The sequence below is a fragment of the Akebia trifoliata genome, chromosome 16, assembly GCF_017979445.1.
Source record: "Akebia trifoliata isolate Shusen 1 chromosome 16, ASM1797944v1, whole genome shotgun sequence".
NCBI classification, from domain to species: Eukaryota; Viridiplantae; Streptophyta; class Magnoliopsida; order Ranunculales; family Lardizabalaceae; genus Akebia; species Akebia trifoliata.
Window position 1 is genome coordinate 28,970,803 of NC_141390.1, and position 116,640 is coordinate 29,087,442.

Here is a 116,640-nt window from a genome sequence, read left to right on the forward strand (position 1 = left end):
TTTAGATTTCAAATCTTAAAATGTCTTGTGGGATTCACATGGATTATCATATTGACAGTCCAACACCAACCTTCTAGATTTCATGAAAAACCTTATGATAAAAAGAATAAATAAAATATTAAATAATTAAATTTTTTGAAGCTTGACTAATGGTGTTGAAAATAGACGGTTATCGAGCACCTAAATTTAAAATTAAAATATAACGATGAAAAATAATAAAAATTAAAATTTCTTTTTAAATTCATAGAATTTCATTCTCTACAACACTTTTGTATTGGATCACATTTTTGAATGCGACAAGATGATCTTATCAGGAAATTTTAATTTTTTACCATGGGTAAGAGAGAGAAAAAATTATCTTATTATTGCTTATGTCATCAGTGCCACATGTTAAAACGATGTTAATCGAGCAAACAGTCACTCATAGAATGATGTGTCATAAATAAAGGATTTTGTTAATAAGGGCACACGTTAAAAGTGCAATAAATACTCTTTGGTAATTGGAATCGAAAGGTATTCTGATAAATAAAAAAATATTTGTAAGGGTATTTTCAATACAAAATCCAATTTTCAAAGTGTATTTATTTCACTTTAACGTTTGCCCTTAGGGCACACATTAACAAGGCCCATAAATAAATGATGATGTGTTAATAGAAAATTTTTTTTTTTTTTTGTTTTTTTTTTTTTTTTTGTTTTTTAGTGCAACCTCTACTTCTTTAGTAAAATTTGTTCACCCACATTTTCAACCTTAAGAGCCTATTTTATTCAACCAAATAAACAATGTGGAATTTTTGGTGAAGTAATAGTAAAAATGGATTTTTAAAAAATCGAAGATTTTATTTCTGAGGTTAAGTAGATCAAATATGAACTCTTTGGGGCCACCCTCCAACGTCTAATCAACTCTCGACTCAACCAATTGCATCTAGGACTTTCCGAGGGGCTATTGTGTATGACCATGGGATTAGTCTCACCTGAAAGGAGGGGATACTCAAATTGATATTAAACAAGTTAAAAATATTTACTCTCGAGGTTGAAGATTAAAGGGCAATTAGGTCATTTTTTTGTTAGTATTCCCAAGAAGACCCCATGTCATTAGTTTGAAATATAGATATCTCAAATTTTTACAGGAATACAAGAGAATTCAAATAGTAAATATATGACTAAGCAATGGGAAATTTTGTTATCTTTGCCTTCCATTATAGTGATAAATTAAAATATAAATCTAACTTTATATTTGATAATGAATCTATGTTACATAGAGTCCACACTAACGTCATGAACTAATAGAACACGTGTCATTTTATTGGCTACTTTCTTATTTGGATTGATCTACACAAATGTGAAATTCTATAAAGAAAATGTACCTATTGTATATTTTATCTTTGTTAGTGAGAATATGCTCACGTCACATACGAGCTACATTATTCTCCTTTACTGTGCTAACGTGGGCCAATAACATGGCCCTTCTTTCACTTCTCGTTTTGTCTGGACTTTGGGATCTGATCGTCAATCGTGCAAGTGAAACAGCGAGTATCTTTGCCAAAATTACTTGTCGGGCCACATTTTGACGAAAAAGGCCATATGTACTCTGTTTATTTAAAAAAATGTACTTTATTTATCTTTATCTTTAATATTGTAAGGCCCAGTACAAGTGTTTGGACAATAAAATTTGGTAAAAAGTTAAGAAAACTGCAATCCAACCATGGTAGAATCATATTAAAAATCCTTTAATAAATATTTTACATTACAAATAAGCCCTTTTGACATTTTCAGTAATTCGAAAAACTACAAAAATTCAACTTGTGAAAAATCCAGGATTTATTCGATTACGAATTATAAAAATCCGATAAAAACTTTGGCCTAAAATTCAATAAATGAAAAATATGTGGCATATGCTTCATATGTGTATTATCTAATCTCATTTCAATAATTTGAAGAAAAAAAATAAATAAAAAAAATCGGTAATATGATAGTGAGGGCATCGAGGTTATTATTCTATTGGTTTGTATATATAAAAAAAAAAATTCCAAAGTTAAGGGACAAATCATCAATTTGAAAAATTAAATGTAATCTCAAATAAATATAGAGGATCATGTCATTATTTTTTTGAAGATAAAATGGATATTTGCCACCTAAAAAGGTGGATTCCTCCAAAATTTTGAAGTATAGCCACTTCAAAGTCGATTTGTGTAACACGTCATAACTTACAAGTTTACACTTTGCAATATACAATAAGTTACAATAGCATTTTTTTTTTATCGAGTTTTATAATCATGCTTTATTCTTTGTTAACTTAAAATTTGTGAATTATTCAAAATATTTCAATAATCCAAAAAATAATAATTTCAAAATGAAAAGTTCATAAAATTTTCAAGAATTAAACAAGAGATTTCTAACAAGGGTTCCACCTTCTAGTGGATATAAAATTGAATTTACCTTTATATTTTACTATTTACTTTTCATCAAATTCATACAAAACAATCATAACCTATGTTACACATGACCATTTTGATGCTTTGATTTTGATTTTTGATTTTTATTTTTTTGAGTTATTGTTCCAACTACACTTTTGAAAATATTCATAAAAAAGAACATATACCCATTTTGGTATTTATATCTTTACCAAAATGGGCTTTATACTCTATTTTCAAATTCCTATAGATGATCAAGTCTTGTCTTGTTGAGGTAAGGGTATTATGAAATTTTACCAAAATTGTATTCGACTTATTTATCAAAAAGATAAGATGACATCGACACGACTCGTGTAACATATTTTTATAGATAGGTTGGATTGTGTCATGTTCAAGTTGACATATATACATAACTTGTTGCCACAACTTGATTACGATCCAAACATGAATACAAATACAATTATAACCTATGTCCATCAATTACCATTTTCACAAACATATAAATCAAATTTCACTACCAATAGAATTAAACGGGTTGATGTCCTTGACCAGAGACAACTCATTTAATAAACGAGATGACACGATTACGACCCAAACATAATTGGGTTCAACCCAAATTTGACAACTTTGTGACATTTGCAAGTCTTAGAATTGCCACCCCTACCAAAAATAAATAAATAATACCCATTAATTTAATTGAATTTACCTCTATATCCATAGTCTCAACTTGACATAAATCCTAAACTCTAATTATAATTGAAAAAAATTCATAATTTTATAAAAGAAAAAAAACAAATAAACGTTATCTTTTATTTGAAATTCACATTAGGCTTAAATTGCAAATCACAAATGAAACAACAAGCATCCATTTTGATAAAAATGTAAATACCAAACAGGTTTAAAACTCTTTTGAGAAATATTTTTTTTACAAACATGACTATACCAGTAATTTCAGCCTCTTATTTGACTGTTTTGGTAATTTCAACTTAGATCTATCTTGTTTTACGTCCATCTCTCATTTTGTTTGAAACAATAATGAAGTATCAAACGTGCGTAAGAGTACAAAATACTTTCAAGTAACGTTGCCAAGATATTTAGTCTTTTTTTTTTTAATACATAAGGACTGATTTCCTTCCACCCGTACGAACACACCGCATGTGCGAGCCACGTTGGAGTGTGTGTGACTACCTGTATGTTAAGTGCTTTTGCTATTCTAATACACGTGTCGAATAATGAGTGGAAATCCACTATTTGATGGGTCCCATCTAATAATTATTATAATAGGATTGGGATCCGCTGACTCATACAGATTAGCATGAAATCCAACTGTTAGGATTTAACAAGAGAATATCTCAGATATCCTTGGGATACGTAATATTGGATTTCATTTTCGGAAAATTACAGTTTGACCCCTTATTTTAGCATAATTCCATTTTAACCCCCTAATGTTGTGATAATTGCACTTGCCCCACTTATAGATATCTAAACGGTTCGCTTACCCTTTCCATCAACTTTACAGTTAAATTTATTTTATAAAGACCATTTTACCATTTTTTAAATGTTATTCTTTTTTATGAGTAAAAATATGATAAAAAAAGAATTTAACGAATGTCTACGTGGGGTCATTTTAGTTATTGTTTTTCCTAATAAAAAGTAACATAAGGCAAGTGTAATTATCAAAATGTTAGGGTGTTAACATGAAATCATGCCAAACTACAGGGGTTAAAGTGTAATTTACCCTTTCATTTTTTAACGGTTGGGATTTTGCAATCTTATGAGGAAACGGATCCCAATGTTTGGATGGTCAGGGGTCTTTGAGGTGTGTGGGCACATGGATATCTTTATCCTGGATAGATTAAATTTAGTATAAGAATTTCCTTACGGTTGTTTTTGCTTTTTTTTGAAAAAGTGCTTCCATCTTAAGATTTGTTTGAGATCCAAAAATATGGATAAAAACAACAAAGTTGCCAAGCAAGGTTTAACGAAAATTCGTACCAGACTTGATCGTGACATGTCTGGTTTTTTTGGTTTCTAGTGTTTTAAAGGGATAAGCACGGGAAGGTGCGCAATCCTTACAAATGCAAACATTTTTTGCTCCAAATAATTTTCTTAAATGTTAATAATGTGTTGGAAATAAATGTGCGACTCATCGATAACCACACGAATGTGACCCCAGCTTTTGTTTATGGCTCAATCTTATCCAACTTTTGTTTATGATTCTAATCTCAGCTTATTTTTGTGGAGGTATGCAAGATTTAGGTTCTATATTAGAAAATACATCGAAAGACCCAGGACCAGGGGTGAATTTACAATAGGGACACCTGCCCTACAAAAAAAATACACTCTTAATTGTTCTTACAAATATATTTTTTTCACTCGTAGTTGTCCCTAGAAAAAGTTTTATACTCTTGATAGTCTCCATGTGGACAAGATTTTGGCTCCGCCCCTAAGATTCATGGGACGATAATTGTGATAAAATATATGACAATGATTTTTTTTAAATAATTTTTTATAATCATAGAAATCATCCTCACAGAAAATCAATCCATTTTGGAATTTATAACTCCAATTTACAGATTGAATAATCGTAGACAGTCAATTTTTTTGTAAAACACTTTTAATGGGATTAGAAGTTTCGGAATGAACTAATTTTTGGCGAGAAGATCATCCTCACCAAAAATCAGCCAATTCTGAAATTTCTAACTCATATAAGATAAAAATCATTGTCATAGATTTTGTCATAATTATTGTCCCATGAACTGTTTTCATGACATCATCGATAAGAAAAAAATCATATTTATTAATAACAAATTCTTCCCGTTATCGATTTCAAATCATTGAGTCATAACTCGTGGATGGACCAAAATGTATTGGAACTTCTCCTCTAAGACCGTGACCACATTGACCAATACAACTACACAAGGATTGTAGAGCACAAGTTTCGGAACGAACTAATTTTTGGTGAGGGGATCATCCTCACCAAGAATCAGCCAATTATGAAATTTCTAACTCATATAAGATAAAAATCATTGTCATAGATTTTGTCATAATTATTGTCCCATGAACTGTTTTCATGACATCATCAATAAGAAAAAATCATATTTATTAATAACAAATCCTTCCCGTTATCAATTTTGAATTATTGAGTCATAACTCATGGGTGGACCAAAATATATCGGAACTTCTCCTCTAAGACCGTGACCACATTGACCAATACAACTACACAAGGATTGTAGAGCACAAACCATAAACCACAACTCATGTCCTTCTCATCTTATAGAAGACAAGGCAAATTATTGTTGATTTAACAGCTTAACACCCTATTTGTTGTTATCAATTGTTTTGAGTCACTGAGTCATAACTCGTGGGTGGACCAAAATGTATAGGAGCATCTCCTCAAGGACCGAGTCCACCATGTTGACCAACACAAGGATTGGTGTACTTCACTTATTCCATGAAAAGTTGGTCTAATTTCGTAATTTTCGCAGTATGTAATGGGTAGTTTGCAAACAACAAGCAAGTTTACAAATTGCCTTTAGGGTCATGTAAGTGTTCACGAAATAAAGTTTACAAACTACCAAATTTTGTAAAATTTGGCACTCCATGATCCAAATGTACACACTCACGGGCGTGGACTGTGCTAGATCTTGCTCACATGAAGACTGTTAAAGCAGCTTTTACTTTCGAATAAAGATAAAGTAAATTAGGCGATCATGTTTATCGGTCACAAGAAACTGAGCCACGTGGCAATTTATTATTATTATTATTTTTTTAAATTTAATTAATTAATTAATTATTATTATTTTAAAATTCACCGGATACATGGAGTTCATCACATCTTCTTTACGTTGGCATATAGTCTTTTTTTTTTTTTTTTTTTTCTTTTGGAATCGTGATAAATTTGATGCTGCAAAATATGTGGCCTATATGCACTGACTTCAAGGGCACACAATTATAAATCGTTTTCTTTGGGATACGCAAGGAAGAGTATCAATGGTTGTGTCCTTGTCATGTCAATCGTGTATATTTTGCTGTATCGATTTATCATTAATTTTTTTTTATTGAGTCTGTGTTGAAGTAACATTAAAATTGATATCGATTCATACATCACTGATATGGAAATGAGCACAGAACTATAGATGCTTTTCACACTCGTATCCCGATGAAAATATTTATAACTTTTTACATACATTCACATCAGTAATGTGTGAATCAATGTCACTACAGCATTTTCTTCTTTTTTAATTTTTCATTTATGAGGTACGCCCTTAACCTAAGTCTTCTCTTTCTCTTATAAATTATTGAGAAATGACCTATATAACCTTCTAGTAGTCCCGTGGTGGTCATCACTTTATTCAAGTGTACGAAGATGACAAATTTGAAAAGAAAAATCAATCATGGACTTTCAGATTACTTTTATTTGTCCACACGAGATGTGAAAGGGCATTCATTTGGGAATTTTTTTTTTTTTTTGAAGCGAGTAGCCTTCTTCAAAATTTTGAAGAAACCATCTCCATTGAATTACACTTGCCAGTTCATAGAGGTATTTCAAATTTTAATGAAAATTTAAGGTGTGAAATAAATTCAAGACGCCACATGTCATGTAATGAGCAGGGTTCCTTCATATTTTGAAGCGAGCTGCCCACTTCAAATTCAGACTCCATTCATTTTAATTAGGATTAATTAAAAAAAATTATGAAGCATCAAATTGTATGCAAATGAAAAGTCATTTCCCACTTCTGTTGATTTCATGGAAAGTCATTTTTCATGGAATTTGAAATTCATAGAAAAATTGAAGTCAAAAATGGGTAGGGTGGAAACATCAAATTCCATTGTTCGACTGCATTGAAAAAATACCAAGGGAAAAAAATAGAGAAGAGAGAGAGAGAAGTAGAAGAATAATGAGGATGAGGGTGGCTATAGAGGGCATTAATGACGACTGTGACGATGATGATGGTGGCGATTGTAATTGTGTGGTGATGGTGGAAAAGAAGAGGGGAGGACATGGTAACAGCGATGACTACGGAGGGGTGAGAGAGAGAGAGAGAGGGGGTGGCCGACAATGGAGTGACGGTGACGACGACAGTGGTGATGGTGGCGACGATGACGGTGGTGATAATGGCAACAACGACGGTGAGGTTGAGTGTGATGGTGGTGGGAAAGAAGATATTTTGGAGATGGAAAATTTAGATGGGTGGGAAAGTAAAATCCATGACTTGGTGGACTTTTTGATTGGAGTGGAAAATGAATTTTCATAGACATGTGCAATCAAATACATGAAAAATGTCATTTTCCTTAGAAATTGATTTTCCACTATATTTTTCTTGTACAATCAAATATAGCATAAATTCTTTGAATTGGGCAGGCGGCTTCAAAGTTTTTTCCCGTATAAATGTGGTCTGGAGTTTGGACCCACTACTCATAGGAGAAAAAAAACTTTGAAACAGGTAGCCCGTTTCAAAATTTTGAAGGAACCCTCTTGATTGCGTTTACACTGGAATTTCCAAGGGGGCATTTCAAATTTTGGTAGAAATGTTAGGGTGTAAAATAAATTCAAAACTCCAAATGTCTATTAATAGGGAGGGTTCCTTCAAATTTTGAATTGGGCTGCTCGCTTCAAAGTCAGACTCCTACTCATATGTCTCATCTTACGAACTTGTTAGTATTATTATACTAAGGGTTTCGATTCCTCTAGATTCGGATCCATTTTAGATTCAAATCTAATTGTACAAATATAAAAATGAGAATCGGAATTGACGTTTTCGATTTTGATTTAGGTTAAATGGGAAACAAAAGATTGAACAAATTGGGAAAAATTGAGGTTGGACAAGTAAAAACGTGAAATTGCTCTCCACACACGTTGTAAATTGAAAGTGAGTATCAACCATTTTGGACTATGAGCTTAGACTTATAGCTCAATTGGTTTGATACATTACAAAGCAACTTCGAGGTCGTGGGTTCAAGTCTAGCTTACCATAATATTTATATTAAAAAAAAAAAAAAAAACATTTGGGCTCCCGTAGGAAATGAGAATCAGGTCATCTACGTAGCTGTGATATGAAATTGAAAGCTACTTTTGAGTAATTTAGTGCAGAAAATGGACTTCGAAACGTGTTCCCAAACGTGGAAACTCTTTCGGGTCCACTGAATCGATGAGTGGTTTGGACACCTTTTCGTGGACCAACGCCACTACAATACGATTTCTGTATGGGGCCTGGGCCAAGCCAAAGGACAAAATTAAAAAAAATGATGAGTTGAGTGGGCCCAAAGGCTAAAAGGATGTAAAAATGTAGTGTATTGTTTTGTGCTGCCACCACTGAATATTCAAAGAAGACGAAGTCAATAGAAAAGTGGAATTTGTAATTTGATAACCCTTCACGAGAGATGGCTTTGTTGGACAAAGTTATCAACATGGGACCCATTTTAGTCACATAAAGGAGAACAAAATTGAATTCTTTCCCACTCTTGATCTCAGTGGTGTCTAAGCAGGTTTGTATGGCCACAACCACTCTCAATAAGTACTCTCCATGTCTCTCTCTCTCTCTCTTTCACACACATTTTGATTTTTTTTCTTTTTTTTTTTTGTAACATTTAAGGTAGGAATGTTCGTGGGGAAGAATATGGTATCTATTCATGCAACTTTTGTGACTAACAAGGAAACAGACTTGTTTACTAGTGAATCTATTAGTGATGGATTCTCAATTAAATTGTCTCCTTTTTAAGGACATTGATTCTGGTTATGGTTGTTAGATTCTGATTTCGAATTATAGTCGTGATAATATGACACCCCCCCTCTAACACACACCCCCATCATAGAACCCATAGATCATTTGCCTCGAGATACATAAGAAAAATATTTATGATTATGCATATCCCCAGGCAAAGGATCTACGATTCTGTGATGGGGGCATGTGTCAGAGAGGGGCATTAGAAAATCATTAAACTTCAAAATATGATTTTGATTATTAAAATCGGGTCATAAACATTGGTTCAAAAAATTTAGGATCTAGTTTAGTGACACATTTTTATTATAAACAAGCGGATTAATAATTAGTAATTAGTACTTAGTAGGTGAAGATGGGTTTTGAAGGTCAATTGTTATAACTATAATAAAAAACTTTAACCAATTTGACAATTGTTACTTATAGAAACTAAGTGAAAATGTAGAATCGGAATCTCATTTGTTGATCATATTTCTATGGTTGTACTACAATGGGATTATTCATGAAGTTTGTTCCCTTTTTTTTCAAAGTAGTAGATACTTAGGAACATTTGTTGATCATATTTATACATTTCCCAAACAAAATATTACACACCAAAGAGTAAACAAGATCAATTTAACACAAAACATGCAAGAAATATATATCAATATTGCAAAAAATACATCTTAATTTTTAATTTTTGTGTGGTTTTAGATGAATATGGTTGAGTGTAGAACAATCATGTTTATAATCCAAAGTCCAAATCAAGCATGATAAGTTTGGGTGTCCAACTCAAAACCAATTGGCAATGAGTGGAGAGGCCCGAGAGCTTATAAGGAGAGATACAAGGGAATGAGCATTCGATGTGGGACTAAACTCAACATGCCCCCGTACGTATGGGTCGGACTGAGCCAAAGCACGTGGAGATATGAACTAGGTGACATGGAAGAGAGAAATGCCCGCTCCAGTGTGGGACTAAACTCAACAAAGCGTACCATCAGATTGTGTCCAAGAATATCAAATTCCAAAATCCAAACCAAATGCCCGTTCAAGTACTCTATATCATTATTTGGTTGACATGGTAATTGGTTAGGATTGGTGAAGAGTTGGGTGATTAAGAATTATAGCATTTCAATTAGTATTGGCCCTGCCTATGCTACTAGGCTCAATTAATATTTAGGCCCAGATTCGGGCTTGAGTGATAGGCCCATTGAGTAGCCCATCCTGAAAACTTATATTATTCTACTAGAATAATGTTGAAGTGACATCAAGATTGTACCTCACATATCACTTTCCTAGACTATAGTAGTAACAAGTACTATCTTGATGAAAAGCATCTATGGTTCCTACATACTTCCACATCAGAAAAGTGAGATATGAGGTACCCATCTCGAGGTCACTACAACACGATTCTGTCACTCTAACTTTTCCTAACAGCTCCTTAATTCATATGTGAATCACCAAAGAATTAACACACATCTTGAAGTGTTGTTAGGTGTGGCAATAAAAGCTCTCTTTTTTCAAAGAAATCTGCAGAAGTTGCTTGGACTAGGATTTCGAGACCTAGCGATTTACCTCTGAGCCCATCGAGAACCCTACAATTAACCTATTTTACATTTAAAAAAATTAACACCATTGTGATAATCTATCCACACGCGATCAACATTAAATTTCAACCAACCATTTTTTGGATGAGTTCATGATACCAATTTGAAATTTTGTTGATCGACATGGACCGGGTTTTGATAGTGTCACTTGACCCATTTAGTTATCGGGTCAGGCTGAAAAAAGGGCCAATTCATGTTTAGGACCATATATGAAAATTTGCAGGCTGACCCAGCCCTAAATAAACTTGAATACTTGTGGACTGGGGTAGGCTTGCGCCGCCCGACTTGGCGATTAGAAGGGCTGGGCTAAGGCTACGGTTTGCGGTCTGATTAAGATGTGGTACACCGTTGAATGAATTCACCACCTACACTATGAATATCATGGGAGGATACCTTTGTATTAGTTTGTCGATATATCATCCCGGATCAGCCTTGGATGATCCTTAATTTGGATTCACTTTCAATTCGGCCTACAAACTAGTCCAATCTTGCTTTGTTTAATAGACCGTTTTGGGCCCCAACCTGATTGTTGCCATTTCTAGCTACATTTAGGCCAAATTGCTACATAGAGAGAGAGAGAGGAATATCCAAACCCGATCTTCGTAATAAATGGACTGAAAACTCTTTGGGGAAAGAAGCTAAGTCCGTGGACACACTTTTATTTTCGTTAATGATTTTTTAACTCAAAAATTTTCACTCATCAGTACTCAATTGAAGTGGCAAAGGCACATAACCGTTGATCGTTTCCTATTGTATCCCGAAGAAAAAGATCTGTCGTAATAAATGGACTGAAAACTCTTTGGGGAAAGAAGCTAAGTCCGTGACACGCTTTTATTTTCGTTAATGATTTTTTAACTTGAAAATTTTCACTCGATCAGTACTCAACTAAAGTGGCAAAGGCACATAACCGTTGATTGTTTCCTATTGTATCATGAAGAAAAAGATCTATCGTAATAAATGGACTGAAAACTCTTTGAGGAAAGAAGCTAAGTCCGTGGACACGCTTTTATTTTCGTTAATGATTTTTTAATTTGAAAATTTTCTCTCGATCAGTACTCAACTGAAGTGGCAAAGGCACATAACTGTTGATTGTTTCCTATTGTATCCTGAAGAAAAAGATCTATGGATTTGTGCCTTTGCCATGTCAATCGATTACAATCCAAATGAAATTTTTCGTGTCAAAAGATCACGACTCTTTTGGTTAAGCAAAAGGATTACATCAAGGCTCAAGCAAGTTAAATCCGTATATAATTCAAGAATTATTCTAATAATTACAGACTATGATCCATATTGGTCAAATATTTGTAGTCTTCTAATGTCCAACAAGTCTCTTTGATCCAATATCACAAAGTAGATGAGCAACCAACAAATATATCGACTTTTTAAAGATGAACTCCATCACCATAGAAGTTCCAATAAATTTACAATTATTTGTTGGTTAATATATCAGTCAATTGTGCTGATTTTCGATCAAAAGAATTCTTTTGGGCCCACAAGTTAGATATTATGTAGGTTAGGTACTATGTAAGTACCGGTCCAATCAAAGAAATGATATATCACACATCTTGAGTTGGGTGGTGTTAGCAAAAGTTGGTGTGACAATAGAAGCTCTCGTTTTTGGTTAAGGCGCGTTGCCGAACATGTGAGTGCAGTTGGCGCAAACAAAACCAAACCATCTTCGAAAGCTCCCCCTTTTCGGTTACTTGCTCTCTTCCCCCTCCTCTCACACAGAGAGAGGGAGAGAGATTCTAGGGTTCTTCATTTTTTCACCTCTCTCGAGACTCTCAGCGATTCAATCGAGATCTATAGTACGTGAAAAATGTTAGTTTCGGTCTGATCATCTCATTTTTCCTTCTCCCCCCCCCCCCCGTGTTTTGAGGCGATTTCTCCGCCATTTTTGGGGTGATTTCTTCGATTGGATTGAGATGAGCTTCCTTTAGTTCGATTTTGATTCAACTTGTGTATAAATTATTGTTTTTATTTATTTTCGGTTGAAAATTTTCTGGTTTAGTATTTGGAGGTTCAGTGTCTAGTTTTTGACGTTTTTAAGTGATTTACACGCTGTGAGATTTTCCAATTTATGTACCTTCTTTTGGAGTTTTTTGATTCAGCATTTTTGAAGAGTCCGTCATATTTCGATTACTCTTTTTTTTTTTTGTGGGTACCAGAACGAATTAAATGCTCTGTATTTTGTTGAAGTCCTTCACAAGCTCTGTTATTGGAGTGCAGGTTGATCTGTGTGGGCGTTATGATATATATTCTATCACTGCAAAAGCCACAGAAATGTAGATAATCGCCTTTTGTTGTGGCAGAAAGGACAGATTTTTGGTCTCAGATTGTCAAAGAAGGTGAATGAATTTCTTGCAATTATGGGTGCATTTGTGTTTTTTTGTTTGTTTGTTTGCCTAGCTATTTGTTTAGTTGCATTTGTACTTACAAACACCTGACATTTGATCATAGGCATGACATGCCTTCTATCTCTTGAGCTCCTTTCCTAAGGTGCTAGCTAGAAAGAGTGGCATGGTCCATGGTGTCTTTAATGTAGGTCCAGGATCCTGTCGAAGGTGTCATAGGTCATAAGAATCCAATTTGGTGTTTTTTAAATTGATGGTGTTATTTATTTTAAGTTAGATTTGGTGAGGATTCACAAGTGAAGAGCATTTAGTGTGTGATTGTAATGTATTTGTTGTATGATTTGCAAGGTATCGGATTTCTATTTTTGTGTATATTTTGGTCAGTTGAGATATGTAAATAATTCGACCAATGTAGCTATTTATACAGTTTTTGTGAAACTGATGGAATTGTCGTGGAGATATTAAGGAACTTTTCACTTAAACTAGAGGAAACGATAGCATAGAAATTAAAACACACCGATTAAGTCATCAAAATAATCAACCATATGGAGGTATTGAGTTTGAATCCCCCCTTAGGGATTTATCCCAGAAATTACCTGGTGCGTGTGAGGGGAGGGGATTGCACGGGCTGTACCCCGAGGATTAGTTGGGTTCTTGAGAGGCTCGGATACCTCGGTTCAAAAAAAAAAAAAAAAAACTGTTTGGGCCTTAGACCCATAGCTCAGTGGTCTGACACATTGTAAAGCAACTTTGTGGTCGTGGGGTCAAGTCCAGCTTACCCAAAAAAATCCGCTGTACAAACATGCAAGTATTTGAGAGCCTGACAGAGAAAAACAACAATAGTCTAAATGTAAATGAGAATAATAATAGTACATTAATTGCATACAGCTTAATATGTAAAACACTTCAATATCTCATAAACGTTGTTCTTTGCTAATAAAATATAGGTTGCTCTGGTTTCAATGGTATGTACAAATGGAATGGGGAGGATGGCAGCAATGGTGAGGCTTTTGGCCAATGGAAATTACCCTGAAATTACAGCAGGTATTGTAATCTTTGTTAACTGGCTACTTGAACATACCACTATTATCTGTTGGACTATTGGTGGCACTATAGGATACCAATACCAGTACTAGATATTGCATGATACATTGGTACTATTCATTATAGTTTTCTAATGCTCTATACTTTCCTTGTTATTTTCTTGACCTCCAACAAGAACAACAACAAAGCGTTATCCCAAAGATTTGGGTTGGCTAAAGAATCCCATTCTCCCTTTCCACTTTGTTAAGAGCCATTTCTTCTACTATTAGTGAGTTAATATCTGCCTTCACTATCTCCATCCAGGTTCTTTTGGGTCTTCCTCTCTTTCTTTTAGGACTTTCGACTTGAATATCTCTTCTAAATGGGGCTGTAATTGGCCTTCATTGAACATGATCAAACCTTCTCAATTGTCTTTCTCTTAGTTTATCACCTATTGGATCTACTGCTATATTTTTTTGGAATGCATTTATTTCATTTTATCTTTTCTAGCCTTCCTAGTCATCCATCTCAACATCATCTCTTCTACTATGCTCAGCTTATCAACATGATGCATCTTGATCACCCAGTGTTTCCCTACATAAAACATAGCTGGTCTTACAGCTATCTTATAAAGTTTTCCTCCTAATTTTATATATTATTAGCATGTGTGTGTCATGTAGCAGTCCAAAAGTGCACCTTCACTTTAGCCATCCAACTTTGATTCTATGGGCATCATCTAACTCCAAAATTTGCAATATCCGAAGTTTCATTCCATTTTATATGATGTAAGTACTAAAACATGATCCTTAGATGTATTAATTTTAATGTCTAAAATTTAAAAATATTACCATATATATCTATTTCTGTTCAGAATTTTAGGAAATGAGGGCTTGTCTCCCTATTTATGATGCGAAGGTCCATATGAATATTCATATCTTGCTTCTCTGATAGTTAATATTTTGGATATGTATGGCTCTTGGACTATACCATATTGACGTTTTGTAGAACAGGAAGTTGGTTTGGTGAGTTGACCTGGTCAAGTAGAACAAAAGTTAAGAGCATAAATAATTCCAATAATATAGAAAGATAAAGTGTCATTTAGATAGCAGAGGAAAAGAAAAGTGAAGAGATATATGGGATTCCTTTGTCAGAAATTCAGAATCACCAAATAGAAGGAAAAAAGAAGAGATTGAAAGTTTTTTGTTAATACAAAGAAAATATTAATTAATCTTTGGCTAATATTTAAAACTTCAAAGTCTTGCAAGAAACCAAATATTCAACAAAGCATACATGTTTTGCTTTTGCAAGATACCTTGATTTTAATATTTTTGAACTTTGTAAATCTGAATTTTTGCATGTCTGAGTGTGGATACGATCACTGTTCCATGTGTTGGTCATGCCATATAATGCATCTTTTGAAGCCATCCAACCTCATGAATGTTTGGCCCCATCCCTTGGTGAATCTATACGCTAAAAGTAAGTCCATGGGTTGGCTTCGAGCATTTTTTACCATTGCCTTCATGAAGAGGCCTGTAGATAATGGGCTCCTAGTCCATGGTGAATAAACGATTAAATCCAGCAGCTAGGAATCATCTCTGAGTCTAAGTTTTGGAGTAGGTCCGCCAAGGGGCAGACCAGAAATTCAGGCATCTGTGGGCCCACATAGTGTGTCATGTGGTAATATTTGTCCTATTTATTAGTGCCCAACACTTCATGACATATTCACACACTATGGGGTAAGTGGGAGCTTAATTGATAGAACTTGATTTTCTTTAGCAATTTACTTGGTGCATGTGCATCTCTTGTGGAACAAAGAGTAACATCAACAATTTCACTTGAGGAATTACAATATATTTTCTACATTCTTGAATATGACATAGATATTCTACTGGTTTCTGGGTATTTTTCTACTTTTCTTATTTAGCTGACATCATTGGCAGAGGAAGCTAGCCATGAGAAGTTAGCTGCTCGATCCATTCGTAGGGAGTGGTTTGAGGCAGATGAAGCAAATTTACTTGACGAAGAAGGTAAAGGCAAAATTTCTTTTTCAGTGGGTACTGCATACATACAAGCAACATGATTACAAGTGACATATCCTTGTACTAACTAATTAACTATCTCCTTCTAGTTAATAAGTTGGCAAATAATTCGCGAGTTTATTTTATATTTATAAAAAATTCATCGTATAGACCAAAAGAAACTGCAATCTCTAATTTGCCCTCCACTCAATCACTATCGTCTTTAATAATTTATTTTTTTGGGCAAAATATGTGAATGAGTGTTCGAATGACATATATGGGTTGTACTATATATAGCTAACTTTGGTCATAAGCATTATGTTAATCCAATGAAAGGAATCCTATTCAAATCAAGAAGCAGAATAGCATAAGCTGAAAATGAAGCAGGTTCATTAAAAAAGATTTGTTGGTGGTAAGGTCATTTGGAGCTAATCATGCATGAGAAGGGAATTTTGGTGCTATTTTGTAGATTGAGGCATGTTTCGTTGTTACAAGTAGTTCACACCACAATTCATTCTATTCTAAGATGTGTTTTTTTTTTCATTAATACCTGGCTTTTTTCAAGAATTTTTTTGTTTTTGATGTTGGGATCTGCTAGACATGTGATACTTTTAGTTATCACCAGTGAATTGCTCATCATTTTGTTACTTTTTTCCTCTTTTTTTTTGTATTGGTGGTGTTAAGATCTTTTCAACTGCTTTTTGAAATTCCTTTCTTTGCAGATATGCATGTATATGATTGCAAGCCGATGGAAGATCCATTGCATTTGGTAATGTTCAATGAATTGGAATTGTTGAGACGAGTTTGCTCTTTCAACCATATTTTCATAGTAACATGTTAAAAGCTTTATGATGTTATGACTTATTACATAAAAAACTGTTTTATAGTAGCTTCTATTTCCATATTTTACCTTGGATTCAACACATTTCTTCTTAATCGTCAGAAGCAAATCTGCTGCTGGGGTTGTATTCTTCTTTTGAATGTAGCCATTGATGTTTGAAACTTTAGATGTTGAATTTTTCTTAACATGGACTGCATTAAGGAGATTAGCTTTACATGGCGAGAACACTGGTATGTGTTGAAATTTCCCTAGTGTGAAGCATGTAAAGTGTCTTGAAGAAGATTGAATCATTTTCTTCTCCAATGAAGAATCACCATCATAAGGGACTTGCTGCTAGGACAAAATTTTGGACTGGACAAAAATGAATGGTTACTAAATTCTGTATAAATATTCTCATTCTGTATAAAATGAATTCCTTTAGTTTTTAAGTAGAAGTAATTTCAAGATTCTGAAGTTCAACTAGAATTTTTTTTAATTAAAAAAATTTGCCGGTCCAAGCCTTCAGAGTGAGGGTATAGTTGGTAGGCCAGTGACAATCACAAATACTTTTTTTTATTCGAGGTTGATTCATAGTGAAGGAATTATGTTTGATTCCCCATTAAAGATTGAGTTCCATATCTTGATTTCTTACTTCATACGTAGTTGTCTGATTATTCATATCTATTATGAAGGTTTGTTGCAACAGTTGTAAGAAACCAGTTAAGGCCAGTCAATATGCAGCTCATGCAGGTTAGGGCCTCTATTCTGTTCCTGTTACCAGAAGCTCTTTTCCCCGGGTGTATCTTGATGGCTTAATATTTGCTTATATCATTGTAAAAGAAGAATTTATTATTATTTTTTCAGAAATCATTGCATTTACGTGTACTTTCTTTACACGAGTGAAATATATAATTCTTTCATCTTCGTTTAGAAATGGCTCCGAGAGGAAACATAGGGAACCATCATGATCACCACTTAGATTGCCAAAGATACTGGCAATGTCCTCATCTCCAAAATCAAGCTTGAACCAAACACATTTTTGGATAAATATGTATCAATCTCTACACCATTGAGGTTTATTTTGACAGGTTAAACCTGTCATGTTCTATCTTTATGCATATGGATGGAGAAATAGGGCTTATAGAGGTCCATGCTGACCGATGAATCTCTCTATGTGCATACAAATGAATAAAACTTGTTATTATACTGATCTATCACATGATGTGTATCTAGTGCCCAGAGCATAAGTTACCACATCCAAATTGACTGAACATTCTAATATTGTGCCTCCTTTATCCTATAGTGCTCTACTATGCTTAGCTGTAGAAAGTTATTCAGATATACACATGTTTCTTTTTTCAATCAGAAGGGAAATTGATCTGTCATATTCAGATATTAGTCTTAATATGTGAGATTAATCTCATCTTTATTAAAGATGTTCGTGGTCCTGGTGCTTGACATTCTTTTATTTTTGAAACTAAAAAGTTCAACACTTGTTGTGGATATGGTGCTTCACGGAAATAAAATTTTCTAATTTCTGCAGAGCGTTGTAGGTCATTAAATTATAGAGAAGATTTCTTTTTGGAGCTTGATGGTGGTACTGGGCATAAGAAACCTCCAAGGAAGGGGAGGAAAAAATTCCAAACAGCTCATGAAAGTATCCTATTCTCTTTTCCAAATTATTAACTGGATTGATGGTTTGTACTTTTGCTTTCTTTGGTTTCTTTTTTTATGACTTTGTAAGTTTGAATTGCTTTCACAAATTAAATGTAAAGAAAAGTATGAATATGTTTAGAGATGTATCCATACATTTATGAAATCGTAATCATATATAAGAACATTCTAAAAATATCAGAAAAAAATACTTCCCCACCTAATTTCATGCTCCCTTGACTATTATCCCCAAACCGGCTAACCAAATGTCCATATGGCTTGTAAATCATCAATTCACGGAGCCATATTCACAATCTGCAGACTAACTATATCTCTTGCATTGCATGGTTCTAGCAAATCCCTTTCTCACTAGTTCTTTGTTTTGTACTGTTCTCTTCTTTTTTTTCTGCAAATAAAATCTCTTTTTAGCTATCAAAAAAAGAAAAGAGAAATTAAAAAGCACAAATTGAGAATCATATTCATACTTGATACTTCAAAAGGAAAAAAAAATTGACTAGTCCAAAGGCAAGTCTGATGTGCAAAAATTGTCCTCATTCACCTTGCCACCAAGCCCATCATCACCATGTCTAATGTAAGCATTCACATCCTCTGTTAGAGTCAACAATTCTATCCTCATCCTCATCAAGACGAATCATCACCCGTTTTTTTTCGTCTTTAGAATGTGATGTAAGATATTGTTCTACTTGTACTCTCTCTTTCCCTCTCCTTTCTCCTGTACTGCATCTCCTTTTTCCTATGAAGAAGTTAATATACCCATAACTCTCCTACCAAGGTTGTATATATTTGTACGAAATAACTTGTAACAATCAATTGATCACAATTGCGCAGACTTAATAACACTGCTGGGCTTGGTTCGACCTTTCTGACTACAAATTATTTATGGGGCCATTTGTATGATTTTTCCTTGACATCTAGACCAAGTTACAACAATTAGAGGGCAAGAAAGGTCTGGGTCTATAGATGGGGATGATACTGCTGCTTCAGAGTCAAAAGTGGATGATCAAACTGGAATGACCATGTTCTATAGAGAGGCAAAAGGTAAATTACTTTTGTTGATCACAGTTAATTTTGCTTTTTTACTTGAAAACTGTTGTTTTTGGACCCCTGCGAAATTACCAATGTATTTATAGTCATAAAACTATTCATATAGTGAATTCTGATGCATTGATTCTATTAGTTAGTCTTCTAATATTGAATAGATGTTCTATAATAGCTCAAGCATGCCTTAATTGTTGGTTTATAAGAGCAAATCAAAACTGTATATTTTCCATGTTCAGCAGCCATTGTTCACCTGAATGTTTAGCTCTCTGTTCGGTTATGCTATCCTTCCAAAAGGGTTATCAGTCATTTGTTTAGTGATTTAGTGTTTTTATTCTCTTATGCCTTATGGGTCTAAAACCTTTTTTTTCTTCACTTCTTGCTATGGTCCCTCTAGGATTAGCTTTTCTTTCTTGTTCTAATAAGCACTTTTTATTTTTGAATTTCTTATTTAATACAACCATATTTTTTTGTTATTTGCTGGCTATTTTACAATATTTTCATGGCTAACTGGGAAGTTTGAATTCTTCTTGTTTGATGATTTCAAATGGAAAATCTGCTGTTAGCTTGTTGATTATGATACCAGCAAAGCAAACTTGTTGATTTGAGTCCTTCGTTTATTTTCTAGCTGCACATTTTCTCATTCTAGTGAAAGCTTATCATCAATATTACTAAGTTGAAACTTACTCATCTTACTCCTCTTTCCTTCAGGAAATTCAGCTTCTATAGATGGGTTCTCTGTCATGGATGGTTCTGTAGTTAGTCCTGGAAGTGCAACCTACCTCGCTGGTGTAATGTCTCCTTCAGAAAAACGTACTAAGCTGTATGTTCGCTTCACCTGCGTGACAGTAAAACTGAGGTCTTGAATCATAATCTGCATGGCTTCGTGGTTTGACAATAATGATTTGTAGTTAGTTTTGTGAATTATACTGCTTAATCATTTCATCTCGTAATAGTTTCAGGGTACAGAAATGTGGTAGCTTTGTTCTTTTTTTTTTTTTGGTCCCTGACCTATATCATTTATTCCTAATTAGGTCATTGTTATTGTCCTTGATCTCAAAAGCTTCTAGGGGCACTTTTGAAAAGTTAATCCGAGTTACTTTTCAAAAAAAAAAAAAAAACAAAAAGTGAGACTCCATTCACTAAAAAGTTAATTTGAGTGTCTTTGTTTGTCCTTGTAGGATATCACCTGAGCATCCACTAATGTCAGAGGGTCCAGAGAGAGCATTTGGTATAACCACAAATATTGGTATAAATTTTCAGGAGGCACTAACGTGTAAGTACATCTTTATATTTATCAGAGTTTTACTTTTGTATCTAAACACACTTAACACAATCATGTCAATAAACATTAGCCCATAGAGGGTTTTCCAAATCTTAAATCTGTTTTATGTGGTTTTTCAAACCTTAAATCTGTTTTCTGTTTTCGATGATCATGCACATCCCTGTGCTTGTGGGTATGGTTGCGGCCATGCAGTGGTGCTTGCACATGGGGGTTTGGGCATGGGCATAGTCTGACTGGAGCTATATCTCATACTTCCTAATATTTTGATGCTACACACAAGTTCATTTACGACATCTTGATATTTCAGTACTAATGGTAGCATTCGGAAAACATGAGTAAACGAAATTCGATTGAGATGGCTTGTTCACGTGCAAGGAAGGCCGATTACAGCCCCAATTAGTAGGCATGTGCATGTTGAAGGTTCTAAAGAGGAGGACCAAGGTCCAAACCACCTTGAACCCAACTTCACCTTGCTAACCAGTAACCCTTTATTTATTTATAAAAAAGGGGGTATCATGAGCATCCATACATAACATGCTTATGAAGTTCTCATGCCAAAAGCATCTTGAGAAGAAAAATGAATTAAAATTATATACTTTAAAGAAATGAACAGATATCCTTAGAAAGTGTTAGTTCGTATCTTATCATCCTATGTCTTCTCAATCTCACAGCTTGTTATTTTAAATTTTGGTTGCAAAGCATTTAACTTTCATCAGTGATGCAAACAAATCAGATCACCCAGTTCCACTTGCAACCAAAATATATCACTCACAAAGAAATCATCGTCTTCGATCAGCACTCAGCCATGTTTACCATGAGGCATCAACAAAAGAGCATTTCAGTGATCACTTCAATCCACAACTAACTCAGGGAAATGTGATGTTGCCATCACAGCTTTCATCCCCTAAGAATATATGGCATGAATTGCAAGCAGATGACCTGCCCCAGAAGAAGGTTTGTTGTTAAGTTTATTTTTACGTCTTTTTTTTAATAGGTTATGATGTTTGTTGTTACTTTTATTTGATTATCTTTTAAATTGAAGTAGAATGATCCATTCCAACAATGAAAATGACTAAAGTTTTCTTTGTATCTTTCCTACTTTTTTTCCCTGTGTACCCATTTTGTTCTAGAAAACTAGATTCAGTCAAGGCTTGTATAATGATTGCCTTGGTTAATCTTTACATATTTGTTACAGTTGCTAGTGTAGAATATGATAGAGATACCAATTTGAACCTCTCCATTTTTTATCAATAAAAGGAAGAAATGTGCAGTGAAGAGACTACTTTATTCTTGAGATAAGAACTCATTCCATGAAATATTTGAGTGATGGAAATCCATAATCAATAACCCATGATAATAGCTCATATTACATGATATATCTAGTGGCACCACCGTAAAAACTAATGATTAGAGAACAATGTAATCTGGTACTCCGTTATTCAGGCAAATTACACAGCTTCGTACCTCGATACCTACTCATTAGCTACTCCATCTACACATCGCATTGTCACCCACTTTCTGTAACTTAAACCAAACTGAATTTACAACTCTTGGTAATATAGTCATGCAGCAAATTACGAATGTGCTCTCAAGAGTCATTGTTCTTAACATGATTTGCAACACCTAGCCACTCTCTTCAACTTAGAAATTTATGCATCACTGCCATACTGTCTCTTAGTGCAGTATAAGATCTTCATTTGGCATCTTATATTCATTGAATTCTATGATAGTTAAGCTTTTTCATTGTGCTTGGAGTGCAGGCGTAATCATGCAGTATGGGACCAACTTTTGCTACTTTTTCTTTTATTGTAAAACAGAAAGATGCATATGTCTTGCCTGCTGTTCGAAAACCAGATCATATTCTGGCACAAAGCTTGGAATTATGCTTGGGAAATTCAGGAGGATATCCATTGGCCAAGAACTTCTCTAAACCTGCACTTTCTGTTGATACTGCTTCTATGAGGGTGATGAGAAATAAATATCTTCAGACAGCTTATTCGTTCCCTGGTAACTCTGGTAGTCTCTTAACAATTTCCATTATAGTTTCATTTAATTACCTCTTCTTTTTCAGAGCAGTAATCTCACGTTAACTGTTTGCATATATATTAATCAGCACACTAGAAGGGAAGGAGCCTATTTACACGCATAATGTCATTCTTAATTAATTTTTATAGACTTCTGATAAGTTGAAGTCTCCTTGAATAGCATTTTGTTCAATAGTTTTTTAGTAGTACGGCGTTGGTATTAGGCTCAATCATTTACTTGTCCATCATCATTGAAATTCATTAAAGTACGTTTCGCATGCATACTTGTAAACATGCAATCCCATGGTAGAAATGCTTGTGAACTTGACTTGAAACTCAGTTCTATTTGAATTGACCTATTTTCTTATACAGTTGCAGAGAATTTCACTGATTGAGATCTGAGTTAGACTTGGAGATTCATTTAAGTCCACTAAGGAACTCAATTGTTTTGATTTGTTTGAAGTAATTTGATCGATTCTGAGAATTTTAGTAAAACTAAAAATTGAGAATTTTCCTAAATTTCCAACCGTTTTGGAGGTTTTCTAGGGAGGTTGTAAGTCTGATAATTTCCTATAATAAATGTCTCGGTATGTTTTTTTACTTTGCTTGATTTTATGTTTTACTTTTTCTTGTTAAGTTTGTAATCGTGTTTAGGAGTGTTAATGGGTCAGGTCTTGGAAAATCCATGATCTGCTCAATCCTGCTCTGGACTTTGCTCGAGTCCAATAGACGCTTTTGGGCCTAACATCAACTAGTCATCTGGGAAAATGTGAGCATAAATTTCCCACGATATAAGTTGGACCAAAATAATCTCACCGATTCTAGACCTATGTGACAGCTACACTCCATGTTCTTAAAGTTTGACCATCTTAGGTTTGGGACTTCAGGTTCTGGTCTGTAACTATTTACCCGCCATTGGTGTGATGATTGTAAACATAGAGAGAATGTTTCATAATTTCTGAAATTCTACAGTACTTTTACACTAATTGAAATAATTTCATTTCCAATCTGATTAAAACTGAAATCAAAATTTGAAGTCTTGATTACTCCTACATATTTCTGCCCATCGATTCTTGTGACCATCCATTCTTTCTGTTTAGAAGTTAAATACCTGAAAGATTGGGAGAAAAGTTCTTCCTGCATGCATAACGAGCCCTTGGTTTTGTAGGCACGTCACTAGGGAGCATGCAACAGCCTAACGAAAGTGTTCCTGTTATATAGCATCAGAGATGAGATCCAACGAGATGCTTTGTTTTGCAAGGGCAATGGTGACTAGCATTTCAATTCTTGAGCCTCCACCATTTTTTGTTGGTAAGTACCATGTTGAGGTTAATTGTTTTTTGTCATATTTAAATCCCGAAACAAAATACCCAGAGTGTTGGTTGTAGATTTTGCATTATACTTGATAGCTTAATTGATTTATATTTTATGGAAATAAATCAAGCCTTCAAAATTAAATTCCCATAGAGAGGAAGATGTTTCTGTAGTGTTGGATCGTAAAAATTGTGCATATAATCTTTTTCACAATGTCATTTCTTCGTTCTTTCTAATAGGATTGGTAAGCTGAGATCGAAATCATGATCGCATGGTTGCATTATCAATATTAAAACCAATTGTGTATCTTTGTTTCTTTTGTGAAAATCATTATCTTACCTACCACATCTTATGTGATCTCCACCTCTTCAAAGAAAAAAGAGCGCACTTTCTGAAAAAGAAATTTACTTTGTAGGCTGAGTTGATGTGTAGGTATTTAATCACTATAGTTCACTGAATGATGGACAACATTATTAGAGGGGAGAAAAGGGTACCAAACTTAGAATATACCCATTTAATAATTTGTGATGGAGGGTTGGTGGAAGCAAAGTTAGTCCATTAATTCAATCTAGATAGCTTGGTTGTCGTGTCTAGATTCGGATCAGCATGAAGAGGGCCATATTTTGGTACAATTCACACACATGTATGTACGTCTGTGTATTCTTTTTGTGGTTAAACACTAAGCACCACGACTCAGGAGAAGATAAGATTTCAATCTTGAAAATTAGTGTATCGAAGACTTCTTCAATTTTTATTTTTGGGCTTCAAAATTTGCCACCTTATGTCTCCGAAAAACATTTTGAGGAAATATGTCAACCACAACAGTGCAGAAAGCTCTAATTACTGTCTATGGGAATCATGGGCTAAGACTCATAAGACCTAGAGAGAGAGATAGAGGTATGCGTCATTCCTCATGTAATCGTGGTGTTTGAAGAACTGTTTTAATTACAAAACTTTGGTTTATTTCTAAGGTTGGGACAGAGGGGGCTCACCAGAAACTAAGTTGTGTTCACAACCCTATATGCCATCTCCATCTCCATACGATCAAGTTGTCAGCTTTAGAGAAGAAAAGATTACCTTAACAAATCCACGGGGAAATTGTTTTCCATGGAAAATGTGATTGTAATTGTATGATTGTGCATTTCCTAGTAAATTCGATGACTTTGTCTTGATTGGAAAATATTCTCCAACCTGAGCTCTGTAGGTGTACGATTTTCTTGTTAGAGCATTAAACCTAGCCCCGGAATTTAGATTCAGAATCTTTTTGAGATTTTCTCAGATAGCAAATATTTTCTTGGGAAAATTATTTTTCAGGATCATTTTGGCAAGAAATTGATATCCTTCCGTAAATGTTTTCTTTACAATCATTCAAAATTAAACGGATCCCACGCTAACAACTCCCAACAAACTGTTAGAATTTTAAGCTGATAGTAGCCCTTGTTTTATAGGACATTTCCTCATTGTTTGAGATTGAGACAGTGATTTGATCTCTAGAAATAGATAAGGAGATTAGGACTCTTTCTCTCTCTCTCTCTCTCTCTCTCTCTCATATTAAAGATGTTGAAATAGAAAAGGTAGGGATGACATCTGTTCCTCTTTTACTTGAATTATGTAGCTTTCCCTATCTGTCATTATCATGGTTTCAATCATAAAATTGTAGAAAGAAATAAAAACTTTTTTGTGTCTATCTTAAGGACAAAGCAAAGTTTCTTGTTTTCATCTCTCTTTATAAACCTTCTTGCATACTACATAGAAGGATAAAAAAAAAGGTGACAACTATAAAGTGATAGAAAAGGAATCGAAGTTGTTAAATACTGTTGTTGGTGGATGTAACCTGAAAAGCAAACCAACCCAGCTGTGGGCCTTGTTCTTTAATTCTTGCTTACAACCATCACTTTTGTGGGCCCTATCCTCCAACCAATCAAGTTGTGGGCTCTATCATCATCAATGTCAAATACGATAAATATATATTGACCGTCTGATTTGAACTAAACGAGCAGAGCAAATTGATCACATTCTTTTGTTTATTTTTGGTCAAATATAACTTACATGATATAACCTACTCCCTCTCATCCACGTTTCTTAAGCTTTCCAGCTCCTATCACAATTTTCTCACCAAATCCTCACTTTTCACAGAAAAAGAAGAAGAGACACCAAGGTGACTCGGGTCAAAGTCAACTTGAATCATCCACCACATTGACTCGTCTAAGATCCAAGAAGACTCCTAATATTCTGAAAATCTTGGTGAGAGTCAATTGAATTTGGTGCTTTTATCTATATAAAATAATTGACTTTACAAAAAAATATATACATTTTTTTTAATTATATATTTTTAACTATTTTAACTGTTTGACTCGTACGAGTCATCTCATCATCCATGGATGATGTGGCAAGACGAGATACCGGATTCTAAAATCCAGAAGAAGAATGCTTCCAATCTGGTGGTCGGTGTTTCCAATATTCCGACATTTTGATCTTATTATACAACATTGTTTCATTTACGCCAATTTATGATAGTCTCCGCTTTTTTCTAGTCGCTCTCGCTCCATCACCTTCTTGGCCTATGATTCCAACTTGTATTTGAAATACATCAAATAGGTCTTCTCTCTCATAGGCATTGTTTTCAAATTGAATGATTCTGCTTTTTTTTTTCCCCTGTATTTCTCATCTAACTCCTCCATTTCATAATCTTTCTTTTTTTTTTCCATTTTTTGTTTTTAAGGTTTAACTTGAAGATTGTTATAATCTCTCTTTCCCTTCGGGGTTTATCAGTCATGTGGCATAATCCTTATCTCTCTTAGCTTCTGATCTCCAACACTATAACAAAGGGACTTGCATTTGCGAAGATTTGTATTATACACGTGGCAAGACGAAATACACGGACGGATATACCATTGATTGCGTGCCAGCTAGATGGGCTCCTTCGAGATACGTTTACTCTTTCTAGTGGTGAAATGAGATGGGCCCATTTTGATGGATTTAAGATAAGTGTAGGTGGGACCCACGTTGATCATCACGTCAAGCCAGCCAGACATTCATATTTATATATTATTATTATTCAAATAAATATATTACGATGTTCTCAACGAACACCATGGATGATTTATCTTGTAAATCTCATCGTACACGTGGCACATTAAAAATATTATCTGAAACTTTCAGTTGGTGAGGGCCACCCTCTTTTATATATATAATATAATATAATATATAAAAAAAGAGTTGAGGGGACACATGTAATCTAGCCACCTTAATGTAGGTTTGAGGCTCCCCACTATAGTTGCTAACCAACTATAAAGGAAAAAGTGGCAAAAATTGAGTAGGTCAATGGGTCTGTCTGTAGTCTCACATGGACAACCATGCATGATAGATCTGGAAGGGCTACAGTAATAAATCGCATCAAACGAGATTTTACTAATTGAAATCAATCTTATTTGATCCAAATCATCTTTTCAACTACTTTTGATTCACATATTTTGATTTGATCGAATTTGAAATAAAACATTGGCTCAGAAATATTCAATAGTATAAGATTATATTTAATACAATTTTTAAATTAAATTATAAATATTTAAATTAGTAACTCAATGCGTTTGAGATTGAGATGACTCATTCAATATAACTCAATTTTAGAGTAGTTTTAATGCAATGATATGGTAATCAAGGTCATCAAAATCGTTCAAAATGACTTATTTTTCTAAGTATTTAAGATCCAATATGGCTCTAATATTTTTCAAAAATGATGAGAAATTGACTCAAAAATGGATATTCAACTTACGTGGAATGTGTATCGAATCATAGATTGACTTTTTTCTTGTGCATCTCGAGGAAACATATAGAATAATTATTTTCTACCACATGCCCCCATACACCACCTGATGTATCATGTGCTAGAACCATAGATTTTTTCTTGAGACACACAATTGCACGTATTTATGGAGATGTATAATTATGTATCCCGAGAGAAAAATCTATGTTTCTAGTCCATGCCACATCAGGGGGTGCGTGTCAAAGGGGGTAATTCGGTGCACATGTCACAATAGTAGAACATGTTTTTTCTTTGATTTTAAAATTTACATCGATTCACATTTTGCTGATGTGGAGATGCGCATATAATCATAAATGCTTTTCACTCCTGTCTCGATGAAAAGCATCTACGGTTTGTACACACATCCAAGTCAACAAAAGTGTGAATGAATCGATGTGAATTTTAAAGTCACTCCAGTATTATTCCTATAAATTCAGCTAAGTCTATAAACTCAATCAATGTATTTTTAATTAAAATATTTAATTTGTAATAATTTAAACGATTATTATTTGAGTGAAATAAAATATTATGATTTATGACTAAGCATGTTCTGATCCATCTTAAGCTTTGGAATTAAACAACTGACACACAAATCTCGAGAAATATGAAGGGACTTGATTTAAGATCATAAAACATCTGGCTTTGTCGTCCACACAAACAATATATTTGTCGTTAACCGCAAGCGACGGCTTATCCATTTGGAATTAAACGCTTTAGATAAGAACACAATTAAATATTTGTCGTCCATCTTGGAAAACAATAGGGTCACTGTCAGCCTGCCTTTCAGATCTCGATGAAAATTCCAACGATCTAGAAGTTGAGATGACAGTCTACCTTCCAGGTCGAACGCTAAAGTAACAGTTAAAACCTACTGTAATGACTTTCTAATATCTGTTCATATATTTAGAGAGATACTATTACCACGCCGAATTTTGTTAATACCACACCAATTCCTATTTAAAATTGTAAGTCATCAAAGAATTGCACACAGTTGGTGTGGTGTTAGTAAAATTTGGTGTGGAAATAAAAACTCTCTATATTTATGTACAATTTATCCATTAAACGGAACCCTAACGGACAAATTCAGTTAACGAGACAAAATAAAATTGCCTCGTTTTTGCCATAATTAGGGCTTCCGAGTATCGAGTTTGGTGTGACTTTCGTCTTATTTAGTGGAAAACTTTGGTGTTGCTGTCGAGATTTCATATTTTGAGCTCTGGAAGATTAACATTGGTTGAGATTAATTTATTTTAACTTTTTTTTTTGGTAGTCTTTGATGCTTTCAAGGAACGAATCCATGGAGATAATCGCAAGTTTAGGTTAATTTCTTCTTTAAGTTGAAGCTTCGAAGTGATGGTAATTCGATAATATTTGGTGGAGAAGTGTTAAATGATTGAAATCCAAGCGATTTGGTTTCTATTTCTGTGGAAAAATTATGTTGTTGGATCTTAGATCTGTGGATCTTTTGTTATCTACTGTTTTGGGAAATAAATTTATGGAGATAATCTGTCATCTCGATGAAAGTTAGGTTTTTTTTTTTTAGCTGTTTAAGCTTCTGATCTTCGGAGATTCGCGTTTATTATCTATACATTTTGGTTAAATTTTGTATTTGAAGTTCGAAAGGAATTATTTTTCTGGCTTATAATGCTTGAATTCGGAGCAGATTTTTAGGGATTTAAGGTTTTATGTTCTTAAAAATCTAAACTTGTTAGAAGGAATCGATGTCTTTGAGGAGCATTATTCAGGACATGAAGGGTGAAACTGGTAGCATTTCAAGGAAGGGATTTGAGGTGAGGCTCGGTTTTTTGAAATCTAGATCACATCGAATGGTTCGAGATGGATTTGTGCCAGTTGATGGTTTGAGGCAGAGCTGTTGGGCTAACTTGCCGCCCGAGCTCGTGAGGGATGTGTTGATGAGGATAGAGGAGTCAGAGAGTACATGGCCTCCGCGGAAATCTGTGGTTGCTTGTGCTGGAGTTTGTAGGAGTTGGAGAGAAATTACAAAGGAGATAGTGAAGACTCCTGAAGTTTCAGAAAAGTTGACATTTCCGATCTCATTGAAGCAGGTTTGAGATTTTGATGCCTAGTTCTGAATTATTCAATTTTAGTTTGCTCTTATTAGTTCATCTTGTGTTCATTGACAGAATTTACATGTTTTTTGCTTTCTCTTGTTTCTTTTGTCATTTCCTTGTATGTTTTGATGTTCTTAATAACATATGATTAGGTTGAATAATTGAAAAAGTTCAACTTGGAAGATCAACAGAGCTGCAAGCAGCCTTGTGATTTCTATATATATATATATATATATATTTTAATTCTACATTTTTAAAATTTCTTGGTGCATTTGGGTTTAGAATCTTAAGATTTTTAGTGTGTGTGTGAAATATTTGATCATGGATATCTAAACCTGATTTATAAATTAGTAATGGTAGTAAAATATAGTCCACAAGGGGCTCGCATTTCCTAGAAATGGGGAGGAGAAAAGATATGTATATCCCACTCTTAGGGCACCTGATGGAATCGATAGAACTCCTCTTCTTATGGATGCGTGGTGTTGTGAATGATTCCATATTGTAAGTCTAGGTGTCTGCTTCTGTTGCTGACTCGATACAAGTAAAGCGTTAGAAGCTATAAGATCACTTGACTATCTTACTTGTGACCTTACCACTAATATCGTTGAGTGAACAAGTGTCAGTAAAACTTGACCAAAACCTTCCGTTAAGAGCAGGATGAAGCTGGACATCACTTTTAGTTTCGGTTGTTGATGGTTTGTGTTCATCGTTTCCCTAGAACTATGATGTTCCTACTATAGTATTATCTAAGTCTTACAATATGACTTGAGCTTGGTTTCAAGCTTGAAAACTTAGCTTTCCTGGAAGTGAATATGCCTTGTAGCCTGCATTTGATTTATCCATTTATGGGTAGTGCTGGCAATGATTTGCTTTTTACCTGGTATCCGATATAAAATTTAGGCCTTTGGATCGGATTAGGATTGAAATATAAAAAATCTGATAAATCTCGGATCAGATTTGGATTAGCCTCAATCCGATCCTACTAAAACCTGATCCGGTTTTTTTATACATAGCCTAATGTCATAAGTCATAACCCACTCATTCTCTCTCTTAATCTCTCTGTGATCTACACTATTCAAAATTTTATTCATTTATTCACAAAAAATTTCGTGTTTGCAGCCTGGCCCAAGGGACACCCTTTTGCAGTGCTTCATAAAACGGAACAGGACCACCCAAACTTATCATCTTTACCTTGGTTTAACTGAAGGTGAGCATTTGCGAACTTCACAATTGTTACATATTAGTCATCTCTATCCTTTTGGTGAAGGGAACTTAGATTTGAGTTAATTTCCATATTTTTTATGGGTGTATTAAATAGCTTTATTTCATAAATTCAGTTATAGCTAATTCTGTTTAATGGAGTTGGTGTTCCTTATTTCAATTTCATGGTGATCAATGTTTTGTGTAAATAGATGTTTTGATTTGCTCTGTTGGTCTCCATTGAATTATAAACATTTGGTCTCTTTGCTTTTGTTTGTTTTACTTGGCAGCACTGACTGATAATGGAAAGTTCCTTCTTGCCGCGCGCAAGTGTCGACGCACCACCTGCACTGACTACATCATCTCTCTAGATGCTGATGATATGTCAAAGGGGAGTGGCACCTACATTGGGAAGTTGAGGTGAGCTCTAAAACCATCATACCAAAATAAATGGTTCATGATTCTCATGTGGGGGTCCCAAGTTTCACTTGCTTTTCTTGACAGATCAAACTTTTTGGGGACCAAGTTTACGATTTATGATGGTCAGCCTCCTCATGCAGGAGCCATGGTCACAAGAAACCGTTCCACTAGGCTGGTGGGTCTGAGACAAGTATCTCCCAGAGTGCCTGCCGGTAACTTTCCCGTGTCACACATTTCATACGAGTTGAATGTTTTGGGTTCTAGGTAAGAAATTTGCTTATGAAACCTTCTCAATCATGGTTTCAAATCTCGGTTTGATGTCTCGTTTTCATCCATGAACGAGACTGAGTTGTCTCGGACGAGATAAACCATTTAACTCGATTTATACTTATTTATTTTTATATATATGAAAATAATTATAATTTTTTATATATAAATTAAGGTATATTAGAAGATGTTTTATTATAAAATCATATTTTATTTAGATAATAAATGTTTGTGTTCTTAAAAAAAAATTATTTTCATTAAAACGTACAAAATCCCAGTTGACTTGGATGAGTTTTAATGACTCGGCCGAGATTTTAAAAATATCATCCAACTCGATTCGTTTATCTTGCGAGATTCTGCAGATGTGAGACGCCATGTATATACGTCTCGTTCATGGACACCGAGATGACTCGCCCAAGTCATCTCGGTCTTAGACGAGCTTTAAAACCATGTTCTCCATACATCTTCACCGGCAACAACTAACCTCATCCGTTTACATATTTTGTGAGAGTGACTAGGGGTCCAAGGAGAATGCAGTGTATCATGGATGCAATCCCTGTCTCTGCAATTGAACCAGGAGGGGTGGCCCTCACACCGACCGAATTCCCACTTAGCAACCTTGATTCCTTCTCATCACGCTCATTTTCCCGATCTAAATCAACCCGCATGGAGAATTTTCCTTCAGGACCTCTGGTTGACCAGAATGAAGGGATGTTGCTATTAAGGAACAAGTCTCCTAGGTGGCATGAGCAACTCCAATGCTGGTGTTTGAACTTTCGAGGACGGGTTACTGTTGCTTCAGTGAAGAATTTTCAGTTGGTGGCTTCTCCTGAAAATGGATCGGCTGGTCAGGAGCACGAGAAGGTTATTCTCCAGTTTGGAAAAGTGGGGAAGGACTTGTTCACCATGGATTACCAGTATCCAATCTCGGCATTCCAGGCTTTCGCCATTTGTCTCAGCAGCTTCGACACCAAGATTGCTTGTGAATGAAACAAGGAGTACAGGTGTGATTCTACTTTCAAAATTGAACCTTCCCACAAAAATGAAACACCAAGATTGCTTAGTTCAGTTGCTAAGGCTCATCTGTGAGGTGTCCCATCCGATAGACGTTTCTGGATCGATGAACAAATTCACAGAAACGTTGACTTGGGTGTAGTATACACTTAATGTCTTGCTATGAACCATGGTGTCATTTCTATAAGGGTGAATGCGGTATGGTCCTTGTTTTAGTCTTTCTATTCAAAAATGATAGAATGATTGGAATTACAGGTTGGGGTTATGGTTTTGTCGATGGTTCATCCAAGCTTTGAACCACAACTGAATGGTCCATCAATGGAGATTTAACTCGGATGGCCTTGAAAGAATTTCTGGGATGTTCAATTCTCATTCAGGCTTTTTTGCACTACTTGTGCAATGGTGCATGGAGACACTACATTACCCCAATATTTAATAGAGGGGTTGCTGTGGTAGTCCTCCCTGAGATTAGTTGTGGTGTGCGCAAGCTGGCCTAGACTCTCGGTTAGCAAAAAAAAAAAAAAAAATTTTAGTAGAGTCGTGCTGGAGTGACCTCAAGATTGAACCTCATATCGCACTTCCTGACATGAAAGTGGATGGGAATCATAGATGCTTTTTCACTCTATCTTGAGGAAAGCATCTATGGTTGGTTCCCATACACTTTCATGTAAGGGTGTGCGATGTGAGGTCCAATCTTGAGGTCACTACTTCAGCATTATATTTTATTTAATATGAAGCATAGGGTTATTATTATAATGACCATTGAGAACGTCACAAGTTTATGTACATTTGTATCCCCATTTAAAAATCAGTTTTACTAACTCTTTTAGTCTTTGAGCAGTAGGAGTTTTGCTTCGTGTAGGTGTCAGGAGAATTTAATAAAATTTCCTAGAGAGGGTGATCGTAGCACCGAGACTGGTGGGGTGCAAAGGTGTTGGTTCATCAATCCATTTCCGCGTATCTGCATTTTATGTATATATGTATTCACTTTTATTTAATTTGTACATAATAACCATTGGAAAGATGAAAGTCGTAGCTTTCAGGTTATGCTCTTCTCAACAAACTGCATGTCGATGACCATCTACCCGCCACACACCAATTTCTACTTCATAGTTTGTTGAGAGTAATGGGACAATTCAAGATTGGGATGTGTTGGCCTTTTATTTCATATTTCTAGCCTGGAAGATTGTCTGAGAGGGATTCTTGATGTTCAGTTTTATTTTGTATCAGTGATTACTTTCTCATCTCGTGGAGATGTAGTGCATATGAGACTGACATTGAGACTCGGTTTTAGTACGAACTTCGACTTTGATCCATTGTAACATTTAGTATCAGTTTGAGTAGTCTTGTCCTATAATGTTTTGGATATACAGTACCATTGGGTGGTCTTGTCCATCGGAACACTGGTTCATAATTTTTCACGAAACTCCAAACAATTCAATCCATTTTAACAAATCGTCACTAAAACCTAACTTGAATTTTAAGAATCTGGGTTTATTTAAATTGTTGGTTTAAGGTAGCTTTTTATTATTATTGACTTGTACTCCTAAAATCTACTGATTTTTGTGATGATGATTTAAATAAGAAGAATGAGTCGGATATGGGTTGGTGTACTTTGACCTGAGTTCGATACAAATCCATCCCTTTGTCAGAATGATATATTCAAAATTATATTTTTATACTTTCAAGATATCTTTAATCTTCTACTTTAATATAACATGAATTCTTATAAAATGAAAGAATTATAATGGTATAACAATAATAAAAGAAATATAACAAAAAAAATGTTGAATGATCTGAAATTATTTGATCCAACCGAATCAAATAATTTGATCAGGTTGGATCTGGATATGAGTTCGGGTGAAAGTAAAATTGTTTGGATATGGTTTTAACAAATAAAATTCAACTCGGTTTCAGATATGGATCCAGATCCAAACAAAAAATTCAGATCTGGATATGGATACACTCAAATCTGACCTATTTTAAGTCCTAATCAAAAATGTCTTTATGTTCCCCCACCAAATTAGAAGCAAAGTTTCATCTGAACTGTGAATATTTATGATCACCACAAAATGGTAGTTTTATTAACCCTTAAAGAGAACAAAACAGTTTCATCTTAAAAACAGAAAGGTCATGGTTCAAATGCAGGGACTTGACTTAGAGGAGCTTTAACAGCTCTATACATAGTCCTTTCCATGATACCTCTGTATGGGTCCTCCTCTCGCTTCTTTACCAGATAAGCTAATATGTTTTCGACTTGGGATTTTATTTGCAAGTACAATGCATTTGCATTCCTTCTGTCTTTCAGTACTTCCTCTCTTCCGTTTGTTTCAATTGGTTTCCCAAATAGGTAATAAAGACGGCCAGGTATCTTAGGTAAAATTGCGGGACATATAAGCTCCTGGTTTGCAACTTCTCCCTCTGTATCAGTCCTATAACACCCCAAAAGACATTAAAATTACCTTAATCTCGCAAAATTAGCTCCGGTGATATGGGAGCACTTCTCCAGCCCCCCCACGTGGAATGGGCTTAGAACCATAGATCTTTTCCCTCGTTATACACAACTACAAATATTTATGAGGATTGCAGCTGTGTATCCCGATTGAAAAAGATCTGTGGTTCTAGCCCATGCCACGTCAAGGGCTTCAGAAAATCATGACTATTTTTATTTAACAGGAAAGAATTTGTAAGTAGCAATTCGAATACTATTAAATGCACTGAAAAATTACCTTAATCTTGTATAACCTTGAATTATTTCTTTCATCCAATCTCCAAGAAAGGGTATCTTCATTAGATCCTTACGATCAAAAACCAACTGCACCATGTCGAATCAAATAAAATTGTCAGCCAACAAGATCCACAGCACCTCGATGACAAATAATAAACCATTCAAATAATAAAATTTACAGTTAATGATATTTAGCAGTGATGGTGAAGAATGGTAAAAGGTCGTAACAAACCCAGTTATTTTCATTATTTAAAATCTTTTTTATTTTCTAAGCCAGAGGAGGTCCAAGATATTGTAGTTATTTTTGTTGTTATTATTATTATTACTATTATTTATTTATTTATTTTTGATAACCAAAAACCCACCTCACCAGGAAGACCACGAAGACAATCAACAATACGCAAATCAGTCAATAATATATATTTTATATTTTTTGTTTCTGATCATTTAATTGGTGATTGAGATTGATGGACTAAAATATTGTGTTATACAGTATTGGATTTGTGGAATGGGAACATAGAAGAAATGAACTTGAGATATTGAGGGTATGGAGAAATTCTAGTAAATTGTGCTTGTTAGGTTGCTCAAGAGTTATGGAAATGTACTGGGGTTGATTGTATAGGAATTTGAAAAAAACAAACCAAAACCATGAAAAACTATATAGAATTCAAAGAAACAATTATGATGATTTCAACCGGAAGGAATCAACACATTTTAAAATCACTTTGAAAAGGATAAAGCAGAGATGACTTCTGAAAAGTATGGATATTGCATTAGATCAGCGGCAATGGGAAATAGAAGCAAGGATTCATTGAGGTGCAAATATACACAAACTTACTTGTATAATGTCATCTTCTCCAACAACTCCAAATGGTACAATTTTGGCCCCAAATTGAGCGGCCATTCTCACAAACTCAGACTGGTCTGGCCAAAACAGCTTATATTCTTCACCCTGAAAATCATGAAAGCAACATAATTATTAGAAAATTAAATGTGCAAGAAAGAAAATAATATTTTTTTATCAACCATCAAGTTTCTTGATGTATTGTCTGGAAGATCTAATGTCAGCTCATGTCATGACTCGTGAGAAGATAAAACTCTTCTATCTATAAAAAGGCAACATTGTTGATAAAGATCTCCAGAGTGATTTTCCAGTAACAAAAATTGCAATGATGTGATTTTATCTTCTCCTATGGCGAGATCTTTTCTTTTCCTTGTCGATCTGATTGAACATCTTTCCACCATGCTAATGCATAACCCAAAAAATTTAGCGGCTTCACCCTACATTGGCCCGATATTTCTTTCAACTCAAAAATATGTTCTACCTTTCCCAGCATTTGATTTCATCATCCAGTGACTTTGAGAAAATAAGGTTGACATTTTGATGTGAAACTAGAGTAAATGATTTTTAGTAAGAAAAGAAAAAAAAAAATTAATAGACGAGAAACAAAAGAATTTAGCCTACCTTGAGATGAAGGGCCTCACGTGCACCACCAGGATAAAGAAGAATGAAAGACTTAGTTGACAACAACCTATAAAAGTTGCTTGCTGAGACCGGTACACCACCAAATTGTCTCAATGTATCAAACCTAGAAAACTCCTTATGTGAAACAAGATTTGGCGAAAAAAATGCTGGGTGTGCCATGCCATGAAACCTAATTTTCTTCTCCCTCAATAATTCTACTGCAAGTGGAAGAAGATCGATTCCCGTCAACATGTGATAACCAACTAATAGAACAGGACCTTCATTAGGAACACCTGCAAGACCCCTCACTATCTGGCCATCTTCCATAGTAGAAAGCATCACTGGACTAGTAGCTTGGAAAAATCTGCAATTAATGTGTTCATAAAATATGTGTCTCAAAAGAAGCAAAATATATATAGAACTGCATACCATGCATGAGATCATTACTTACCCATTCCATTGGTCGTATAATAAGTTGAACTCTGTCATAGAAGGCGGAAGATAATTTGAGACGTAATTGTGTCGCCTAGAACGACGATACATAAGTGTACCTTTAATAACGGCCAACAAATGGATACCATCTTCCTGCACCATTTCAGTCAATTAAGTTCCATCCTCATTTATAATTGTGAAAATCTAGTTCTAGGGTTTTGAAGAAGAAAGATGATGAAGAGAGAGAGAGCACTTGAGTACAAATACTAACTTGCCAACATTGCAACTATAAAAGAAAACAGTTCCCTCACCATTAAAAGAGTATGCCCATTGTCCTTGTAGTAGCGAACTGTGCAATTCTGTAATGAGGCCAAAAGCCGTTGAGCTTCATCACTACTAGGTAGTATATTATCCTTGCCACTAAAATACAAATATACCCATCAACCCTTGAATCCAACAAGATAAATCAATGAAATAGCACCACACCTCTTATGATTAAGAGGGGAGGGGGACTAGAAAATCTGAAACTGCTTAAATCCAACAAACTATGATTTAAGGAAAATAAGTTTTGCCTGAGAAAAACTCTGAACAAGACAGAAGAACATGACCAGTTTTAGGTGGCAGCTAAAGCTTAGCAGGAAATTGGCTGAGGCTATATATCTGATATACAGGCACACCATGTTCCACAGCATCTCCCTAAATGGATTTTTGCGGATATCTAATGAAACAAGGGCTATCATGAGCCAGTATGAGCAAATTATGGTTAGCAAGGTATCTACATTATCTTATTTTGATGTATTCTAAGCATATTTGTTTGTTCAATGAAAGCATGCACATACAAGTGTCCATGTTCTAATTAGTTGAAGTATATTAGTAACTTATTCATATATTTTAAAAATAAAAAGATAAAAACTTGGTGAATGTAGTACTTAATAAATTGTTCATTTAAGCGAACATTTTACATATTAAGGTGAATATGGTTAATGAGATATTAGATTCTCATTTCTATGTAGCATAGAGTTGTTTTTCATTGTTGGTTGTCAAATGTTTTCACCAACGTTTACTACAACATTCTTGAACTTCATTTCCACACTTCATATGGTTGTTCATTATATTTTGATGGCTTGTGAGAATATATTTTAATTATTATTTTTTATCACTTTTGTCATCTCTACGACTTTTATATTATTTCAGCAAAAGTTGTATTAATTTCCAACCAAAGGAAATATTTCAGTTTCCAAGGCAACCATGATAAATATCCAAATCAAAATTTAATACCTTGATCTCTATTCTATATGATAAAAATAGATCTCTTGTGATGTTCATCATTTTTTGTCACTGTTTTTTACCACAGTACCCTTATACTATCAAGTAATAACAACATTCTTCAAGGTAGGAATGGAATTTATGAATGACACCTTTTAAACTATCCCTTAGTTGTCTAAACTTATAATGCTATCAAGCTACTTTATTGCAGTCAACTAACATCACCATCATCATCATTAAAGGCTTAATCCAAAATTTGAGGTTGTCTAAATGAATCTTGATCCTCCATTCAATTATTTCTAAGGTAATGTCTTTTGTTAATTATAGTTTGTCCATATCGACTCTCACCACCTCGATCACGTTCTTTTTGGTTTTCCTCTGACTTTTCTAGAACCTTCAACTTGCATATTCCTACACTAATCCGAGAACCACCTCAATTGACATTTCCTTAGCTTATCACCTATTGGGGCCAATCCTATATTTTTTTGAATGCATTCATTTAATAATTTTATCTTCCTAGTTTTCTTGCTCATCCATCTCAGCATCGTCATATTTGCTATGATCAATATGCCAACACACCTTTCCTTTTCTCTCTCTTAGAAAGCAGTTTTGTTTTTGTTCAGATTTTTTAAATTGACATAACTTACAATTGATAAGTTGATTTGCAATAAAAACAGTACAATTAGAAAATTCTTGCCAAGATCTTTACAACAGTATGCATAATAATCTTTTTATCTAAATATAAATTTGTTATGAAAAATCTTATAGCACCCTTAGAAACTTGTTTTTTTATTACCAACAATGATGTCTACAAAAGTATTATAGTTATTCTACATACTCATTTACCTTTTGAATAAATTTTCTATCATTTTTGTCTAAAAACTTATTATTCAGAGCCAAAAATAAGCAATGCATTACTTAAGAACATGTCCATTCCAACCTACTTTAAATAATTGGATATAAACACATGTATTAACTAGATAATGTAACGGCAATACACCTTACCTCTAAATATAACCAGCAAAGTTAATAGCTATACCAGAATAAACATCATAAAAATTAAATAGAGAGGGGTGAGGTGCACACACATAAATAAAACCATGCATGGATCAAAATAAGAAATTGGTAGATATTAAATCTTAGGACTATAAATACCTGGCAAGCACTAGCACATCGGCTTTGATGGTGTGGAGACGAGAATTAGCATAAGCAGCAGCTGATTTAAGCAGCTTTAGTCTCCATAAAAAAGTCTCCCTAGGAATAATATCAACCAAACCCTGCAACAAAATAGAATTGTTAAAGAAAGGCCCACTAAATTCCTAATTTGAAGAAAACTAAAAACTTCAATTTTCCAAAGAAAAAATAGAATTGTTGTTGATGACTCCTTGTTGCAGGTGAGAGTTTGATTTCTTGATTCCATGTTCCTACCATGAACAGATTTGGTGGTCTGACCCCATGACAGGATGATCCAAGGTGATTTTGTGAATCACAATTTTTGGACTGTAAGCTATGTGATGATTCAAGTTCCCTATGAATCACAATTTTTGAAAGAGACAGTACCCTTGTGCAAAAGCTGATCACAGAAAGTCCAGATGGTCTTGAGTCTTATTGGATTCAGCATTGCCTTCTTTTGGGCCCATTGCAATATGGCTTTTAGGTCCAATACCCACTCACAAATTGGGATTTAGACTGCCAATTCAAGATGCTCAATCAGGCCTATATTCCATCAGATCTCAGTTCCCTATTCTCCAGATGTTAGCGATTGCTAGTTTTCCGATTAGACAATTAGCTAGTTTCTCTTCCTAATTTCCAAAACTGGGTCGGAATCAATTAGGAAGACCCTACTTGACAGTAACCTATTTAGGTCCGGTTCTTTATAAATCAACCTACCTAAAAAAGCAGACCCTAACTTTAGGCTCCTTGAAGAATCAAGAGAAGAAAAGTTTGCTGGTTCTACATTGATTTTGGTATATCAAATCTTCCCCACTACTCTGTCCTATACCATGATCTAAGTACAAGATTGTTGCAAACATAATCCAGCTAACTAATACATTAACTTGATAAGTTTGGCATACTAATTTTTGCAAACTGTAAACACAACATGAAAAAAAATAAGAAAACCATATTAGTGAAAAACCCAGAAACCTAAAATATCATTGTCGTCATCGAAGCCTCATCCCAAAAGGTTTGGGATAAGGCTAATAAGAAGCCAAGAAACCTAAAATGCATAAAATAAAAAATAAAAAATCCCATGCACTGGAAGTAGTTTCTTACTGAAAGACGTAGTAATAGAGCACTGAGGTTCCCTGAGAATTTTTCAAGTGTTTTTGCTGGAGAAAGCCCATTTTCTACACTGACCATCGCCATCTTTATGGGGTTTCCTAAAGTAATGAATGAAAAAGAATAGTTACTCTACAAAAGAATTTCTTAAGGCGAGTTAGTTACAACTTACTCTGCACAAATTAAAGATTTTTTTAAGAAAGAGATCACATACCCATAATGAAACTAAGAAGATAAGGGACAGAGACAAGAAGTTCATTCGGAAAAGCCTCCAAGATAGTGAGCAATGGCTGCAACAGTGACTTGCTAAATGACGTGGCTAATGAAAGAGTCAAAAACATCTATAATTCAGTATCTAAAAAGGAATAGCAGTTGATTGTGATCTAGGAGAAACATCGTAAAAAAAATCTAACAAAAAAATTACACAGAATATTTGCACACTGACCAGGATTTGACAATATCAATAATAGGTCAATGGCAGGATTACGAGCAGCAACAGAAAGTGCTAGACATCCTCCAAAGGAATCTCCAACTAAATAAATTGGTTTATTTGGAGAAAAAGCATGCTCAAGCCTCACAGTATTTTCTATGAGTTTCACCAGTCCTTTACACAAGAAATATCAGTTGCCAATATTATTAACTTCAAATTGAACAAGAAAATAAATCCTCAAGAATCAATTCTGCAATAATGCTTTATGGTGTAATCAATTCTAGAAATATAATTTGGAAGAAAAAAAGGTTGCCAAGGGGGGCCTTTGTGCTAGGACCAATTTTATTTATATGCCCAATAGAATAGTTCTCTTCAAGCATATACCTCTTTAAATTTGAAAGGATAGGGTTTGCAAAAACCCTAAAATTGAAACAGCAAAGGCAGTGACCATGATTGACCACTAAAATGATGACTGGTCATTCACTGACAATCGGCGACAATAAATATGCTGGAATATGCAACTTCGTCAGAGCTTTTTTATTTTTTATTTATAAGCAAGCAAGTTAGTGGTTAGTTATTAGTAAGTGAAGGCGAGTTTTGAACCCAGGTCGTGGTATCAACATTCATGGACTTTAATGGTATGAAGAGTAAACTCGCTCTAATATCTAATATGTTGTTGCCGGAGGACCAGACTACAAATTCTAAAATATGAAATTACTTGAAAATAAAGACAAATTAAATATACTATCCCAAGACCTGAGAAGTTTGACTTTCACTATGTATAAGAGCAAATCACGTCGATTTATTGACCATTGATGCCATGCCTATGTGGATAGATTATAGGTATTTTGGCTAATTGACATTGTAATCAATATGATGAATTCAAGAGGGGAAGAGAATCTAATCGCACCTTCCAAGCTTCATCCTTTTACAAGAAAACCCGAACATTTTCTCCAATTAAAGTGAGACCAAATACCAACAAAGGTCCCACCACCTTATACATGGGATCATATCCAATTCATTAGTTCCCTACTCAATTGGAAACTATAATCTGATCAGTGTTATTTGATAAATGAATTTTACAAGATTCTTGAAATATGTGTATATATGTAGGAATCAAGTCCAGAGAGAAAATCAACAGTCTCTCCGGAATTTTGGGAATAGGAAAGCTCCAGGATAGGTTAGATAAACAGCTAGAGAATCAAACTTATATGCCCAAGGAAAAACTTTGGGAAGATTTAGAAGATGATAAAAATCAAGACCTTCAAATGGGGTGCGATCATAAACAGGAATATGCAAGCACCTAACCTGGAAAACCCTGCAGTCAAAGAAAATTCTAAATTAAAAAATTCATAAGAATCAAATTTTTGAACCATACATGCAAAGGTAGTTTGTTCATTTAACGATGGGTGGAGAAACTGAAGGAGAAAATCTAGGAAAATCCTATTCCCTTGCCTTTCCTCTTCTATTTTCTCCATCAACAGAAAATGATAAAACTATCTTCTATCCCTGCTTTTGTACTTCGAGCATTTGAAAATAGAGCAATAGAAGTTCAGCTGAGATAATATATTCTTTTTTTTTTTTTTTTGAAAAGTAGCTGAGATAACGTATTCTCTAAAGGCCTTGAATATAAAAATCCATACCTGGAAAACACCTAGTGCCTCTTATCAAAACTACTTCCAAAATATACATAAGCCACATATCAAGTTATCAACTACTTTGTATCATAGTTAGGTTGCTCGTTGTAGGGTCATAGATCTTAATGTGTTAACTTGTCTTGCTTTGGAGAATGGCACGCAGAGGTGAAAAGAACATGAAATATATGATGATTGATAATAGAAATTCCTATAATGAACCAGCTGAACGAGTCTTAAATAAGGAAACAATGCAGCAAACTATGGCACACAAACATTAAAAGATTTTCTTTTTCTTTTTCAAATAAGAAGAACAAGATATCCACACCACATAAATTGATGAGACATTCTAATGATAATTGAATCAGGGTGACAATGTGATAAAACAATTCATATATAAGCATATGATGGAGTGATAGATAAAATGAAATTAGAAGGTTCACTAACTAGTTTGAAATCTATATTAGTACTAAACAGTAATTCATGGTTTGTGTGCTAAGGGGTGAGACATCTATGGTTTGTGTGCTAAGGGGTTACAAAGATCAACTTCGCTAATGCAGTAAAATTGTATTTATAAATTCCTTACATGGAGAGTTTCTCATGTGTAAATAGAGAAAGCAGATCAAAATCTTTTGAGAATATCCAAAGTATGAATTTTTATTCCTGGAAGCTTCCAATAGTCAACTACTATCCATTGAATAGTATCTCCCACGCAGGTGATCTGATACATGCAGATTTCTTTTTTGATGACAGGGGTTCCGGACCCATTAGCCCGACTAGCAGAGGCGAGGCAAATGGCTTCTTAGAGCACAATATCTAGCCCAAATCCCCCGGATACATGCAATACCTCACAAACCACACATTCTAGGTAAGTAGGGATAAATCCCCATGGGTGACCAATGAGGGGACTTGAACTCAAGATCTCTCCCTTTTTGGAGGGATCCCTTGCCACTGCGCCCAACGCTCATTGGTTGATACATGCAGATTTATCCAGTTGTTGAATCTGATTAGGTTTCCTTTATTGTTATAAAGTTGTTGAGTCTAATTAGGTTTGCTTTATTGTTATCAATTCATTGTCTATTTAAGAGATGGAGTCTTACTAGACTCTTCGGAGATTAAGTCTTACAAATGTGGGAAAGAAGCAGAACTACGCATGAGGAAATTTTAGTTTATTGGTAATTGAAGATTTCCCCTAGAAGAGGGAATTTGTCAAGCAAATTGTTCTCTTCTTCTTAGCTGTATCATGATATTTCTATGATGTGAAATATTTTTCAGAAGCTCTTTTCGTTTTGGAGAATTTCCATATTCTAAATGAGAAGGAATCCTTCTTATTTGACAAAGATATAGTATGTTTTCACTTTGAAAATTTTCCCTTCCTAAATAGTTTGGGGATTCAAGTAAGCAGTAATACAATACTTGTTTATTGGAAAATACTAGAATTCACTTATCCAATAGTTATTTCTACAAAACAACTATAGAAGCATTCCTACTATAAGAATCAAGTGGCTTACCTTCCAAGAGTTTTGTGGTGCAAAATGAGTCCCAACCCAACACCATCGAGTCCTGCACAACCCAATCATACAAAAAATTACCACCCAACCCAACATAAAAATTTCCAAAATGGTAAAATCTATTTAAAAGAGCAATAATTGAATGGACACATTTACTTTGATCAAACAGAAAAGGAAAAAGATTGAAAATTTTCTGGTCGATATTGACATCAGAACCAATCAATAATTAGTTGGGCAAGAATTACCGGGCAAAAATAGAAGAATGGGAGAGTCTTCTATTGGATGCCCACACTCGATGGGGCAAAACCACCGAGGTGGTCCACCATCAGGCCTGATCATATCCCTCGCTATGTCAAAGTAATCTTTCACACTTTTTGTTCCAAATCCATCCTCCCACAACATATCCAACTCTTTCAATCCTTTATCAAGCACTATCTTCTTCTTCTCCTCATCAACTTTAGAACCCAATCCCTCATGTCTTTCATCAATTCCTGACCCAATTCTTTTCTTCTCTCTAACAAATGAAACCTCATCATTTGGTCCAACCGAATCCCCATACGACGATGTCGAATTCCCACTCGCTAAAGTACAGATTCGAGGTTGAGCTCGAAATTTGGATTCAAAAGCTACATGAAAAGAAGGTGAATCGCAAATACGAGTCACTAAAAAGGAACTTATAGTAAACGCCATGATAGATTTTGCAAGTAATGGATTGAAAACTAGGGTTTTAAGTTCTAGGTTTCAAATTCAATCACAGAAAATGCTGAGCCGAGATTCCAAATCACAAGCTTTAATAGGAAAAAAATGCGGTTATCAATAAACAATGAATCACTCTAACTGAAACTTATCACACTTATCACACCTAGGGTTTGCTGAAACAAACAGAAACTAACCAATTTTTGCCTGAATTTCAGGAAAGATTTCGGGGAAAGAAAGAGAGCTAAGTTGATTGTTTGAACTCTAAATTAATAAGGAATTTGAAATTCTGGAAATTTCAATTTCCTCTAGTAGAAAATAAACTATTTTTACCAGAATTTCAGGAAAGATTTCGGGGAAAGATAGAGAGAGCTTAGTTTGATTGTTTCCAACTCTAAATTAATATGGAGTTTGAAACTTTTTCCAAGAAAATTTCAATTTCCTCTACTTATCCAATCATGGCTAGTTTGATTTTTTGATCTTTCATGTCTTGGTTCTTACCTGTAAGAACAAATTACGTGTCTGATTTTGGCGGGAGAACCAATTTCTTCTTTCGTGGGTCTCTCTCTTCGCATATTGGATCAAACATATTGGTTCAAACGAGCCGTGTTTAAATAGACAGCGCCACGACATGAATACAGCGCCTGTTTTGTGATGAAATTACCAAAATGTCCCCTACTAAGTGACTTGCTTTTTTGAGAGCTGCTAGTGGTATTTCAACTTTTAATTATTACAACCTTAATTTCTTAAATGTTTTCTTACCCCCCAATTAAAGATTAAAACAAATTATTCAAACATTCCCCCAACTTTTGGCTCTAGTTATTAAGCAACGTTACAAACATTCAAACAATTTCAATAGTTGTTTACAATTAGGATTAGGTTCATATAAAACCCTAAACCTAAAAAATAGAAATGTAACAAGAGGGAAAGAAAGAGAAAGATACCATCGGCACCCCTACTTTTGCTTATTCTCAAACATTGATGTAGAAAAGATTGCTCTTGATTTTCTAGAAAAAATGGATTGTAAAAAATACGAAGAGAAGAGAATTTTCATTGTCGAAACAACCTATTCAGATCTGGTTGAATCGACTCAATTTGACCATTTTTGTTCGAGTTGATCAGACTGGGTCCACACTGAACCTAAGTTTGATTTTAATCATATGTTTTTAATTTATTTCAATTTTTAGTGATTGTTTAATTAGTTTGAAAGAGTTGTGTTGGAGTAGCATTGACTTCATTTCACACATTGGTGTCCACAGAACCATAGATGCTTCTCACGCGTATATAGATGAAAAGCATCTATAGCTCTATACACACATCCACATCAGTAATGTGTGAAATAATGTCAATTTCAATGTTATTTCAGCATTTTCCTATAAAGAGGTAGAAGAGAAAAAGTGAAACATGTCCTTGAGATACATTGTTTGCGGGGTTATAATGGATGGCTGTTGTCTTTCATTTTATTTTTCAAACTGATCATAAGCATCACACCAAGAGCCTCATCATCATCATCAAAACACATGACGTGGTTGTTGTCTTCTGTACATGAAAGCTTGAAGCTATGCAGTCAAAACTTGGAGACATTGTAGAATCTCAGAAAAAAAAAACTCTCAATCCACACGACGACTTCGTATTTTAACAGTCATGATCGTGTGCTTTTCACGAGTCACCCAATCCTGACCCATAAAAATGTATTTTCTCCAACAATGAAATTTGTAAAATGCTCAATATATTTGCATATTGTAAATAATTAATGATTGTAAACTACAAATCTCGAGTCTGTCCAAATTAATAAAATAGAAGACAAATGGCATGATCACCCAATTGAGCAACTTTTAGCCCAAATGTTCCTTGATTGAACCCACCAACTTGGGGACTAACCCACCTTTGTATAACAACAACATGTGTATGATGGAGGCAAAGTTTCATTGAGATGCGCATGAACCGTGAACTGCAAACAATTGCACCTTGAAAACAGACATGTCATGGTTCAAATGTAGGGACTTGGTCTACTGGGGCTGAAACAGTCTTATACACTGTCCTTTCTATAATACCCCTGTATGGGTCCTTCTCTCGCATCTTTCTCAGATAGCATATATTGTTTTCAACTTCGGATTTTATTCGCAAGTACAATGCATTTGCATTATCTTTGTCTTTCAGCATCTCCTTCTGTCCCTTTGTTTGAATTGGTTTCCCAAATAGGTAATAAAAGCGGCCGGGTATCTTAGGTATAACTCCAGGAACAAAAAAGTCCTGCTTCGCGAGCTCACCCCCAACATCAGTCCTATAACACACCCCGAAAGAGCACATATCAACAATAGCGAGTTTTTTTTAGGGATGTGATCTTGCCACACCATTGTACTATAACTTTACCCGAACTTACAACGACTAATCGTCATCCTATTATAAAATCACAGCATAAGTGAAATTATTATTTTTAAAAGTTACAAGACCACACCATTCATTTAAGGTTGAGTAATTTTAAAGAACACTACCAGGTTTTGGTGAAAATTTGAGATACTCAGTGTTTTCAAATTGATGAAGTACACCTTGTCTTTGGTATTCCATGAAAGACTAACATAAAAAAGGTTGAAATTCCCTTGTCTACAACCTTGGCCAAAACCCCATGATTTTTCTTCAAAAAAGACCATCATGTTTACTTCGAAGGTAAATTTTTTCAATTCTCGTCTTCAACATTCAATCTCCTTCAACCATCAAAGATCAAGAACAAGATAGGGCTTTGGCGGAGGTTGAAGATGCTAGGATTTTGGGAAGAAATGTTGAGGGGTTTTAGTCAAGAGGCTGAGAACAAACTTGGAGAGGTTCAATAGGAAACAAGCTTGAAGAAACCCCAAGGGGTTGGCCTAGTGGCAAGCCGAGCCTTGATAAGCTCCTCAGAAAGGGTAGGTCAAGTGTTTGAAACCCCACAAAGCAATGAATTCCTTGGGGCCACCCTCCAGGGTCCAGTCGACGCTCAACTCAACCAGTTGCACATAGGACTTTCCGAGGGGGTGGTGCATGTAACCTTAGGATTTGTCTCACCTGAAGGGTGGCGATTCCCATGATAAGAAGGAAAAAAAAAAAAAGAAGAAGAAAGAAATAATCTTGAAGAGGTTCAATAGGAAATATTATCTTGGAGGTTGAAGACAATGGGTTTTCGATGAAAAAAAAATATAATCAAGGGCTTGTGTAGTCTAATGAGGGCATCTTGGTCATTTTACGTTTCTATCTGATTCAAAACCAAAGTGAAGGGGAATGCCATCAATTTGAAAACTCAGGGAGGTATCTCTAATTTTCACCAAAACCTGGAGGGATTCTTCAAAATTACTTTTTTTTTCCAATTCTAGAGCCCTAAGTCAGCTTTTAGTTTCCTTTTTTCCTACCTAATAAATTTGAACAAAGAAGGAGCTTTTCTAGAGTGATGTATGTTTATAGTATATTGAAATGGTTATATAACAGCCCTTTATTTATTTGAAAGAACTTGGAACTTGGAAGTAGTAATTCAAATGGAGTGAGAGATTACCTTAATTTTATTCTATCTCGATTTTGTTCTCTTATAAAGTCTCCAGCAAATGGTATGCTCATTAGATCATTATAATCAAGAACTAACTGCACCACCACCCATCAGATAATAATGTTAGTCAACAAGATCCAAAGTACCTCGAAGACAAACAGAAAACATGGACAATGATATTTGACACTTGTAATACATTACAGACATATATGTTGTGATTCGTTTCTCGAAACAAAAATCCACAATGCATCATATTTAACAGTAAAGCATAAAAATGGTAAAATGTTAAATAAATAATATGTCGTTATAACAGTGACTAACAGTCAAAGACACTAATAAACCCTGTGATTACATTATTTAAGATCTTACTTCTAAGTCAGTGGAAGGCCAGAAACTGCAGTTATTTAGTTATTTGGACCTGGCTTTTAAACTAGAGAAGCAACCAAGGCATATCAATCAAACAATTTTTTTGGATAAATCAGATTGATGATTGAGGTTGATCGACTAAAATCTTTTGTGTTATTCAGTATTGGGTAAGTGGAATGGGGAAGCAGTTGAAATATAAGTATGGAGTTATTTTAGTAAATTACGCTTGTTTGAGGAAGAGCTACAGAATTGTCCCAGATTGGGCAGATAGGAATTCAAAACAGATAACCAAACACCATGGGAAACTGTAGAATTCAATGAAAGAAGTTGATAATTTGACAGGAAAGGTAGAAAATTTTCTAAACTCACTTTGAAAAGGGTGAAGCAGAGGTCTCTGAAGATAAGTTTTAAGATAGACCAACTATAATGGACAGTAAAAGGTTCAAGAAAAATTATCCAACAGACAAATTTCCAATACTAGGGCCCTGAATGGATGCTCAAAAATCTTTTCCATGGAAATTCTTTCCCAAACACTATTTCCTTACATACTTTTTTATCGTTTTGAAAATTCCAAAACAATATAAATTTATTTTTCAGAAAAAATTTCCTGGGGGACAAATTTTTTTCCATTCAGAAACTAAAAATGTTTATTCAATAAGTCCAAAGAATTTATTGAGATGTAAACGAATACGAGCTTACCTGTGCAATGTCATCTATTCCAACAACTCCAAATGGTACAATTGTGGCCCCAAATTGAGCTGCCATTCTCACAAACTCGGGCTGGTCTGGCCAGAACAACTTATATTCTTCACCCTGGCCAACATCCAAGCAACATAATTACTAGAGAACTGAGTGTGGAAGAAAATATTTTTTTTTTATCAATCATCAAATCCTTGTTGTATCACTCCTTCCTCTGTTATTCTTAAAGAAGAAAATTCAATGTTAGAATGGCCAGTAATCAACCCACATGCATGTGGTGCACGTGTACAGGTAATGGATAAATTCATTAGTTGAAACCATAGTATTAAATTTTGACATGTTTCCATGAAATATTATGATATATTTCCATTTACACAAGGTTCGACAACAACTTTGGGTAACAATTTCTTCTTATTTTTTATATATATTTTGATGTAAATCACCATTCATTTTGTGGTATTTTTTGATGAGTAGTGAATTTTGATACAAATAATCAAATTTGAGGTATAAAAATGCAAGATTTCGGAGGAAATATTTCCAACCATTTCTTGATTTGTGCTTGTCATCCTTGCAATCCTCTCTGTATAGTTCCAATTATATTGATTACAGACAAGAAAAAATGATTCTTCAACAACTAAAGAACAACATGTGACAGAAGTGAAATGTGAGAATTTAACGTACCTTCCGATGAAGAGCCTCACGTGCACCACCAGGATAAAGAAGAATGAAAGAGTTTGTTGACATCAACCTAAAAAAATTGCTAGCTGAGACAGGTACGGCACCAAATAGTCTCAGTTTATCAATCAAGGATACTTGTATTAGACTTATATTCTTCGAAAACAATAACTCCGGGTGCCCTAAACCGCGAACCATAACTTTCTTCTCCCTCAAGAATTCTTCTACAAGTGGAAAAACTTCAATCCCAAACAACATGTGATAACCAACTAACAGAACTGGTCCTTCATTAGGAACCCCTGCAAGACCCCTCACTATTTTTCCATCTTCCATAGTTGAAAGCATCACTGGGCTTGTAACTTGACGTAATCTGCAATTTATGTATTTACAAATATGCATCACAAACGACTAAATAAATAAACAAAACATATAATTGCATAATATATCACGGAATAATTACTTACCCATTACCTTCGTCAAGTCCTTCTTTAAATTCTCTCATACTAGGGGGAAGATAATCTGAAATGTAATTGTGTTGCCTTGAACGACGGTACATAACTGTACCTTTAATAACAGTCAGCAAATTAATACCATCTTCCTGCAAAGATCATCATTTCAGTAAATTAAGTTCCATTTTTTTTTTTTTTATTATAATGAAATATCAAAATTAACCATCATATTTATTGTCAAGAACAACCATTTGCCATAGTGTTCCAGTATAAAAAATGATGCATGAAGTAATGTTGAATGGATTTTAGACCTAAAAACTTTTGTGAGTCTAACAAGAATATATAAATCCAAAATACAAAAGAACACCACATGACCAGCAAAGGGGTGAGGTGGTCTAGGGGAGTTCCCAAAATGAGGCCAAGATGACCCTCCGGAGGCATATAACGAAGAAACGAGACAAAATACAACTTAGATCACCTACAAACGATCAAGTCCCATCTACATACCGGGTACTTGGTGAAGTTTTTCAGTGATGATACCATAGATCTGGATTCGAGTCCCGCCAGCACCAAGTTACCGAACTCACTAAAAACAGGCTTACCAATAAAAAAATACCAGGTACTAGATGGAATCCTCTAAGGCATAAGCCCAATGAAATACTTAGGCCTTAAACAGGTCAGATATGTGTACATTCATATCCATATCCTGATTTTTTATCCGGTCCAGATCTGAATCCGACTCTGATCCTACTAGCTCAAACCAGATCCGGATTTTTTTTTTTGCTTTCATTAAGCCCATATCTGGGTCCGACCAGACCAAATTAATTGATTCAAGTCGGTCAGGTCGGATAATTTCAAACCATTTCAAAGAAATTTATTAAAAGTGTGGCTTAAAAGAGACTTGAACTTAAGACCTCTCCCTTTTTGAAGAGAGGATTTACACCCATCACTTGTTTGTTGATGAAAGATAGCCTAAAAAATATAAAAATATAACATACAACATACAAAGTAATATATCATTTGGATATAGGCGGATACAGGGAGGGACCTGTATCCAACCCATCTCTAACTCGGGTCAAGGGACATCAACCCATATTTTAATTCGGATATACTTGAAGGAACCAAACCGCTAAAATCGGATTCGGATCACTCAGATTTCGGATAAAATCCGACCCATTTTAAGCCCTAGATATACTAAAGCCTTGATATTAAGAATGATTTTATGGACATCTTATTCCTTGCCTTCAAAAGACCTGCAATTTCCCTCCTTCCAAATGCCCTAGTATATGGAAAACAGAAGCAATCCCCATAGGATAAGCCCTCTTGATGACAAAGAGGCAATATTCCAGCTTGCACATAACTCTAGAATAGAATTGAGTAAAATCCAAGCCACACTAAATTCATTAAATGGAACTCCAGATAGAACTGATATGCTCAATTTATTGACATGAGCATAGGCCTTCCCCTCTCTCTTCTAGGACCTTCCAATTTGCATAAATCGTTAGAGTTGCGCAAGTTGGAAGTAGCACCTTAATAACTAAATATGTAATGGAACCCCATCATCCTCTACATTTTAACAATAATAAATTTGGTTAAAAGACAATTCATACCGTGATATCACACCACACCCCCCCCCCCCTCCCCTCCCCCACCCCCACCCCCCTACCAAAAAAAAAACTAGGAATGGATGAAAAGTGGAAGCCAAGAGCATTGATATTCACCCGATGAAGAACTTGATGTATTTTTATCCACAAAAAAACAATGTTGAGGTATTTTTCTACCAAAAAACCTCTCAATTGCACACCCTAGCAGAAAGAATGAGTGATGGGGACATCAAAGTATGAAGATTAGAGTTTTTTAGGCTTTTATATTAGACTTATTTTCATGTTTTATCAGCCCGTGGTCTTAGTATAGATGTTTTGGGGTAATTTGGTTACTTTAGTGTGCCTTTTATTTAAGTTTATAAGTTGAAAATTTAGGAGAGATTAAATTGTGAAAATTAGAGTTTTATTAATTTCTTTATTTGGTATTTTAGTTTTATTAGGATTCTTACATTGATTTTCTTTATGTATAGATTGTATTAGGATTTAAGTAATGGAAATAGTTTATGAATAAAGAATGTTTCTTTCAATGGAATTTCTTAGTGTGAGTTCTTCATCATTCTAGGTGTGATTCCAAGGTTCTATCCTTTTATCCATTCTTTCTCTTCTAATCTTATTTCTTATTTTTCTTGATTTTCCTTTAACTTTTTGTTATTGATTTTCTTGAATTCAAGAAATCTTGAATTTTTATTCTTAAAACCCTTTCCCACAACCCTTAATCCTTGACCTACAAACCTCAACCTATAAGCCTAAACCCCCTAATCGTAATTGCAAAATGTAGTAATTAAACCCCAAACACTTGGGGTTTACCCTAAACTTTTAAGGTAACCCTATCGTAGCCCAAATCCCAAAACCAGATCCCTTTAACCCCACATATTTCACCTTCTTCCCACACCATCCTACATCAATGAGTAAAGAGTAAGTTTAGACTTTTGGAGTTCTTCAAAGTTCGGCTTTTATTTGATTAGTCAAATTAACTTTGTGCAGTTCGAAATTGTTGCAATTTTTACATTATTTTTTGTTTGTCATGTTCACTTAAACATTAGGAAATATGCTAAAATTTACCAAATAGATTCTTTTGATTCTTGGAAGTTTGTTATGTGGGTGGACTTTCGTTTTGGTCACCTAAAATTCGAAAATAATTCAGCCAAAATTTTCAAGTTATGTCTATTTCTATACCTTGCATGCCTAATGACATACAATATGATGAATAAAGTGGCACTTTTCTTTGCCCAATCCTCCTTGTACGTTGGCAATGTGCATGCACTAACATTTATGTGTAGATGCTACACAAGCAAGACATGCATCTATGTGTTGAAGCCACAATGGTTGCTCCAAGACGTTACGCATGTGTTGCATTCCTACTGAGTTGGCTACAGTATCGCAAGTCTGTACGGGCCACATAGAAGCATTGCAGGTCTTTCGAGGGATATTAGAAGCCACATATGAACGCTGATACACAGGCAGCAGCTCTAGGAGGATATCATAAATTGCTTCAATGATGTTGTGTAAGGGCACTCACTAAGTAAGAAAAGCAACATGACTTCATTAAGACTTACAAATTCATTGGTAAGTCTAACTAAGAGATGTTCACTGGGTCTATATAAACCATAGAGAAAAATAATGTGGTCACAAACTCCATTGAAATCTGAAGATAACATCAGATTACAGCAATTGAATACACGGCAGCAAGATTGGAACTAAAAAAAAAGACAAATCCCTCACTTACCAATAAAAGGGTATGACCATTGTCATTGAAGTAGCGAACTTTGCAATTCTGTAAGGACGTCAAAAGCCTTTGAGCTTCATCTCCACTAGGTAGCATCTTATCCTTACCACTAAAATACAAATACACCATCAACCCTAGAATCCAACAAGAGAAATCAATTTAATAGTAAACAATGCACCACATCTCCCATAATAAAGAAATAAAAAGATAAGAAAAGATAAATGTGAAACTCTCTAGTTCAACAAACTTTACTGGAAAAATAGATAATACAACATAACTGGAATGCCAGAAGACGAGATATGTAAGGGAAAAAAGATAAATGTGAAACTCCCTAGTTCAACAAACTTTACTGGAAAAAATAGATAATTGAAAACAACTGGAACACCAGTAGAACAAGACATGCAGTGGAGAATTTACATCTTTCATATTATGAACCTTAAGAAATTTCTCAAGGCAAAAGATTCCATAAGGCAAATTAATGCATTTTGGGTGAAAACTATAAGTGCAATATTTCCCACAAGTAATATTACAGAATATGCAACAGAACATGTTTCGATCAGAGCATTAAATAATTAATTTCATTTTGAAATGAACCATTACATGGACAACAATAGGTTAAATAATTTAGAAATTTCCGTAAATTAGATGGCAACAATTTTTTGATTCTTACCATTAGATACCCAATGGTTTTAATGTATGTATAATTAGAAGAAAATAGGAAATTTTATAGTTAAATTTTAATAAATATTAAGGTCACATATCAACATTTAAATGGGTCCAAACTCTAAAGTATGATTTGAAAGAAGAAAAAAAAACTTTCTGCTAACAAAAGCTATTTAGAAAACATAGCAGAAACAATTGATCAGAGAACTTTAGATGGTTGCTACAGCTTTAGAAGGAAATCGGCTATATAATGAGGATACAGGCATACCAACGCTCTCTAGCAGCTCCCTATATGGAATTCAAGGAGCTATAATGAAACAAGTATTGTCATGAGCCAGCTTGAGTCCAGTATTGGTCCATTGCCTCATCATACATGCATACTAACACATATTATGAAATGCATCCATTAGCAAAGATAATGTCTTGGTAAAAATCAAACCTTCAATCTCAATACAGGCAGCTTCTATTGATATAAATGCACACACACACACAAAAAAAAAAACAACTATCACAAAAACCAAATAGAAAAGGCGCACACACAAACAAAATCAGGGCATGGCCCAAAGAAGAAACAGGTTAAGTTAGGACTATAAACACCTGGCAAGCACAAGCACGTCAGCTTTGATGGCATGGAGACGAGAATTAGTATAAGCAGCAGCTGATTTAAGCAGCTTTAGTTTCCACAAGAGTGTCTGCTTAGGAATAATGTCAGCCAAACCCTGTAGGAAAATGGTTCAAACTATAATCAACAATTTTATTATCCTAAACCAAATTGAAAATTGTACTAAGTGTACTGGTTCATAGTACGGTTCATTATGGTTTCGTGGACTACAACAAACCACATACCAACAAATCTACAAACCCAATGATGCATTTCACTTAATTTTTTCATTGTGTTCAGTGAACCGAAATGTGAAGGTATGATGTATTTGCTTGGCAAATCAACCATATGTATTAGAAATAACTTTGTGTTATCTCTCCATGATTTACTTTTCCTCAAAGGCATCTTCAAATCTCTCTATAAACTTTAGCTTTTCCTCAGCAAAAGAATCATCACTGATGAAGAGTGTACTTGATTCTTTTCATCATCTTCTAGCCATCACCAAATGTACATTTACCTTTTTTTCATGTTTTTTGGAATATGAATACTTGATAGTTAAACTTTGATTAATATGACAATTAAACTTGATACAACATTGGATTTCATATGTGATAGTTTTTTGGATTTATGAATTTTTATTTTCATTTTGTTATTTCAATATATGATGTATTTTACATTTACTGATTGCTTTTTTTCTTATTTATTTATTAGAATCTGAATCATTATATATATTTTGTTTCTGTATAACTTAGAATTTTTAACATTATGGTTGTACTTGTAACTTGCTTACATACTTGAATTGTATTTGTATAGGAAAAGGGTAACATGGACCGAAGGACTATATAAAGCCTAGACTGAAGTCCTCATTTGGGACATCACAGGGGCGGATTTACAGTGGGGGCACTTGCCCCCAACAAATTTTAAAAAAATTACATTCTCCTCTTGAAAATTTGATACATTTTGACTTTGCCCCACCCCAACTGATGACATTGCCCCTTGACATAGGTCTTCTCTCATATACTAATAAGAAATAGCCTAAATGCCCTTTTCCTCAACCTCTAACAAAAAAGCCATGAATTTTCACCTCAAAATCACTCATCTTCATGTTCTTCAACCTAATCAGGAAACTATAATTTGCTCCCACTACAAGACAATCCTGGCTCCGCCCCCGGGGCCATGTGGACTGTAATGTTGGCTCAAATGACACCTCAGCCCTCTAGGGTTCATAAACCCACAAATTTAAAATGCGTAGACCAACATTGAAAAAAAAGTCCTTTTAATTATTTTATTTTGAGTTCTTAAAAATGCTGTCCCCTACATCCACGTGGCACCTGATCATGTTTTCGGGGTGCCACATGGATGTGCAGTCCATATAGATAGGTGGTAAATGGCGGAACATGATTCATCTAACCGGGTTCGATCTTGAGTGATGAATCACAAATCCAAATTCAAAACAAGAGAACCAATGAACCAGGTAGGTCTGAGGTAGAAGATCCTTGCAACATAATCCAGAAGCTCGGAAAGTTTGGTGAACCAATTGTCGCAAAATGCAAACATAAAATAAGAAAAGAAAAAAAAAATGCTAATGAGAAAACTAGAAACCTAAATGCTTGTAAAAAATTCCATGCATTGGAAGTAGTTTCTTACTGAAAGACGTGGTAATAAAGCAGTGAGATTTCCTGACAATTGTTCAAGTTTTTGTGCTGGAGAAAGCTCATTTTCAACATTGACCATTGCCATCTTCATGGGGTCCCCTAAAAGTAATGAAAAAAAAGAAGTTATTCTTCAAAAGAATTTCTTAAGAAAAGTTAATTCTAACTTACGATGAGCAAATTTAAGAAATCCAATCAGATTTCAAAGAGACAGATCACATACCCATAATAAAGCTAAGAAGATAAGGGACGGTGACATGGAGTTCCTCCGGCAAAGCCTCCAAGATAGGGAGCAAAGGTAGCAACGGTGACTTGCCAAATGATGTGGCTAAATGAAAGGGCAAGCAAATCAGGAATTCAGCATCTAACAAGAACTACCAATTGCGAGCGATCGAGAGTAAACATCCTTGACATCTAATGAAACAATTACACTGCATGTTTGCACACTGACCTGGATTTGCTAATATCAATACTAGATCAATAGCAGGATTACGAGCAGCAACAGAAAGTGCGAGACATCCTCCGAAGGAATCCCCAATTAAGTAAATTGGTTTATTTGGAGATAAAGAATGCTCAACCCTCACGGAATATTCAACGAATTTCACCAGTTCTTCACACAAGAAAATCCCATTTATCATTAAAGATCTAACACAAACTAATAGTAGTATTTTTTAACTTTAAATTGAACAACAATATATATGAAATCCTATTAAAAGGCATCTGATATATAATTACTGGAACATTATATCCTATATACCGCTCTTGCTTACTTAGATAATTCAATTAAAACTGGTTTCTAACAATCACTACCCTGCTCCAACACCAAGTCCCCTCCTTCTCCAACCCCACTTTGTGCAACTAAGATATGATTCCTCATCATCATCAAAGCATCATCCCAAGGATTTGTGGTCGGCTAAAGGAATCTTGTTCCTCCATGCCACTCTGTCCAAAGCCACGCCAAAGTGTGTTCCTATCCGTTTTCATTGTCTCAATCCACATACTTTTGGGTCTTCTTCTCCTCCTTAAGAACCTTAAAAAAAAACTTGAATATTTCTTCTAACCACAACTGTAATCGGCCTTTGTTGAACAAACCCAAACCATCTCAATTGATTGTCTATTAATTTATTATCACCTATGGAGCTACTCCTACATTTTCTTGAATGCGTCCCTTTCTGATATTATCTTTCCTAGTCTTTCTACTCATCCATCTCAACATCCTTATTTCTATTACACCCAATTTATAGCAAGTAATACATGATACAACATCCATCTTAATCATATCTTGCAACTAGGATATCATTAAATGCATAAAATTGATATCCTTATTGGTTGGTATTTTTGACCCTTTATAAGGTAATTACACTTGAGTTAGGGCATAAAAGGTTTACTATATGGATTATTAAGAGAGATCCTAAAACTTAGGGACTAATTAGAAAGAACTCCCTCCAGCAGGGTTCTTTAAGTAATTTTCCCTTTTTTTTAGCAAGAAAATTATAGAGATGCAGTTTTTTATTAACTTCTCTCAAGAAGTGATTGTCTTCTTCATCTCTCCTAAACCTCAAAAGATAATACTAATAAGAATTTTGATAATATGAAGCCGTTTTTGGCACACGCCCCTGGTGCCCCTTTCTCTCTCCTGCCCATAGTGAAAAAAAGAAAACTTTCTGATTTGATCACCTTGTGACATTCAAAACATGATCCGATGCAATGGAGCTGTAGAGGACAAAATTATATGAAATTTAAAAAAAAAAAGTTATATTTCACCTTGAATTTTATTTCTAAATTTGAATGCTCGATGGCCGTCCATTTTCAACACCTTGGATCAAGCTCGAAAAACAATATTTTTTTATATATATATATAATATATATATATATATATATATATATATATATATATATATATATATATAATATATATATATGGGAAGCGTTCGGAGACCCTTAAGAGAGCCAAACATTGTGCCAAGAATTTTTCAAAATAGGGGTTTCGGAATGGATTGATTTTTGTGAGGATGATCTCTATGGTGAAGGGATCACCCTCACCAAAAATCAGCTCATTCCAAAACTTCTAACCCTAGTTTACAAGTTGAAGAATTGTGGACCGTTCAATTTTTGTAAACCACTTTTGATAGGGTTAGAAGTTTCAGAATGGGCTGATTTTTGGTGAGGATGATCTCCTCATCATAGAGAGCATCCTCACCTAAAATCAGCTCGTTCCGAATCTCCTAACCCATACATTGAAAAAATGTTTGGCACAATATTTGGCTCTCTTTAGGGCCTCCAAAAAACAATATTTTTAATATATATATATCTATATATTTTTTTTGAATATGAATATTTTCATGAAATCTAAAAGGCTGTGTTGTTGGATTGTCAATGTGATAATCAATGTGGGACCACCCTTTTTAAGATTTGAAATCTAAAAAAATAAATCTGTGAGCAGTGGGCAAGAGAGAGAAGCTCTCTCTATTGCTGATGTTATTCGTGCCACATGTCAAACGTTTGTTGGGCTGTGAGCAAACACGTCAGGGGCGTGCGCCAAAAACGGCATCATATTATCAGCACTCTACTTATAATTGAGCATAAACCACAGCAGCAGGATTTTGCACTTTCCACTATGTTACTACAGTACCTCAAAGTTGGGGCTTGCTGTGGAGATTTAAGTCAATACAGTGACAAATGAGCTATATTTAGGTGAAAATTTTGGTAGTGTTTTCAGAAATTGGATTGTTATTCGATTCCTCCACATCTAACATTGAGTTAGGACATAATAGAAAATCAAATTTATATGCCCAAGGAGAACTTTGAGAAGAATAGTAAGCAGATAAATATCAATACCTTCAAATGGTGTGCGATCATGTATTGGAATATGCAAGCACCTAACTTGGAAAACCCTGCATTCCAAGACAATTTGTTACTAGTTTTCATAGCCACAAGTGTAAACAATAGGCATGGTAAGAAAAATTAATCAAACGAATTTTTTCGTAGCAAATGTGGTTAATCGAATGGTGTGGATGTAACAAAATAGCAAATGTTTCCAAAATTTTAGTTACATATAAGCACAAAACAAAATGGCATGTAGGGTTTTGAACCCAGAATACGGTTATATAACTCCTATGTTCCCTTTCTAGAAAAAGGAGTAAGAAGAAGATGAATTGGAGAAAGAGAAGTTGATTTGTCTTTTATGAAGGAGTTTCAGGCTGTTTAGCAGGGTGGACAAGAGGATACATTGAGGTCGGCATGTTGGATAAGCAATCCACACATTTTTTAATAAATAATTTGTAATCTTTGTAATAGTTTTGCCAAGCATGCCTTCCTAATTTGTGAGGTTTAACCACGATACAAAAAATGAAGAAATAAAAAAGAAAAAGAACTACCTCGCTTTCTTTCTAGGTGTTACTCATATTGGATCCATCACTTTCCTTTTGCTTTATTTCCAAACAATCATGGATTGTATGCAATAATTTAAAATCTCCAAACAGTAGTTTATGGAGCAAAAAATGTCATGTGTGCTAAATATTAAGGCTAGTAGATACGCTTAGCATGGTATTCAATATCGATAGCTATAGTAACTTATTATATTATGTCTATCGTTTATGGAGCAAAAAGGCGGCAGCTTACTCTGAGCGAAGTTCATCTCAATGTAAGAGCTTTTACTCTTTTCTTCTTTTCGATGCTAAAGTGAGGCATGGTTTGTTAAGGGGAGTGTTGGGTAAAACAAACTCCCTCTCTTGATCCTCCGATAGAAAATAAATCAATGGGTCTATGCCATTACAACATAATATGCATTAGAAAAGTCAATCTCTCCCCTACAACACTGAAAAAATCAGGACGAACTTCTAAAAAGCAGCCTGCCACTTCCATAGAACAATATCGTGACAAGGTAGACCTAAGTGGTCATATTGGATCAAACATAATTGCAAGACATACGGGATAATTTAATGTAATATATTGCTATTTATTGTAGGATGTGATACGATACATATTGGCTTATAGCAATACATAGTGTTTATCAAGTTCATTGATGCACACCACAATAACAATATTTAATAACATGGCACTTAATGTGAAGCTCTTTCATGGTTCACAGAAATCAGCCTGTAAATGTAACATGGATACAACTAAAAGGAGATAAGATTTAAGGTTGGGAAGGGGTACAAGATTTGTTTTTGGGAAGATAGGTGGTATGGGGAATCTTCTTTAGCTTTGCAATTCCCTTCATAGTTTGGAGCTTCTTCTAAAAAGAATCGGACCATCAAAGATTGCATGACTCGCATTGGGACTGGCCTTGGTTGGGACTTGGGTATTACAAGGAATTTCAACAACTGGGAGATTGACCAAGTTGCAACTTTCTTAAAGCTACTTAATTTTGTTCATCCCGAGGTCAATGGGGAGGATAGGAGAGGATGGGGCAGAAATAAGGACAATAATTTCACAGTGAGACCTTTTTATGATGCCCTTTTACCTTCTAGATCCCAAAATTTCCCATCATCTTCTATTTGGAGCTCTTTGGTTCCCCCCAAGGTGGCCTTCTTTGTTTGGCTGGCTTCCCTTGACAAGTTCCTTACTTGGGACAATTTATTAAAAAGGGGTCTGCAGGGTCCTAGTTTTTGTAATTTTTGTAAGTTGTGCAGAGAATAGGTAATCATATCTTGCTCCATTGCTCCTTCGCTTCAGAAATTTGGTCCCATTTTCTTTCTCTCTTTCACGTAACTTGGGTATTCCCCTTGTATGTGTTCTCTCTTTTTGAGGGGAGGAATCATAACATCTTCCTAAGGAGGAAGAGATATCTTTGGGCTATCCTATCTTTTGCCATTTGTTGGGGCTTGTGGAAGAAGAGGAACAAGAGGATTTTTCAATGAAAAGAGCATTCCACTAGAGAAGTAATTTTAGAAATTCTTGGCCCTCCTCTTATTTTGGCGCAAACTAAGTGAAGATTTTAAAGGAGTGTTCTTTGAGAATTTTGCGTTTAGATGGGTTGAACTTTGCTTTTTGTAATCCGGTGAGTCTTATTGTTGTTTTGGCTTGCTTTTCTCTTTCTTTTTTCCTTTGTTTTAGTTTGTAGTCTAGTGGATTTCTCATCCTCCGGCTTTGTTGCTTTTACGTTTGATTAATAAATTTATACTTATCAAAAAAAAAAAATGGAGAAGTATATCATACGGAATCACAAATGAGTTGGAATAGGAAAGGCAATTCATAAATGCAGATTTGGTGCAAATTGAAGGTAGCAATCTACTTTAGACTTCTTCAAAGGTAGATTTAATTGTCAACTTAAGAATCAAACTGGCATTGTTTGGGTTTGCAATATTTTGTGTTGCTTGTATCCATGCCATACAGGCAAAAAACATCAATATTTCAAATACCTATTCTGTGAATTTGATCATTACTTTTTTCAAGACATGATAGAATCAAATAATTCATTAGTTATTTCTACAAATATATAGCTATATAAGTATAAGACCATCCTGACTTACCTTCCTAGAGTTTTGTGGTGCAAAATGAGCCCCAATCCAACACCATCCACTCCTGCTCAAGTCAATTGACAATTAGAACCCAATAATGAAATCTCCTACTTACCCACACACACACACACACTCAAACCCACATTCACAACCAACCCCATACCCCCCCCCCCCCCCAACAACACACCCACCCATGATTTAAAATATTGGAATGTATAGACTGATACATATTGGTATCGGTCAAGACCGATATGAAACATTCAATGTTTGGGAATGTAACATGTATGCATCAGACGATACTGTATTAGTTTTCCATCAATTGAAACATTCAATTGATACAACATTTTAAACCTTGCAAACACCCACCCACACACACATACAAACAAATAAATAAAATTCTACGAAAAAATATTTAATTAAATTAAATGTAAAGGTAAAGGAAGAACAAATAGAAAAATAGAATTCATCTCTTGTCAATGAAAAACTAGCAGCTAACATCAGAGCCAACCAACTATTGACCAGGCAACAATTACCAGGCAAAAAAAGAAGAACAGGAGAGTCTTTTATAGGACACCCACACTCAACAGGGCAAAACCACCTAGGTGGTCCACCATCAGGCCTAATCAATTCCTTTGCTATATCAAGATAATCTTTCACACTATAACTCCCATACTCATCATTCCACAACACATCCAACCCTTTTGATTCTTTATCAATCCCTCCTTTCTTCTTCTTCTCCTCCTCCACTGTAGAACCCAATCCACCGTTCCCTCCATCAATTCCAGACCCAATTATTTCCTTCTCTCTAACAAAAGAAGCTCCATTTGTTCCAACAGAATCCGAAGAAGACAACGCAGTCGAATTCTCACTCGCTAAAGTACGAATTCGGACTCTAGCTCGAAAATCCGATTGAAAAAATACAGGAAAAGAAGGCGAAGTACTAATACGAGAAACTAAAAAGGGATTTAAAGTCGAAGCCATGTTTTGTACGGGAAATGGGTTGGAAATTGAGGTTTTAAAGTCCAAGTTTCGAGCTTGAGCTCAGAGAAACTAAGAAGAGAGTCTAATAAGCCACTAAAAGTAAAAAATAAATAAATAACAGTTATTAGTGAACCAGAAATCACTCCAACTAAAACTAATTACACTTATCTAACCTAATTTTTACTGAAACAGACAGCGAACACCCCAAATTTTACCAGAATTCCAGGAAAAAAGGTGAAATCTCCAGATTCCAGAAGAAAACAAAAATCAAATTTTTTTGATTGATTCATTGAACCCGAAAAAGTTAGGTTTGAGACTGAAAAAAAAAAAAAAAAGGAAGAAAATTAAAACAGGGACAGATTGGAAGTTAGTGATTCTGAAATCTAGATTAATTATTTTAATCGTTAGAGAGAGAGAATTTTAACTGTTAAATCTGCTAGATTGATTTGATTTCTTTTACTTCTTACGCAAAATGATTGGAGGCTTGTGTGGTTTTGGCGAGAGACCGAATTGAGCTTCTTTGCTCTTGCTTTGACGTGTATCTCTCTCTGTCTCTAGTTCTCTCTCTCTCTAAGTCCACATTTCCAGTCTTAACGACTGGACCTCAAGATGACGCGCGAACGAACAAACGACAACGGAAATGATAATAATAAAAAAGTCCCTGATATTGTATTTATTTACCTTTTCGAGAATTCGACACGAACGTCCAAAAAAGTCACGTGAGATAACTCAATCTGGCATTCTAGTGCTGGGCCCACCTCTTGATTGAATCATACGGAACTTCGGCTGAGATTCCCAATTTGAAAAGTACAGAATGAGGGACTAGGATAAAGGAGAAGAGTAACGGTAGACATATTGATGCGTGCATGGCCTGTTTAGAAGCCCAATTTATTTTAAACACTAATTAAAACTTACCACGTAGACACCATTCCTATAGAATAGGAACGGGACACCGTATTGGACACTTGGATCTTGAATCATAGGAGAATGCAAAAATAATAATAATAATAATAATAATAAGAAAAAAAAAAAAAGGAAAATGCTGAAATGAAAAATAGAATTTACTGCAATTCTCACAATTCTAACGTGGGATGTGTTTCCTCGCGATACGATTAAAAAATCATATACGGTTATATATGCATGTCCACATCAAAATTGTGAGAATCAGAGTACATCCTGTGTCACCCCAACATGACTCTAAAAATAATGAGCTTTTACTCCCCTCAGACATACTTGGTCATATACTCCCCTGACGTGGCATGTGTTAGAGACATAGTTTTTTCATCCGAATGAATTTGTGTATCCTGAGAGAAAATCTGTAGTTCTAACACATGAAATGTAACGTCTTATGACGATATTGTCCCTAGTTAGACGTCACGTGGGCCTAGGATTTTGTTCCTGGGCTTTCACCCAAAAGCGCTCATCATAGTATATCCAGCAGCCCCCACTTAAGAGACTAACTGATTCATTCTACCTGGGCGATGTGAGACTAAACCTCTCACCCCGAGACTGTGCTCTCAGGCTGCTGGATATACTATGACGAGCACTTTTGGATGAAAGCCCAGGAACAAAACCCCAGGCCCACATGACGTCTAACTGGGGACAATATCGTCATAGGACGTTACATGCAACGTGAGGAAAGTATAGGGTAGTATGTTAGAGAGAGAGGGTCAGAAAATAACATATCAAAAAAGAAAAAAATACATGTGACACATAATTTTGATTTAAAAATTATCTCTAATTACATGTGACGAGGGTATAGAATCATATATATTTTTTTCTTTGAGATACAGAAGGAAAAAGATCAAAGATTCTATACCCTTGCCACGTCAGCTGAGTAATTACATGAAAACTTTTGACTAAGGAAATCATTAGCGTAAAAAAAATAATACTTAATTTCAATCATTCCAAATCCTTATAATCAATTTGATAAGTGAAAAATTCCATCAAACATTCGTTAAAAGAAATATGTGACATATGATTTATACGTCACACATCAAAAATTCAAAAATAAATAACTCGTACATTTGGAGAGAGAGTCAACTTATATAATAAGATAATTATCATAATTTAATGATTTTCAAGTTAGGAATTTTTTAACTATGTGAGCCATAACTCTAGAGTTTAGAATATGTGGTAGACAGACAATATAATTTAAAATCCAAAAAATAATTAATTCCTTCTCCACTGAGATAATTGAGTAAATAATTAGAATAATTTAACTATAAATTTAAAATTTCAATAAAAGATTTACAATATTATAATAAAATTCTTAATCGTATAATTCCTTGAAAATATTATATATATATATATATATAATTAATTAAAAATTACAACTTAGATCAAGGAATCACCCAAAAAAATCCAAAGCATAATAAAAGATCCAACAAAATATATGAACATCCTTTGAACTCGAATAAATGAGAGAGAGAAGATTTATTTCTACTGTTAAGAGAAAGAAAATAAAAGAATGAATAAAAAAAATCTTAAGAGTTGCATATATTGATTTGAGTTCAATTCGTCTCTACAAAGTTGTAGAGATGGATTTGATTTAAGATTTACTTCTTCATTACTTTTAATTTTGGTTTTAGATTATTTTGATTGATTAACCCAATAGAGAGAGACCTACTTGAATAAGCTGTTGGAGAGTGAAGATGATGGAAAGATTGATAAGTCCAACTGATGATAGAGGCTGAAACTTAGTAGGTAACATAAGCTAATGTTATTTTTTTTGTCATATATTACAATATTCATAAATAAATAATTGTTTTCTCAAAAAAATTATTTTATTCGTTTTCTTTTTAAAATATGTGAATTTTTTCGAATCATTCAAGTTATTCGGAAGAATAATATTTTTATTGAAAACAAAAAAATCGTGAAACTCTCACGAATAAAACGACAAATTCCAACAAGGTCCCAGATCAATCAATGGCACGAGCCCAAGTGTATTGAAAGCATCCTTAATTACAAAACTACCCTCATTAAGTTTCTTACAATTGATCAATCAAGGTTCTATGAAATCCCAAATCAACTTTTATGTGAATGAAAAAACTCTTGTGACTTGGCTCTTTTTTTTTTTTTTTTACAAACTTTTGATACAAGAACATTTGTCAAAGTCTTTGAAAATTTTCATTAGAATAATGATTTTCTGACACTCCCCTCGGACATATGCTCCCATACGCCCCTGTCATGGCATGTACTAGAACCATAGATCTTTTTCCTTGGGATACACAATTGCACATATTACGGGGATGTGCTATTGTTTATCCCGAGGAAAAAAGATATGTGATTTTAGCCCATGGCATGTCAGTGAGTGTAAGAAAATCACAATTTTTTCCAATACCCTATGGGCATCAGGAGGTTTTAGTGATACCCACATTAAACCAATATTACTGAAATGACCTTTTATTCAAAACTTAATAATAATAATAATAAATAAAATGGGATTTGTGATAGATAGTTTATATATATATTATATATATATATATATTCCCATGTATATAGAATGCTTCTCAGGATACTAAATTAGAGATCAAATAATGAAAATTATACATGGACTCTTCTAACCTCGATCCAGGGTGTTGAGACTGTTTCCATCAACCAGACAATTGAGATAAGAGGAACAACACAAATTTCATGTCCATCTTTACGAGGATTAACACACATTTTTCTTAGGAATCCCAAGCATCTCAACCATTTGTTTGATGAAGACCCACAATTGTGGATTGAGGTTAGTGTTTTCCATTATTCATAGCTCACTAAATAAGAACATGGATAAATTAATGTAAATTGGTGATATTAGGTTACCCCATGACCAAAAGTTAACATTACTTTTTATTGATGATTTGACAATTAAATTTAAATTTTATTCAAATTTTGATTTAGTAATTTATCTTTTTGAAGGGAATTTTGAAAAAAATTCAAAATTTTCATATTTATTTTTTATTTTTATTTTTGAAACCCAAGGTATCCGGACCTCTTAGAGCACTCAACTAATTTTTAAGGTACATGCAGACCCTTCCCCCACCTACACTAAGTAATTTCTGAGATGCAACAAACTATTTGCACCCACTTTTTTGCTTGTCTCACCCACTTGAACTTTATTTTATAATAAATAGTGAAATTACTCGTCACACCCACTTAAAAAAAGAGTAATTTTTTGTTTAAGTAAGAAGATATCGAAATTTTTGAGACTCAGTAGGATCCTATTGAATCTACCTAAAAGAATTTGCTAGGAACATACTGATTGGGATACTATAAGAACCTAGTAAGTCTTTCTAGATAGATTCGATAGAATCTTACCGAATCTATGTTGGAGAATTCGGTAGTGACCTACCAAATGAAGTTTCATTTAATTTTTTTTCCCTACCGAGATTTTCTAACAACACTTAGATTAGAAGTTGAGGTTTTCACGATCATTACTAACTTATTTTGCAAGTTCTAAGGGTATTACTTCTTGTACCACAAAATCCTTGTTAAAACCCTAATCGAAACTTACGTAAATGAAAAGAAGAAGAAGAGGAGGAGAGAGAGAGAGAGAGAGAGAGAAGAAAAAGAAGGTAGGAAGGAAGAGGGGGGAGGAGACAGGATGAGCTTTGCATGGAATGGTAGGTGTATGAGTAAAACTAGAATTACTTATTTCACCCACTTTTTTTTTTATTGGTAAGCCTGTTTTCAAGGAACTAAGATTAGCTATTTTGAAAGTTAGTTGCTAAGCAGATGAACCAATGGCATGGCGTCATGTGTATTAAATGAGCAAAAGTGATTGGTCATTGAGAGAATTTCGTGAGAAAATTTGAGAGTAATTTAAGTGCGTTATTTTAGTAACTTTTCAATACATATGGCGTCGTGTCATTGATTCATCAGCTTAGCACATAACTTTCAAAACAACAAATTTCTGTTCGTTTTTAAGTCTCGGTATCATCACCCAAAGGATTTACCAACTAAGCTAGTTGGCATTTGCGATTTCACCAACCTTTTAGGTGGGTGAAAGCAGTAAGTGGGTGAGACAGATATATATATATATATATATATATATATATCTGTGTGTGTGTGTGTGTGTGTGTGTGAATACTATAAAGGGTTCTAAACAAAATGGAAATAAAGAAAGCCAAGAAGGGCAACGTTGATTTCCTCAATGACCCACTCCCAAGATCTCACATGAAAGAAACCTAAATCACAAAAGCTTCTTTGAGGAGAAAAATAGATGGTAAAGACGTGTAATCATTAAAAATATAGAATGATCATCAGCACACCCTTGACCATACACCATAGTTAATTTTAGTTTTTGTGGCTTGTTGCATAAAATTTTAAACCACAAATCTGAATTGGACTCCCAACTTTTTCTGCATAGTTGTAACTTTAATTACTAAATATTAGCTGGACATTCTTTTTTCAATAAATTCTACCATCTAACCCAAATGTATATTGGTTACATCCATTGATGTCGCATTGATGGCAAAACTACCTATCTTTTGCTGGCAGGGACTCATTAAAATACACAAAATCCCAACCCTTCTCGGCATCATGGGCAATAAAGGGAACACACATGTTCATTGGCACAAAATTTGCAACATATTTTGTTGCTATTGTCATCAATCTATGGCTTCCATCGTTGTGTCTCTGATCAGATCAATGATCTTATTTTGATTATCTACGCTATTTTCAACTTCCACAAAAGATCTAAATAGTGTTGACAAACCATTTACCCCAAAAGACCGAATTGATGGGGAAGGCGCAGCTATAAATATAAGAGGGTCATAGGTCAAATCAATATGTGACCACGTGACACTCAAGAGTGGAGACGGATAACACAACAATCAACACTCTCCCTCACCCGTAAGGGTGGACAATTCCTTTGAAGAGACTCAAACCCGTGACCTATACGAACCTAATGCTCTGATACTTTGTTACCAAACCATTTACCCCAAAAAATCTATCTGATGGGAAAGACGCAATTATGAATATAAGAGGGTCATAAGTTGAACTGGAACACAATCTATGAGAATGTGAAATCTGGGAGCGGAGGCAAATAGCACAACACTCAACAAATAGATCTGATCATACAATTTCCACCGTTGATTTTTCATTTTCGGGTGTGTTTTTGTTATTATGTCAAGACCATTGTATGCTAATAATGTTGTATTATAGTATCTTTATATTAAATGGCTAGTAAGTATGATTTGTTGTTTAATGAGAGTAGCATTTTAGTTCCATTATTGACCTTAGCTTATCAAGAAATTTTGTGCACCCATACCCAACAAGGGGCTTGAAACCCTTCTTTTAAGAAACAAAAATGCAGGATAAACCAATTTTCATATTTAATTGAACTTAATTGATAAATTACATATTTTTCCTAAGGTTGCAGTGGGCTTAGCTTCATGAGCTATTATTATACAAGATAATAAACAAATAAAATTACCTGAAAAAAAAAATATTAGAAATAAAAATACTTGCAAAGTGCCCTTACTACTTTAGCGGTCTATCTTAGCAAAGCGCCCCTTTATCCTTATCCTACTCTCTGCTCGAGCTTTTCGAGATTCATAGCGAATGAGCTTATCATATCTGTTGTTTAAATTAAGAATGTTAGCTCACGAAACAAGTAAGCATCACATGTTCATGTGTTCATGTGTGTTCATAGATTGAAACCAAACAAGAAATGTGCCTTAGCCTCAAAACAAAGAGTCTTAGGAGTTCCCTCAACTCATTAAGGCACCCACTTTTCTCAAGAGACTCATAATGAGGACCTCTCCCCCTTATATGGTGTTGGGCTACATTGTGGAGATTAGCTTGAGTGTCGTATGGATACTACACGTGAGGGAGCTAGGTCCATGTCAAATGGGACATTCAAGAGGTCCAATTGACCGAACAATCTGAGTTGGCAAGTTGCCATGTCACCATGGAGGCATGAAGCGTAACAAAACTAAATTGTAACTACTATGGTACCTGCAGGCACCTCGATATATTTCATTTAACAAGAGCAACTCCAACGCACGACCTATCCCACTCTCTATCCCATCTCAATTGCCATTTTGGGTCGTGAAATCCAAAATAAGGGTCTCCAATGCACTAACCATTCCAATATCCATTTTGGGTAGCAAGACATAACTTCCCCATTTTTTTTTAGGGGAAAATTTTCAGACCATTTGAAATTTGGGTTGAATTAAAATATTTATGGATAATCATTTTGGGTAGCACGGTTGGAGTGCACACACCATGAATATCCAAAGTGGCTATCTATAAGAACACGGTTACCCATTAATGGAGACGGAGATGGGTATCCCTGTTGGAGTTGCTCTGAACGATAAATTCAAGAGTTCGAGTTTGGTGGAGGTGATTGGTATAATAGTATTAGTTACCTCCTCGTTTTCCTCTTCTCCTTGTACCGTGAGATCATGGAGTCTCGATCTTGGCTGGTTACCTCCGGCCGAGCAACTTTTGGTAGGAATGGAAAGGTTTCACTAGTAATGGGATGATGTGATTGCTTTTCTTGATCCCCGTTGGCATAAGTTCCTCTGCTCCCACCATTGTCAGGTTTCTCAAGAACCAGAAAACTTTCTTCGGCGCTTCCTAACAATGTAGAATGAAAGGGAGGAGGATTTGGTGCCTCACCATAGTCGCCTTGCCATTGAATTGCACTTCCCTGCCAGTAAAGACAATTTCTTCAATTTGAAGTATATTATATCTTTACGATTTTAGGAGGAAATAAAATATGGTTGAAGTCAAGATTAAGTTCAGAATTCAAATAAAACTTAGCATGAGAAGTTACAAAGCTACGCACCAAAAACCCAATTAATTTTTTTTTAAGTAAGAAATCTTATCTGTACCCATGTGATTTCTTCTTCCTATCCGATGTAGGAGAATCTTTTAGCATAATCCCAATAATTAAAAAAAAAACCATTTAACCCAAGTGAGCAAAAACCAAGAAAAAAATTATTTAATATTTATATTAAAATACGACATGTATCAGTTATAGTATATTTTTAGGATAATTTGCATAAAATTTTTTTTTTCCTGGCAGTCCAAAAGAATGTGATGTTCAGACGGTTAGGATCATCTAATAGGACATAATTTTGGCGTTAGAGCTGTTGCACATGGGACCTATTAAATGGAAAGTCCAGGCCCAAGGACATGAGAATAACACTCCACACATCTCACCATCATGATAGGTAAAGGATTGGTGGTTAGCTAGGTGAAGTTGGGTTCAAGGGCATTTAAACCAAGGCCGTGCGAATAACACTTCACATGTCTTACCAACTTAGCTAACTTGTCCCTGATACATGTCTTACCAACTTAGCTAACTTGGCTCTGATGCATATCTTGCGTATTAGACAAACATCTTAAGCAAGTATTACAATCGAAATGATGGGTCCTGTTAAGGTGCCAACTATTTGCCCAACATGTTTTGTCCTACATGGGTTAGAAGTTTTGGAATGAGCTGATTTTTGGTGAGGATGATCTCCTCATCATAGAGATCATCTTCACCAAAAATCAGCCCATTCCGAAACTTCTAACCCATGTAGGCCAAAACGTGCTGGCCAAATAGTTGGCACCCGAACGGCTCCCCGAAATGATTAGGTCTAACCTTCTCTAGTCTCTAAGATGTCTCATCTACAAGGCATCCAATATCATCAGAACCAAATCGACACATAAAATTGTAATTAGTTGGATCCAAATCAAAATGGGTTTAATTTGTTGGATCATAAGATTTAAAAAAATAAAAAAATAAAAAATGAAAAATATCCACACACAAAAAAAAAATTGTTTATCTTAGAAATTATTATATTGTTTAATTCATAAAGAAATATCTTTACAAATCTTATGTGAATCCTACTCATTATGGTTTTATGATCCAATTCAATTCTGGTACATCAATAGTACTTTGTCATCTAAGAAATGATCAAGAACAAGAAAAAAAAAAGAAAATGCTAACTAACCTTAAGACCATAACTAGAACTTCGAACCACACCACTATAAGCTTATGCATGAAAACAAACAAAGACTATTTCTTTGAATAAAACCAAGGGAGAAAAGAGGCCTTACCTCATGTGAGGGAAAACTGATCGGCTCTGCATCACGTTCGAAGCCCGTTCCAATATGTCCCAGCTGAGGATTTTGTTCTGGTTCCAGAAATTGGAATCCAAGAAGTGATTCAATGTCCTCGTGATCAATTTTCAAGTTATTTTCCAACTTGACCATATAGCGGAGCTGAAAAAGTATCTCTTCCTTGTGTTTCCCGCAAGCTGTGTTTCGGTTCTAATGGAATAACAAGATCTCGAGGACGTTAAAAACTATAGTGGTAAAAAAAAGAGGCTAACCGACACAATAACATCCAAGAAATTTAATTCCACAACAAAAAGGGACAGCAAACTAAAGATTTTGAAAGATTTGTTTACAAAGATGTAAAACAGAAATTAATAAACCAAAGAAAGAAAAAATACATTTATTTTCTTTTCTTTCTCTGCGTGCAATTTTCGATGAAATCTAGCAGCAACTGAAAAATCAAAGAACAAATTAAACAAATCCATTTTCCATTTTTCTAATTTAAGACTCAAGTGGGTCTTCTTTATTTTTTATTTTTGCTTGTAATTTCTGAAGAAATCTTACAACAACCAACCATTAAAATAACAAAATTAAGCAAACCCATTTCCCTATTTTCAAATTAGACCAAAATTTAAATAATAATAAATAAAAATTAAAAAAAAGAAAGCAACACTAGCCTCAAATGCTCTCCTATTAAACGAACAATTGAGATGGGAGAATGCCTTTAAAGATTCCCAAGAAAACTGGAAAAATTTGTGTTTTTACCTCTTATCTCAAGTTCTCAAATCCAACAAAGAAGACGACCATTTGGAAAATTGCAAGCAACCCATACTTTTCTATTAAAAAACAAATCAAACAGTAGCCCATGAACTAAAAACCAAAATCAAAGAGAACCCAATTCAAAAAATTTAAAGAGTAGTCTAACAGTACGAATTCAACAGTTACAACTTAAAACCAGACAACAAATGTAAATAAATAAATAAAAATCACAAAAAGGGAACTTTTTTTAGCCTTACCTTGGGCAGAGGAGGGATTCCCATAGCTTGGAAATTCTGGCTAGAATCGTTCGAAACAATCAAATCGTCAAGACTAACAATTGATGGAGTCTCCCACACCAAGAAATCAGAAAGCCCGTCAACACCCATCGTTGGCTCATAAAACCCAGACCCCACCAAGCAACCATCACCACCTCCACAACCAAAAATAGACTTGTCTCCCACATCTTCAATACCTAGAAACGAAGACAACTCAATCGCTGAAGGACACCCAGTAAATCCCTCAAGAGGCCTTCGATCGTGAACCGAAGATGAAGACTGACCATGTGAGTCCCAATCACAATTTTGGCACAAAACGAGATTCTCACTCGAACAATGAATCGAAGCTGGATTGGAATCACATAAATCACAGAGTTGAGACCGAGAATGCTTGGTGAAAAGAGGATTTGTAGAGTGGACTTCCCGGTCACAGTTGAAACAGAGCTTCGCTGAGTCAGCTCGGCAGTAAATAAGCGCTTTTGATTCTCCACAGAAATCACAAAGCCGGTTTTGTTGTTGTTGGGATTTCTTGGTTTCTAGCTCTTCTTCGTTTTCTTCTGTTTGTTCTTCTTCGTTTCGATGGTTTGGGTGGTTTGCAGAACCAGCCATTGTTTTTTTTTACCTTCTTTGTTCCTCTGTTTTTTAATTGGAGAAACAGAGCACGAGAAGAAAAGAGTTGCAGAAAGACTACAAAAACTTTCGAGACAGAACTTTAATGATGATGAGGAAGTCTACGTGAATTATCTTGAAATCTCGGTTGGTGGATTTATTTTCTCTGAATAAATTTTTTTTTTTTTTTAATTATATTTTGATTTTGTCTCTAATAGTTTGAGTCTTCGAGAGCTTCTATTAACACACCAACTTTATTTATTAGACACCAATCTATAATGTAAACTGACCATTAAATTTCGAAAGGATTGGTAAGTAAAAATTGGTGTGCTAATAGAACATCTCCTCTAGTTATTAACTTACTATCAGTTTTCACTGAACTTGGAAAACCCAACGGTCAAAACAGACTGCCAGATAGAGACAGAGAGAGAGAGAAAAAATCTTTTCTTGGTCTCGAAGGAAGTTTGTTATCCTCCTTAGATTATTGGGTGATTTTACGAGTCACCCATAGTTTATTAAGTATTTAAGCGTCCCCTTTTCAGTCTGGTCAATTGCGTTGACTAATAATAACCTACAAAAGTCTTGATAATATCTTCCTTAAAAATATCCATTGCTCTTTATCACTTAAAAAAGAAAAAAAAAATTATGATTTTTTAGAAATTGAACTTAGTCCAATTTTACTCTAACGTTTTAAAAATTAAATTTAAAAAATAAATAAATCCTCAATTTTCATTCCTTGAATTTGGCACAAGAAAAAGAAAGGAAAGGGGGTCTGATTTCAACTTTCGATGTAATTGATTCTATTAAGATCCCTAGAGGTTGTTTTCCTAAATAAGGGCAGAGCCAGGATTTTCTTGTAGTGGGGGCAAATTATGATTAGTTGTATAGTTGAAGAACTTGAAGATAAATAATTTTAGGGAGAAATTCAAAAAAAATTTGTTAATAGTTGAAAAAAATGATATTTAGATCATTTTCAATTAGTATGTGAGAAGACCTGGTCAAAAGGCAATGTCGTCAACAAAAAATTGAAGTGGCGGAGGGGCAAAAACTGGAGGGAGGTGAAGGTGTGAGGGAAAATGGAAAGAGAGGTGATGGAGTGGGGACAAATGGGGCATGTAATTAGTTGAAAAAATAGAAGTGTCCCAAATTTTTGTGGGGGCAATTGCCCCACCAACTCTTCCCCTGCTCCTAAAGTCAATAAAGTCAAACTTAGACCTAAAAGGCTTTGTGGCTCAAGGACCACCCCAGATGTAATTGTGAGGCAAATTGAGAAATTCAAAATCACGATTATTGGTATAAAGTTGGATGTAATTTATCCTAAAGTGTAGGTACAAATCCCACTTGTTTTTTTGTTGGCTCACAAATTCATATGAAGAATTTGCCAATTTGAGTGGTTGTATTTTAGATTTTGATTAAAATAATTAATTTTTTTTTAGAATTTAAATATTTATTATATAATTAAAACATGATTTTATAACTAAATATTTTATAATCTATCTTATTTGATTAAAAATTTATAATTATTTTAATTTAAATATATGTAAATAAATTACTATAAAACTGAGTTAAATGAATTGTCTCATCCGAGACAAACAACGACACGTCAACTCGAGTTTTAAACCATGCCAATAACCCATCACTTGAAGGTTTATTCTTTTGATATACGAAAGAAAATCCAAAAATAAATAAATAAATTAAGAAATAGTGGGGAAAAAAAAAATACAAAGAAAGTAGATGAGTTATTCAATATGAAAAACTAGAAGCAAAGTTTACAAATTTCTCTATTGAGACATTAAAACTATAAAACAAATCGAGGGTGAAGTGAAATGTAATTGGTAGAGATTTTAGAGGAAAAAAAAAGCAAGACGTCGAAAATATATTATTATTTTTTGGGTGAAGAAGAGGGCATTTTAAGTCATTTTGTTAATCTTTCAATGAAGACTATGGTCAAGGGTTGAATATCATTTTTTGAAAAATCAAGTGTATCTCAAATATTTCCCGAAATCTTGGAGGTGAAAAATAATTAGTAGTCTGTTATTTGTATATGGGTGGGGCCACCAAAATATATAATCAAATCTAACGTTTGGGCGAGATGAGAATGAGATTAAGGTAAAATTTAAGCTCATTAGTTTAATGAATGCCACGTGTCTAACACGTAGCAATCGAATGCAATTACAATAGATACGAAGTACTGATATTTTGATGTCTCATGAACCATCATATCAGATGACTTGTTTGCCAGAAAGTACTAGCAAGCTTAATATGACATCATCGATGACATCACGTGCTATCATATCTCTATCATCGAACTTTCTCGTGATAGATAAGCTAGTAGTAGTACTGCTCACGTGACGTAAGCTATGACTCATAAAAACATAAGAGAGTTACTATTGTCAGACCAACTTTTACTAATCCCACACTAATTCATTTATAAAACATCCAACAATCGTACACAGTTGGTGTGCCGTTTAGTAAAATTTGGTGTGGTAATAGTATCTGTCAATGGGTCCCACTATGAAGACTAGACACAAAGACTAGTCAGAATGTAACTAGACCGACTGTCAATCTCAGTCCCTCCCACGTGGCGTATTCAAAACAATCTCCTGACGTGGCATGTGTTAGAATCATACACTTTATGCCCGGGACACAGATCTGTACATCCCACAAATCTGTGCAGTTGTGTATCCCGATGAAGGAAAATGTATGGTTTTGGCACATTCCACGTCGGGAGAGCATTTTAAGTATGTCATGTGGAGGTGGCCGATTATAAAATTAAATTTTATACCGAAAATGTCCTTAAAATTTTACTTTTTATTAAAATACCCTCACATTACAATTCTCAAATGTATTTATTGCACCTTAAGAATACACATTAATAAAATTCATATTTAAATATATGAACTGTGATGTAGAGGAGTTTTCTTCATTTTGAAAGAGGGTTGAAGCTTATCTCTGTAAATATAGAGATTCAAAGTATGGTTAGAGTTGCTCTCAAGCTGTTTTATACACTTTCAAAATTTATTTTACTACCTAAAATACCCTCAAATACTTATTTAAAGGTGTTTTAAATGTTTCAAGTATGTGTTCCAATTATCCGTACAAATTCCTAGGGATTAGCCTCATAGTGAATATCTTTTTATCTCAACCATTGATTTGAGACTAGATAAACAACTTTGATAATCACTAAATATCAGAACTAAAATTGTAATTGGCACCCCAACTTTTACTTATACTCAATCATTCACTTTTTTTTTTAATGTGGTGTAATAAGTAAAAGTTGGGGTGCCAATAGCAGCCCTCGAAATAAATAATGGCAACTTTAATAAATGTTTTAAAAATAATATTTTATATTAAAATTAAATCTTCATCAAATCAAAAGGCTAGTCCAAGAATTTGAAATTAAATGATTCCTATTCCTCCATTCCCTTTGTCCAAGCCTCCAAAGTCGCATCTTCTAGAATCTCCCTGGAGTGACCTCAAGATTGTACCTCATAGCACATCCTAGGGCAAAAGTGGGTAGGAATCATAAATGCTTTTTGACTCGCATATGGGTAAAAGCATTATAACTCTACACACTTTCATGTCAAGATGTGCGATATAAGATACAATCTTGAGATTAGTTCAGCATTATTCTATCTTCTTTTATTGAAAAGAGTCGTGCTGGAGTGACCTCAGCCTAGAACCTCATATCGTACTTCTTAACGTGAAAGTTGATAAGAGCTAAAGTTGTTTTTTTCACTCATTTCCAAATGAAAAGCATCAATGATTCCCATACACTTTCACCTCAAGAATTACGATATGAGGTTCCGAGCTGAGGTCACTAGAGCATTATTGTATTGAAAATGTTTTGATATCCCCTTCCCCTAAATACAATTTTTAATCTTAAAACTTCCAAGTTTAAAAATGTTATTTTGTAAAATAATATCCAAATAGAGTCAACTCAACTAGGTCCAGTTTTGACTAAGTAATGCTTAAAGAGAGCTGCTATTTGCCACACCAACTTTTGCTAATGTCTATGTACATCACCAAAGAATTGCAAAGTTGGTGTGGCGTTAACAAAAGTTGGTGGGGGGGTGATAATCTCTCTTTTTAGAACAGAGACTGAAATTTTGGGTGTTGTGAAAATCAACCAATTAACAAGAGAGGTTAAGCAAACACAGCTTATAAACCACCATTTAAAAAGCCTGTAATGAAGAACAAGAGGATACATATAAAAGACACAATGTGAAAATGCAACAACAAAGTCACGGAATCTTATTCCTCCATTCCACTCTGTCCAAAACCAAGTCTTCGGTTATATTATGCAGTTCAGAGAGTAAAACTTTATTATTTCAATAACACAAAAGACACTCTTTTATTTCCATAAGATAAAATAATTACCTTTCAAAAGAAGAAAGTTTGTTTGCTACGAACGTACACTGTTTTCGAGATTATCATATCCCTGGTGCCATGGATCCTCCCAGAAGAGACTTCTAGCTTTTCCTGTTTGTTGAAATCCTTGAGATTCTCTAGTACAGTCCTGATCCTCTCTCTCTTTTTTTTTTTTTTTTAAAATAACGACAAACACAGTTTATATAACACATCTATTCTCAGCAATAACGCTTAGCTTGCATGCTTGCCATGCAAACTTCAAAGAATGCAAAATACCCACCAAAATCGCATCCGTGAATTTCCCTGAAACTTATGGGTGAACCAACACCAGCTGTTCATCAATTGATCGGATTTCTAGATTTACAAGGAAGAAATAAATAGTTTCTGATATTTATACACTCTCGATGAGGATGTGCCCTACACTTAACCATAAGTCATGAGCATCTGCAAGTGAATAACAAGAGAATACCTTAGCATGTAAAATCCAAAATGTTAACTTGAACAAACTTTTATAATGTTTGAATGATGCGCTTTAATATTTAATTAGAGTGTGATAAATGATTTAAGAAATTGAGGTGTAAAACAGCAAAAGTTGGGGTGCCAATAGCAGCTCTCAATATAAAACGATTCCCCAGAAAACAATTAGAATCGATGGTGCAAGAGAGGAAGAAAGGTTACATATGATCCAACCATCTACTACGCACCTCCTAGTTGTGGCAAAGAATTATTTGCTCTGCACCACTCTGTAATTAAGGATCAGGTCATCAGGCTTCTTCCATATATAAGCTCGGACCGTGGCTAAGCTCATTTCAGGAGATAGAACCTGGAAAAGCACCCCCAAAAAAAAAAAATTCCATGAACTCCTCAAGAAGAAAGTCAGTATAACAGAAAGCACGAAACTGTCCCATTACTTGGTCTGCTCATGATAGTTAACCGTGCACCATGAGTCAAACACACATGTAATTATAGTGCGTTGGCATTACATTCATGTCAGTGCTATAGCCCTTCTCAAGGAAAAGCATGGCTTCAAACTAAAATGAGATTTTGCAAGAACATGAGGAAAAGTTCACAACTTCTTATCTAGATAGAGATACAAGGAAAATAAGGACTATGGTTCCAAGCCAAACTCAAAAGAATTAAGATGATATGTAGGCAACTAGTCTCACTTTGACAAGGCAACGCATAACTGAAGCCAAGGCCACAATTTAGTAATTATTTGTTCATAAAAATTATTTGAATAGATTTTAATTTTGTCGCTAAGGCATCGCCTAAGCAAAGCCATGGCAATGTATTTATTTCATAAAGATTAGAGAAAAAAATAATAATATTGCTAAAAAAAAGCGTATTTATTTGGGATGCGCAAAACCCAAATTTTAGAATAAAATTGGGTTGCGATAAAACTTTACAATAGCAAATCTGGAAGCTCACTTTTGAAAAATTAAAGAATATTCAAAATATTCCAAAAAGACTATTTAATAGTTTTAGGATGTGCAAAACCCAACAAATATATTTAACTTTAGACGCCTATTTGGACTACTAAATCAAATTGGATTGTGATATAACTTTACAATAGTATATCCAAGAAATAAAAATAATATATATAAAAATAAAAATAAAAACTGTTTATTAATTTAGGAAGTGCAAAACCAAACAAATGTATTTGGACTACTTAATCAAATTGGATTGCTATAAAGTTTTAAAGTAACAAATATGGAAGTTCACTTTCAAATTAAAAATGTTCGTAAATCAAAAGGAGATCCTCAGAAAACAAGAAACGAAACAGAGGAAATAATAATAACAATCATACAAATGATAATAGTAATATCAGTAATTATTAGCAACCACTTGTGTACTAGCACCCGGCCACCTACCAAGACCCCGTTTTAGGGGCCAAGGATCCCAGCTAGGCTAAAGTATTGACCACAGTGCCATTTACAATGCCCTGTCAAGCTTTTGAAATGGCTGCTCTGATGAGGCTTTCTAAGTTATATAAAAAAATTAAAAAAAAGCAATAGTCGTTGATTTAGGAACCGATAGGCCAAGTCTCCCACCCCCTCCATTTTATGCTCATAACAAGGTATAGGCTCCTAACAAAATCTAACTCTAGATGCAAGGTAAAAAAGATTAATTGTACAATCCAGAAGAAAATCCCCATAATTACAGTGGACCTCAACAAGCGAGTTTTTTTTTCAATTTTTTTAATGGTTGAGAATACTTAAATACTTGGTGTTCCCACACGGTAAGCCTGTTTTTAACCGCATCTGAAACTTGAATGTACAAAATATTTAGAACCCAATGCTTCCCAATAAACAATAAAAGCCTTGACCAACTCAAACAAACACGGGATCTCAACAAACTCATCCCAACTCCCAACAACTAGGGCTAAAAGCAGTTCCACTCAGTAAGTTTCAAATGAGGATTACTACAAACCACCTTCTCTGTCCAAGTTTCAGGGTGCAGTTGTCGAAGCAGATAAAAAAGGAAGTTTAGGTAGATGCATTCCGGTTGACTGCTACTTACTAGGGAAAAAACCGAAACTCGGGAATAGAAAGATACAATGAATAGGAGGAAATTGTACTGCAGGAAGAAGATTTCGAAGGAGCATATTTGCAAAGTACTAATACATTGGAGGAACAGCTAAGCTAAGCACCAATGATGTTTGGCAATTTCAATAGTGAATTTTCAAGGCAGTTTCAATGTAAACAGTCAACCATCATTCATTAGAGAGCTGCTATTGGCACCCCAACTTTACTTGTTACACCCCAATTAAAAAAAAAAGTAAATGGTTGAGAATAAGTAAAAGTTGGGGTGCCAATAGAAGTTATCTCAGTTTTTTTTTCTCTAGATTTCTATTTTTTGGGTTTAGGATTTTATATGAGCCTAATCATAATTGTAAACAACTACTAAAATTATTTGAACGTGTGTTGTAATGTTGAGATTATAAGTTGAGCCAAACCTGTGTAATGTTGAAGCTATGTTACCCAATTCATTGTTACTAGTCTGAACCACGAACCAGTACGAAGTGAACCACTTCGTAGTACAACTTGTAAAATCAAGCGAACCACCCGAATTTTGATTGGGTTCGATGAACCAAAGCATTAAGTTTGGCAAACCAAATAATTTTTTAGAGTCATGCTGGAGTGACCTCAAGCTGGAACCTCATATCAAACTTCATGACGTGAAAGTGGATAGGAACCATAGATGCTTTTCATCGAAATACGAGTGAAAAAGCATCTATGGTTCCTATCCACTTCCATGAAGTGCGATATGAGGTTCTAGCTTGAGGTTACTTCAGCATTATTCAATTTTTTAATTGGTTCAATGAACTTAACTAATTTATTATATTTTTTTCATTGTTCAAATTTAAATTTTGAATTATTTTATTAATTTATTGCTATTTAACTTAGTATTTTGTTTTAACATTAGAATTATATGCACAAGCAAACCAAGCTAGAGAGAATCGATATAGGAAACCAAAGCGAACCAAGAAACGAATTCTCCCTACCTACCCCTAGGAACCTGGTTCATTTTAGAGTGGCAAACCACAAACCCAAATTCGAACTGACGAACCAGGTAATATAGGTTTGAAGAGTGTGTTTTAATCATTAATTGGGGTGTGAAAAATAATTTAAGAAATTGGGGTGTAATAAGTAAAAGTTGGGGTGCCAACAGCAGTCTTTTATTAGCAGGTTCCTATATCACAAAGCCAGCAGTCTACTGTGTTTGAACCAAGGTGACAGAGGATTGCATTTCTTGGTTCCTCGCATCAATGAGGTTGAAACACTGAATTGCAGGACCTGAGCTATGGGAAGTCACAGTTGACAAGTTAATATTGACTTTTCATCATTTCAGACGTAACCAACTTGCCTGATTATTGCACAATATCTCTATAGAAGGCTTTAGCTTTGAGGGCTTCAATCCATGCCGAAAAGTACCATCACCTACAGTAGTTGAACGTTGTGATTGTCCTCCTGCCAGGCCAGGAATAAACGTTCCATCGGAAATCCCACCATCCAATGGTTTGTCAAGAACCATTTTTTCCATGACATAGTTAATAACCTACAGAAATAAATCAATACATCTATTTGTTACTTAACCAATCAAAAGTCATAATAAAATTCTTTTAACAAGACCATATAGAGATAAGCATTTATAACATACAGCTTACAGATGTTCCACATTAAAAATACATAATCTACAATGATGAAAAGATTCTACAGAATATTTAGTGACACTATCAGCCATGGTTGAAAAGATTGGATTTCATCAAAAAGCAATTACCAGGATCTACAGGCTATGTGACATCAATGCTCCACCCGGTGTGGTATGCAACATTTCAATGCATAACAGAGATATCAAAGGTCAATACTTGATGAAATATCGAGTTACTTCATTGTATCTTTATAAAAAAAATTGCATAAAATATGATTAAAAAATAACATTTTTGAAAGACAATGCAGATATCTTAGTAAAATAATTGTCTATCCATCACATATACATGCATCCTACACTTCCAGATACCATGACCAGGTTGATCATTCAATAGAACACTATTTCAACAGAAACAAAATGCAATAAGTTATGAGGAACAATCTTAATCACTTGACTGACGATTACTATTGAGGTGACTGATTTTAAGTCCGGTACTAAGACCAATAAAATCAAAGAAAGTCCTTACTTTGTGTATTCGCAGTATCCGAGGGGCACTCAGTTTCCCTTGTGTGAGGACTTGAACAGTTGAACCTTCACATGGATGTAGATAAAAACTGCACCTGAAATTAAAACTGTTTCACCTTAGCCAACTACAGTAAACAAGGAAATCGAACCACTCTCTTAGCAACATACCACCAAAAAGTCAAAGCGTAAGGTACTTCTTTTTAATTGCTATTCGGAAAACAAATGTTTTGTGATAGACACAAAGTTTTCTTTTCTTCTTGTTTCTAAAATTTTTCTCTGCTTTTAACAATAATAAGAGATGGAGAATGATAACAAAATGGAAAAGACAGACATATTGAAGAGCTGAGAAACAGTAAAACTAACTTAGTTTTTCACAATTTAGACACCTAGGGAACAACATAAATAGTAAATACGGTATCTTTCACATGTAAGGTGTTTTCCGAGTCCAAAAAACAAAGCATATATGCATTAAGATCAGAACTTACTTGGTGTTGTCCTTGGATGGTATTCTTTTATTCAAAACACAGTCCAAACACCACCAAGGAAAATCCTTCTCATCTTCAGTGCCATCTAAGTCAGTGATTTTCTTTCTCCATGGCCCTCCATGGGAGCCCTCAGTAATAATGGAAGGTGGGGAAACTGTTGAAAACTCAAATGCAGGATGGACCATAGAGCTATGGTTTTTGGCAATATCGTCAACTTCAGCTCTCATGTGGGAATGATTCCTAATAGAAATATCCTTCCCTGATGGAATATCACCATTGGATGAAGCTTGTAATCCGGACTTCTGCCTTCTTTTGGCCAACCAATGAGACAGCAAACCCTTGAGGGTCTCTTCAGCTAGATTGATCTGCAAAAGTTCATCTAATTTAGAAAGGAATGAATTTAATATTAAAAAAGATAAGTTAAACAATTCAGGACGCAAATGTTTCAATAAATAGATAATCCTATTAGTGACAGACATGTATAAAGAACTACAACGTTGCAGCTTGTCTGTGAGAACATGCCAGGTGTTTTACTTTCAAAGCAATAAATTAAATAGTTAGCATTAGAAAGTGGATAGGAGTTGATCACTGCAATTCACAAGAACAGCAATTGAATTTTTCAACAAAGCTTCACACATTGAATGATATAGACTACACAAAAAGTTCTGAAGCTACCAGGAACAGGAATCAAATAGTGAAAATCAAGAAGTACGGCTTATCATACCAAAAAGATTCATGAAAGAACATAATTAGATATCTAAAACGAGAAGATAAGATATGGACACCTATTTATAATTTATAATATTAAAAAAGATGAGACAAGAGGACAGTCAAAGCTTCACAAAAGAAACCCTGCAGGACTCAATAAACATCCCTTCTGGCATGCTTGAAGGCATTTGTTTCGCATTGAGCCAACATGAGCAAACATATCTCCATTTCAGTTAGTCACACAAAATCTAAAGCTCACTAGATCAGACTAGCCAAAAATAACTGAAATGTCCTGCCCAAATTTAGGATTTTTTTTTTTTTTGATAAATAAAGGAGCTTTTATTAACAGGGGTGGTCGAGGAGACCTAAAACCCCAGAGGATATAACAAGAGAAAAATAGTAATAATAACAAGGAGCGTACAAGATTTAAATAGTAATAATAATAATAAGTTTGAGCAAGAATAACAGCAAAACCAACAAAAACATGGCCCGGATAACTATGGATTGATGTAATTATGGGATGAATCTTTGACATGGAGCCTCAGTAGGGTTGATAAAGATGAAATAAGGTTAAGCAATTAGGAAGAAAGAATAAAGGAGAGAGCTAAGGAGCAGAAAACATCCAACTATAATTCTCTAACCTTTTATCTTATTTGAGTTCTTTTAAATTATCCCTAAAATACCATTGCTCCATGTACTTATTTTTTTGATTTGATTAGAGCATCATCAGTGATTTTGCATTTCTTTTCTTCTGTTTTTTGATGGACGTATATGAATTGAATAAAGGGGAGAATCCCCAAAACATACAAAGATCTAAAAGTCAAGGAGACAACCAAAGAGCTACAAGACTATCCCCCCTAATATACAAGAAATTCTCATCCAAATGCAAAATCATTAGAATAGAGAACCCTACATTTTAAAAACCAAAGATCACTTGAAGATAAAAAAGTAAATATTTTATAATTTCATCCCTGCATACGGTTTCATGACACTGATAGATTTCAATAAATAGAGCAACTAATTCAGTACTTAGTTGGACGATGTCCAATTCTGTTTCATATGTGCCATTTCTCTAAGGGGTAGCAGTTGCTTTGGATGATGCACTCCTTCGCATTATTTTGGGAAGCAAAAAATTCGAAGAGTGTTTTAGGAAAAGGAGGTAGACATTGAGTCTGTCTTGATGTTCAAATGGTCATCTCCTTCTAACAAATTTAGGGAGATGTTTTCTGAAGATTTGGTATTTCAATGGCCTACCTTGTGTTGCCAAAGTAGGCCATTTGAATCTCTTAGGCAAAACCATGCTTTGTAATATTTCAATATTAAGAGTCATGGATGGGAAACAACACATAGCATAGACAATTAAAGTACCATACTACTCAACTTGATATGCAAATATTGTCTAAATATTATAGCATTTACAGATTTTAGTATCTCTTATATTTGGATATGCAACATATGCTGAGTCCCAAATAATTGCGATAAGATACAGATGATAGTGACAATCCAAATATAATCCTAAGGGAGGATGTTATAGCCATCCTAGGCTTACAGTTTACCGTTTAAGATTAACAATTTCAAAAGATTGGACTAGTTCAGTATTGGGCATAGGCACAAATAAAGTCAGCTAAACAATGGCTACCAAATCACTAAATATATTACCTTGTGATCCTCAGGTACCCCAACAGTCTTCAGATCAACAGAATACATCTCTGCAGAAAAGCATTGTGGGGTATCCAAATGGATAGACAAGGTTCCAAGCCTTGTATCAGTAGTAAACCATGCAGGAAAACTAACCTGGAGAAATCAAAAAGAAATGTTCAGTTAAGTTTTTCAAGACAGAAAATTTTATACCACAATTAAGTCTAAAATCTCAGCATCGATACCATCTCAAACATTTCTTCCTTCTTCTCTTCAAATGAAACCTGCAAGAAACCATTCGCAAAGGAAACTTAAAGATAATAATTTCAGTAGTATTTCCTATCTATCAGACTAATCAATGATGGAACATAGGCAACAATTTTAATCATTAAACCTTGCCATAGTCCTCAACCACAATGCCCCTGGTGATATCCCATAGCTTCACTGAACCGGCAGTATCCTACAAAAAAGAAGTAAACAAAGATTTTAGGTTGTAAAACTATGGTCATGAAGACAAACACTTTCGTACTTCATTGATTGTTCTTGACAAGAATGATATCTATTGCATGGAAATGGAGGGATGCACACATCATAATCACCTTGATCAGGACATGCCTTCTGTTATTTAAAATTTCATGCTGCACGATCCCTGGAGTTCCAGGAATTGTAAAGGAGGGTTCTATGTAAGCAGGAACCTGGAAAAATGTTAAATAGTCAAATACCTCACCACAACAAAAATAAGTTACATAAAACACCCAAAAGAAAAGGAAAAAAAGAGCAAATACTCCTGAACTATTGCTGAGTAAAGTGACCAAAAGAATGCATGAAATTTATATCATGAGGATGTTCCTCAGAGCAATTCTTATATCAAAACCATCAACATCATTAGTCTTATCCCAAAAATGTGGAGCCAGATGAACAAATCATGTTCCTCCATTCAATTCTGTTTAAAGCTGTTAGCTCCATTAATTCAAGTGTGTTCATCAAAAATTGTTTCAATAAACAGAATAATAGAAGAAAGTATAATATACCAAACATTCAATAAAAATTCTTTTACCCCTTTGAACAAAATTTCAATTTTCTCAAAATCAGATTGTGAAATCTACAACAAAAATGGTTTCCAACATTCTGAAATATTATGCATGTAGCATATGAGGAAGGGTTACAATGGAAAAAAAAAATTCCACTCCACATTTTGCTAAATTGTTGACTAAGCGATTAGCTTTCCCATGAAAAAGCAATTATCATCTCAACAGTGAAGAGGAAAGGCATCTTCAATCTCAGCAAATCTTGAGGAAAAAATATAATGTTCCAAAGACGTTACTGAGACTCCTAACGACCATAAACAAATTACGTTTAATGGTAACTAGAGAAAAATTGCAGGTTTGAATAAGAATCAATAACATGTATCATAAAAAGAACATCCCAGTGCTCTGGCTGATTATTAGAACACATTATGATAATAGTCAAGAACCCAGACTCCCAGAGATCAAGATATCTAAAAAATGCTACCTGGAATAAATACTGCCTCCTCCAACACTAAGGCATAAAAGAATAAATAGGAAACAGGTATGACTTACTGGGGTAGATCCTTCTAAACTAGCCCTTGCTCTGGAGAAGGATAAGTTGCCAGCCAAAAATGAACCACCTTTTTGAAAAACCTTCTGAGGGTTACATCCTTCAGCGGGCCACCTCTGTACAGAAGATTCTGTTGTTGCAACCCATATGCCATCATCATGCAACGCAAGTTTTAAAATAGGATGATCTTTTGTGCAAATTAAAAGGCTCTCTCTTGTGGCCAAGTCTGTAAGGTATAACTGAGATAGCACCCACAAAAGTATTACAGCAGGTCAAACAACAAGAAGTATTATTTGACTCCTGAAGAAAATGTTACTCACAGAAAAGTCCCTCCCACCACTATAAACATGGCTGAATGTTGGAGTGCTGGCAAGTGCCCAAACAGAGTCTGTATGCACAGCATAGGAGTGCACACATCGTTGCTGACCGAGATCCCATAGTCTAAGAAAGTGGATACTGAAATCAATCACTACATGAAGCATAAAAAAAGTTTCTTCTGTAACATTCACTTTATGCTTAGCTTCAATGCCTAATAGCAATAAGAGAAATTTTCTCCTTTTTGGTATCTCTCCAGTCTTATGTTGGAATCAACATGGATTTTCCAAACAAAATATGTAATCTATGAAGTACAATATTCCTGCTCGAAAGAAATGAGGAAAAGAAAACAAAAACAAGGAATATCGAAATTAATCAAAAATAGTAATAAATAAATAAAAATCAATCACTGTTCATGAAATCAAGAGCTGGTTTTTTTCATCAATCAAGTATTCACTGAAATCGATGAAGTAGCCTGGTCAATAGAAAATCTTGCCCCTAGACTGGGAAATTAAGACATGTATGGTACTTATTCAAGCATATCAAAATCATGAGACTAATCTGTACTCCATTATTCCCAAGTTTATACTTAATCTGTTCAACATTATTCCCAGGTTCATACTAAATCCGTTCAAGTGTTGGCAAGTGATACAATATATGAAGTTTAATTTATGTGGGGCATTATAGACTCAAAATGACAACTCCAGCACTAGTCAGCTACTTAGTTCTTTTTACGCTTTGGGCATGAGGGTGGAGGTGGAGGGGTACATCAAACATTCAAATGAAGTTGAAGTAAACGTCCAATTAACTGCGGTGACAATAATTTGCACCTACCAATATGGTGTTATAAGATAAAAATGATAGGTAACATTACCTAATCATAGAATCAGAGGATCCTGACAAGCAAAACCTGCAACACAAGAATGAGAAATGGTTGATTGGCTTGCTCACACAGAATTATAAATTAGACAGGCACTTAGTTCAGAAACATCACTAAGTCAAATATGAGCGATCCAATTAATACAGGCTACTTTCTGTCAAAATCAATACTCAAATCTAGTCGGTAAAATTTAGTTAAAGAGAGTGTCTAAAGAAAAGAAGAAAAAAAAATAAATAAATATATATATATATAGGGAGCGGTTCGGCAGCCCTAAAGTTTGCCAAGTTTGGTGCCAAACATTTTTTGTAAATCACTTTTGATGGGTTAGAAGTTTTGGAATAGGCTGATTTTTTGTGAGGATGATCTCTATGGTGAAGAGATCATCCTCACAAAAAATCAGCTCATTTTGAAACTTCTAACCCTAGTTTACAAGTTGAAGAATTGTGGACCGTCCAATTTTTGTAAATCACTTTTGATGGGGTTAGAAGTTTTGGAATATGCTGATTTTTGGTGAGGATGATCTCCTCATCATAGTGATCATCCTCACAAAAAATCAGCTCATTCCAAAGCTTCTAACCCATATTTTGAAAAAAATTTGGCACCAAACTTGGCAAACTTTAGGGCTGCTGAACCGTCCCCATATATATATATATATATATATGGGAGCGATTCGGCAGCCCTAAAGTTTGCCAAACATTTTTTGTAAATCACTTTTGATGGGGTTAGAAGTTTTGGAATAGGCTGATTTTTTGTGAGGATGATCTCTATGGTGAAGTGATCATCCTCACCAAAAATCAGCTCATTTTGAAACTGCTAACCCTAGTTTACAAGTTGAAGAATCGTGGACCGTCCAATTTTTGTAAATCACTTTTGATGGGGTTAGAAGTTTTGGAATAGGCTGTTTTTTGGTGAGGACGATCTCCTCATCATAGAGATCATCCTCACAAAAAATCAGCTCATTCCAAAGCTTCTAATCCATGTTTTGAAAAATGTTTGGCACAATGTTTGGCAAACTTTAAGGCTGCTGAACCGCCCCCTATATATATATATATATATATATGGGTGGCGTTTAGAGGCCCTAAAGTGAGCCAAACATTTTTTGAATGTATGGGTTAGAAGTTTTGGAATGGGCTGATTTTTTGTGAGGATGATCTCTATGATGAGGAGATCATCCTCACCAACTCACCAAAAATCAGCCCATTCCAAAACTTCTAACCCCATCAAAAGTGATTTACAAAAATTGGACAATCCACAATTCTTCATCTTGTAGACTAGGGTTAGAAGTTTCAGAATGACCTGATTTTTTGTGAGGATAATCTCTTCACCGTAGAGATCATCCTCACAAAAAATCAGCCTATTCCGAAGCTTCTAACCCATGTTTTGAAAAATGTTTGGCTCTCTTTAAGGCCTCCGAACGCTCCCCTATATATATATATGGGGCATGTTAGGCACCCTACTATTTACCCTACGTGTTTTGTCCTACATGGGTTAGAAGTTTTGGAATGGGCTGATTTTTGGTGCGGATGATCTCTTCATCATAGAGATCATCTTCACAAAAAATCATCCCGTTCTAAAACTTCTAACCCATACATTGAAAAAATGTTTGGCTCTCTTTAGGGCCTCCGATCGCCCCCCTATATATATATGGGGCATGTTCGGCACCATACTATTTACCCTACGTGTTTTGTCCTACATGGGTTAGAAGTTTTGGAATGAGCTGATTTTTCGTGAGGACGATCTCTATGGTGAGGAGATCATCCTCACCAAAAATCAGCCCATTCCAAAACTTCTAACCCCATAAAAAAATGGTTTACAAAAAATGGACGGTCCACGATTCTTCAACTTGTAAACATGGGGCTAGAAGTTTCGGAATGGGCTGATTTTGGTGAGGAAGATCTTCTCACCATTGATATCATCCTCACCAAAAATCAGCCAATTCCAAAACTTCTAACCCATGTAGGGCAAAAAAATTAAGGCAAATAGTAGGGTGCCACAGCCCATTCCAAAACTTCTAACCCATGTAGGACAAAACACATAGGGCAAAATGTAGGGTAAATAGTAGGTGCGGAACATGCCCCATATATATATATATATATATATATAATATATATATATATATATATATATATATATAGATATAGGGTGGCGTTCGAAGGCCCTATAGAGAGCCAAACATTTTTTCAATGTATGGATTAGAAGTTACGGAACGGGATGATTTTTTGTGAGGATGATCTCTATGATGAAGAGATCATCCCCACCAAAAATCAGCCCATTCCAAAACTTCTAACCCTATCAAAAGTGGTTTACAAAAAACAGACGGTCCACAATTCTTTAACTTGTTAACTAGGGTTAGAAGTTTTAGAATGAGCTGATTTTTGGCGAGGATGATCTCTTCACCATAGAGATTATCCTCAAAAAATCAGCCCATTCCGAAACTTGTAACCCCTATTTTGAAAAATGTTTGGCACTCTTTAGGGCCTCCGAACGCTTCCCATATATATATGTTTAAGATCTATGTGAGTAATATATTTCTTTTCCCATTACAGTATATGCCATATGCTTCATGTTATATGCTATGATACTATAATTTGTTACCATCCCAAAGAACATTTTAATATGACAGATATGTTCCTAACAAGGCCAAGCCACTAGGGTATGTGATGCGTAAGTAGTCACCAAGTTTGCAGGCTATGTGGAAGATAAAAATGTTAGCAAATTAGATCGGAAAAGTTTAACTAAAATGAAAGAAGCGAAAAAGGAATCAAATAAACTGTATATTCCATTCAACCAACCTGCCTGTGGAATCCAGAAGCAGAGCCCTAACGTTATCTGTATGCCCTCGTAGCTTCATACTCTTCGAACCAGTTCTTGGATCCCAAACACGTACAACCTACATGGAAGCATTGTACCAACAATGAAACTGGTGGGCATGCATTTCAAAACCATTAACTAATCGCGTAACTCAAATGCTATGGTCAAGCAAACATGAAGAAAACAGACATAATTTTTTTTTCAGAAAGAAAAAATATAGACATAATTATGATTAAACAATATACTTATTATAAATTCGTAATACACATGTATATTAAAGTTGGAAAGAGAACCAAACTGTAAGCATCACAATTTACCTTCTCAGTTCCACCAGAAACAAGTAAGGTGCCACTATCATTCATCGCCAATGCATACACCGACTCTTTATGACCTTTGGCAGCAATGGGACTACAACCGTATGGTTGGGTTGCATGAAGAGAAATGTTGCTGCATGAACTAATAGAGCGTAGACTTGTGATAGGCAGGCCAGAGTTGCTGGAACCAATTATACCATTTGAGCTATCATCCTCCACTGCATCAGTTGATGTTGAGACCGGAACAAGAGCAGCTTCAAGATCCCATATGAAAACCTCTCCACCAAGGCCACCAGAGGCAATAACATTGCTCTAAAATGCATGACACTATAAAAGGATCAGAACTCATAAGCCAACCAGAACGAAAGCAACGTCTCCAATAAATATCAAAGTTCATCTCTCTTGCACCATTGCACTACAAAATCTATCATAAAAATAAATGGCATTTACATAATGAAGGGATTTATCAAAAAATAATAATAATAATGAAGGGAACCTTCCATCCATGCATTAAGGTCCTTGAAAACTTTGAGTAAGAAATTACATTTTTTTCGGCTGCAGCAAGACAAGTAACATAATCAGAGTGTTGACGGAGAGTCCTGGTGCAAATTCCATCAGACAAGCAATTCCATGTCTGCTTCAACGAATAAATTAGTTAAAATAAAGCATAAGTTGCAGACTCATAAATAGTTCACAGAAAGTAAATGAACCTTAAGGGTGGTGTCTGAAGAGCATGAAATGAGCGTATTATTGCCTGCAAGCACTGCATCATTAACCTGCCCAATTAAAGGGACCGGTGTCATAATTTTGTATAACAAGAAGCAAATCCCAGTGGAAGGAGTCCAGGCCCAGACACAGGAAGCACAAGCCCAAGCCCAACATCAATAAATATCTAGACACCATTAGTTCATCTTTGAGAGTCGTATATAATATAATACAAAGACCTTCACTTTGCTGTTCAAGATTCTCAATATAGGAATCTCGGCCTCCTCTTGCCTTCTTTTCAATAAAATTATATACTTATAATATATATATATATATAAAAGATTCTAAATATAGGAAAAAAAGTAACCTATAAGTTCACTCTGCCCCCCTATATGGATTAAAAGTTATGTCAGGCAAAAAAGTTGAGCAAAAATGGCAATCCAAACGGTCCATGAATTTCATTGATTGACTAATCTTTTCACTATGTCAATGCTGAGACACAAATACAAGCCATAAAATCCAACAATGACCAAAAAGTTTCCATAATAAGCCAATCCAACTATTTAGCATAGCAGTTATTCAAGCCTCTCTTAAATCCTCAAACCAGGAGCTCGATTTAGGCCTGAAAAGAATATGAATAGGGGACACATACATATTGTGATTAGTTTTGGTTTGTAAATAATGTTACACTTGAAACGGAACAAGGAATTTTAGTAGATAAAACTTTAAGTTAGTTTATAGGTAATGTTAAGTACAGTTAGGTTTTATATAAGAGCAATATAGTATCCTATTTATTATAAATTGTAAGGCTATAACTAAAAGAGATAAGATGGTTGAGACTGAGTAGAAGCCTACAAGTATTCCCTGAAGTCATGTTTATCTGTATTGGAATTTCTAAATGGTAACATAGAGAAGTTCTTTTTTAACCTATATTGTTGGGTGCAATGCTCAATATGCACGGTGAGGTGCTGCACTTATTCAATGTATGATGCTTCTTACTTGACTGGTGTGATACTAATCACAATTCCCAGTAAGACATTTCAAATTTATAGGAGCCCCTCATCTTCTATATATTTTCTCTACATAATTAAATATCAGAGCAACAGATATATAATCACCACACACCTAATCCAATAGTTACAAAATGTATTGCAACCATACATTAGAATCTTAATCCTGCAAAAAGAGATAACCATACAAACCTCTCCATAAATGTAATTTTGATGGATAAAAATTGTGACAAACAGCATGCAGATGAACCCCATTCCTCATCTATCAATATATTACCCCATTGGGGAGAAAATGTGCATTCATTAGTATATCACCTAAACAATAGAAGACCCAAAAACTTCTAGAATAACTCAAAACTGAATCTTCCAAAATCCAAAGATCCAACCTACTGAAAGATTACTAGATTGCTGAAGGAATGCCAGGAAGTTGAAAGTATGGGAAAGAGAAGTACCCAATCAACATGTGATTCAAATGTTGCAGAGCAGATGGCAGCATTTTCTTCTAATGCCCACCTTTTCAGTGTCCCGTCTCGGCTTCCAGTAAATAGATAATCACAGCTATCAGGTACTGATGATTTTAATACAGCCAAGCAATTTATGCCCCCATAATGCTGCAATAAATAACATTCCAAAGCAAAGTAAAACAGCTGATGTGCATGTGTAACTCACGTTGGGAATTAGGAAATGAAATTTTCTGATAATTGACTAAATTTGTTCAAAAATACAAAAGCCACGTCCTAAAGAATTCCAGTCCATTAATGCAGAAACCTAAAACGCACCATCCATAAGCATTTCAACAAAATCTCATATATGTACAGTGTTGTTAATTTAAGGGCCTTATATGAAGCACGAGTCCAACCCAAATTGTTGGATTAACTTAGCATGATTGGGCAAGAGATCAATTCAAAATGAGATCTATTACAGGATAAGGATAGAAATCAACAGTTGCATTATCATCATCAAAGGTAGAATACCGAGTGGCGATGATGGCAACTCAAGAATGTCATTGGCTACTACAGATGATTTGAGAAGGTGGTGAAGATGAAAATTACTCAGTGAAGATCTATTTTAATAATCATAGTGCAATACAAGATGCAATGAATCCAAGGGAATCGTACCAAGACAAAGCACATTGAGTTCATCATTATTATGTGAAGAAAATGAATTTGCAATGATCGAATGCCTGCGACCACTGAAGCAAAGTTGCATAGATTTTCACTACACTATTACTATCAACCCCAAAGTTCAACAAGTATAGGTCCCACTAAGCATACATAGTAAAGAATTGGAGTTTAGACAAGAATGGTGGTGCACAAACCAAATCTTTATGTCGATTAGAATAGAAAGAGTTTCATAACGTCTAAAATTAAAAAAGACAGGAAGTCGCATGCCCTGATTGAATATATGACCTATGAAGCGTGTAATGGCAAAATAGGATTAGTGTTGCTGACACCTATATCTGGGAAACTGAACAAGATGATGGTGAGTTTCTTTTACAGAAAAAGAAAGAAAAGTAATTTTAATTTTCTCATTGTGTTCCTAGTTGTTTTGCATTATGCACTTTCTAAAGGCTCCACAAAAAAATAAATAAATAAACAAGTGAAAAACCAATGGAAAAAAAATCACCATACCTTCGTGTCATCAGCATCATTAAGCACGTATGTTAACCTCTTCTCCTTGCGAGGACGAGATGAATTGGATGTGTTTCCTGCACTGCCCACACGGTGCATTGCAGAAATCCCTGAAACGGAAAAAAAAAAAAAAAAATTCAAATTTTGTCATACAATCGAATTATAATTAATTAGTTGGTTCATTGGTATACTTAGTATAGTTTGCAACCGCAGTTCTCTATTGTAAAAAATTACACTATGACATCTCAGTACACTTCGTTGATGAGCTATTGAATCAGTTGATTTGCTGAATCATGACATCCCTTATCATTGATTTGGAATATAATATGGTTTACTTTAAATGCAGTAAAACCTTCGTTAATGAAACAAACACGTGTCAATTACGGTTTTTAAACTGCAAAGTTTCTATTATGTGGGTTTGTACTCAGAGTTCCAGAAATCTATACTAACTTACTAAATGTGGTACAATTGAGAGGCTACAGGCATTTTGTTTGTCAATTTACATTTTACGGTCGAACCAACGATCAAACATACCTCAACCTAGAATTGAAACAATAGATAATGTCCCCATAGATACAAAATTTGTGAAGTTCGATAAATACCACCAATCGCAGCTACAACTAGATTTGAGTTCAAATATTACATTAGATAACAAGTTCTCAATCGATACAGAAATTAGTTTAGGATTTTCCAGCACAAAAGAAAACTTCGATCCGATCAATTAGAGAGAATCGACAAGGCTCTACGAACAAAATAAAAAAATGAAATCTTTCAAAGTCAATAACACGAAGGAGGAATTTTTTTTTCTGTTCAATCCAACCGGATCAAGAACTAGAGTTTCAGCAATCATCGTTAAAATCAAAGCATCCACTACCAATAAAAAAAAATCATAAAAAAGGGAGAGAAGAAACAACAATCAGCCGTGATAGAGCTCGAAAAGCAGGGAAGAAATTAGGGTTTTGAATAGAAAATAATTAAACCTTAATTGTGTCGAAATGAAGGAGAAATTGCAGATTTTCGATCGATCGATCTCTTTCCCAACTGTTGAGGTTCCAAACTGCCGATCGAACAAAAGTCAAAAAAAAACAGCGCCAAGGACATCCACAGCTTTGTAGTTTTGTGGGAGCGAAAGATAGCCTTCGATATTTATTTATTTATTTAATTTTTTTTAGAACACTTTGACTTGGTTTTCAGACATAGATTAGGGTAGTTTAGTCTTTTTGTGTCATGTTCGAAGTATAGTGCTTGCCAGCGTGGCGTCTAATTTTGGTTGATCTATTGGTAGGAAGGAGTGATTAAGTGTAAGAAACATAATGTTTGAGAACTTATATTTGCACCTGAACTGCTATTTATTACACCCCAACTAAATTTAAAAAGTAAAAGAAAATAATATATTCTCTCCTTTAAAGAAGAACGTTATATATATTTTATGGAGAGATATCGAGGAGCGAAAAGTAGGAGATCAACATCAAGATGTCAACGAAGATGATCGTTGTTGATGTCAACTTTTTCATTTTATCACTTCGAACTCCGCACTTTTTTATATAGTGTCAAGTTCACAATTTTTACAGTCAAGTTCATCACTTTTTGTTTATGGTCGAACTCGATGCTTTTTATTTATTGTCGAGTTCATCACTTTTTAAATAATAAGTGGTGAACTCGACATTGGTAAAACTCACTCATTTTTAATTTTCAAGGTTTTTTCAATTAAAACACATGGAAAGATCGACTAAAACCTTGAAATAATGACTTGTTTAGATGATTTCAACCCAAAATAACTATTTCTTATCAATTTTCATTCAAGAGCTAAAAAAAATGAAAAAGCCTTAATTTTTTTTACATATATCTTCAAAATATTTGAAAAAATCCTTAAAAATGACTTTTTCTTCCTTCTTTAATCTTTTTCGATGGAATAAAATCTCTGAAACTCAATTGAGATGTTTAAAATCTTTCTTCTTTTTTTATGAAAACAATGAGTTCGAACGGTTAGAACATTCAATCGTGAGAAATGTGAGAGATGAGGTCCAAGGACTGTTAAGAAAAGGAAAGTTTACTAAATGAACTATTAAGAGATCGTCCAAAACTTAGGAAAAAAGTCCATTTGCCAAGGTCCTTTAAGTATTTTTTTCCTAAATTAAAGGTGAAGGTTTTTGTGCCCAATTTAAAAAACTTTATTGTAGCACAATTGAATATAGCCCTTCAACTATATTTTTTTATTTTTTATTTTTTTTCTTTTACTTGTTTTCTTTTTTTTACTGCTTTAGTCAATGGTTTTTTTGGAATCCAATTTGTTTTAAAAAAATCCAAATTATATTAAATTAAAATTATTTTAAAAGGTCAAATATAAGTAATAAAGATGGTTTTTATTATCACATCAATTTTTACTTAAAACACATAATAGATATTAGTTATTTTGTTTTGTTGATTCCCATTTATTTCTTTTCTCAATTTGTTTTGGAAAAAGTCATTTTCTTCTTTCATCTTGTAGTTCTTGCTTGGGGGTTTTGAATAGAAAATATTAAAAAGTGACAAAAAAAAGACAAAAAATCTACTTTTATTTTTTTAATTTGAAAGGAAAATTACTTAATAAATCTTACCATAGGCATTTCTTTATAAATACCCTATAATTTTTTAAGTCGTGCTAGAGTGACCTCAAGTTAGAACTTCGTATTGTACTTCTTGATGTGAAAGTGGATAGGAACCATAGATGTTTTCCACTCGTATCTTGGTGAAAAAAATCTACGGTTCCCATACACTTTCACGTCAAGAAGTGCGATATGAGGTTCAAGCCTAGGTCACTTTAGCATTATTGATAAGTTTCTAACAATAACTTGAGAGCCTAGTTAGTATTTTTTTTCTCTCTCTCTCTTTCTTTCTCACAGTGCCCCCTCACCCTTTCATAATTGAGATTGATAATTCAAATTGCCAAGATTGATAATTCAAAACATTAAGATCAACCTTTAATCTCAATCATCAAGATCAACCTTTTGCAATTGTCTAGATTAACAATTCTAAGTTGTTGATTTCAACACTTGAACATGAATCATTGGGATCAACGATTCGATTTGTCAAAATCGATAATTTAAATGGTTGATCTCAATGATTTGAATGGTTCATGTCAACAATTTGAATTATTGAACTCGATGATCTGAGTTTAAAGTTTCATAGGAGTCAAAGGCAAGAAAGAAGTCTGTAGACATGAGATGTTCATTATTGAACCTCAATACTATGTTATTTTGAGTCACCATCATTTTTTGATAGAAATGGGTGTGTATATGGATCCAAATTAAATTTGTAGGGAAATCATTTTTCATAGCATTGTAGTAACTCTCATTTATGAAAAAATGTATGATCTACCTAAAATTTATGTAAGGAAATTTGGTTAGAGAATAAGAAAGTTATTAGGCACCTCATTCTCTCCACCTATGGTTATCTTTTTAAATTTGGTCATTTTTAGGATAATTAAAAAATAACAATAAATGCATGATGTAGACACGGGACTTCGTCATTACGATGACTACATCTACAATGGTTTGGAGTCGCCACCATTCATATTATAAGTGGGTATGAATGATCACCCAATGTGCATTTTTTGAAAAAGTGACATTTTTGACGTTTTAGTGACTCTCGATGGATAGGAACTAATCAAATAATGAGATTCGGGGTAAGTGGCTCGATTGAAGAAAATGGAAGGTGTTAGGCACCCTTTTCTCCCCACTAAAGAGTGGTAACCTCAACTCAACTCGGTCATTTTTTATTTTAAAAAGGTGTAAAAGATAACGTGCCACGTAAGTGCATTTGTACCCTAGATAGGGGTTCATTTTTGGCTTGATCATAGGGTCATTCCATTGATGGAAATGACCCTTATAGACCTTTAGCCTTGGGGTGCATTCATCCTAAAAAATAAAATGAAGGGGAGAGGGGTGATAGAAGAGGGAGGAAGAGAGGATGTAGAAGAGAGAGGGGGGGATTGCCTTGAACCCACCTTATATCTTCTTTCTTCTTTTCTTCTTCTTCTTTGAGTCTTCTTGAGTCCTTAGTATTTTAAGCAAATACAACTCTTTTTTTTTGTTGAAGGAGTAGAGAAGAGATGATGAGAGAGATGAGTGTAGTATGTGATTTTTTTTATGAGACTTGGGGAGGATTAGTGTGAGGGAATTGATGAGGATTTTCTTAGTGAGAGGGGTGATAGTTATTAGTAGAGAGAGAGTTGGGGAGAAACTTTTGTAGTGAAAGTTGGGGGCCATTTTTGGGAAGAGGAGGAGGGTATTTATAAATGTTGAGGAGTTATTTTAGGGATATAATAGGGTGAAGTGAAGAAAAATGGTAGAATGGTTATGAGTTTGAGAGAGAAGTGGATGTAATTAGAGGAGATGGAGGGTATTTAGGGAAGGGGGTTAAATGGGTGAGTTTTGACCCAAATGATTTGGATCCTACCTAATCCATTTGGGTGGAGTGTTTGGTGAGGTGAGTTTAAGATGGTGGTTGTGATTAAATGATATTTGATTTAAGAAATGGAGGATTTTCAGAGGTGGTTGATGATATTTTGGCGGGTGAGGGAGATGATGCCCTCTGTTAAGGTGGTGGAAATGAAGGGTTGGGATAGGTTGATGGGAGAGGTTGAGTGTTTGACTTGAGATGATGGTGTAGGTTTAGGTTGTAGATGTGGGTTTTGTAGGGAATGATAAGGGTAGATTAGGGGAGGTATAGGTTAGGGGTGTGGGTAGATGTATTTGATTTGAGAGAAAAGGTGATGGGTTGATGTGTGGGTAGATGAGATTTCAAGCAAATTAATGGGGTCGGTAGTTGGGTGCGGGAGGTGAGATGGGGTGATGACATGTGTCATCTTTTGATGATAAAAGAGTGATTGGTTGATGTGGGTTGTGGTTTATGGGTTAGGGTTGTGGGTTGGATAATGAATTGGATATGGTTAATGATTTGTGGGCTTTGTAGTGTTGGCTTGGGTTTTAGAAATGGTTTTGGGTTTTAGGGATTGGTTGCGGTTGTTTTGGAATGGATTTTGAGAGTATAGGTTGGTTTTAGATTTTAGGTGATATGGGATTGATTTTAGGCTAGGGGTAAGATGAGAAATCGATTTAGGAAAGCGTTGAGGGCTTGTGGGCCTTAGGTGGGCTTATGATTTTTACAGATACGGAGGCGGAGCGGTGGTAGTAGAGGAGGGGTAGGTATCCCAAGTCTCACATTTTTAATTTTTTAATTTTTTTAGATTTTTGCAATCATTAGTTTGATCAAAAATGCCACGTGTTGGCGAATCGGACTTTTTAGGCCCGTTGGTGAAATTTATCAAAAATTTGATGTTTTTAATTTTTGGCAATGGAGCGGTGAATATTGGGAAAGCGTAAGGTAGGCCAAGTCCTTTTGGTGGGCCTCCTAAACCATTGAGAGGTCTTAGGGGCCTCGGTTTGGTAAAGATGTCACTTTTCAATAACTTGGGCCCTTAAGGCCCGTTGGCCCATTTATTTGGAAAATCGATATTTTTGGGCCCTTTCGAGAAGTAGCCCGTTCAAATTGAGGTGTCTACAGCTGCCCTTCTTTGTAGGAATTGCGTGCAAAGAACTGCAAAGAATAGACTAAACCCCTATTTGTACGGGCCAGAAAAATTCTGTAAAACACGATCTTGAATTATTGATTGTATTGAAGATTTTTGTGGAAAATGGTTACTCAAGCACGGGGTCTGACAGAGTTTTGCCTTATTAATTCATCGATCTCGATGGCGTGGAGCTCGTGTGAGATCTTTGATTTGATGAAAATTTGATGAGTTTTGAAATCCGACTATTTCTTCGATCGTGTTTTGACAAATCGGAGTTGAGTGCAACTCGAAAGGTTTTTGAACTTCTTTTAATTTTTTTAGTTTTTTTTTTTGTTACCTTCTTTTGTTGATCTTGCTCTGTTTCTATCATACGCTAACCCTCTCAATTCATGCATTGTCCTTTGATCCTTTCAACAGTGCAAGCACTGAGGTTGTTAGCAGTCGCCACAAATCCAAGAGAGTTTTGCAGTTGGAGCACAAGCAATATAGTTGTTAACAGCTGTCACTGATCCAAGAGAGAGTTTTGCAAGCAATATGACTGTTAACAGCTGTCACTGATCTAAGAGAGAGTTTTGCTGTTTAGAACACTCGCAATATGATTGTTAACAGCTGTCACTGATCCAAGAGAGAGTTTTGCTGTTTAGAGTACTCGCAATATGGTTGTTAACAACTGTCACAGATTTAAGAGAGAGTTTTGCAATTGGAACCGAATCGACCAAGACCTGTTACATTGGTGCTACTCTCTTGTAATATCAACATGTTGTTCTGACTGGAATTTGGAGTATTAACTCGTAGTAGAGAAACACAGTTACCAGGATCTCTACCATTAGCAATATGTGTCATTTCTTGAACAGTACCGCCATTAGAAAGAATGTCTCACTCACTTCTAAAGTTCTCATCGCGAAGGAAATTGAAAACTCCCTTTGGTGAAACTGGAAGCCAGAAAGAAGTAGCTGCACTTAGCACAATACCAGGAGGCCTGTTGAGATCATCTATGTTTTTTTCAATCATGGCCCTTACATCTTCAGCGCCACTTCCCGATAATGTTGTCCATGTGTGAGCAGTAGAAGCACTTACACCAGAACAAAAACTCATCACCATTCTTTTAACTAACTTCAACATACTCTTTCGCCCTTCTTAACTTGTGATCACACCAACATCTCCAGCGACCATGTTACTAGCCATAACATTTGCAAGGCGTTCACATTGTTGATCTAGGGTAGCAACCCAACGCTTTGCGTCAAACCCAAGGCTGGAGTTAACCAGTGTTTTATATATACTATGAACTGCTTTATCTTCCACTTCTACGTGTTCGACCCATATAACCTTGGAATAACCATTTGGCATTTCTTGGATTTAAACAACTTGATGACCTTCTTCGACATCTCGATATCAGGCTAGGACGCAAATGATCCAAGGAAACATCGACCACCACCCACCTTTCCTCAGCATGTTGTTTACAATACTTTACAAAGAAACTCTCTTGAGTCGGAATAAGAGGTGAAGGGACTTGAAATTCTGTTGTCATCACTTGAAGAGCTCCATTATAGTTTTCTGCTAGCGTCAGTAGGCCCGGAGAGTGATCTTAGGAGGGACTTGCTTGCGGTCCTTTCTTCGATGCCTTCACATCTTGTCTAGTGAGTCGTGATGACGAGTCAGGCTGAAAAATTGATGATGAGTCGGGCTGTCCAGATCCGTGCTTTGTAGGAACGCCTTGACTCTTTTTTCATGATGTTTGATTGATTTCTTTTTATTACAAAATGTTTGAAAGATTAATGCAAAGAAAATATGTTTTGTACTTACTTGGCCTCAGGTGTATCTAATGCTTTGAAAACTTGAAGTTTTAATAAGTCCTAGAATTTTCATCATCGGCCAAAATAGTAGTTTTTCTTTTTTGAAATTTTATAAAATATCTTTATCAAATGAGTACGATAAATTCAAAGTTTGTAAAACCTTTGGTTGCGACGATCTTGGTGTTTTTGCCAATCACAGAGGATATAAACGTCAATTACTCTTTTGATTCCTTTAAAGTCATTCCCAGTGCCATGGTATTGGAAGACTATTTTGGGTCTCGGGATTTTGGAAAGATTTTTCCGTTCACAGTTTATACTCTTGCGGGCCAGGAGTTGTTTTTTTTTTTTTGACCTTTATTGCCCCTGATGCCAATTACGATTTTCATCAAACCCGGTTTCCACATTTTTACGCATCGACGTCCTTTTTGGGATTTTCATCGTGCTGGTGGCTTTGATCTTGCCATAGTCTGATTCTTTTACTCATAGCGCCCTTTCAGGTTTTTACTATGCCCTTTCAGGCCATGCTTGTATTTTTCTAGATTTTTCGTTACAATTCTGCTCGGAGTCTCTGGGTCTTTGTGGCTTGGTGACTTAAGTTGAGCTGCAAGATCGACGACTCTACTCTTGTAGTGGCACTTTTTTTTGAGTAGTAGATCTAAATTCTCCTCTCGAGCTTGCTGACGACTATTCGTGGTTCGACAACTCAAGTTGAGCCGCTAGATCGACAACTCTACACTTCGAGTACTCTTTTTTTTCGAATATCCGATCTGGATTCTCCTCTCAAGTCTTCCAACGACTAACAAGACTTTGAGGTCCGGACTAAGTTGCAAGATCATTGGTGCTGCTACTGTCATTATGTTGCCTCAGAACATTTCCTGATCAAAAAAGACTTTAAGTATGACGAAACGTTGGCTTAGGCTTATGGTAGTGGAAGGTTACAAAAAGGTTAAGGTCTGGGTCTTAGTTTATCTAAAGTGGAATAAACATGGGGTTCGTCTATTTTTATTTCGAAAAGTGATTTATGTCTCCTCCCAGCGTCTCTAGAACTTGTTTAGACTGGAGATTTGGGTCGAGCCAAGATCAAGTGTTCGAGTTTTTGACTTTCTTGATTTTTTTGTATTTTTAGCCGTTCACAATTTATCCTCATGCGGGCCAGGAGTACTTTTGATGCTTTTGATTTTTCTATTTTTTCTGATTTTTTTTTTTTTTTTTGTAGTTGTTGACTTGCCCCAGTCTTAGGTTAAGAAATGAACGTGATGACTCAAAAGGGTTGACTAGGGTGTGATGGTTTGTTTGGGATAACAAAAATGGCCTTTCGTCATCTCAGGGTCAGGTCTTAGGCGTAATATTTCTTAACAGTGTCAGCATTGATCAGTTGCGGGAAGACTTGTCCGTCCATTTCTGTGAGAATCAGAGTTCCTCCCGTCATTACCTTCTGTACGATGAATGGTCCCTCATAGTTTGGTCTGAACTTTCCTCTAGCATCTTCTTAAATTGGTAGAATCTTCTTTAAGACCAGGTCTCCCGGCGAGAAATCCCTAGGCTTAACTTTCTTGTTATAGGCACGAGCTATTCGTCGTTGATAGATCTGTCCATGACAAATGGCTGCAAGGCGTTTCTCTTCAATCAGATTCAACTGATCAAACCGAGCTTGAATCCATTCAGTCTCATCTAACACTGCTTCTTTTAAGATTCGGAGGGAGGGAATCTCAACCTCTACGGGTAAGACTGCTTCAATTCCGTAGACCAATGAATACGGAGTTGTCCCAGTCGAAGTTCTGAACGAAGTTCGGTAGGCGTGTAGTGCAAAGGGCAACATGTCATGCCAATATTTGTATGTAACTACCATCTTCTCGATTATTTTCTTGATGTTCTTATTGGCTGCCTCGACTGCTCAATTCATCTTAGGTCTGTAGGGTACAGAGTTGTGATGAGTGATCTGGAAGTCTTCGCACATTTTGATCATATCTTTGTTCTTGAAGTTCTTAGCATTGTCAGTTACCAATCCGCTTGGAAGTCCATACCGACAAATGATGTTATTCTTGACAAACTTCATGACGTTGCTCTTGGTAACATTGGCGTATGATGCAGCTTCTACCCATTTTGTGAAGTAATCGATAGCAACAAGGATGAAACAATGCCCATTTGCAGCTTTTAGCGAGATCTGCCCAATGACGTCCATGCCCCAGAGTAAGAAGGGCCAAGGAATAGTCATATTATGTAGTTCTGAAGGTGGGGCATTAATCTTGTTGGCGTAGATCTGACATAGGTGATACTTGCGGACATGTTGATAGCAGTCACTCTCCATTGTCGACCAATAGTATCCCATCCTCATGATCTTTTTACCAAGCATATGACCATTCATGTGAGGTCCGCAGACTCCCCCATGTACAGTTTCAATTAGTCGTTTCGCTTCTGTTTCTGCCACACACCTAAGTAAGATCTCATGGTGCGACTTCTTGTACAGAATACCGTTGCTCAAGAAAAATTGTCCTGCTAGCTTCTGAATGGTCCTTCTATCATTTGGCGTTGCATCTGTGGGGAGCGTTCGATCTTCAAGATATGCCTTGATGTCAGAATACCATGGCTTTTCTTCAGCTTCTTCTACTTCGACGGGTAAGCAATAGGCTGGCTCAACTTGAATTCCAATCTTAATAGGGTCAATGATTAGGTTTTCCGAGATGTTGATCATAAAGACAAGTGTAGCTAGTGCATCTGCAAACTGATTCTTAGCTCTCGGCATGTACGTGAATGAAATCCTATCAAAGCGCGAGCTTAGTTCTTCCAGATACTCGTGGTAAGGGATCAGTCTTTGCTCTCGAGTCTTCCATTCTCCAGTCGTCTGATAGACTACTAAGCTTGAATCTCCGAAAACATCGATTTCATCTACCTCGAGATCCAGTGCTGCCTTCAACCCTGCTATGCATGCTTCGTATTCAGCCTCATTGTTGGAACATTGAAATTTTAGTCTGATTGCGATTGGCACGTGGGATCCATCTGGCTTGATCAGAACTACCCCTATTCCGTTTCCTTTCTGATTGGCTGCTCCGTCGAAGTACATTTTCCATCCTGGTTCCTCATTATCATCTTCAACCTCAGTGATCATTATGGCTTCATCAGGAAAGTTCGTTTTTAATAGCTCGTAGTCAGGCAACGGGTGCTCGGCTAGGTGGTCGGCGATTGCTTGCCCTTTGATGGCTTTCTGAGTGACATAGGTGATATCAAACTCAGATAACAATAGTTGCCATTTTGCAGTGCGACCTGTTAATGCTGGTTTCTCGAATAGGTATTTCAGGGGGTCCATTCTAGCAATAAGCATAGTCGAGTAACTCAGCAAATAGTGACGTAGTCGTTGAGATGCCCAGACTAATACGCAGCAGGTCTTCTCAAGCGTTGAATATTTTGCTTCGTATTCAGTAAATTTCTTGCTGAGATAGTAGATGGCCTGTTCTTTCTGTCCTGATTCATCGTGTTGCCCTAGCACACACCCCATTGACGTTTCTTGTATCGAGATGTACATCAGCAAAGGTCTCCCTAGAGTAGGAGGGACTAGAACTGGTGGATTGAGCAGATATTGCTTAATCTTGTCGAACGCTTCCTGACAGTCATTGTTCCACTTCTTTGGTGTGTCTTTCCTTAGTAGCTTGAAGACTGGCTCACAGATAGGCGTAAGCTGAGCAATGAAATGGCTAATATACTGTATCCTCCCCAAGAATGCCCGAACATCTCTCTCTGAAACGGGTGCTTTCATCTCGAGGATATACTTGGTTTTTGTCGGATCTATCTCGATGCCTCTTCTACTGACAATGAAATCTAGTAGTTTGCCCGATGTTGCCTCGAATACACATTTTGTAGGATTTAACCTTAAACTGTACTTCCTCAGCCTGTCGAACAACTTCTTTAGATTCATCAGATGATCTTCTTCAATGCCGGATTTAGCAATCATGTCGTCTACGTAGACCTCCATTTCCTTGTGGATCATATCGTGGAATAGTGCGGTCATTGCCTGTTGGTAAGTCGCCCCTGCGTTTTTCAGCCCGAATGGCATGACTTTGTAGTGGAAAGTACCCTATGGCATGATAAATGCAGTCTTTTCCTGGTCTTCTTCCGCCATTTTTATCTGGTTATAGCCTGAAAAGCCGTCCATGAACGAGAACATGCCATGCCCTGCTGTACTATCGACTAGAGTGTCGATGTGTGAAAGTGGGAAATCATCCTTAGGACTGACCTTGTTTAGGTCCCGATAGTCAACACACATGCGTACCTTCCCATCTTTCTTGGGTACTGGGACGACATTAGCCAACCACTCAGGGTATGTAGAGACTGCAAGAAATCCGGCTTCGAACTGTTTCATGACTTCGTCCTTGACCTTGAGGGTCCATTCTGGCTTTAATCTTCTCAATTTCTGCTTGATCGGCTTGCTTCCGGAGGCAATTGGTAGCTTGTGTACGACAAGATCTGTGTCCAATCCCGGCATATCCCTATACGACTATGCGAAGACATCTTGATAATCTTGTAAGAGTTTGATCATTTCTTCTTTCTGTTGCGAAGTTAATAAGGCTCCGATCTTGACAATTCGCGGGTCCTCTTCGGTACCAAGATTGATTAAATCTGTATCCTCAATGTTTGGCTGAACACCTTTCTCGTGACGTTCTACCAAGTCTTTGATTTCTTTAGGCGGGTAGTCCATTTCGTCCTCAGACTCTTCTTCGATCCCCATGAGGTCAAAGTCGAGTTCAAGATCGAAATCATACTCGTCCCTTTCAAATTCTGTTTTATCTGGGTGCTCATTTGATTGAGACATATCCCTTGAAAACTCTTGTTTTGACTTTTGGAAAATATCTATTTTTTTGTAATTTTGAAAGTTTTTTGACTTTTGAGAAATTTTTGATTTTTTTACTTTTTGAGGAATATTTATTTTTTTGTTGCTTTTCGAATACCTGAAATAAGAAGAACAATCATGCGAATTCATTAATAAAGATAGGGAGCCCTCAAAACAGTCTTTACCCGAGGACGAAGGCTCGTTATGATCCTCGGGCAAACTAGATTCGTTTAATGGCGTTTTTTTTTTTGAGGCCTCAACAGCCTCAAGGGTCAATGGGAATTCCTCCCAATTGTTCAGAACTTCCCCTTCTCTAAGGGGGCGGATGAGATATGAAAGTGATGTGTTGGGTGATTTGGTTGGTGGTTCGGAGCCGACATTAATGCGAAGTTGGCATCAACACGGGACTGGCAAAATATTTTGAAAAAGAATTACATCAGCAGGGGCTGGCATCGACATAGAGCCGGCCCGAAGCTGGCATCGACACGGAGTCGGTAAAATTAAAAAGATTTCATCAGCAAAGAGCTGGCATCGACATTGAGTCGGTAAAATTTAAATGATTACATCAACACGGAGCTGGCATCGACATTGAGTCGGTAAAATTTAAATGATTACATCAGCACGGAGCTGGCATCGACACTGAGTCGGTAAAATTTAAATGATTACATCAGCACGGAGCTGGCATCGACACAGAGCCGGTAAAATTAAAAAAATGATTTCATCAGCACGAAGCTGGCATCGACACGGAGTCGGTAAAATTTTAAAAGTGATTACATCAGCACGGAGCTGGCATCGACACGGAGTCAGTAAAAATTAAAATGATTTCATCAGCACGGAGCTGACATCGACACGGAGTTGGTAAAATTTTAAAAATGATTTCATTAGTATGGGGCTGGCATCGACACGGAGTCGATAAAATTTAAAAATGATTCCATCAGCAGGAAGCTGGCATCGACACGGAATCGGTAAAAAAAGATTTTGAAAAAGAATTACATCAGCCGGAGTTGGCATCGACACGGAGTCGGTAAAAAAGGATTTTGAAAAAAAATTACATCAGCCGGAGCTGACATCGATACGGAGTCGGTAAGATTTAAAAATGATTGCATCAGCACGGAGCTGACATTGACACGGAGTCGGTAAAAAGAATTTTGAAAAAGAATTACATCACCTGGAGCTGGCATCGACACGGAGTCGATAAAATTAAAAATGATTACATCAGCACGGAGCTGGCATCGACACGGAGTCGGTAAAATTTAAAAGTGATTACATCAGCACGGAGCTAGCATCGACACGGAGTCGGTAAAAAAGGATTTTGAAAAAGAATTACATCAGCCGGAGCTGGCATCGACACGGAGTCGGTACAATTAAAAGTGATTACATCAGCACGGAGCTGGCATTGACACGGAGTCGGTAAAAGAGATTTTGAAAAAGAAGTTTCATCAGCACGGGGCTGGCATTTTGAAAGAGAAGATTACATTTTGAATTTTGTACACCAACCCATTAAACAATTCATTTATGCCATGATTATCCCCAAATAAACTAAAAGAAATTTCATTGAACTATTGAAAATTTGTTTGACAAATAGGATTTTCATTTCAATAACAACTTTCAATAACTCTGACTTAGACTTTTTTACATGGACGCTTGGATTTGTTTTGATCGTCGTCAGGATTACTAGGACAATTAGGCTAGCTTTTTTTGGTTCTAACAACTAGCTCCTTGAACTCTGCTGGTCCATCTGGATACCCTAAGGTGTGCTTGTTCCACGCCTTCTCAATGAGATGCACTAACTTTTCAGTCAATGGTTCGGGAGAAAAGAATTGTTTGTGTTGAGGTAGCGAGAACTCTATAGGTACTCCGTACTGTTCTGGGATCAAAGCAGGTTGGTAAAAAGATGTCTCCTCTAGTCCGATCAAACGGACATAATAGGATCCTTTGGTACCTAAAACATGATAGTTCGTCATCCACCAAGGGCATCTCAAACCAATATGACGTGCAAGACGAGAATCTAACCATTTGCCCCAAGCCTTGACTGAGTTGTGACGCACTAACATGTTTCTCCTGGAAAAGTGCTCTGGCCTATACTCGAGGGTTGAAGGAATGTCCACAATTTTGAGACGGTCACAGAGCCATATATAAAGTAAGTGAGGGCTTCCTTTGAAATCCCTTCCCTCACCATTTTTAATAGCATCCAAGCCTGAGAAGGTTTCAGCTAGAATAAGAGGTACGGGATTGACTTTTCTAGAGAGCTGGGAAGCTATGTCTATGAAAGACTCAGGAACAATTTGACCCTCGCTTTTGGAGGTCAGTATGTATTGGGCTAGGATTCTTAAACACAACCGATAGTCTCTAGTGGCTCTCCAAGCATCTGGCTTTACATTGATGGGATGACTGCGAGAGTGGTATGGACTCAATAAGGGTACTAAATCCAATCTCTCGTTACGGATTAAGGCCTTGGCTTCTTCCTTTGAAATGTTTAGGCCTGTGGCGAGGTCACCAGAATATCCTGTCTTCAATGAAGGCCTGACTAGAGGACCTGAAGTAGATATCCCCATGATGTCACAATAGTCTTCATGAGTAGGACACAAGTGCATATGCCCAATGTGGAAGATGTGAAGATAAAGGTTCCAACGTTTAGCCATAGCGCGTAAAAGATTCCAATCTATCTCAAACTTGTGAAAGCATATGGCGCATCTCAACATGAATTTTACAAAGTTGAATTTCTCTACGGTGTGCATCCCCGTGATGGTTGTTTTGACTAATTGGTCGATTGGGTTATTGCCTGCAGCCAGCATCCTGAGTTGACACAAGAGAATAGTTCAATACATTTCCAAGGTCTATGTAAAATTACTTTTCTTTTGAAACACTTTCTTGAAACACTTTTCTTTTTTGAAAATTTGATTTTCATTTTGATTTAAATGGCCCGGCCTATCATGATCATTGGATCGAGATGGACTGGGTCATTATTGAATTTTTGCAAGAAATGAATTCTTTATTGGGTCGGTGTACCCATTTTAATTTCTGAAAACAAAATTTTGACCCTTGAGGACAATCATACACTTTGATCTCATTATTCACATCATTCACATACATCAATCATCAGATTTCATTCAACAACCCGGGAACACCCGCGATAAGTTCGAGTCGTGACTTACAGGAAAGGCTTCTAGACTCTAAGCTTACTACTGCAATGCATTTTTATCTGGCCACTCTTGCCCAAGAACCTCTCAAGCGTACTCAATCAAACGGTATGTGGTGACTTGGTTTGATATACCGTCTAGGTGACAATCTAAAACTTCAATTCACTTCTCTGAAGCCAAAAATAGCCAGTTTGATCCCCAGTTGAGAGGTGGCGCACGATGCTGAGCAAATGCCCGTTTAAGTACCTCTCGTCTAGAATAGACGTAATCTATCCTCCTCGTACAGTAGGGTACAGCGGGGCAGGATCTTGCTTAGGCACTGGTTTTGATCAAGAAGTGCAATTGATGTACTTGGATTATCTTTTATATACCTATGGGTACGATTCAAGAGTTGTAGCTTTCATAAATGGTTTTCGCATCCTGCGAGGGGACCGACCATGTACTAGTACTACGTTGGCAATCGGGACATGTGACCGTGCGGCTTACAATAGGACAAAGGCTCAGGTCACTCCAACATGGGTGTATCAATATACCTTTTAGAATCACCTGATCAAACGGTATTGATGCCCCAGTTTTATATACCTTACGGTACGTGATTGGAGTTGTGGTTTTCATGAATGACGTCGCATCTCCGAGGAGACCGGACCACGCACTAGTACCACGTTGGCTATTAGGGACATGCAAGCGTGCAATACAGTAAAGTAAACGTGCTAGTGGTGTGTGCAAATAGGATAGGGTGTGCCAGGGGCATTTTCCAGATGAGTGGGCCCGTTGGCCGATCATAGCTTTTTAGATAATTTGTCCATAAGGGTTGCACATTCATACTTAAGCATCAACCAATCAATTTTTTTTTCATCATTTTTTTTCAATTTTACGAATGAACTAATCATAAAAGGACTTCTCTTTTTTATTTTTATTTTTTATAGTCCAACCAATGATCACTTTGAATTTTCATTTTGATCAATCAAAAAGTGGCGAGCGGTACGCCCTGAGTTTGGAAAAGATGATCCGTTTTGATCTTTTGAAGCTTAAAAACTTAAAATAAAAATAAATTTCAAGAGGAAAGTTTTCAAGACTGATGTAATGAACAAGTTGAGCAAATTTTTTTTTTTTATTAATTTTTTTTAATTATTTTTTTGTGTGCTCATTTTGAGGCACATTGCCTCTGGTTTTTGGCTTGGGAAAATTTTTTTCCTTTTTTTATGCTCTTTTTTCCTACTCATTTTGTATCGCGACGAGACGTCAAACGAAAATGATAGCGTAAACGATAGTAAATGAGCTCAAAAATCGATTTGGACTTGTCAAAATGTTGCTGACTTTGTCTCATTTAGTAGAAAATTTTGTTCTACCCCAAATTGATATGCACTAATAGCTAATCGGAGATCGGACGAGAAAGTTGTGATCATTTTTAATTCGATTGTCCATTCAGCCAAAAAAGAAGAAAAACGACATTTTTTTATTTATTTTTTATTTTTTATTTTTTTATACCCATTTTGAGGCACATTGCCTCTGGTTTTTGGCTTGGGCCAAAAAAGAAATTTTTTTTTTCCATTTGTTTGATGATATGCATGCTTAAAAGGACATAATCAGATAAATAAAGTGAAAATCAGATTTTTTTTATTTTTATTTCAAGTGAGTAAATAAATAAAGGAAACCTACCTAAAAAATAAATACAACAAACACAACAAGTATTGTTAGCTTGCAAAATAAAATAAAAATTTGAAACTTTTTTTTTTTTTTCAAAATAACCGAGTTGACACGAGGGTAGAGCCTTTACTCCCCAGTGGAGTCGCCAAGCTGTAGACACAGGACTTCGCCATTACGATGACCACATCTACAATAGTTTAGAGTCGCCACCATTCATATTATAAGTGGGTGTGAATGGTCACCCGATGTGCATTTTTTGAAAAAGTGACATTTTTGACGTTTTAGTGACTCTCGATGGATAGGAACTAATCAAATAATGAGATTCAGGGTAAGTGGCTCGATTGGAGAAAAGGGAAGGTGTTAGGCACCCTTTTCTCCCCACTAAAGAGTGGTAACCTCAACTCAACTCGGTCATTTTTTATTTTAAAAAGGTGTGAAAGATAACGTGCCACGTGTGTGCATTTGTACCCTAGATAGGGGTTCATTTTCGGCTTAATCATAGGGTCATTCCATTGATGGAAATGACCTTTATAGACCTTTAGCCTTGGGGTCCATTCATCTTAAAAAATAAAATGAAGGGGAGAGAGGTGATAAAAGAGGGAGGAGGAGAGGATGTAAAAGAGAGAGGGGGGGATTGCCTTGAACTCACGTTGTATCTTCTTTCTTCTTTTCTTCTTCTTCTTTGAATCTTCTTGAGTCCTTAGTATTTTAAGCAAATACAACTCTCTTTTTTTATTGAAGGAGTAGAGAAGAGATGATGAGAGAGATGAGTGTAGTATGTGATTTTTTTTTATGAAACTTGGGGAGGATTAATGTAAGGAAATTGATGAGGATTTTCTTAGTGAGAGGGGTGATAGTTGTTAGTAGAGAGAGAGTTGGGGAGAAACTTTTGTAGTGAAAGTTGGGGGCCATTTTTGGGAAGAAGAGGAGGGTATTTATAAATGTTGAGGAGTTATTTTAGGGATATAATAGGGTGAAGTGAAGAAAAATGGTAGAATGGTTATGAGTTTGAGAGAGAAGTGGATGTAATTTAGAGGAGATTGGATGGTATTTAGGGAAGGGGGGTTAAATGGGTGAGTTTTGACCCAAATGGTTTGGATCCTACCCAACCCATTTGGGTGGAGTGTTTGGTGAGGTGAGTTTAAGATGGTGGTTGTGATTAAATGATATTTGATTTAAGAGAATGGAGGATTTAAAGAGGTGGTTGATGATATTTTGAGAGGGTGAGGGAGATGATGCCATCTGTTAAGGTGGGTGGAAATGAAGGATTGGGATAGGTTGATGGGAGAGGTTGAGTGTTTGACTTGAGAGGATGGTGTAGGTTTAGGTTGTAGATGTGGGTTTTGTAGGGAATGATAAGGGTAGATTAGGGGAGGTATAGGTTAGGGGTGTGGGTAGATGTATTTGATTTGAGAGAAAAGGTGATGGGTTGATGTGTGGGTAGATGGGATTTAAAGCAAATTAATGGGGTAGGTAGTTGGGTGAGGGAGGTGAGATGGGGTGATGACATGTGTCATCTTTTGATGATAAAAGAGTGATTGGTTGATGTGGGTTGTGGTTTATGGGTTAGGGTTGTGGGTTGGATAATGAATTGGATATGGTTAATGATTTGTGAGCTTTGTAGTGTTGGGCTTGGATTTTAGAAATGGTTTTGGATTTTAGGGATTGGTTGAGGGTTGTTTTGGAATGGATTTTGAGAGTATAGGTTGGTTTCAGATTTTAGGTGATGTGGGATTGATTTTAGGCTAGGGGTAAGATGAGAAATCGATTTAGGAAAGCGTTGAGGGCTTGTGGGCCTATGATTTTTACAGATACGAAGGCGGAGCGGTGGTAGTAGAGGAGGGGTAGGTATCCCAAGTCTCACATTTTTAATTTTTTACTATTTTTAGATTTTTGCAATCATTAGTTTGATCAAAAATGCCACGTGTTGGCGAATCGGGCTTTTTAGGCCCGTTGGTGAAATTTATCAAAATTTTGGCGTTTTTAATTTTTGGCAGCGGAGCGGTGAATATTGGGAAAGCGTAAGGTAGGCCGAGTCCTTTTGGTGGGCCTCCTAAACCATTGAGAGGTATTAGGGGCCTCGGTTTGGTAAAGATGTCACTTTTCAATGACTTGGGCCCTTAAGGCCCGTTGGCCCATTTATTTGGAAAATCGATATTTTTGGGCCCTTTCGAGAAGTGGATCGATCAAATTGAGGTGTCTACACATGAGATACATGAAGTGAGTGCATGCACATGGTGGGAATGAAAGAGGATTTAATGTTAGCATTGATATATATGAATACCTTATGAAAAGGATATCTTATGGAATGACATTTTACATGAATGTAGATATTGGTTTAAGATTTTAAGGAGATTACATGGATGAAATTCTCTTAGTTCCACAACCTCGTTGTATGTATGTTTGGTTAGAAACTTAGTGTTTCAATCCTATCAAGAGAGTTACACATTTATTCATCATAGTTAAGTATGTGTGATGGGTGGACTTAGTGTACATTATGATGTATAAGAGATAAGTATGTTAAAAAGGACTTCAACTTCTATCATTTTGGTCAAACCGTCTTAAGCATTCAATGCACAAAGTTGATGTTCAACTTACTCCAGATGAAGGAAGGTTCTTCATTAGATTTTAAGGGTTTTCTTTATAAAAAAAAAAATAAAGGAATAAAAGAAGAAAATGCTTGAAATAAAAATATACCTAACTCACATTGTCTCTTAATAGTCTTGAATAAGATTTTTTTTAGTAGAAGAACTTGAAGTTAAGAGCTTTGACTATGAATTGAAGGCAAAAGGTGAGTAATGATTTTTATTTGCAAGCTTAAAGGTTGAGATATAAGGGCTTGAGTTGAGTAAGGATTTTAGTAGAGTTTAAGGTTGCGAGATGATTGCTTGAAAGTATAGATTGCTCGTAGGAAATGGAGTTATTTATAAAGTTTTTGGATAATTTCTAGGGATAAAGTAGCCAAATCCTAAAAATAAAGAGAATAACATGAGGTTTTGTTGTTTATTTTAGGATTTTATATCTTTGTAAAGGTAAATGTGAAATTTGTGAGATAAAATTTAAAAATATTTTTTTATTTTTGATTTTTTAATAAATAGATGTGAGAGAATAAAAGTACTTTTGTGTGAGTGAGTAGGAGGGTGGCATATGTAAAAGTGAAATAATAGGTAAAAAGTAGATTTTGATTCATTTGTAAATAACTCACAAAGCAATGGTGGATGTATATTTTTTTAATTGAACTAATGGGATAGCTTAAAGTATGTAATTGAAAATTCATATCTTTTGGAGGGTAGGATTGAAATTCTCTAAACTTTTAGGTTTTTTAACCAAAAACTAAGGTACATTTTTTATTTGACCTCATTTTTTGAGAAGAATATTCATGGGTTTTCTCAATAAGAGTTGACTTTCCAATTAGATTGGAACATTGAGACTTATGAGAGACCATCACGTGTCCTCCTTTGGGGGAAGGTATAAGACCATGGGTTTATAATGGGTTTTCCATTGAATTTTGGTTTTGGGTTTGGATTATGGGCTTGGGATGATTTAGGTTTGAGTATTTGGATTAGGTTTGAAGGTGGAATTGGCATTATGTTAAGATATGAATAATGTATTGGTTAATAGAGAATAAGTTCGGATTAGGGAACATGTATGAAATTGGGTTGATCCATGGATTCAGATAAATGGGTTAGGGAAATGGGTATGTAATTATATTGAATTAAAAAAATAGATACATAATTTGATTGGATTAGGGACAAGGTTTGGGTATGCAAAACAGTATGAGATAATACATGTGTGCATGTATGCATAAATAAATGTGACAAGTAATAATTAGTATGCAATGTGGGCTCGTTGAAGGATTTTAAGGCTTTAATCGAAATCAACTTGAGATTTTTGAAATTTCCTAATAGGTTCATGCAAATTGGGATGTCTACAAAGTCATTATTACAGGGTCTATTAAGTAATCTTTCTAGAGTTTGTAAATATTTTTATTTATAGTG

The 116,640-nt window shown here is 35.3% G+C and overlaps 6 protein-coding genes across 16 annotated transcripts; 2 read left to right on the plus strand and 4 right to left on the minus strand.

Moving 5' to 3' along the window:
- Positions 1–12,360: 12,360 nt before the first annotated feature.
- On the plus strand, positions 12,361–24,413 carry LOC147383327 (uncharacterized). Of its 10 annotated transcripts, none has more exons than XM_086427643.1 (13): positions 12,361–12,540; positions 12,949–13,067; positions 14,021–14,117; positions 16,037–16,123; positions 16,837–16,883; positions 17,627–17,684; positions 18,478–18,591; positions 19,524–19,646; positions 20,358–20,505; positions 20,828–20,922; positions 21,665–21,885; positions 22,749–22,947; positions 24,056–24,413. In XM_086427643.1, exons 3-13 carry the CDS (start codon positions 14,036–14,038, stop codon positions 24,121–24,123), a joined length of 1,242 nt encoding a protein of 413 aa, XP_086283769.1. In that variant the 5' UTR covers positions 12,361–12,540; positions 12,949–13,067; positions 14,021–14,035; the 3' UTR covers positions 24,124–24,413. The 10 variants fall into 10 exon arrangements, with proteins under 10 accessions (XP_086283769.1, XP_086283772.1, XP_086283776.1 ...); XM_086427646.1 differs by having other exon boundaries at positions 22,749–22,938; XM_086427650.1 differs by lacking the exon at positions 24,056–24,413 and adding an exon at positions 23,328–24,049.
- A 4,749-nt stretch (positions 24,414–29,162) lies between these two features.
- On the plus strand, positions 29,163–34,363 carry TLP3 (tubby like protein 3). Of its 2 annotated transcripts, none has more exons than XM_086427602.1 (5): positions 29,163–30,140; positions 31,266–31,353; positions 31,637–31,766; positions 31,851–32,030; positions 32,543–34,363. In XM_086427602.1, the coding sequence occupies exons 1-5, from the start codon at positions 29,796–29,798 to the stop codon at positions 33,021–33,023; spliced, it is 1,224 nt and encodes a 407-aa protein (XP_086283728.1). In that variant the 5' UTR covers positions 29,163–29,795; the 3' UTR covers positions 33,024–34,363. The 2 variants fall into 2 exon arrangements, with proteins under 2 accessions (XP_086283728.1, XP_086283729.1); XM_086427603.1 differs by having other exon boundaries at positions 29,165–30,140; positions 32,552–34,363.
- Positions 34,364–35,070: 707 nt separating this feature from the next.
- Positions 35,071–46,103, minus strand: LOC147383329 (phytyl ester synthase 1, chloroplastic-like). Its single transcript, XM_086427601.1, has 14 exons — positions 45,991–46,103; positions 45,039–45,419; positions 44,794–44,845; positions 42,911–42,966; positions 41,664–41,822; positions 41,433–41,537; positions 41,213–41,319; positions 40,094–40,215; positions 37,984–38,092; positions 37,692–37,825; positions 37,241–37,604; positions 36,614–36,727; positions 35,777–35,862; positions 35,071–35,479 (listed from the first exon to the last, which is right to left on the minus strand). Exons 2-14 carry the CDS (start codon positions 45,193–45,195, stop codon positions 35,179–35,181), a joined length of 1,866 nt encoding a protein of 621 aa, XP_086283727.1. The 5' UTR covers positions 45,196–45,419; positions 45,991–46,103; the 3' UTR covers positions 35,071–35,178.
- A 1,098-nt stretch (positions 46,104–47,201) lies between these two features.
- LOC147383330 (phytyl ester synthase 1, chloroplastic-like) lies at positions 47,202–64,049 on the minus strand. The gene is made up of 13 exons (XM_086427600.1): positions 63,434–64,049; positions 62,913–62,964; positions 60,277–60,332; positions 57,890–58,048; positions 57,662–57,766; positions 57,434–57,540; positions 55,783–55,904; positions 54,523–54,631; positions 51,208–51,341; positions 50,750–51,113; positions 50,069–50,182; positions 49,013–49,098; positions 47,202–47,773 (listed from the first exon to the last, which is right to left on the minus strand). Exons 1-13 carry the CDS (start codon positions 63,879–63,881, stop codon positions 47,473–47,475), a joined length of 2,157 nt encoding a protein of 718 aa, XP_086283726.1. The 5' UTR covers positions 63,882–64,049; the 3' UTR covers positions 47,202–47,472.
- A 6,128-nt stretch (positions 64,050–70,177) lies between these two features.
- Positions 70,178–74,735, minus strand: LOC147383331 (B-box type zinc finger protein with CCT domain-containing protein). The gene is made up of 4 exons (XM_086428762.1): positions 73,940–74,735; positions 72,924–73,136; positions 71,240–71,523; positions 70,178–70,445 (listed from the first exon to the last, which is right to left on the minus strand). The coding sequence occupies exons 1-4, from the start codon at positions 74,564–74,566 to the stop codon at positions 70,355–70,357; spliced, it is 1,215 nt and encodes a 404-aa protein (XP_086284888.1). The 5' UTR covers positions 74,567–74,735; the 3' UTR covers positions 70,178–70,354.
- Positions 74,736–78,810: 4,075 nt separating this feature from the next.
- On the minus strand, positions 78,811–96,828 carry LOC147383332 (uncharacterized). Its single transcript, XM_086427739.1, has 19 exons — positions 96,670–96,828; positions 95,690–95,799; positions 94,511–94,669; positions 93,054–93,119; positions 92,888–92,977; positions 92,347–92,655; positions 92,011–92,108; positions 89,213–89,248; positions 88,344–88,464; positions 88,026–88,262; positions 87,045–87,140; positions 86,840–86,905; positions 86,691–86,729; positions 86,467–86,601; positions 84,100–84,464; positions 83,616–83,709; positions 82,805–82,996; positions 79,642–79,760; positions 78,811–79,381 (listed from the first exon to the last, which is right to left on the minus strand). Exons 2-18 carry the CDS (start codon positions 95,786–95,788, stop codon positions 79,662–79,664), a joined length of 2,301 nt encoding a protein of 766 aa, XP_086283865.1. The 5' UTR covers positions 95,789–95,799; positions 96,670–96,828; the 3' UTR covers positions 78,811–79,381; positions 79,642–79,661.
- Between the last annotated feature and the right edge of the window lie 19,812 nt (positions 96,829–116,640).

Excerpts from the sequence above, each read along its gene's own strand:
- LOC147383327 (XM_086427643.1), top strand. The coding sequence starts at position 14,036 with ATGGTATGTACAAATGGAATGGGGAGGATGGCAGCAATGGTGAGGCTT. Across the intron at positions 19,647-20,357 it reads GTTCTATAGAGAGGCAAAAG|GAAATTCAGCTTCTATAGAT; the intron begins GTAAATTACTTT and ends TCTTTCCTTCAG. Across the intron at positions 22,948-24,055 it reads TTCGTTCCCTGGTAACTCTG|AAGTTAAATACCTGAAAGAT; the intron begins GTAGTCTCTTAA and ends CTTTCTGTTTAG.
- TLP3 (XM_086427602.1), top strand. The coding sequence starts at position 29,796 with ATGTCTTTGAGGAGCATTATTCAGGACATGAAGGGTGAAACTGGTAGC. Across the intron at positions 31,767-31,850 it reads ACCTACATTGGGAAGTTGAG|ATCAAACTTTTTGGGGACCA; the intron begins GTGAGCTCTAAA and ends TTTTCTTGACAG. Across the intron at positions 32,031-32,542 it reads TTGAATGTTTTGGGTTCTAG|AGTGACTAGGGGTCCAAGGA; the intron begins GTAAGAAATTTG and ends ATATTTTGTGAG.
- LOC147383329 (XM_086427601.1), bottom strand. The coding sequence starts at position 45,195 with ATGTTGTGGGAGGATGGATTTGGAACAAAAAGTGTGAAAGATTACTTT. Across the intron at positions 41,823-42,910 it reads TGATCGCACCCCATTTGAAG|GACTGGTGAAACTCATAGAA; the intron begins GTCTTGATTTTT and ends TCTTGTGTAAAG. Across the intron at positions 35,863-36,613 it reads GAGAAGATGACATTATACAA|TTGGTTTTTGATCGTAAGGA; the intron begins GTAAGTTTGTGT and ends GACATGGTGCAG.
- LOC147383330 (XM_086427600.1), bottom strand. The coding sequence starts at position 63,881 with ATGGCTTCGACTTTAAATCCCTTTTTAGTTTCTCGTATTAGTACTTCG. Across the intron at positions 55,905-57,433 it reads CTTTATTACCACGTCTTTCA|GGTTTGGCTGACATTATTCC; the intron begins GTAAGAAACTAC and ends ATTTTCCTACAG. Across the intron at positions 51,114-51,207 it reads GGACTTGACGAAGGTAATGG|ATTACGTCAAGTTACAAGCC; the intron begins GTAAGTAATTAT and ends CATAAATTGCAG.
- LOC147383331 (XM_086428762.1), bottom strand. The coding sequence starts at position 74,566 with ATGGCTGGTTCTGCAAACCACCCAAACCATCGAAACGAAGAAGAACAA. Across the intron at positions 71,524-72,923 it reads TCAGTTTTCCCTCACATGAG|GGAAGTGCAATTCAATGGCA; the intron begins GTAAGGCCTCTT and ends CTTTACTGGCAG. Across the intron at positions 70,446-71,239 it reads GAGAAGAGGAAAACGAGGAG|ATATGATAAGCTCATTCGCT; the intron begins GTAACTAATACT and ends TTTAAACAACAG.
- LOC147383332 (XM_086427739.1), bottom strand. The coding sequence starts at position 95,788 with ATGCACCGTGTGGGCAGTGCAGGAAACACATCCAATTCATCTCGTCCT. Across the intron at positions 94,670-95,689 it reads ATGATGCTGATGACACGAAG|CATTATGGGGGCATAAATTG; the intron begins GTATGGTGATTT and ends TATTTATTGCAG. Across the intron at positions 93,120-94,510 it reads TTGAATCACATGTTGATTGG|GTTAATGATGCAGTGCTTGC; the intron begins GTACTTCTCTTT and ends TTAATTGGGCAG.